Here is a 107,738-nt window from a genome sequence, read left to right as displayed (position 1 = left end):
CACTGAGAAGAATGACAGGAGAAGTCCAAGGTTTCGCTCCTGTCAAACCGTGAAGAAAGGACAGAGAAGGTTGAAAAGACGCATTTCCAGCGAGGCAGCACACCATGGTCTCCTTCGGCGATTTTTCTCTCCACGTGATTGAAAAACGCGGTCGCCCTTCGCCCACCAAGGGAGCTGCTCCGGTGTACCTACGCCCGGGTCTTGCCATGTCGGACCCAAAACTTCCAGCGAGTTTTTGTTTCCTAACTGACCACGAAAGCACAGCTTCCGCCTGACCGCTTTGCTGCGCCTCACGCAGGCTCCTCATCTTTTGACAGAACACCTATACACAGTCCCAGGCAGCCGGAGAAAAGTCGGTGGAGACGAGACACAGAGAGCGCACAAAACGGGGCGTCCGCGAAAACCAGACGAACGGCGGGTCGTCGCTTCGGAGTTGCATGCGCGACGAGAAAGTGGAAACGTACAGTGCAGAACGTTATCCGCCGCCTTCTTAGTTCTACGAGTGATCGCAAGAGTGGGTTTCCCCATATGGGAGGCGGTGTGTCTTCTGTAAAAAGACCCGGCGGGCACGACCGGGGGCGAGATACATCGAAGAAGACAAGTCGTATGGACGCTGAGAAAAGCAGGACAGCTCAACAGGGCTGGGCGAGTGTCTCTCATTCGACGACCAGCTTAACACGTCGAGCTGGGGAAACAGGACAGGGGAGAGAGGACACCGGAGCAAAACTATGCAGAATTTTAGATGCGTGACCGACGTGCTCGCTGTAATTCTCCATTTTGTGTTCCCTTGCTTCCCAAGTCACATCGCTACCGCTGTTGTTAAATCTCGACAAAACTTCTCCGAGGCGGCGCGCCGCGTCTTTCGTCTTGCCCAGCACCTCCATCTTGTTTTTCAAAGGCCTTTTCGTTGCCTGTATTTCGCCTCGCCTTTTTTCAGTTCGCCGCGTTTTCTCCTCGCGTCCCCTCCTGGCGAGCGCCTTGCCTTCACACACTCAGCGGCGTCCTCTGGTCGGCAGCATCGCTTCTCGCCTTGTTAATGTGTCCCTCCTTCGTCCTTCTTAGTGCTGATATCTCTGGCTACTGCTTCCTCGGATTCTTTGAGACTGACTTGCACACGGAGCTCCAGCGCCCCGTCTGGTCATTCAGAGATGGAGGCGTGGCTGGCCTCCGTTGCTCTCTAGACTTTTTGATCGGCAGCCCGCCTCTGTCACAAGAACAGCGCTTTCGGAAGCATGACGGAGACTAGCAGCCGAGTCTCATCGAGAGGCCGAAGAGGGCCGAAGATCGCTTCCTCGTCGTCTTCACGCAGAGCCGTTCGAGGCGAAGAGAAGGCCGACGCCCGCCGGTCGCGCGCGATCCGAAGAGGCGTCGCCGCCGAGGCGAGAGGCGCCGAGGGCGATGAAAACGAGCCCGCGGCGCCTCCTCAGGAGGCTGGCGAGGGTCCGCGAAGGCGAAGAGGCGCGAAGCACTCCTCAGGCGGGAAGTCGTCTCCTTCCTCCGTGGTGTCTTCTGGCTGCGGGTCGCCGTCTTCCTACGCTGTGGAGGGCCTGCAAAACCGCCCATACGCGCCTGTACCCTCTTTCGCCTCTTCTCCTTCGTCGTCAGCGCCCTCAAGTCCGGCTGGAAGGCACCATGTCCCTCAGCGGGAGACGCAGGCCAGGATCCCCAGAGTGGAGACAGGAGAGGCCTGCACAGGAAGGCTCTCCACGCCTGACGCCTCGCCCTCTCGTGGCTCGCCCCCTCCGTGGAGGGTGCCGCCGTCTGCGCCGTCTCCCCCCTTTTCTGCGTCGTTTTCGGCCTCTTCGCTGTTGCCACAGAATCGGCAAGATCTGCTGTTGTCTCCGCCCGCACACTCCACAATGGCCGCGCGGCTGAAGGGCGCGCCGAGTCTGCAGACTGCCGCGGACGGAGGTGTCTCCACTGTGGGCTTCGAGCCCACAGCGTTCTTGGGCGCTTTCCAGAACGAGGCGCGAGGGAATTTCGCCCCTCTCGACTCCGCGCAAAGTTTGCAGGAAACTGCGTCGCAGCGGCCGTCCATGCTGGTCCGCTCCGTGGGCTCTCGAGCCCCAACGTTCCTGCGACCGCGTCTCCTCCGCCCGCTCCTGCCGCCTGGAGCCCAATCGACCGACATGGAGGCGGTCGGGGTGCCTCCGGGCTCCACGCTGGGCGAAGGGCCAGACGGCCGACACGAAGAAGGGGACGACGAGCTGCCCCCAGGAGAGACAGACGACGACGAGGCGCAGGCGAACATGAAGGCGATGCGAGAAGCGCGGGACGGAGCCCGGAAAGGTCGCGGCAGCGAAGAAACTGGAGGAAGTCGGCCCGCCGGGAGGCGCGTCGGATTCGCCAGCCTGCGTACGTTTGACAAGACGAACAAGGTGCGGAGAGAAAAAACGCTTCACGAGTGACGCGATTCAGGAGTTTCAATGCCTGACGTGAAGATCCAGCGGGAGGGCCCAGTAGCGATGGTCTCATCCGGAACGCTTCTGCGAGAGGCGCCGGCAGTAGATTGACCTAAAGACGGCTGATTTTGCGCTGCGGCTGTTTCGCGTTAGCTCCGCAACAATGCATTTAGCTGTAGTTTCTCGCACCTGCTTTCGCTTGCGCCCACGCCATTTCTTTGGCGCGCTGCCGGAGATCCCGTTCGACGTGTCCATTTAGCGAGTCGCGTGTCCCTCCTCTCTGCTTTTCAGTTCTTGGTTCAGTTGGAGCTCTTCTTTCGCGGTGTCTGGGTTTTCCGCGCCTCCATGTCTTTGTTTCCGTTCAGCCGTATACTGCTCCCCTGCGTTTTTCTGTTGTGTCTCCTAATCTCTTCTCGCTGTGGGGTGTGCGTGTTATGCGTGCCTGCGTCCCCTACAGGTCTTCCAACTGTCGGCGGAAGAAGAGGCGAGTCTTCTGCGCCTCGCGGAGCAGCAGCATGAGCATCTGTTCGCCGACGAGTCGAAGCGGCGGTGGCTCCAACAGTGGGTGGAGCCCTCCCAGTCAGGTGTCCCTGGCTCTTCGGGCTTGTCTCTGTCGGGGCGCCCGCGCCCGACGTTCTTCATCTCGCCCAGCCCCGTGTGGGGTGCTCCTTTGCCGGCCCTCGCGGAGGAGTTAACAAAGAAGAAGCTGCCTCTTCCCGCGGCGTCAAAAAGCGTCCGGAGGCTTACGCCCCGGCCGGCTTCTCTCGTCGCAGCTTCGCAGGCTGGTGAGACACTGCCAGGGGACGCCGCCGCGGCCGTCCAGCCTCCTGGCCCCGCTGCGGAGACAGGAGGCGCGCCCGCGCCGGAAGTGGAGCCCATCGTGGGCCTGCCAGAACAGAAGAGGACAAAGCCCAGAGTTTGCGAGGAGGTGACGCCCTGGATCAAGGCCGATGACGAGGCCGAAGCTCCGACAGCAACAGAGAGAGTAGTCGAAGACGGAGGGCATGCAGGGAGACGCGGAGAGTTGGGAGCGGAAACAGACGGCCTTGTGGCGGACGCAGAGATAGCGAAAGAGGCGCGGCCATCACAACCAATACCCGGAAGGCCGCGGCGCGTTACCATTCCTAAAGGAGCCTTCAAAAGCGTAAGTGACTGTGACGAGCAGGAGACGAGCAAAGGAGTGTAGGGCCCTACAAGCACCGTTAGTGCAGCCGCTACAGCGGGAGGCGCGCACAGTCGTGCGGCGAGGGCAGCCACTGGGCAGCCACTGGGCAGCCACTGGGGGCTGGAGAAAACACAGCCAAAAGGGAAGTTTGCAGGCAGCTGGTAACGTGTATAGGTGGTTGCCTCGTCGGGCGGATGGGAGACTTCCAAGTCCGGCTTTCGAGCCCCTTCCGTCACCGGTCCATAAGATCCCACGCAGCCTGCTGTCTCAGCGTCCCGGCTGCCTTGTACCGGGATGGGGCAGCGCAGCACTGTACAGCTTGGGTAGCTCTCCAGCCGTTGCTTTTCACGACAGGAACTCAGCTTGCGCCCTCTTTCAATGGTGGCCTCACTCCACCTCGTGACGCTGACTGCTTTGTCTGTGTGCGCGCGTGTCTCGCGTGCCTCGCCTTACATGTTCGTCCTCATCTCTGCGCCTTCGGCGTGCTTTTGCCCCGTTTGCCACCGCTGGAGTTTCATTGTGGCGCGACGGGACGCCCTGTTGGTTGCCTCGCTGCAGCACGAGGCCGTGCGCCAAGGCCAAGCCCCCGTGGTTCTCCGTCTGTTCTCCTCTGCGCGTGGCTGGGGCCCAGGGCACTCGCCGCCAGATGCGGACTCGGCCTCTGCTCCGTCTTCGCCATCGTCGTCCCCTCCGCCGAGCGACGCGGCTGCGTCTCAAACGCCCGCGTTCCCATCTTCCGTCTCTCCATCCTCGCCTCCCTCTCCAGGATCTGTCGTGGTCTGCGCTAAACTCGACGCGACAGGCCTAGCGTCTCCCTCTTCCTCTGTGCGCGCCACGCTCGAAATCAAGGCACCCCCTCCCAGGCCTGACAGTGGACCGGAGGTGTCCCCACCTTTGAGCTCCAAAGGCGCAGCCGAGACACGGGCGCGCCTGGCGGGGGAACCGGGCGGCAACAATGTCCTCATAGAAGAGGAGGCATGTGCTGCCGGGATAGACACTGTGCTGGAGGCGGCAGAGGAAGAAACTGAGGTCGCAAGGGAAAGGAAACTTATGCTGTTCATCTGCAATCTAGAACAGGCGATCTCGCAGTGGGCGGCCGCAGCCACACTCTGTCACCATACGCTGGTCCCCGCCGGCGAAGAGCCAACTGCAAAGAGCGATGATCCAGAAGAAGGCGAAGCCGCAGGAAACACAGAGGCGAGCAGTCCAGAGAGCCAAGCGAAACGTGTTCCCTCAGGAACGCGTAATCGATCGATAAGACAGTCAGGGGGACGCTCACCGCCTCCGTCATCTGCTCCACTGCCCTCCCTTGTGCAAGACGCAAAGAATCTTCCCTCTTTCTGGCGCGCCGTTCTGCCAGTGAAGCCGGTGGATATGCCCTTGGAGGAATTCGTCGTGTACGTCTTTTGTAACGGGGTGTTGCGCTCGCCTCACTCTACCCTCCCCCCTCCTCTCTCCTTCCCTTCGCTTCCTCTTTCTGCTCTCTGCTTCTTTCTTCCTAGGTCTTTGTTTAGGCCCCGGTTCTCGTGTGTGTTCTGGGTAGCCTGTGGCATGTCTGAAAGAGTAACAAAGATGCACAGAGGCCTTTTTTTAATCTAAATACACAAATAGAGTAATGCAGTGTACTACGGATTAGCCAAATATTGGAAACCCGAGGCTGGGAATTCTCTAATTCAGCAACACGTGCATGACTAGGTAAACTGTATGAATGACTAACAGCTTTAGACTCAGAAATACACTGCATTGACTATATATTCTGAATAATGACAATAAACAACTACAGATGGCGCATGACTTCTAAGCTGAAGGCGCGTCTCTGTGCGGCTTTTGCAGAGTGGTCCTACACTGCGAAACCTCAGTCAACCCATGTTGCGTTGTCTTCCCGTCCATGGCTTGGTACAGCGGATATTCAGCCGTCCACTTACACCTATGCTTGCGTATCTGTACTCATGCGTATGTGTGCATATATATATATATATATATATATATAGCGCCGTTTGTGGGGTTTGTGCGTCTCCGTGATGCTTTGCTGCAGCTGGTGTCAGCGGCCCTTCGGGATGGACGTGCGGGAGTATCTCCGGTAAGGAGGGGAGGACGGGGGACTAGGGGGAGCCGTTTGAGTTTTGCATATGCCTAGAGGCTTGGGGGAGCGCCTGAGCAGACTTTTTATGATACTGGATCTCCGCGTGTGGGTGTGGGGTCGCGTGTGTCCCTCCCGCGTGCTGACCTCGACTTGTTCCCCCCTCTGTCGCCTCCGCTGTGTTTCTCGCTTGCCTCCTCTGCGTCCTCCCTGCTGTGGGCTCTGCGACTTCGCGAGTCGAGTTGTCGTCCCTATGCCCTCCTCCGCGTGTGCAGAATTGTCATATGGTAGTGTGTTCCTGTACTGCGTTTCTGCGGTCTTTCATCCTCCCTTCTGTCTTCTCCGCATGTGTGCGTCGCGGCCTCAGTCTCCTCGCGAGCGGTAAGGCCGGCGAGGTCGACGAGCTGCAGCTCGAGTCTGCCGCGCGGGCGCCGGCGCTGGAGGGCGAGAAGGAAGCCGAGCCGTCCTTACTTTCGGTCGTTCCACCAACGCATCCAGACGCATCGTCCACTGCCGAGCGGCTCTCGCTTGCTCCTGCGTCTCCTCCAGCGGCTTCTCATCCGTTTCTGCAGCCCCGAACCTTCGAGGCGGCGTCGTCGGTGTCGCCTCGCTCTCAGTCGCCGCCTTTGCCTCGACCTCAATCGTCGTCTTCGGCTGTCTCCGCTTCGTCGTCGTCGGCAGTCTCCGCGGCGCGCGGCGGCTCGGACGCGTTTTCCTCTGCGCGCGTGTGGGCGAAGCTCTACAGCTGGAGCGAGAGGAATATCGCGGCTCTCGCTAAGGTGCTGGACAGCTACGTGGCCTTCGACGAGGAGCGCCGGCGCGCCCTGAAGAAGCAGCGCCTCCTTCAGAGGCAATTCGCCATCTACAACAAACTCTGCACAACTGTAAGCCCCTGCAGAAGAAAGATAGGAAGCGAGGGAGGCGCACGCGGAGGCGGAGGGAAGAGACAGGGCGGGAGGGAGAGGGGCGCGCCCCGGCGTCAGGATGGGGGGGACAGCGACGGACGGAACAGGGGGAGAACGGCGGCGGAGGCGGGAGGAAAAGGCGACAGAAAGGCCTCGAAAGAGCGTCGGCATTAGGAGTCAGAGAACAGAATAGCGAAGAGAGGCCCACGCAAAAAATGTAAGGGCGCCCGAGAAAATAGCGGCAGACAACGGGAAGCTCGATAGCGGATGGCCAAAAGGGAAGAATACAGAATGACGTCAGAGAAAAGCAAGAAAAGGGGACGTAGAACTCGAAGTGGCGGAGAGACTCCCGCGCCCCTCTTTCCTTTTTTCGTTCGCGTCTCTTTCTTGCTGGCTTACGTTGTTGCGAGAGTGTTTGTACTTCTGCGTGTCGTTTTTTGCTGCACGTGTGCTCAGATGCGGCGGAACTTCACAGCGCTGCTTCCACGACAGCTCCGGACTATCCGCGCGGGGATGTTTTTTACCATTTCGCAGAGCGCGCTCTCGCACGGGCGTCTGCTGAACCTCGTTTCGTGGCAGCCTGCAGATGCGCAGCCGCTTCCCTTCTCGTCCCTCATTTTCGCGTCGCCGTCGGCGAGCCCTGTCTCCGTCCGAAGGCGCGGCAGGGGCGAGCTCCCTAGCGAGGAAGGCGGCACCGTCGCGGACGGTCAGAAGAACGAGAAAGAGGAGTCGCGAAGCGAAGCGGGAAGAGGCGTTCCAAAGCCGCGTGTCGAGGACAGCGAGAATGAACGAAAACGGAGGAGAAAAACCGTCGATTTCTGCGACGTTCTGCAGCCCCGGGCATTCTCTCCAGCTGCGTCGTCCGCCTCTCGGCCGTCGGCCGGAAACGAGGGCGACGCGATGCCCACCCCTCTGAGGACGACCAAAGGCGCGCGCCTCTCTGGCGATCGCATCCTCCACCAGCGGGGCCTGGTGGCTGCCGAGTACTACGCGGATCGAGAGGCGCTACTCCGCGAGATCGGCTCTTCGTTTCCCTCTCTCTCTGTCACAGACGGACAGCGAGAGGAAGAAGGCGCGAGGGACGCGTTTTCGCAGGCGTTCGAGTCTAGAGCGCCGGGGGCCGCGCACACGCGCGTCGGGAACGTTTTCTACTACCAGCGCGCGCTCGACGCCCTCGAGCGAAGATTCCTGGACATGAACGGCGGCGCCCAGCGACAGCGGGATCGCCAGCAGGCCACTGCCGAGTTTGGCCTCTTTCCGCCGGCCCCTGGAGGTGAGAAACACGCGTGGAGCGTGCGAACGACACGAGGGGCGAGGCGACAGACTTGCAGAGAGAGAGAGACGAGCAAGCACGCTTACGCAAGACACCAGTGTGAAGTGCGGCTACTCTGTCACGTTGAAGAGTCGCGCGTGCCTAATCTGACTCATAGCGCAGCTGCAATCTCTATCTTTTCGCAGCAGGTGTGTCCTGTGTATATGCGTTTTCTTGAAGTCCACGGGAGCCCGCGTTGTTCACTCTTGCATGTCGACCGGCCTACGGCCTCGCGGCATGCGTGGGAGGGCGCCACGCTATACGTGTCGAGCGTCCCTGTCTCGAAGCTGCGTTTGTCTGTTTCTCTGTCGTGCGTCGTCGTGTTGGCATATCGGTTCGCACCCACGTGGAGCGCAGCTTCTGCTGTGTGTTTCTCAGAAATTCCTCGTGGATGCCAGGTCTGGCGCTGCCTGAGTCTCACTCACTCGAGCGTCCTCTGGCTGCTCTTCCACGAGGCCTCGGCGTCTCTCTTGGTCATGCGCGTCTCGCGCCTCCAGCCTCACACCCAAATCCGCACGCTGCTCGACCTGCGAGGCGGCGCCAGCGCCTTCTGCCGCTTCCTCTCTTCGCTGGGCCTGACGCTTCCCTCCCCGCCGTCTGCGGAGACCGGACGGGGTTCGGCAGAGGCTTCGTCGGCCGTCACGGCGGCTGAAGGCCGCGCCGAGCGAGGTGGAGACAAAGAAGGGATACTCGGAGTAGTTTCCTCGTCTGTGCGTGATGAAACGAACGTGGAGAGCTCTCTCAGCGGCCATGAGCAGACCCTCATTCGCGAGGCGTTGGAACGCGCGCTGGCAACGGCGCGGCGTCTGGAGGCGGGCGGCGATGACGCTGAGGGGCCGCGAAGCAGGCGCGCGAGAGCGAGCGAAGGAAAGGATCATGAGCGAGACGACGAAGGAGACGACGACGCGCCGCCTGCGGCTGGACAGAAAACGGGCAGCCTCATCGCCGCCAAGGACGCGTACCTTGTCGGCGATCAGCTCGTCGAGATCGCGCCTCACTTTGAAGGTGAGAGGCGAGGAAAGAGCTTCAGACAGGGTCAGATAGGTGGGGCATGCAGGGCAACGTTTTATGGAATGCGCGTCATCCAGCGTTTTCTTGTTGGATATCCGCGACTCGGGCCTTGAGAGAAGCGTAGCAACTTCAGTGCAGTGTACTACGGAGGCAAACGGGCCACACGCACACGGCGCGGTTCGGGACTGAAGTTTGTAGACAGAGTTCGCGTTTCTACTCACGCATGCTGCGGCAGCTTGATGTGTATTTTCTGCATGTTGTGCTGAGCCCCTTGAGAATACATGTGATTTGGTGCACCGCGTGGATGCGGAGGTGGACCTGCCTTCCGACTGCAGAGGGCGGCGGCGGTAGCGAATCCACAATCCGGTGCCTCGTCTACATTCCAGATATTTTCCTTAATGAAAGAGTAGGGAAGTACATGTGCGAGCAGTCCCTTCCTATAGAGATTGGAAGAGTGGCGGTTAAGTGTAAGGTATTATTTCCTCGCTTTCGGGCTTGCTGCAGACGTCTCGCTAGCGGAGCACTTGGAGAAGCACGGCGTATACAAGGGGGAACGCGACGTGCAGCGTGTCCGCCAGATTGCTTTCCTCCTTACCAGGTATGCCGCGCCGCGTCTCGCCCTTCTTCGTCTTCCCGCGCCGTTTCTTGCCCATTTCTCTCTCTCTCTGTTCATCGAGTCTAGCGGCCGAAGAGTCCGATAGCGCAGCTGTCTGACACCACGCAAACACAGATATATATATATATATATATATATATATGCGGCGTAAGGTCTTTGCTAGACACACAGGCATGGGTGGGGCCGGTGTAGATGCTGCCCGAGTGTCTCCGCGGTCTGCTGAAGCTTTTCGTTCTGAGCACGTCGCCTCGCACGTGCGCAAATTGTCGCTTTGCGGTTGTTCGCCGGTCAGAGAAGAAGTGAAAGTAGATATTCGTATTCATCTGCGTGGCGCGGGAGTCGAAAAGTGGCGCCAGTATCGAAGCAGGCAGGGAGCTGTAGGTTTGCGTCAATCCCCTTTGAGTGTGACCCCTGCCAGTTTGGGCTGCGAGTTGAATGGTTTTCGCGGCAGCCGAGCTCCGCGGTCAGGGTTGTCTCGACTTTCGGGAGATGCGGTTGAGGGGTAGTGGTTGCGTGGAATCTCCTCAGGTTAGTCGAAGAGGCTCCCGATCGCTCTGTGCTGCTGGTGAGTCTCGCCGGGGGTCCAGTTCAGTGGAGCGAGGGACATACATATTTTTTGGCGGCCGCAAGGAGGAGCGGGCGTAGACCTCCGCAGGCCGATTCGGATGAGACACTTTCAGTCGCATTTTTCGAGGAGTCGTGTGACGACCTGGGGCGAAGTGGAGCTGGGTCAGGCGGGGATGTAATCTTCCTATAGCGAAAGTCAGCTTGTAGCACGGGTGACCGCTTTTCTTCCTCATTTGCGGCCTGCGTGTCGGTTAGTATGCTGGACGTGTTTCTGGTATTCTGGGTCGTCCTTGTTCGGCTACGTGCGGGCGAGCTTTCGGTTTCTCTTCGCGTCTTCGGACCCGCATACCGCACCGTGTAATTCTCCTTTTTTCGGGCGTCTTTCTTTCTAGAGCATCGGAAGCGATTACCTTTTTGTTCCCCCAGTCCGTCTGCCTTTCTTTGTCGGTGCGCGCCCCTGCTTGGCGCTTCTTTTTGGCCTTGTCTCGCTTGCTTAGTGCTCCTCTTTTGCTCCCGTTGTGCGCGTTCGTCCGCTCAAGTGTAGTGCTTTTTCAACTTTGTCCGGTGTGCGTTTCACAGCCTCTGAAGACGTCGCGGGTGTATCTGCGCCAGCGCCGCCTCGCGCTCTACGTGGGCGTGCCTGCCTCGGCCGCGTGCGCGCCCTTTTCCTCTTTTCTAGCCGACCGCGGTCCTTCTGGCGCGTCTTCTGCTTCCCCACTCCCTCCAAGCAAGCGCGAGGCGAGCGCCGAGAGGGCGGGGAAAGACGCAAAGTCGAACCAAGGCGAGGCGCGCGTCGTCGATCGGATGCCTCGAGGAGCAGCGCGAAGCGAAGAGCTAGCCTACGTCCTCGCGCGCGACTTCGGTCTCGCGCTGCTTGACGCCCTGCGCCGCCCGACGGTCGCCTCCGCCCTGGGATGGACTGAGTCTCTCGAGAGGTGAGCGCCGCAGAATCTGCCACCGCGTGGTGTCTTTCGCGCCGTCACGGGCCAGCTGTCGCACTTGCCGCACTGCAGCGGCTGGGTTCGAGGAAGACGCCATTTTCTGAAGACGGGCTGGACGCCTCGCCGACCCTCTGTGTCTCACCGCCGCTGCGCTCGTGCGGATGCAGGTGGAGGTAGCTTGAGCCGAGCGCCAGAGCGTCTCTATCGCACGTGTATATCTTGCTGCGGCGGTAGAAGAGCTGAACGACAGCAGCGCTCCGGGGCGGGGCGGTCTCTGAGGAAGATCACCCACGCCCTATGCTCCGCTGCCTCCGGCTTCAGCGCTCCTGGCCGCTTTGCGTTGCCGCTTCCGCGTGCGTCTGTGCCATCGCGCGATGTCTCTCCTGTGTTTCTTCAGTTGCTTGCCGCCGGAGTGCTTCCCTGCGGAGCGGCTCTTTTTGTCGCCCGGGAAGGCGGCAGCGACGCCGTGGACGCAGTTCCCGCCGCCACCCAGCTCGCTCTCTCTCCCGCTCTACCCCACTCGCGAGGAGGATGTCTCAAAGGTACCTACTGAGGAAATGACCTATATATGCATATCGATAGACACCTGACAGATACAGCAATTCATACGTTTCTGGAGGCATTTAGACTCAAGTGTGGCCTTACGTGGGTGTGAGTGTGGCTCTGACGCTGGTGCTGGATGGGGCTTTCACGGCTGCTTGTAGCTCGTTTGCGCCAGAGGGAGCTTGTGTGATTATTCTTAGAAAGCGCGGACAGAACGACGACCGCAGACCGACTGGCGGCAAAAAGAATCGGCCTGCGTGTAAGAGTTCGAGTTGCACGGCGCACAGCGAACCCCCTCCTTATGTCTACAGACGCCGGCAGGCATGTGCGATTTCTGCTTTTGCTGATGCAGGCTCATACTTGGATGCTTGGCGTGCTGCTCTACCGGATCTTGTGTGGCGAGGAGAAGAAGAGTCTCTCCGTGTCAAAAGAGCCGGAGTTTACTTCTTTTTCGGACTCTGACAGCGCATGCGCGTTCGACCTCTCGGCCTGCGCAGACCAACGCGCGAGGGTGAGTATTCTCGCCTTCAAGTCTGAGCTTCCCGTCGGATTTCGCGGTATCGCTACACAGAATACCACTACATAGTTACATTCATACATATATATATATATATATATATATATATATTCGCAGATGCGCCTCGGGCTCGATCATGTTTGGGCCCTCATGCAGGCAGATATCTGTGCATTTGTGGTTTCCCACGTGCAGTTGTTTCCTCGTGTCTGTGCCTTCGAGCCGTGTCTCTGTAGACTGCTCTGGCGGAGCGCTTTCTTTCCGCGGATCTCCTGTTGTGCGATGAAGGGAGTCGAGTTGTCTCGATATCTCTACCGTGTGGTGCCGGCGCGCGCCAATAAGGAGTCCTCCAGTAGGCCGGTGCCGCACACCTCTGCGAGAAGCGCGGAGGCAGTGTGCATAGCGCGGCTGCAGCCCCCGGACACATACCGGCATCCCGTTTGCCGCTTTCTCGTCTGACCCGCGTCTCTTCCGCGGTGGTTTTCTGCGTCTGCTGCTTTCCAGAGTTTCCTCGCGTTCTGTCTGAATCCTGACCCCCGCCGTCGTCCCCTGGTCGCGGAGTTGCGGCGGCACCCGTTCCTTGCAGAGCTCGCGGAGGCTGCTCAGCGGCGGCAGTGCTTGTGCGACGCGGAGAAGCACGCGTTGTCTTCGCTGTCTGAGGAGGAGCGAGATGACGACAGGGGGAAGAGCGAAGAGCGCGCGAGGCGGCCGACGGGTAGCGGTGCGCGCCACAAAGGCAGAGAAGCGGCGGACGCGTCCTTCTCGGCTCTCGAATACGGTGGCAGCTTCGACGAGCCGCTGCAAAGCGACGAGAGCGGAGACGATGGCGACGCGCTGCTGGAGCCGAACGCAAGCGCCGCGAGTGCCTCCTCGCCCGCCGCGTGCGGCGTACTTGTCGCGGAAGACCCTAAAGGTTCGCGCACACCGCGAGCGCGTCCTCCGAGAGGCGCAGAGGGGGCTGTGAGTGAGGCGCGCGAGAGCGGAAGGGCTGGGCGGGCGCCTGGCGGCGAACGAACGCCCACGAGGAGCGAATGGCGCAGACGAAAAGGCAGCTGCAGTTCCTCGGATGCGTCGCCCGTGGCCTCGGCGAGGCGCCGCCGAAGCGCCGGCGCTGCGGCCGCGCTTCGAGACGGGCGCGCGGGGAGCTTGAGACGGAGCCGCGTCGCGTCGTTCTCTTCGTTCTCCCTCTTCTCTCCGCACTCCTCAGCCGCGCCACGAAATGAAGACGCGCGGGAAGGCCGAGGAGCTGCGAGGGTGGAAGTTCGCGAGTCCGAGTCCGCAGCGCGTCGCCTTGCCGCGGAGCGTGGCGAAGGAGAACAAAGAAGCGCAGAGAGCAGAAACCGAGGGCGAGGGGCTCCGCCAGCGACAGACCACGCAGCCGGAGGGGCGCGAGAGCCAAGCGCGCACGGCAGAGAGGATACGGACGAGCAGAGGGGCCATGCGGAAGCGAGAAACGGAAGCTCGCCATTCAGGAAGTCGCCCCGGTCCAAAGAAGAACGCTGTCAACGCTCAGCGGTCGCCAGAGGCAGAGACGAAGAGGGACGAGTGGAGGGAGCCGTGCAGGACCGCTGGCGAGCTCAGACAAAGCTGGACGCCGCGGGGCGCGGGAATGCGGCGGGGGAGCACTCGCCGCAGAAGCGAGGGCAGGGACGGCTCTCGGATCTCTCCTCAGCGGCGTCGCCGACCAAAGGAAGTCGGCTCAGACGACGGAGCCAGGTGCGTAAAGACGAACTTCCCGAACCCGCGGAGGCGGAACGAGAGCAGACGCGGCGCGCGAGCGTCAGGATGCCCGCTGCTGGCTCTGCGCAGCGTTCGCGCCGCGCGCGGCTGACGCGTGCGTCGTCCTACACCTCTTCGCCCTCGCCCTCGCTCAGTCGCCGGCGGAGCGGGTCTCTGTCAGAGCGCAAGAACCGCCGTGAGCGCGAGCGAGAGGACCCGAAAGCGGCGGGCGGCGACACGCGCGGGCGGCTCTCGGCGATGCGCGCGCGGTCTTCTTCTTCCTCGTTCTACGCGAAACAGGAGGACGGCTCCCCGTCGCCGCAGCGGCGGAAGAAGCGAGGCGGCGAGCATGTCGAGGCGCTGCTGTCTCGGAAGCAAAGAGAACGCGGCAGCGGGAGAAACACGCGGCTGCTGGCGTGCTGCGAGGCGCTCTTCGGCGATGTGGAGCGCATGGTGCCAGAGCTCATCGGCAGGCAGAGAGAGGGGCGCGAAGAGGACGGTGTCGCGTTCTACGGCGGCAACGACCCGCTGCGCATCGGGTTCCCCAGCGAGGACGACGAAGACGAAGACTGGCAAGAAGGCCCACACGACGATGCAGACGAGGAGGACGACCAAGCACAAGAAGAAGACGAAGAGGAGGAAGACGCGTGAGCCGGAGGGGGAGAGGCCACAGAGGCGAGACCAAGCCAAGCGGAACGCGAGACGTGGAAGTCAGAGCCCACGATGAACGAAGAGGGGAGGAAATGGCAAGAAAGGAATATTTTCTCGTCTTGTTTCGTGATCGAGATGCATACGCCGGCAGCGGGGGGGAGAGGCCACCGACCGCGGTTTTCGAGGAATGTCTTTGCAGGAGTGTGCAGCCGATGTCTTCCGTCCTCCACGAATCAAAATTGCCAGGTTACACGGGTTTTGTTGTCTGTGGAATTCCTTGTCAAGGGGTCCTCACAGCACGATAATGAAGCGCATGCACTCCGCCGAGACGAGGCGCCAAGGAGACACAATGTCTTTGCACTGCTTTTCGTGTCGCTGGAGGGGCACTTCCCTCACACCGTGTCGGGTCGGTCAGTTGCCGAAGAAAAGAGAAGTGGAAACGCCAGCTCCTCTCGCAGCCGCGGCTTCACTTCGGTTTCCACACACACTGATTAGTTGAGTCTGTCATGCTGGAGTCCATCACTCTCGCAGAGGCGTGCCCCCGCCTCTCCACTATCATCATGAAAAGCAAAACACGTTTCTCTACGAGGACGCTGAGTGAGAGGGTGCGTGCCTGCAGCAGCCGATTAGCGCCGGCTGTCACAGTTTCTGGAGCCAGAAAGTTCGAGGACGTCCCCCCGCCATCTACAGTCACCTCCGCAGTGAGAGCTCTTCAGCGAATGGCACGTCTGATGCGTAGAACATAACCAACGTGGAATACTCTTTATATAGTAAGATAGTGAAATCCAACACCTTTAGCTGTCTTAAGCAGTCCAGCGGGGTGGTGTACTGCAAACATCAAAACGTTGGTTCCGATGCTTTTCGCTGAGTCCCCCGCCCCCCCCCCCCCCCCCCCCCCCCCCCCCCCCCCCCCCCCGCGGGCGCGCAGGTCCTGCGTTTTTTGCCGCTGTAGGTGGGAGCGAAGCAGCGGGTGGCCGTTTGTTTGGCTGATGAAAAGCCACCAGGGCCGCCTTCGCTACCCGCGAAAGAAAAAAATGTCCCTCAAAGAGAGACCTAGATCCCGTACGGAGCTCCCTGCGCCACTCCTTTTCGCGACCACCTGCGGGTTTGGGAGTGTCTTGGCCTGAAACAAACGCGTGTCGTGCCTGCGGGGTAGCAGCCTGGAACGTGGGCTGACCCACGAGGACTATGGAGGGACGCAGAGCCACGACACGCCTGGGAGGATTTTCAAGATGTCTGGCGCACACAGTGCAGTTGAGTGGTAAGCATCTGCAGGCGAACGGGGTGCTCCAGCGCAAACTCCGGAACGTTCGAGACTGACTGGCACAGGTTTCCACCCCTGTGGATCTCGTCTTTCGCAACAAACGTCGAGTGGAGACTGGTGGTGTTGAGTCTTTAAAAAGGAAAAAAAGAGACCCGCTGGCGTTACGGTCAGTCTGACGGACTCAAGACAGAGAGCTGAAAAACGCTACGAATTGCAGCATGCCAGTCGTCTCTCAGTCCGCTTCACCTTCGCCGGTGGACTGGTGTGAAAAGAGGAAATGTAAGAAATACATCGCGGCGGCCATTGCCCTTGAAACACCTTCATAGCGGAGGTCGAGAAAGGCACGAGCGAGAAAGCAAAGTCAGACGAATCAGGCAAAGACCGGTTCTCAGCTTTCAGCGGTGTAGTCTTGTGTGTTTTCTTCCTGCGTGGTTGCGCCGTACGTGTGTCCTTTGTCCTCTTTTTGCCAGCTGACGCCCTCGTGGGCGGCCCGTTTCCGTCTCGCCGGCGCGACCCCGTCATCGAGCAGATTCGAAATAAATTGGAAAAAATGGGGAAAATCAGCCAGGTAGGAAGTCGTACGCACTGCACATCCACGACACTCCCTTAGCTTACGCCCGACGGAAAAAGCACGCAGGGCTGCTCGTCTATCCCTTTCCGCCTCCGCACAGGTGCGGTGAGCGGGAACCGCCGCTGGCGGCTCTTCGCTATTCCCCCTGTGCCCAGGGTTCGAATACAAGCGAGAGAGTCGATCTCTCTCTCCGCCTCCCTTCACGGGACGCGTTAATGCGGAGGCACGCGCCTCAACCATTGACAGCTAGTGGGCTGCTCGTCAAAGAAAATTCCAAGGGCCGGTGACAGGCGTCACTCAGAGGAAAATGCCTCCGAGAGCCACAGCTTGCCTTCGCAGTTCCTTCTGCATGCGCAGGCGGTCCAGCTGCCGGATTATTACAGTCCGCTCCAAGTCGCTCGACGCAAACTGAAAAGAAAACGGAAACCGCCTAGTCTCAAACCTTCAACTCAGCCGTTCAGACGGGCAGGGGTTTCCAAAAGGCTCAGCAGCGTAATTCAAGCGCGTGAGGAAAGGGGCTATCGCACCCGTAGTCGAGAGCGCTACCGTACGAAGAGGAAGAGAAAGTGACCCACGGAGGAAGAGCGAGCCAATCGAACAGAAGCAAGTTGCCCGCACGTTTTCGAATTCTAGACTTTTTCCTTACCAGTACTTTGCACTCGAGGAGAAAAATGGTTGTTGACGCCTTGAGATCTATGTGACAGCACAGCGCTTTGCAAAACCCGCAATTCCTCTTCGCTCGTGAATTCCCCCTCAGAGCTCGGACATTGCGCCCGATGTGCGAGCCTGAGAGATTCCGTGTCAGCGGTGCTTCACAGACTCGCAGGCGAAGCGCTGCTGTCAACGGGGAGAGAAGAATCGCCTACTGGCTCATCTACGCGCTGACGCTGGTGTTGCCTCCCATGGACACTGCGGACGATACAGTCGGGTGCCCCCGCAAAGAAAAAGAAGATTGAACTCAGAGCGTGTGTCAATATTCTCACACCAAACACAGCTACCGCCTCTGCGAAAATGCTGCCCAGTCCAGACGCACTGCCCCCGACGGCACACCAGACGGCTAGAGCAGTATGCGCGAGAGAATCGAAAGACAGCGGGCACAAGCGCCCAAGCGCCCGATGGCGACGCACCTTGACGCGTGAAGGCCCTGAGAAAGAAAAGCGAAAACGGAGCCAGCGCTCGCACTCAGCAGCCAAGCGAAAATGTCGAGTGCAGAGAAGAAAACGGGAAAGCAGACTCCATCGTTTACGCGTGTGTCGCGCCGGGTACTGAAATCCGTGATAGATTGGATGCTTGTACTCTGCTAATCGAACAAAGCCAAGAGGCCACTCGAAGCGCGGAAAACAGCAAACTCCCAGCGCGCGCGCTGAATGAGACGAGGCAGAGGCGCCTCTGTTTTCTCTATTGAGTGGGCAATGAAGCATAGCAGCGCAGTTGCAAAGCAGCGGGGATACGGGGAGCGAACCGGTCAGACGCGGGCGCGGTGGAGGCACCGGCCGAAAGCAGGAATCGACGGGAGAAGAGAGCCGCTGGCGGACTCAAACACACAGCACGACGTGGCAGGATCCAGCGGCGGCGAAAATAAGAGAAACTAACCAGTCCGACGCTCCAAACTTTCGATTGAGCTCCACGAACCCTGGCCAGGACCGATCCCCCGCGGAGTGGCGCTTGTACCAGCTGTAGAGACAGCCGGCAGCCAAGCCTCCGAGGTGACCTGTCCACGAGATGCCTTGTGCGAAGCGTAGAAAACGCGAGGAGGGAAAGCGTGCGAGCATCGCTGGGCGCGAGAGAAACGCCATTGCGGTTTCGATACACAGAGCCGCCTGCACCAGCTGAAGGGCGGTGACCGGGAAAACTGAGAAACAAGAAACGGCAGGCAGCAGAGCGGCGGATTCAGGCTTTACTTGCCGGCGGTCGATCAGCAAACAGGCTCCGCGCAGAAAGCGGTAGGGCTCGAGTACAAAACGAGAGGTCAAAAAACGGAGACCACATGCAAAGACTGCGGACGTGACTCCCCAGAGACGCAAAAGGGCAGCATGGACACCGACGCTTATGGACGGAACGAGACTGAGATCGCAAGCGTGTTTCTGAAGATGCAAGATTCGAGCTTACACGGAATTGGAAGGATGCGGAACATTTCTCTCGAGTGTCGAGTTGCCTCAGTCCAGAGCAGCGCGTAGGCGAACGCGGAGGCGCCCAGGACAGGCCGGGTTGACGCCAGCAGGTGTCCAGCCCCTCCACACAGCGAAGCCAAGCCAAAGAGCGCCACGAAGTCAGAGTCTGTCATGTCGAACGCGAGAAGGCGAAAGAGCTGGTTGATCACAAACAAATTAAAGACCAAGTGGCTCGCGCTGCGGTGGCTCAGACCTGCAGCAGCAGCCGGAGCGAGAGCACACGAAGGCGAATACCTAAAAACAGAGTAGGCGAGAAGCCCATGGACGAGGGGGGTGTTCACGAGGAGTGAAAAGTGACGCAGAATGCAGAAATTGGAGGGGCAAGGGGGCGGAAGCTACGTTCCTCGCGTCGCTTTTGCTGTGTTTCTTTACCACCCACTTTACCGGTTCCTATATGGTCCGCGAGCCTCATCGGCCACCGTCTACACTTTGACGTAGCTCCTGATAGAATCTGTGTCTATACCTCGTTCATGCTTAGAACGCTTGGAGGTGTCTCTTCTCGACTGACTCCCCCTCTCTGAGTTTTTCCATGCGCACACTTCTCCCTTCTCGCCCTCCCTCGGCACGTTGTTGCTGTGTGGTTGCCTCTTTTTTCGAGGACCTGCTCTTGCTACACCTCGCGACCCTCTCCCCCCCACTACCTCCTCCCCATCTCTCTCCACCTCTGCGTGTAGTTCTTCTGCTTGACATCTGGACTGCATCACGCGATGTGAGCTCCGTTTGGAACCGCAGGGACGGTGCTGTCTCCACTCAGTGGGAGGGACGACTGTGCCTAAACGAGTGTAACACTGTTCTCCTCAGTGTAAGAAGCAATCCCTCTTTGCTTGCGTCCTTACACGACGTGAAGAAGGTGAAAAACCGGCGCTGGGAGAGGTTTCCCCGGCAGAGAAGGAAGTTGCGGACGAGGACGCTTTCCCAAAACGCGCTGCCGGAGGATGCAGCGAAACGCCACGCCGTGAAGACGGCCGCGTTGGCGAGTAGGAACGCGCCGAGAAGCTGCCGGTGTCCGTACAGGTCATTCTGCAGCAGATCTGTGAGAAGGAGTGACCCGATGATGAGTGTGAAAATGGAGCTGCTGGAGAAAACGCGATCGCCTGCGCCCGCGGCCTCCTCGTGTTTCCGATGACTACCGCCCCCGCGGGATCTAGAGTACCGCCCGAAGAGACGCGGAAGTGATGGAGACAGAAACGTGAGGGCGCCCGGGGGGGAGCTGGAGCAAGACGCGGGACAGGAGCGCGGGGAGGAAGAAGAAAAAGATGCAGCAGGCAAAGAAAGTGACGCCGAGAGGCGAGACGACGGCGCTGAGAGAGAGGACGGCGACACGGGTGGGTCGCCGCTGCTATGCGCATCTTCGGCGCAAGGCGCTTGACGTATCGGCTCTCCGCCACTCGCTTTCGTCGAGGCGTGACTCCTCAGCACAGCTTGCCCGGAAGGACAGAGCGAAAATGGAAAGGGAAACGAGGGAGAGGAGAAGGAAGAAGGCCTGGGCGGCAGCTGCGCATGGAGGGTTGTCACCAAGACGCGGCGGCCCGTAGGAGGAGAGCTCTTAAGAAGAGTGAAGGGAGTCCACGATACATCGGCAGCGCTCGTTCTCACCAGCAGAAGACGGCATGATGCGGGCTCTCTAAATGCGTCGCATGCATATCTCGCAGAACACGGAGAAAAATAGGTGCGGCGTAGCCCAGAGCTCGCACGCGCAGGCATGAAGTTGGCTCCCCGCGCGCACATGCTCCCGCGAAGAAAGCGGAGAAGCGGAGATCTCTCCGCAGCAGAGGGGCTTCTCTGTCCCCCAGACAGCCTCAGAGGCAACGGGCAACGCCCTGTCGGCATCATCGTGGACAGCAGCCGCGGAAGGACAATCTACCGCAGCCAGCTCGAGCGTGCGGTTTGGGTTACCTCCCCTACAGATAATAGCTTTCTCTGGCTAAGCAAGACGCCATGCGCTCGCGGCTTGGTGACGAATCAAGGAGAGCACACCGTGCGTGTGATGATGACAGGAATCAGCCGTCGGATGAGGCAAGAGCGAGGCATAAATGACCAGCATGACGCCGATACCGCCCGCGCTGGTTCTGGGTACTTGGCTCAGCACAGCAGAAGAGCGGATTTCTTCAGAGTCGCTGCGGCAAGCGTGAGAATGCCTGGCATAAAAGCGTCTCGCGAGGGGGGCAAAAGGCACAGCGGAGCCAGGGAAAGTCAATCCCTATGCAAAAAAGACTTACGGACGAAAACGACCAGCGGTGTCTGGGACAACGGCCTGCGCCGGTGAACACAGGAAGAGCGGTTCGCAGCAGTCTACGGGCGCATGACACGCTGTGTTTGGTGAAATGAGGCAAGTAAACAGAGCAATCACCAGTTAGGTCGCAATGCAACATACGGTAGACACACCGGTGGAGAGGTCCGTAAACGAGCACAAAAGTGACAAGCTAGCCACAGCTGACGCGCCTGAAGCGGTAATCGGTTTCGCTGGGGAAGCGAGAATCGTGAATCAAGTAGCCACTCCTCGGAGTCTGGCAAAAGAGACGTATTTTCGGATTGAAAGTACTCACGAATTTGAGTTGCTCAAACGCAATTTAGAGCATGCAACATTCAGCGGTATAGTGTGTGCATGCGTGGCTATTTGCGCATGATCCACTCGACGAACTCAACGCGACACACATGGAAGTTACCTCGACTTCACTCGAAGAGTGCTTTCTCTCTCTCTCTGAATGACACATCCCGAACAGAATGGCAGGGTTCTGAACAACTTGAGAGTCGCAAGGTCTGTTTCGATTTACGGGACATCGACGGTGCCTGATCTTCGAACGCTGCGGCATTGGAAGCTCGTTGAGCTAGTTGTGAGTGCTTCAACAATATGACGCTAACGTCAGACTTCTAAAAGTATTCTGCTGGAAGCACTTGAAAAATGTGTTTCTTTTTTTCTTTGTCTTGAGAAATGAGTGGTTCACTGTGCCGAGAGCACCCGTGCCTGCGCCGAAGCCAGTTTCCTGCTGTAAGACGAATGTACGAGAACCCGCCAGCACTGATGGCTAACAGACTACCTAAATATCACCGCTGTGTAGGTGAGCCGTATGAGACACGAAGGTGTCCAGAGTTGCGCGTTAGGCGTTGTCGTTCGGGAATCATCCCGTGGAAAACCGTGTAGGAGTTCAAGACAAAACGAACTGTAGAGGAAAACCAAACGTATAGTACTTTCAATTCAAAACAGCCAAAAACGCTTTTTAGACAAGATGCCAACAATCGACAACTAGCTGAGCGTGAAGACGCTCAGACCTCTGCAATGGGAAGATCGGAAAAGAGGCATTTTTCGCTGGAAAGACTACGCTGGTGCACTGTCCACTTCAGCGCGTGACTGCGCGTCCTCGATGGGGGAGCTTAGCCTTTGCGTGACTTCTTCCCCTTCTGCATGAGTGGATAATTCACTCGAAACGTCGTCTGTATTCACCTCGCTGTCAGGCGATTTCTCCGGTGACGTGTCAGACGACGTGCTTTCCTCTTCTTTCTCCGGCAAGCTCATCGCTTCTGGATCAGCAGGGCCCTCAAACGTAGGAGTGGCTGTCTGGCTGCTGTTCACTTTCAGTGGCACCGAGCGGTCTCGAAGTAACCTGGTCGTCCTCGTGATCGTCGGGTACGTGTATGTTGCTGCGGGACGAGTGTACGCTGTTCTGTAGGTCGCAGGCCTCGCAAGGGGCGTATAATATGCCGAACGACTGTAGTATGTACCAGGATAGTAGGTCGTCGTATACCCAAAAATATCTGAGTCTTTGGAGGCCGCAAAGGAGTAACTGGGTGACGGTTCGTAGTCGTAGGTAGTCCACGTCGTGGGGCGGCTTGACACGCGGCTGCGGTATCCCTTGGTGGGGTCAGCATCAAACGAATAACTGTCGAAGTCTGAGTCCTTGGAATACGTGGTTGCCAGCGGTTCTGCGCTGTAGTACCGCGTTGTCGGCCTGTAATAGGTTGCTCGGGGTCTGTAGTAGTTGTAGTATTCTCTCTTGGCAAAGTCGTCGGCGTCCTTCGAGTACGGTGCGTATTCCATTGGTCGGGAGTAGTAAGTAGTCAGAGGACTGCTGTAGTATGTTACACTTGGACGGTACGTGGGACCATAGCTGAATTCCGAGATGTCTTCGCTTTTGCTTGACAAGGGAGAATAAAAGCTGCTTGACGTGGAGTACATCGTCGGAAAGTACGTGGTGGTCGAAGGGCCAAAATCAGATTTTGAGTAAGTCGTGGGAGTGTACAGCGGTGTCGAAAAGGAACTGGGCCTCGAATAGGAACTAGACGTCTTGTAATACTCGGATTGTATGATTCGGCCGCCGTATCCTCTTTTCCGTGACCGCCCTGCCTGTCGTTTTTGGGCGGATTGCGCCGCCCTTTCCTCTGTGTGACCTGGCTCCGAGTCCGCCCTCGGCAATTCCTTGTCCGCTTCCTCTGCAGAAACTTCGGCCGCCCCAGCTGTTTCGGCGGGTTCTGTCTGAGAACTAGCTTGTGACGATGGCTCCTCCGCTGCTTTGGGAGTCCGTTCTAAGTCCCCGACCGACTGTTTTTCTGATGCTGGCACCGCTAACCTTTCCTGTGCATTCACGATTTCTCTGAGGTTGCCTCGCTCAACTTGTCTGTCACCTTGGTCGTTCACATACACACTTGGTTCTGGAGCAGCCAATGCAAGGGCAGGACAAACCGTTACAGTTGCAAGAATGGTCAGAAGACTCAGGGTCGACATCAGCATCCTCATTCTGAACAGACTTGGGGGGCGGGTGGAGCGGGCTCTCCGATGTACGGGATTCTTCCCTAGGGGTCAGGTACGACTCACTGCCACTCGCAGAGAGGTCGAAACTCATGCAGATCAATCTGCACGAAAATGTAGGAGGAGGTGGAGGAAAAAAGCTGGCTGCCAGCTAACAAGAAAAAACCAAGTTCGTTCGCTGTTAACGAGTACATCGAAATCAAGTGATGAGCGACTCTCTAGTAGCTGGCGTTCTCGTCAGAATCCTCGGCATGCAACGAGAGAGGATTTTGGGGGGAGCAACAAAACTCCACACTGGTTGTCGTCGCGCGCGGCCGGGTGCGAGTATTCGACTAGTGAGCGGCGTCAGTGTTCCGATCACTGACAGCCTCCGTTCGCGAGAAAAAACGCCATCCACATGAAGGGATGGCAGAAGTGTTGCTTGCTAATAAGCTTCGCAAACAAACCGTTGTCCTGATTTCCAATTTGAAACAGGCTGCCAGCTCTTCACCGTTTCGTGCGGTGGCAAGAGAACGGACACTCTGCTTTTGGGCTCGTGATGGTGGCTGCCCGTATCCTGTAATCTCTAACTGGAACGAAGAGGGGCCACGCATAGTTCCGTTTTTTTATGGAATAGCCGTACGGGATACACGCTGCCAGGTGGTACGACTCCATCTGTGACAGGCCGTGTGCGCCACGTGTGGCGTGATTGGTTGACAGCTGTAATACGGGGCTGCGTGCCCTAGTTCCCGTGTTTTTTCTCTGGTGGTGTCCGAATAAGAATAGGCGGTACTCTGGGGTCAGCGTTAAAGATGTAATCTCTATCCATTGTGAACTCGAGGCGTTTTACGCCTCAGAACGCATTCTACAGAGCCTTTTCGAACACGATAGGGGGCATTCTGCCGTTCTCTCTCAGTCCGCGCGCAGTACAGCACACAGTCAGACACGTGAGACTCAGTGTATGCAAGCTTCAGCAATTCGTAAGCATGTGTCCACGGCAGTGTCAGTCCCACTGCCTCTCTATTCGTTATGCGGCGGGCAAGGATAGGCGAATGTCTTGCTCAATAGCTGCTCTTCGTCACTGTAACTCTCCACCGTCGTCAAGCAAGTCACGTAGCTGCTGGCAGGGCTCCTCCACTCTGCACTGACAAGTGGAAAGTAAGGTCGCTGCGTGAGTAGCCCCACATGGTCAGATCCTTGCGCAACGGTGCTGCTGGGGCAAGCCCGGCGCCGTTGACGAGGAGCGACGCTCAACAGAGTCGGCAGATGAGAACCGGAAAACGCACTGAATGCGGCCCCTACGGGTGCGGACGCACAGCAGGACCGGCGTATGTGGCTAGCTAGAACGGAAAGTGACCGCGAGAGCCTTCAGCAAGACGGAGAAAAAAATGCGCGGAGCTATAGAGCGAGAGGCGCTTGAGTCACTTGCGCCTCACCTGCCATCTCGCCGTTTTTCGTCGCGCATGCTGCTGCGCTGGCGAGTCGAGCATGCAAGTCGCTTGTGTGCCCCGAAGGACTAGCGAAAAAAAACTCCACCCTGATGTTTCAGTCAGCAGCAGAGTGGTCACTATGGATCTATTCGTTTTGCGGATTTCCTTGGAGACTGTGGCGGTACGTGCATCACCAGTGAGACATTCCTCGAGGGACCTCGGATCGCGACTGCGCACACACAGTTGCCGACTCAAACCCGCCTGCAAGTAAAAGTTGCTCGCTGAGGCTCGGAGTTCAGTGGCACTAAGGAGTTTCCACAGGTGCTACCTTCCAGGATTTTTCCTGGGCTGTCTCCCGCTGAGTTCAGGAGGGCGGTCTGGAGTCATGCGTGAGCCGTTTTGTATTGCCTTTCAGGGCCGCAGAAAACCGTGAACCAATTCGTTGTCACCTCCCGCTTACCTCCCTGTTGTCGACTATTAGCCTGCGTTCTGCGAGTTCGTCGTTTCCGTGTCGTCTTCCCATCGTGATATGGCTGGATGAGAGGCAATTGCTGTGGATGCGGGGCTCGCAGTACGTGGAACTGCGGAAGTGTTTTTTTCCACCTCGTTTCTTGTCGCGACCGCCTCAAGCGGCGCCCTCGTTGAATCAACAGGCAAGCTCCTCAAAGATGATTCCGCGTTGTGGTCTTTTCTCCAAGTTTCTCCGTCGTGGACGCCGGGAAACCCGATATATGCGTAGGAGTGCCGGTCCCTGATCCGTTCAGTCCGTCTGCAGCCGCCCTGTCTCTTTCGTGTGAACATGTGTTCATAGGGAGCTGCTGTGGTTCTCCGTAGGTGAGAGCAGCCAACCTGTCAAAATCCTGTCTGGTGGACCGCCCCCGCGCCTCTTTCACGAGTATTTTACATAGTCACCCACATTTCTTGGTGTGCCTTTTGTTAGCTCGTCGCGAGTTTTCCAGTGTGTGCTCGGGCGACTCTGCTCCTCCCTAGAACGCCGCCGTCGGCAGGCGTCGCGGTTTTCCGTAACTGTTTATCGCGTATGTGCCTCTCAAATCACCCTCAGTCTTCAGCGAATTTCGCCTGATGGATTCGACAGCGCCATACTACAGAGATCGAGGCGGGGGACAGGCCCCCAAGCCTCGCCACCCTGCGTCCTCCCCGAGTCTTCATTCAACAAAAGCAGTGCGAGACGGGCCGCCGCGTGTGCTCCTTTCTGCGTCTACGTCGCTGCGGCGAAACGACCAGGCGCTTCTCGCTCAAGAGGAGAGCGGGCACTGCGGAGAGCTGTCCCGTTTCTTCACCTCTTCTTCCAGTGCCCCGGGGCCTCCTTTCCCTCCCTCGCTCTACGACAACTCTTACCTGAACAGCCTCTACCGGCCGCCTCTCCTGGATGCGCACGGCGCCGTCATTCCGCCAGCCGCGCTGGGCGGACTCCCTCCCTCGCCTCCCTCTCTGCCTCCGCCTGGGGAGATATCGATGGCCGCTTTAGGGACTTCGAAGACTCGCAGCGAGGCACGAAGAGAAGACGAGCCGAACTTCAGGCATTATTGTCCCTCCGTGACAGACGCGTCTTCTCCGTACCACGTGAAACCCCCGGTCCTTCCCTTCTCGCCTCTGAGCATCGATGACAGCCAGCGTCTTCGTTTGTCTGCGGCGCGCGAGACGTCCTTCGCAGCCTCTTCGATATCCGGATCTCCGCGCCGCCCTCCGCGTCCTTCGTTCTTTTCTCTTGGGCAGGAGGAGCTGTCGTCGCCTCCCTGCGACTTCTATTCTTCCGCACACGGGAACTGGTCAGCGTCGGACCCGGCCCTCTCCGGTCTGTCTTCTTGTCTCGCCTCCCTCGCCAGCCGTGCGCAGGCTCTCTTTTCCGCGCTCAGGCACTGGGTGGAGGGTCGCTCGGAGGCCAGGCGCTGTCGAGCTCCGCGCGTATGCGTCCTTTTCAAGTTTGCCGCGGCTGCGTGCTGCGCTGTCGCTCTCCTTCTTCTGCTCTTCGTCTGCTTGCACTCCACGCGCATACAGAGTCAGCGAAGCAAGACGCTGTCGCTAGCGAGGCACTCGCGAAACCATGCAGACGCTGAAACTCCAGCCTGGCACAGCCCCCGTTTTCCTCAGCTGTATCCGCCGAACGCAGCCGGAAAAGATGAAGAGGAGGAAGTGGAGAGCAACTTCTTGCCTGGTGCAGACGAGGAAGAGGACGAGGGCGAGGACGCAAGCGAAGAAGCGAACCCGCTGCTGGCCGCGGCAGGCACCATGCTGGTGATCCCTGGCGTCGGGGAAAAAGGCAGGAACGCTTGCAAAGAAAGTACGTTGGCGAAGAGCGACACATGGTGGACTGTCAAGTCGCGCTTCTATCTCAGTGATTGGTGTCGGGTGGTGTGCCGGAGCGGGACAGTGCGCGAAGGCGCCGAGGCCACTGTGCCACGCCTGAGCAACTCCTCTTCTAGAGCAGGAGGTGGTGCTGCAACGTGCAGAACCGATCCCGGCACCAGGGGGAAGCCGTCTGGCGCCGCGTTCAGTCTGTCTGCCACGCGACGGGGTTGTTGTCGGACTGGTCGCAAGTCGGTTGAGGAAACTGCGGCGCAGACGACGAACATCGTCCACCGAACGGCGAATTTTCGTGATGTGACCTTTCCGCCGCCATTCGTGGCTTGCTGCGGGATTGGCCTGTCCACTGTGGGTTGCAGCGGTGCCTCTTTGAGGGCGAAGAAACCTTGGAGCCGTGCCAGAGTGCTTGGATGCATAGAGTGCAGACGCACGTGTCTCCAACAGGTGTAACTGAGTGCTGTTACGTTGCACTTCGAGTCTTTGCAGAAATGCTGTTTGGCGGAGACCTCCGGTTACAACTTCTAGTTTGTGGGACACTTGATGAGGTACACTGCCTGCCTGCCGGCTTATATGTGTACGTATGAACATAGATATATACATGTATGTATAAGTCGGCCGGCGTCGTATCTTGCGCATGTGGAAGTCTTCACCGTTTTTTTCTCTCTTCTTTCCGATCTACCCCGCGTGTTTCGCAGGCCTGTGGGCGCGCGAAACGCTTCGTGTGTCTGATGCCTGCCGCTTGTTTCTCTGTAGGCGAGTATATTGGTCACACCCTCCGTCTGGCTCACGAGAAGTCGTTCTTCTCGCTCTTTTCTGAGACGAAAGGCATGACAAAATACGAGGCCAGCGACGTGGTTGGCACCGACGACGCCCTATACACAGTAAGGGCGGCGTGTCCCCTCTTTGAATCTTCTTCCTCGCAGGATTGACTGAATGCTGGGCATCAATTTCAGTCTCTCAGCAAGAGAGACGCGAGGAAGCAACGGCTGAGACCTCCCTCCGCTCTGGCGTGGGCGTTGCGAGGCTTTCCGTGTGCCGCTGTGTTTTCGGTTTTCTCTCTTTAGGTGTTTGATTCTTCGTACGCCATAGGCCACACGAGTTACACGCTTCACCCTTTTGAAGAAAATAACTACCTCATCGGCAGTCCGGTGAGTGTCTTTCTCATCTGCCTCTCGCGGGTTTGTTTCCGCAGTTGACAAGTCGTAACTCGCAGCGAAAGAGTGTATCTTCCGCGGCAGCTCAGCTCACACCCGCAGGGCATCGAGCGTGTGGGTTTCTGTGCATGAATGCATATCTGAGTGGATTCTCCAGAGTGTTTTCATGCAGCGCCTGATCATAATTAAACCAAATGTGGCGAATATGGCGAGAAACGAAGTCATCGATGAGGCGTCCGCGACCTCGCACATGTTTGTGTGTTAGACTCTCCGGCGCGTTGTGCCACCGACGGCTGGGTGTGTGTTGCAGGCCTTTCACGTCGCATACGCAAGTGTTTCTGTCCTTTCTGCTGGCCTGTTTGTGTGTTTTCGCGTCCATTTTTGTGCTCATGCAATCATTCCTTTCTGCTTCGCCGCAGGAGCGACCGGGAGGCGGCGACTCGCAGTGGGAGGGCCTCGCCTACGATGATGTGGTGAGTCTGCGGGTTCGCCTGTTGTTTCCGCTACGCTTCCACTGCTCGCTTTCCCCTCTCGAGTCACTGTTTGAATGCGACGCGGCAGCATACGTATGCATATATACATGATTAGATACGTGCGAGTGAAAAGGCCGGTCAAGTTGGTGAACTCCAGGCAGAGCGCTGGAAAGCTGCATTGACAGAGGTTTGTGTCGTCCGCGGTCTCTACATCGGAGACAGCGTGCCAGCCGGCCTGAAAGCGCTAGGTGTATCGGCGTATGCATGCACGAACGTATTTTCATACGTTCGTTTGATGACCTTCAATGCGGAAGGCCAGCCGCCTCTGCGCACACGCCAAGAGTCCAGATGTTTCAACTTCCTCTGGGGTGTCTGCGTCGTGGCGCGGCGACCGGTGTATCTGCGCTGTTGCGGGAGGGAAGGGCGTGTGAGTGTGCTCATTGTGGCTTCTCTGCGGTCTCTGTGACGCCCTAGACGAAGCACTTTTTCGCCGTTCGAGAAGCGATCGTTGACGACACGAATACGCCGCACGCAGGAGGCCGCCGGGCTCCGGGCGTCGCCCCTCACGTCTCTGCGGACAACAAGCAGGCTGACGAGGCGTCTGGCGTTTTTCAACTGTCGTCGCTCTTTGCGCCTTCGTCTACGGCAGCGGAAAGCAAAGAAGAGGACCCCGCGCGATCCAAGAAGCCCTCGAGGAACAAGAAGGAACGCGAGCGCGCGGAGCGGACTGGCGACACTGACAGGCGAGAGCGAACCGAGCAGACGCGCGTGGAAGCCGCAGACAGGCAGACCGGAGACGGGGGAAAGGAAGCCGCGGTAAAGGAGGTGAAAGCGAAGAAGGAGAAAACGAAGGACGACGCACCCAGGACGCGGGGCAACCAGCTCCCGCACTACCATGCGTGGATCGAAGAACTCGCGGTCAAGAACAAAACGTACGCTGTCCTGCAGTCATGTCGGACCGGTAAGCCCAGCTAACGAAAGCGAAACAGAGAGGATATGGAGGCCCAGAAATCAGTTGCATGGAGAAAGGGCGAACACTCGACGGTTGGGGTGTGGCATGTGGCGGGGTTCTTTCCTCTGTACAGACGACCCCCTTCTTTGGCGTATACGGATTGCCCCCGTCGATTGGAGAGCGCCGTGAATCTCGAGGGCAGGCCTGGCAATAGATAAATGTGCCTGAATGCGCGTCAGTGGGCACCGAAAGCAGATCTCTGTCTCTGCTGTTTTTGTGACCGGCAGTCCGTCTGTGCGTCGCATCCAAATGGCACAAAACGCAGAGTCGGCTCAGCTATCCTGTCGGGGGCGATGCCTGTCTCTTTTGCAGAATTCCGCTTTTCAGCGGAGAATAAGGGCTTCGAGGTACGTCGGGAAGTCGCGGGATCGCGGTGGAGCTCTTCCACCTTCCGAGCCAGCTGGCGTCCGCCCGCAAGATCTGCGTCTGTCGATCTCGTGCGACAATGCCTTCCGATGCGTCCACTCATCGCCTTCCATGAGAGAGAGGGGCGGGTTCGCAGTGCATCTTGCGGCAAAGAAAGACTTAGGCGACTTCGTTGCTTCTGCGCGTGCGATGTTGTCGCGTGAGATAGGGGAGTAGCGTGATGCGCGGATACCGAAACTGAGCGCGCGTTGCTCTGCATGCGTCGCACTGTGTTTTTCCTTGCAGGGCCTCGTAGGCCTGCGACACGCGAATGGCTCATTCTACTTGCTTGGTAATCAGAGTTGAGTAGCCGCGGGTGTGCAGAAGACCGGCTGCATGGCATCCCAATTTCCGGATAGTTTTTGTCGGAACTTCATCCTCGCTACCTTCGCTGAAGGGTTCCTATCGCGTCACACCTTTCCTCTGGCTGCTTCCTACATAGACCACGTTTCGCATATTCGACGCACACAGGAGTCCCTTCTCTGAGGAGGCGAGTCAAGAAGCTGGGGTGTTGTTTGCAGTAAGGTGGAACTGCAAGATCTTTATGACCGCGACACGCCAGTATGCACGTGCCCTCCTGTGTGCATGAGTGCGACGGCGTTCTTCGAGTCTTGGGTCACTGTGTCGAGGCGCAAGCATTTATTTAGTACTGCAGGTGTGCCAGCATGAGCACGCGTATATGATAGAGGAAGTGCGTGAACATGCGCCGCTGCATGTATCATCCATGCGGGCGTGGCTCATGTGCTCTGCGGAGGTCGGGTGTGGCTCGCCGTTCCTTCTCAGGCTTGTGCGAGGGAAACTACTGCAAGGGAGGCAAAAAGGGCAGAAAAAGAGGTGAGGAGGCGAGGATGTTTTACTTCGCTCCGGTGTGCGGCGGCCTCGCCACGCGGAAAATTGTGCGTGTGCGAGTTGCTTCCTCCGCTTCCGGGCGGCGTCAAATTCTCCTCCGTTATTCCTCTTCAGCAACGCGGGCGTCTGTCTCTTTTTCAGCGTGGCTGCCCTGCGTTCGGGCGGTCTCAACTTGGCGTCAAGGCTCGTGTCTCCACAGGGTTGTGCTGGGCGTGACAGGGCCCCCCTGCTGCGGAGGCGCCCCAGAAGCGGAAATTCGAAAGAGAGGCGAAAGCCTTCTGTGGAGTACCGGGAGGGGGACAGATAAGCCTGCGGGCGTGTCACACGCTCTGGATAGTGAACGGGTAGGAAGCGTAGGCACCTGCTGACTGTCTGTGCTCTGCGACGGCCTCAGGTCACGGGCGCCTTGTGTTGATGGAGAAGGTCGATGGAGGCGACGATGGCGAGGCGTGTCTGTGGAAAACAGTGAAAGTAAGTCCTTCCGTATGCCTCCTTCTCCCGCATCTCTGGGGTTCTGTTGGCAGCCGCCCCTCCCGCGTCACGTAGTGTTGGGTTCTCGCGATTTCTCGGCATGTCGCAGTTTCCCGTTGTGTTCACGCACACATGCGCATGCATTCAACGATGCATCTCACGGCCTGACTCTTACCAAAGTCGAGTCCCGGGCCTTACGCACGCCTCCCTGCTGTCCACGCGGCCAGCAGAGCCCTGGAAGAGGGGGAGAGAGAAACGGAGTTGCGTGGATATCTGTGCTGCGGCAGTATCCTTGGCGGTCCTCTACGGTCGTCACCCTCTGGATGTCGTCTTGGTTTGCCGAGGGAAGGCGCCCTGACTGCGGATCTGCTGGCAGGGCGAGTCGATCTCCGCAACGCCAGCGGACGCGGAAGACAGCTGTTTGTGTCTCACACCGTTCCGTCGGGTTGTGGCGGCGTTTCTCGATTCGCACCCCGTGTGTTGGCATCACCTTCCGCGTCGAGGTCGCGGCTGTCCGTGGCTCGCTTTCCTCAGGTCCTTCACCTTCCGCCGGAAATCGGCTTTCGGGACTACTCCTCCATTGCGGTGCGTGGGCACCACGTGGCGATCACGTCGCAAGAAGACTCCGTCGTCTGGATTGGCACGTTCAACCTCCCAGAAGACATTCCTGCGCATGGCATGGAAGGCACGGGCGAAGGCGCGGACAAGCACAAGCCGCGGATGCTGCTGACCGACCCGAGCGCTCTCGAAGTCTCCCCAGGTACTTCGCAGCCTAGTCGCCCGCCCTAGCGTGGCTCGTTTCACGCGACGTTTTTGAAAAAACCGCAGTATGATTCTGCATCGATAGGCATATATATACGTATATATATGTGTGTTTATGTACAAATGTCCGGGTTTGGCGTGGATATGGGCATTGAGGCAGGTGTCGCCGACTTCTAGGGAGACCTGGAAGTCGGAAGGTCCTGGATGGTGGTGCATGTGCAAGGAGGCTGCGAGCCGGATCCTCCATGTGTGGCTTTGTGCAATCCGTGCTGGTTTGTTAGGCGGCGAGTTGCTCTATTTCCCTCGAGATGAACAGTGCCGCATCCTCTACTGCAACATTGAGGGAATTGCCTTTACAGGCCGGTTGCTGGCGGCAGGTGAGCGTCGCTGGAAGTCAGCCGCGAACGAAATACAGCCCCGAACGCAGGTTGCAGACTCGCGTGTGTTCGGAGATGCTCCGAAAAGTCTTGGTTCGCTGGAGCGCAGGCGATAATTTATTCACGAGAAGCATGCAAAGCAATCTCAGGCTCAGAGAGTACAGCGCAGGACCTCATGCGCTTCGCGGGGCTCAGCAGGTGCCAACGCAAAGGAGCTCGGAAACAGCACGAATGTGCTTGGCGCTGCTAGTCTTCTCTCCCCCCAAGTGTCACCTCCACGCGTGTAAACACAGCAAAGAGTAGGCATATACATTTCTATATTTGCATACATGCATGCATACATACATATATGTATATATATGTATAAGCGCGAGCGCGTTGGGGTGAGCGCTTCTAGACCGGTGCGGGGGCGCCATCGAAGTTATCTGCAGCATGCGTGCGGTGTTCGGACTTATACGCGGCTTTTCTCTGTGGAGCTTACCATTTTGTGTGTAGTTTCGGACAAGGTGAAGGCCGAGAAGCAGAGCTCCCAGTGCATGACAAAGGACCAGAGCGTGCATCTGTTTGCACTGCCACCAACGTTCAGATTCTGACCCCCGTTGATCGCGTGTGATGCGACTTTGGATCGTTTTCGGCATCGAGGGAGAACTGTCATGGGTCACGTCGGTAGCTCCTCGGAGATGCTCTACAAAGCTACTCTACCATGTGTGTATGTCGACACTGGTTATCTAGATTTCGTCCTCCGCTCCGGACTCTGGTAGCTTCGGGGAGTCGCGTCGGAGATCGTGAAAGAGGGAGCATACAAGCGGTGCACTTTGGATCGCTACGGAGCCAGCTTTTCTGAAATCGAAGTGTGTCTAGAGGAGACCGTCTACACCACGTTGCTTCGTTTCGTGCGCGACGACGCACAGAAAAGCGGACCTTTGCTCGTGCCAAGCAGGGCTCAGCCGCCGCTATTAAGACACGCATCATTTGGTTGTGTATGCAAGGTTTTCCCAACACGCAAAGCGGTACAGCACGTGGGCGTTGTCACCTGCTGCGCCGCTGAACAGCTGTTTTTTGCTTAGCGGACGTTAGCCGCCGGAAGGAAGTGGGCATCACGCAGCGAAGTAAGGCGAAGATAGAGAGGCAGGCAGCCACTTTTTTTTTTTGCTGCAGCACCAACTGTCTGCTTTCGTTTTCTGAACGGCGAATGAGTCACTTTCCCGCAACAATTTCGGAAACCATGCGTTTTCCCCTTCACGCGACGCCTGTTTGCGTGGCGAGAGTGTGCGGTCGGTTTCATTGCTTCCGCCGACTGAAACAATTCCACCTCGTCTCACACAATCTGCTGGTTCCCAGTAGTGGTATTTCTGCTGCACAAGGGAACGAGCGAAAGTGCGCGATTCCAACCGGAGACCACCGTGTCTAGATGTGGTGTTCAGAGATCCACTCAGCCTTCTCGTGGCGCCACGGGAGTCTCAGAAAAAGTGCGCACAGCTTTGGATGTGCGTGTGCACGTAGAAACTCGGTCGCGAGTTCAACTCCACTCAGATACCTTTGCTGGATAATATCACTGTAAGCTGCAGTCACTATACATTATACGTGTAGAGTTCGTATAGACATATAAGCGGCGCGTGATTTGATGTACAAGATTATCCAATCGAACAGTAAAACGTGCGGTTGTAAGAACATAAGTCTGCATATATGGACTTTTGTCCCTGTTTCACTCCCCTCCTGGAAGGCTGGGGCACATATTGTGGGCGCAGGAATTATGTGGAGCCTTCACGGGGCGGGACGGTGCGGGGTGTTCTTCTGAGCGTAGGTTCGAGTGTGTTGCGGCGGATAGGTGGTGCCGTAGACACTTTCAGGGATATTACTCAAAACAAAACAGGGGCCTGTTACTCTATGACGGCGAAGCAATGACGGCTGGAAGCAATATGTAGAATCAACGAGAGCTCGCCAAACGGCTAACTATACTCCAGGTGGTATGAACGGAATGTCGCTCCTCCCCCTCCTTCCGACGCTGAGATGATCGCACATGAACGTTAGCAGCAGCGGAACCCTAAACCCTAAACCAGAACTCGGAGGAGAGTTGCTTCACGTCGTTCCCATATGCGTAGGTGTTGTGCAGAATGATAGGTGATGCGTACTTGAAGCAGTAGTGTGTATCTTTGGCTCTCTCTCCTAGTGTAAACCCTGTGTGGAGCGGTGCACATGCCTGCCTGCTCAACTGAGCGCGGAGTCGGAGGCCAGCCTCTATCATGCCGGAGTACTGGTAAAAGCTTGGAGAGTGCTCTATTGGCAGTCGAACGGCAGGCAGCAACACGAAGGCAGAAATTCGCGACTAATGCGCTGGCAGCAGTTCAGAGCGGCCGTCGTGCGCGAGCCAAGTACGTGCAAGGGGTAGCCATCACTGCATCTTTTTTTTACATATTGAGACTGGAGATTTCGAGCGTGTTCATGTGTCCGGGATGAGCCAAACAAAGAGAGAAAGAAACGTGGAAGAAGGCAGAGAGAAGAGGCGCGCGCGGGGGAAACGCCGGAAACCCGTGCTTTCTCCAGAGGGCGTTTTCACGACAGTTGGTTATCCAGAGGGCCTACGCGAAAGGCGCCTTCTTTTACAAAACAAACGCTCATCTTTTCGGTCCCTCTGCCTATTCAACCCTGGACAACGTCCCCCCGCCCTGCCTCCGTTCCAGTTGACGGCCGAGAGCGGAGCGCCCCAACGCAGGCCCGCGGGTTTCAACCGCGCCTGCGACGTGAACATCAGCTCTCCATTTCTAGAACCTGGGCACTTCCCTTCTTCTGCGCGTTTACTCCTCCGCTTCCGCGTTGAGGATGTAGGTCAGGCCGCATCGGCCGCAGTAGGTGCGGTTTTTGTGAGCAGCCATGAAGACACCAGCGCCGCAAGTCTCCCTGGGACACTCCTTGCGCAGACGGGTAACTTTGTCGTTGCCGTCTACCTTGTAGAACTTCAAGACCGCGAGCTTAACCTTCTTCTTCTTGTGCTTCTGCTTCTTGGGCTTGGTGTAAGTCTTCTTCTTGCGCTTCTTACCCGCACCCAGCAGCTCCAGGGACTGGTACAGGGTCGACTCCTGTACGGAAGCCAGCACAGACGCGGAGTCAAAAAGTCAGGACGGAGTGGAATAGGAAATGGCACGGCACGAACAGACACCGTCCGAGGACCTGCCATCGAAGCATATACATTGCCTAGCGGTACACGCACGCAGAGCCACACACGGCGGGAACAACGTACAGAGAAGACAGCCAGCGAGAGGAAGCCGGGGAAGACGCACAACACCCGAGTTCGGCTGCAGATGCAAAACCCTACAAAGAATTGAACCGTGCAGAGGGGGACGCCCGGCATGTAGAGGGAAGGCCTGTCAGCTACTGTTTAGCGAAAAAGAAAGAACTCCTCACATGCGTTCGGATGTCCCTATCTGTTGTCATCATTACGGCTTCTTCCCTAGCCGTGCGCAGCGTCCGCCCGCCCCCGAAACAAGGTTTCAGACCAAGAAACTCTGCAATCAGAGCGATGTTTTCATCTGCCGCTCGACTAGCGGACGCCAGGCCACGCGGATACCGGAAATGTGGATCTCCAGGATAGAACAACGCACGTATGTATGGGGGGTGTCAACCGAAGCACTACTGCAGACTATCCAGGCCGGACGTCGGAAAACCAGACAGCGAAATTGAGGGTCCGCGAAAAACTCACCTCCTCGACACCGAGCTCGAAGAGAGTCTCGTCGTCGTCGAGAGCGTGGAGACCGAAGCACAGTCTCTGGTCCTCCGCCTCGATGCCTGTGAAGAGCAGACGCCACGCGAAAAGCACAGATGAATACGCCGCCTATACACCTTATAGTGGGCAAGAGTTATCTACAGTCCGTTCATCCTCGCAGAGGCACGTAGGCAACACCGCCGCCGCCTTCCGCTGGCTTCGCCGGGCAAACAATCGGACGAGAGAAGCATCTGTCGAGTGCATGAAAAACGCAGCGACCGATGTGTGAGAAGGTCGACGAGAGTGTATAGACAGTTTTCGCGAGTACAAGAGTAGAAGAGGCGGCGAACTCAACGCATGCAGTCGATGTCAGAGCCCCATGTATGCCCACACATGGTAAATCCGATGCAAAGAACGGAAAAACGACCTCCTCAAACGGTACAAAAGAGCGAGTCTTTTTCTCTCTGGTCAATTGGCCCAGAAACGAGGAAAACTGTCCGGCGCGTGGCGAGGAGAAACGTGAGAATGTGGGGGGGTAACCGTTTCGTGGCGACCACGAGCCCGGTGTGGCGCATTGATCGCGGACAGAAAAGCGCATGAACAAGCACGGAATTGCAGGCAAGAGTCATCATGCTTCGTCCACTCTACGGCTTGGGAAGAGAGAAGCAAGGGCGACGCTGAGCCGAAGAAAGTCGGAGTTTTCGCAACCTTTTCACCTTGGCCTTCTGCGTACCTTGGCGGGCCTGGAGTTGCTCCTTCACATCACGGACAGTCGAGGTCGGAGCGACCTCGAGGGCGAGGGTGTCGCCGCCGACAGAGAGAACAAAGATTTGCATTTTGCCGGTTTTCCCAGACTTTTCAAGGAAAAAGTGAAGAAGAAGAAAAGCACCCAGACATGCACACCGCCGCGCAGCCCCACATAGAGATGGGATAAGGTGATGAAAGAGAGACAGACGACCCACGAATTCTCCAGCGCTCGTCGTCGCAGATGCTTCACCGTATTAGCCGCCCTCTGCTGCGGCGATCTCGACCGCCAGCCTCTACTGCCTCTCACTCTCTGCTGCGTAAAGCGAGAAAGGGCGTCGTAGCTCTCTATCCCTGCTGCGTTCGTCTATACGCCGAACAACAACTGCCAGCCATGCAACCATGCAACGCTCTAGCGACTTTCCTTTTAGAGAGTCCTTGACAACACACGCTGTCCTCGCGAATATCTGGCGGCCACGGAGCGCGAAAAACCAAAAACAGCGAGCAGGATACACATCAGCTAGCGTACACAGGCGCTGTGCGTCTTACGCAGACATTTATAGCTCTCTATGTGTGGGAGTCCGAGGCTTTCGAAGTGAGGAAATATGTCTATTTTTCAATGTTTTCTCCCAGATCGTTCATCTTGACGGAATCGCACGACTTGCAGCCGCGTTGCTGCACTGACAAGGAACGAAATACAGTCAGGCGTCTGCCGGGTTGTTTTTTCTTTGATGTATCGTTGCCTCTCTCTTCGTTTTTCATCTGATCTGCAAGTCAAGCTCGTGATCACTTCCGTGGAGAGACATCCGTCGAAAGCTTGAGCTAGGCGCCGGGTAATCTTTCTCACAACTTGGAAAACGCGTTTCTATGTCGCTTCTCTTCGCTGGGGTCGTGTCAGCTGCGAGGTCGACTGCATGTGTACGGTTTGCTCTCGATTTTCTGCATCTCCTCGTCTTCCTCCTGACTAGACACGACAAGCTTATATCCACAGCACTCGGCTGAGGCCACTGCCCGTACTCAATTCTCTTCTCTGCCGTCTCTGTCTGCTTCGTTTCTGTTTTCTGCTGTGCAAAGACTGCGCGTGCGGCTCTTTCAGTCTCGCTCGGAAAGAGTTTGAGTACGGCTGGCTCTGCGCGCATCACTGGAAAAGGGCATCCTCGCCTCCACCACGTATTCGTTTCGGCGGACTGTTTGCTTTCCGTTTGGCTTTTCTAGTCGACGCCTTCTCTTCTAAGGCCGTGTGTTTGTTGCGGGAAATTTTCCCCGTGCTGCTCTCTCACCGCCCAAAGAGGGGGTTTCACTGCAGCCTGTCCGCGAAATCCCGCCTTGCCTGTGGTAATCTCTCGCACGACTTCTTCCTACCTCTCCTCTATCTCCTCATAACTCGCCAAAATGAGCGAAACTACCCTTCGCCGCGGTACGTTAGCCGCTTTGCAAGGCATCAGGAAGTCTGGCGCCTCTCGCCTTCTAACTGAAAGGGATGTCTAGAGAGTTCTCGGTGACTCCTCCGGGCGCTGACGCCGATGTGCGTGAGGGCCTAACGTGCCCAGCCCCTTTTTTGTGCCTCTGCGCGCCAGCCGCTGAGTGTGTGATTGGCAGCGTGGGTGTCCAGTCCTCCTACACAGCATGTGCAGAGACTTGACGAGCGATACACGTGACGAGACAGGGAACAGCGAGGGTTCCCAGTTTCTGGCAGTAGCGTGGTGTTTCTTGCTGTGTCTTAAAATTGCGAAAGGCCAGAGCGCAGTCCAGGCGCTTCCTCGTCATCGGCAGGGGCAGAATTATCTTTTTCTGCCTGCGTATATGAGTGTATGGATACGGGGAGATATGTATGTATACGTATGTGGATATATGCATGCGTGCGCGTGGCGCATTTGCGACAGGAATCCCGCATCTTCTGCCGACACGTGTATCTGAGAACCTCTTGCGTTGTTCATTTCCTCGGGAAGCATTGTTTGCCTTATTCACAGCCCTCGTTTTGAGACCGACACGCCACCCGTATCGCCGCTGAATTGAGTGTGTTTTGTGGATGCGGCCCTTCGACGGTTAGACTTAAGCATGCACTCTCGAGTGGCGAGGCACGTGTGCGTGGCGTCGGGTTTCGTGTTGTGTGTATGATCAGGCGCCTTCCTTGTTCTCTTCCTCTTCGTTTTTCTTGGAGCGTTTGTGACGCTGGAGGCCTACCGCTACATGTGGTAAGCCCCACGGCGGAAACTCGGCGCGAGCGGTCCCAGATAGACAGGCAGGTTGTTAAAGCTTTGTCTTCTTTCCAGAGAAGAGAGAAGCGTTGCTTTTTGAATCTACTCAGGTTCTCTTCGAAGAAAGTTTCTCTTGGGGGCGGGGGTAGCGCGAAACGGAGTCAGGAGGAGGCGCAGCGAGCGCAGAGAAAAGTCTTGGAGAGGCAACAGAAGGCGCCTTTCTCATTAGATGGACACATCCATTTCGGGTAGTGCCCGCACACATATATACATGTATATCTGACCTGCTATTCTCGTGCGTATTGCTGCGCGGCCTCTCTGGGTAGATGGGAGCTGGTCTTGATGCCTGCGACCAGCGTGTCGTGGTGATTTGGTCAGTGTATCGGTGGAAAAGTTCGAAAAAGAAAATCAATGACAAGGAGGGCGCGGTTCACGTGTCTTATGTTGTGCCGTGGCTCGTTCTTCAGGATATTCCTGTCGGTCGTTTTTGGCATCATCCTCTTTACGGACTGTGTCTTCTTCAACGAAGGGGACTTCCTCTACGATCCGTTCTACAAGTAAGCGGAGGGGGTCTACCAGGGCGCGTGCTTCGATAAATATGCTTGGTTTTGCGCGCAAAATATATCAACTGGCGTCCGTACTAGTGAATGGCTTCGCGAACTATGCAGGTGAAGTCATTCTGAACCATTGAATTCCTGGAGTCTAAGGCCTGGAGCAGTGTGCTGTATCCGCATACCGCTGCTTAGGGCATCGAGAGGTCACTTGTGGACGGTCGCGTTTTCAGGCGTCTTGCCTGATAGCAAACATGTTTGTCGAGTCTCCGCATTGAACCGCGGACGGAGAGAGAAACGATACTTAGTAGAGTGCCTTTTCGGGTTTCAATCAATTCGTGTGCGCGGCCACCAGGCCACTACAACAACGTGAGTTGTGCATCTTCCTGATGCGCTGTGCCTGCAGCAACTGGTTGGAGAAGACGTCTCCGCAATACTAAGACTGCCGGAGGCTCTTGAGGTCGATAACTGACAAGCGCAGTGTCAAAAAAATAAGGCCAGTACAGGTGCGCGGCCGCCTTTGGTTCACGAGGCTGTGACAATGGGTCAGCAAGCGTCTTCGGCTCACGCACGCGACAGCATTTCCTTCGCGTGCCGTCTAGTGCTTTGGATCCAGTTGAGAATGACCGAGTCGGCGAGGGCTTGTGATAACCGTGCAACTCCCCGAGCGTCTGTTTAGTTACGCTGTACCGTGCGGCGTCTGAAGGCATATATGTGTACGTAGGCGGCTGATCGCGGTGGCTTGTTTCTTGCCTGGTCGTGGGCTGTGCGACAGGCATGCTGGAACTGTTAAGACGGAACCCTTCCCATGTTGAGCAGGCACTTGTAAATTCGCCTCTTAAATGGTTTTGTCTTGCGCGCGGGACCTCGAAAGGGACGGGGCGTTAGTGCCGTCGGCCCGAGTTTCACGATGTGTTTTGGTAACATTTTTATTTGCAAAGGAAAGAAAACGCTACTGAGTTCTTTTCTAAGAAGAGATTAGATGAGCTTATTAACGAAATCACGCGTGTCGAGCGGAAAGTGACCTACGCTCCGCGAATGGGCGTCTTGAGGTTGTTTCCTCAGGCGATTCAACCCCGAGCCTCGGTGTCCTTTGAGCCAACCCCCGGCGGGCCTAGAACCCTTCACGCAGGTCGCGTTAGAAGCAGCTGCAGTAGATCATCTGTGAACGCCTGCTACCATGTGGTCTACGTTTTGATGGAAGGAGCTGTGCAGCGGTGATCTGGAGACCTAGTCAAATGTGGGGTCGCACCCTACGAAACCACACCTTGCGGCACTCTCGCTGCTTCACGGCTGCGTCGGTCCGAGTTCTGAATTTGATTCCAGAAGTCAAACACGATTGTTCACAAAAATCAAGTGGCCGTGTATGTGTCCGTGCAGTGTGGGATGCACGTGAGGAACACAGCGCTCGTGTTTCACATCCGGTACACGCAGTCGCCACCAACCGGTGCAGCTGGTATCAGAAGAAAAGGGACAAGCAAGCACGGATCCCTCCGAAGCAAAGAAAAATCCTCCCCTACACGACGTGTGCTGCCTCGCCGAAAATGTTCGAGGCACATGTACGACGCACGATTGCCAAAGCAACGCTAAACGTTTTCCTTCGTCAAGCGGCGCTGTTCGGCTTGTAGATCTCACCACCCCGTCCGCATCAGGTGACCAACATCTCCTATAGATCCCTGAGAATACGTTGAAAAAATTGCCGAGCGAAAAACATAGTGTCTGGCACTGCTCGCGGAAGGCGCAACCCAGCACCGCTCGGGGAAGGCGCAACCCAGCACCGCTCGGGGAAGGCGCAACCCAGCACCGCTCGGGGAAGGCGCAACCCAGCACCGGATATGATACTACGCAGATATCACTGTTCCAACATGGTCATGTAGGCGTGCATCGATAGCACATTGACTGTTTCGACGAAAGGAAGATATCTTCAGCACGTTTGATCTTCCACTAGGAGTTCCAGCTCCTGATCTCGGCACCCATTCGCCAGTGGACCGCCGCAGAGCTGATGAATGACTGTGCTACAGCACGAGGGAAGAAAACGTCTTCGCCTTCAAGGGCTGTTCTGAGAATGGGGGCGTAATATCTTCCAAGCTCACTGAAGCAGCTTACCTTGATGCAAGTTTTCGAGTTGGCGTACAGACGGTACGGTTGCTCCAGCCGAGGCTCAGGCTCGAACCAGAGCATCCTACGAGCCATCACAGGAGGGACGGTACAAACACGGATTATCGAGTCTCGCAGACCAAAGCATCCACCCAGGGGCCTATAGAGGATGCCCTCCGCATTCTCCAACAGCATGGATTCTGTGTATATTTTATTTTGCACATGCGCCGCAGGGCACAAAGTGGCTGAAATAAAACTGGACATGTACTTGCACGCACATGCACCTCCAGGCGTCAGCAGAATGTAAGCTGCAGGCACCGTCACAAAGAGATCCACGAAGATCGACATCGCCTTACGTGCAAGCTCACCTCTCAAGGTCAAGCCAGTCTTCCCTGGTGAGGCTGGACGCGTCCTGGGAACCTCCCAACGTCCAGCCGGCCTTCAGCCTGGATGACGGTGTCACTGTCTTGGCTGCCGACCTGAAGGTCTTATTGCGGAGCAGAAACGGCCTGGGAGGATTGGGGAAGATGAACGGCTCCCACGCGGTCTCTGGAATACTCAACGAGCTTCCTGAGTATGTGGCTGCAGGAAAGCGAGCCGCAGGTCCGACAGCAATCAACCACGCCATACAGCACGTCTCACTGGGCTGGCTACAGGAGCGATCAATGAAACCAAACTGGTCGCCATGGGCGTTCAACAGTCAGCCGGTCGACATGCAGTGCGTTGCACCAAATGTCGCAGTTCTGAGGATTAACTTCGCAAGCTCGTCAGAGCACAAAAACCTTGGGAAGACGTCGTAATGACTATGAGTACGGTGTATATATAGAAGATTTAGTGGACTTTGATCCCCTTGTTGATCAGATGTTGACACAAGTAATCTACAGTCAAGTGTATACTTGACCTGGGAAATTAGCGGCTAAAATAGAAAACCGATCGTCTGAACTTAGACGCACAGGCGGACATAACAAATGCCTGCCGTAGATGCAAACCTTTGTTGCAGCGCTGGGAAGAGGAACGGAGTAACGGCGAGACCGTACTGCGGCCGGGCACGCCAGGAGTTACGGGACACCACCGATTCCTCGGCAAAAAGAACCCAAGAGGCAGATGCAAAAAGCGTCTCACCTGCTCCAGGAGGCAGCTCGAAAGAGTTGCGCTGGCGAATGCATGCTTCACCAGGCAGCCAATCGGAAGACCGGAGAGCCCTAACATACTGACGATGCATGGCGAAGACGATCCAGTCATTGGATTGTGTGAAGGCACATCTCTCCTGTGACGCAACAGACAGCAGGGGATGCGGTGCAGCTAAGACGTGACTTAGCCACAAGGGCTACAGAATGCAAAAAAGCGCCGCGATGTGAACGCTCCCTTGTACAGAGTCGAAACGTGGTTGCATGGAATCAATAAAAGCAGTGTTGATTAGCACGCCACGGAGGACTGGAAGTCATTCACAAAGAGAGTGCGACTTCAGTTTGTTCAAGAGAGACACTGCATCGGGACAAGGGATAAAACATACCCGGTTCGATCGGCCGCATAGGGGATTCGCCATATGAGGGTGGATCCATTCGCCATCCCAGGCGCGTGAGTCATCCAGTCTCGCGGCGGTGGTTTCTTCCTCCTCGCTCAAAGGAGCGGGTTCGGCGTACTGGTCGTCGTCTGCGCTGCCGTCAGCCGCAAGCAAAAGCGTCTTCTCCTCAAGGTCCTCTGGAGCGTCCGCCCACTGCGTCCCGAACTTCCTAAGCTCAACAGCCTCTGTGCGTCCCATAGTCTGTTGCGTTTGTAGTTTTTGCTGCCCAGAAGGGGATGGCTCAGCCTCTGGACTGGGAGATGTAGCTTGTGAAGCACTCAAGGAATCAAGCATACGCTTACATACGGCTGGCCCGAAGGCTGACGATCCTTTTGACTTGTGAGCGCTCCCTAGCGACTGGCTGCTGCGCACCTTCTCGTCCTTCGAGGTGGGCGAAAACCCCCCCCCTCTCATCGACTTTGCCACCAGGGACGTTTGAACGGCATCGAAGTTTAGTCCTGTCGAGGTCGACGTGCTTCGCTGGGGAGGCTGCTGAGCAGGAGTAGATAAATTGCTGCCTCCCAGCAGGCCACTGCGTGCGAAGGAAGCTGAAGGACTTTGCTGTGGGCTACGGGCGCCACACGCTACCAGTCGGCTGCCCACCCTTGAAAGGGCGACTGAGCTCGGTGGACCACCAGAGGACTTGGCACCGAAAAAGCCGCTTTGCTGCATGGTGGGAGCTAGTAAAAACGAATTTAGATGTGTCTCCACGGTAGGAGCGCGAGAACGGAACGCAGCCGTCGAGGTCGCCGTGCCTCTTCCTAGTTGGGTCGGCGGGAGAGTTCCTCGGCCCAAACGAGCAAATCTTCGCTGCAGGGAAGTTTGCTGTTGAAACTGTAAGATCCCCCTATCACGCTGTCCTCCGGCTTGGTACGGCTTCTATCCGATTCCGCAGAGGGTGCCTCCGAAAAATATCAAGACGGCAGTCGTCGCGAACGAGACTTACGAGGGCAAGTATGAAACTTGTCACAGACGAAAAGAGCCAGCAGATTCAATATTTTGACTCGTCGAAACGCGAGCAGAGCTCTTGCATGCCACTGGATCGGCCTATCAGCCTGTCGACACGAAAAAAATCCACAAGGGTGATCGCATCCGCGCAGGAAGGAGCCACAATCCTTAAACAGCCTTTGGAAACAGCAGCATCCCAGAAACGCGCGAGGGAGAGCTACCCGAGACGTGCAGTGCACGCCGAGGTTTGTCGACAGAAGAGGCGCCGTTCCGACGCTCGACGAGACTTATCGATCGAGTGCTCTCTCGCGCCGTGGAAAGCGGGCAACAAAACGATGCAGACCGGTCCTCACACGAGATGCCTGGGTAAGAGGAGCTTCATTCTCAAAAACAGACTAGGCTTTCTGCTGCAATTTGCCGGTCCTGAAATGCTAGAGCAGCAAAGGCCCGCACCACAAGACAAGGACGCTGCCCGAATGCCGGCTTCAATCGCGGAAGACACTACACGTGCCGCGCAGGTTGGCTTGTCGTAGAGAGTCGCTGGACACGCTGCGACAAGTAAAATCACCTATGTTTTACCGCAGGAAAAAAGACACGAACAAAGAAGGTAACACCTTCCGACAGAGAAACTTAGGCAGGGAAGGTAATTCAAACACGATTCCAAGATATTCTTGAGAACAGAGCTCCCTAAAGGGCTCATTCAGTCTCGCACGTGGCTAGTTCGCGCAGCCCGGCGAGCAGCCTCACGTTCATGGACGCGGAACGCCAGCCAAATCGACCGCGTCTGGCTCGACTGCAGCTTGCTGTCCAAATGCGGTCGACAACAAGTGGCAGCTTCCCTGCTAGTCACTGGCATGCTGTGCTTCTCATGTTCCCGTGTTCGTAAACAGCTCAGCCGTCACCGGTTGGTCATGTTACGATCGGGCAGTTTCTTGCCATAATGCAAAGAGCTCCCGCATATCAAAGTTCACATGTGACATTCGTACACCAGTCCTTTTCGAGTGTCAGCAGGCCATCCTGCTGTCTATTTCTGCGAACATTCAATCAGCGATTGTCCTTTGTCTACGTCGCCTGCAGCGGAGATAGTCCGGAGGCGCGCGCTCATCCGGGCTGCATCTATGCGGCGGTATACCCGATCGCAGGGGCATCAGCACATCCACTGAACACATGCTTGCATTTTTGAGGCATAGAATGTCTACAAACCGCCGCGACCCTCGTCATCAGCAGCCAATTCCGGTGCGGACTGGATAGTAGGCCCTCTTGCGTACATCGCTGGTAACACAGTACGCCTCATGAATGCGTCGCTGTCCGCTCACGTTTCCGCACGCTCTCCACAGCTCTCGCTTCTCACGAGGTCCAAGAAAAGCAGTCACTCGCTGCGAACAGACCGACCTCACGAGCGGAAACATCCTTAAGTGGGACACCACTTCAGTCTGCCGTGTCTCATGATGCATTAAAAGCGACCGAGTACACCGTGCTCCCATGGAAATACTTTAGATACTGGCACGACGGCCAACAGAATGTGCGGCCTGAACCTATAAGGGACGTTGTGAGATGCAGGTTCTCACTTGGTAGTTGCTTGGCTTCCACTGGAGAGGTCAGTGTTCAGTGGGTTGTAGCCGATGTGTGCTTCTTCCCGAAGAGAAAACCGGGGATACGCGTCGCTAGTTTCGCCCCTTTCTAGACGCGACCATGTGATTAGTTGCACGAAACTCACACGTAAGGATCTAACCTCGTCTAGACCCTACGGCGTGATTCGCGCTCCATCAGAACCCCACCATTGTCAACGAGAGCTGCATATGCCTCCAGTCTCTCACACTATCGTGGAAGCCATCTTTCTAAGACAGCGACACTGTGGTGCTCGCAAGCCAGCAACAAATCCGTTAACTGCCAAGTGCCCGTTGTATTGTCAACGTACTTGTGGGACAAAACACCGAACAAAGCGAGTCACACCGCCACAGAAATTAAGAAGGACTGTCTGATGGCTGTCGAAAACTTCGAAAGGACAGCGGGTAATGCGATGCCTTAGTAAAAAAGTGGATACGGTTCCTATTCCACACACCCTAAACCTGTCGTGTCCCGATGTTCTTCCCAACGAAGACGAATTTTGTTGCGCGTGTGCCGAGTGCAAACTTCAGATGCGTGGTGGCACATAGTGGAGCTGACTGCTACGACGCGGATCAGCAGTGGTGCTCGTAAGGTTGGCTGCCCAGCGTCCACTTTCACCAAGCTCTGGAGAAAAACCCGATTACCAGACGCTACGGGATCTACTAATATCGTCGCGAGAGCCGTGACGAAGCAAACCACCAATGTGAGTCCTCAACTACTACTACTAAAAAACGCGCACATTCAGACGGCGACCACGTGCACTAGTCTGCTGCATTCTCGCGTTTCACATCGGGCCTCAGCAGAAGGCCACTTTGCTCTTGCAAGACCTTCTGAATAAACATGATCATTTGCCCATCTGCTTTGTCGACGTTTACTGAAAGGAAAACTGGTCTTTCCAATCGAGTCGCTGCAACGGAACACACAAACAGCACGCGGAGGCCGTGACATAAGACGATCACCAGGGTGGCGCGCGCCGGCGCGCAACGCAGCCCAGCAGAAAGGATAGTCTCATCGAAGAAACACCGCAGGTGCGGCTGTCCCTGTACGGAAAACAGGCATTCGAGGGACTTGATCGCTCAGCCAGGCTCAGGGTGAAGCGAAATGGGCATTCCTACCCGTGGCATCTGCACTGCTTACCGAGCTTGGACGCAAGGATGCTACTTGAACTGTCCACATCCGAGGAAAAAAGGCACGTGCTGACTGCCTTATTTCCGGTCGCTCCCTGCGAGGAGAAAGCACGCAAAACGCCAGGATGTCGAGCGCCTGCGATGGATACCTCCTGAACTGGCTCCTGGGTTTCGTTTTGATCTCACAGTTTACTCAACGTCAAATGCCGTCCAGCGTGCGCCATCGCAAGATAGCCACTAGTAGCTCGCCCTGGGCGCCAGTAGTGTACCAGTGTTTAATACGGCAGTTTCCGCATAGGCACGGGATCCCGGTAACAGGCGCGTAATCCAGAAACTTAAAAGGCTTCTGCGAACTGTATACAAAGTCTACAGGGACGTCCAGCCGCCACCTTGGTACCGCCAAGACCGGCCGCTGCGTGACACGACACGCTGCAGCCGGTCTTGCAGTGGCTGTCGACTCTTGCCTGAGCACTGCTCCGGGAGCATTGGACCACTCACGCTGAAAGTGACTGGAAATGCAGCCTCCAAGTCCTCAAAAACCTCTTTCTGGTCTCCAACCCAAATCCACATCGCATTTTCCATAAGAATGAAGAGGAATCGGAGGACAAGAGTGCGCATGTAGGTGCATCGTAGACGGTAAATTGCGAATGTCCCGCACTTCGCCACCAAGATTATTTTTCCCACCACGCCGGCAGTGTCAGGAGAGAACGACAGCAGTCCGCCGAGGGCTCCCGTCTCCAGCGCACTCTGTGACTCTGGCGTGCATGATTCCACTGACTCCATTCTTTCTGGCGAACGTCTATCGGCCGCCCTTCTTGTTGGGGAATCGTCGCCCTGACGTCTGAGATTTCGCCGGGTATTTGCCAGTCTGCCCACTCTACAGTCCACGAACCTCCAAAAACAAGACTGATGAAGTTGTACTGGCGGAAAATCTGCGAAGCAGGTTCCTGAGGGACGGGGCGAATAATGAATGACCAAGGGACGACGATAGGACTGACTGCGCAATACAGACTTAGCTCAGCGTTTTGGACACACAGGATTCACCGCGTTAGAATTAGTAGGCGGGACTGACGGAAAATGGTGATGTCGGAAAAGTAGCAGGAAAGGTTCCCCGAACAGGGAATCTACGGGAAAAGCTTGAATATTTCGTCGACGCCGCCGACAGCTCGTTGCAGCGACGTCTACCTCGCGCTCTTGCCGAGATCTCTGATCCAAAATCTTGGGACGGAAGCAGAGCTTTCAAGGAAGTACGTAAGTCGGGATCTCCGACGATCCTGATGCATTTCAGGAGGAAACAAATGCAGAGGGATGTAGACACTTGCAACAGCTTTACCGAAGCTTCTCTCGAGTTGACACGCTCTGGTGAGCTGCCAAGGAGAAAAAATTCAACAACACGTCCATAACATACGCATTCATCGGCACGTTCCCTTATCAGGGCAATCGCTCGCGACGCGGAAGGGGAGATGTTAGATAAGGAAAATGTGAAAAATGAAGTAGGACTTGTCTTTCAGTCCAGCCACGAGCATGCAACTGTGCCACGGTGCATGCGTGTCGCCGGAACTGCGTATCGAGACCAAAGAACTCTGGAGACCCGCCGCTGCCATGACAACCTACACTGCCGTGAATGTTTCCATGTGGTGCCGCTACGGAGGAGCGCGTTCGTACAAAATAGATATTCCGGAATTTAAACGTCTTCGAGTACATGATGACCTGCTAAGGGGGCTCCGGCACCGCCGGGCACTGCCCTTACAACGACAAGGCTGCGTCAAGGAGACACGCTTTTTGTCGAGGTACGGAAGCGTGACTGTAGCCAATTAGTTGTTTATGAAGAGCACCGTGCCCGATCTACAAACTGACCAGTAGGGAAAATGATTGCACCTACCGTATCAGAGCGTGCTGCCGGTGGAACTGGCAATCCTTGCCATGCGTATTCGCGAGCCAAGTATTCGCAGAGAGGTGGCGTGCCACAAATTTAGCCGTATATCTGTCTGGAGCATGCAAATCCGCCGTGCAGACATGGACAGGATTTCTTGCGGCGAGTGGTGAGAGACACCGCTGTTGACAGAGACTGTGCTTCCTATGTAATACGCGGAAGCTCAAATCCGACACAACGGGCCTGAACATGGTGGCAAGAGGCTGCTGCCGTGCAGACTTCAGCTACTCCGTATATAAGCAAGGTCTATCATGGCGGTGTCATTCGAAATCGTCCGAGCACGGCGGGCGGGGGGGGGGCGGGGGGGGGAGGGAGGGGGGGCGGGCGGAAAAGAACGCAAAGATGTCAGCACAGTGTTCTCTAGAGAGGGATTCAAGTACAACAAAAGCACGCACTGGCGATGGGTGGGATTAGACGTCCTCCAAATTACGCATCTGATTCTCAAAGGATCAGTTTGCCCTCCCTCGCTTTGCGAGTGCGCGCCCCCGCGTCCGCCGTGTGAACTACAGCTTCGAACAGAAACACTTGCACCTTCCGGCAGTAAGTAGAGTTTAGTGTGTGCTACTATAAACTACGCGGACAGCGGTCGTCAATGGGCAGAAACCAAAGAACCTCTTTTACGTTACTCTCTCGTGAGGCACAGACTGGTCTGTCGGGCTGCCAGGTAGCATGAGCAGCTTAAATCTCGGCACCCCCACCGCAGCGTCCACTTGCCGCCAGGGGAACCACTGGCTTCAGTTGCGAGCAACTGTGTCCGAGCCAGGTACCTGTCACATACAGTGTGCGTCATCAGCAACATTCTGTTGCATTCAAATGGAGATGGGCGGGAACGGTGAGGAATGCTTGCGTCCAGCTTCAACCTCCTTTTCTTGTTCTGGACCGCTTTGTTCAACATAACTAGATGTGCAGCTCGGACCACCGGCTGACACCGATGCTCCGGGAAGCAACGAATTACTTGCTAACGACAAATCCGAAGACAGAAAGATGGCAACATGTGCTAGAAGCCATAAGGCTGAAGTACGATTAAGGTGGCAGAGGCGCTATACAGTGCGTTTTCTTGCTGTGAGGTGAAAGCGGTACTCTCTTCAACTGACAATAGCATACTGCGCAGAGCTTTCCCGCGGGATATCGTGGGGTAAACATGTATATCTTCGATCATTGCTCCGCGCAGCTGCTGCTACCGTGGTCACCTTTCGGGATAAGAGATACTCTCCTCTCCAGTCCCATGAGTGACTGCAATGCTTTAAGGACATGCCTGATGCGGTGATGAGTTCGCGCGTCCAAGACAAACTATGAAGGTAGAAGGAAAGCACCAAGTCGGTACCGAAAAACACTATCATAGCCACCACCTGTATCCGGAGGGGGACAAGGAACGGTAGAATTCAGTGCATGATTATCCACTATTGCAAGAAGAATATCGGCGCTGACAGCACCGCAGAACCAACCGCTCCCACAGAAGATCACGCTCAAATTCTTTACAGAGTCTTAACTGGTGCAGATGAAACCGGTTCATTGTTAAAGCCTCGAAGACCTCCGTTCCGCCCCAAGGTTCATCACAACTGCGTGTAAACTATCCTTGCTGCTTTGCTTTCTTTTCCTCCTTGCACTCGTCATGAGCACGTTTCCGCATCCTTCGCTTCTTTTTCTCCTCCCGTCTCCGCTGCAGATACTGGGTAATATACACATCTGCGAACGCCTGCTGCCTGAGAAGTAACAAGCAAATTGACACACGAGAAATCAGTTTGCTCGAGGTCTGCGGTGCTCACCTACCTCCAGAAACGGAACCAAGCACGGCACGCAGGAAGCTCAGAGCATACCATCTCGGTGAAGTATCGATGCAGAAAACACAAATAGCCCATTGCGAAACAACTGCAGACCAGCACGAAGAATTCCAGACACTGCATTTCAGAAATGGGTCGTGACACAGGTGCAGCGAGGGGCTCTCGGTGAGCGTTTAGGGCTGTATGAGTTCGAGGCCGTCGGCAGTCGAATGCCATTTTCACATGAAATACAAAAGATATCCGCTCTGGGCACTGGCTCGCTTCCGTCAACTGAGCCGCACTGCAACTCTCAGACGACCCTTCAGGTGCATGCCTGAACATCGCTCGCGTGTCTGGCATCACTTCAAAAAACATGTGCTCACAACCAATATTGTACGACGCAAAGAAGCTTTCGCCCCCCGTGCTACCCCCAAAACACAAACATTCGTCAAGGCTTTCCCAACTGCAATACTACTGCGGAGATAGTGCAACAGCAGCAAACCCGCGTTCCACGTTATTCGCCATCCACCGCACACGGCGGGATGTGCGACAAACCAGCGACCCGCACACATACGAGGATATGCTACCCCATTTGCACAGTACCATACGCTTAGGCCACGCAGATTTCAATCTCTTAACACCTGCTCCGCACGCCACACTCGTGCTCATTCTGTCACCTCGGGGGCGGCTTTTGGCCCCCCCTCGTGGCCTCGTCGCCGGCAGTACACAGTTCTGCCACCCCCTTCCTCTGCCTTTTACACGGCACGCACAAGGTACTACACTGTCTATTTCACACTTCAATGGACACGTAAGGAAATCAGCATGACCTACATCTCACGGGGCGCGTAACATTGCAGAACACTGGACCGCCCCCCCCCAACATCGCTGGACCTCCGCTAGCTTGCCACACAGAACCCTGCGGCCTGCATCTTCGGTATCAGAACTCCATGCAGCACAGCTCCGACCGAAGAGCCGTTGCTGTTTTCTAAGTGTCCCGGCGGAACCTGCTTTCCTTCCTCTGCTGGAACGATACAAAACATAGAACCAAGAGGACCCCTTGCTGCATCTATCAGTTTACTTTTCGTGTTGGCTAACTGAAACAGAAGGTTCCGCAGTGTCTCTACTGAACAACGGCGTAGGCCTCTCTACAGTGCGTGGTCCTCACTCTTGAAGTTCTTCCACGTCTACGCCAGGTGGGAGTCCGGACTCTGCCTCCTCAGGTCCTGGCCCGCCATTCGTCGGCCCACTACTGCCCACACTGCCTTCGCCGTATGTTCCATTGCGAGGATCTCCACGTAGATTCTTGCCATCCATGTTGAAGCCGTTTGCCGGTGTCGCAGAAGTGGACGCAGCCTCTACGGACTCATTTCCGGACGCACGACATGTAGATGCATCGCCGTCATCCGATCGTGACGGCTGCATCCCCGTAGCGCCCTTCAGAGCAGCACTCTCGTCCGGGCACGAGGCCTCACTTTCTACGTGCTCTGACTGTACGCTGTATGCTTCCCTCATGGGGCTAATCGCCCCGGCTGACCCGTCTCGCATCACGCCCTCGATCGACATATTTTCCTTATCTTCTTCTTTCTTTACCGCATTAACTGAGCTAGGGTTTTTCGGCGCGGAAACGAAAGAGGTTGCAGCGCGCAGCCCTTTCCCCCATTCAGTGTGTAGTTCGCCACCCATCAACGGGTCCTTCTTTTCCCCTTTCTCCATGATGAGGCAGGGATCTCCAGTGCCACAGCTACTGGACGCGATCGCGCGTTTCGAAGCAGAATGAGCAACAGAAGCTGCAGACAGGCTGCTGCCACTGCTAACTATGTCACCACCCAAACTCACGCCATTTGGCGCGGCTCGCTGAACAGATCCAGTAGCAGACGTGAGAACTCCAGACCCTGACACACTGGTCGTGGAAGACAAAGCCGCAGTGAGAGTGGGACGAGTTGACTGTGTGTCGTCTCCTGGTTCCTTGAAAGAGGACGTTGAACGAACAATCGCGTCTATACTCTTCTGAAGTGCTGTGTTCGACAAAACTTCGCGCAGGTCAATAGCCTGGCCGCAGGACGGACAGCCTCCCCCGGGTTTCTTTGAGAAGCCATTGTGGCTGGATCCGGCAGAGCTGCCCCCGAACGCGCCACCTGCCGCGCCGCCACGGGCCACGTGCAAGGCTCGCAGAAGACACCCTCGACAAAATGTCTCTCCACAGCACGGTGTCAACACCGGCTGAGAGAAGAGCAGGCTGCAGAGGGGACACTTCAGATGCGCCGCAACGTCGCTACTGCCCACGTGCCGCTCTATCTTTGTGTCTAGATCAGAGGAAAAATAGGACAGAGAAGAGAGCTGCTTCGCGTTCTTCATGACCGCAAATGACCCATCTGAACAGACACATGACAAAACAAAAACGAGGCACGCATCAGAGAGACGCACTCTCCTGAAAAAATGGTCGACGTCAACGAACCGTACAGAAGCACCGACACAGACGAACTACCAACAATCCCGTCGACGTTCATGTGCCATCTGTGGAAACAAATCCCTCCTGACACCCCCATGCCCGCGCGTGACGACCCACAGCTGCTTCACATTCTCGCAAATACACAGGCACACGCTCTCGCTGACCGTGTGCGACCCGCAGGGCCCTATTCGAAGAAATGTATATCCCGTGGTAGTGGCAAGGCACGCTTCTCAAAAAGCAACACCACAAGAAGGCAGAAGTACCGGCTCCTAGCTCTAAACCCACGTTTCGACACTTTCATGGCATACTTCTGCGATGCAAGAAAGGGGATCACGCTTCTGAATACTGTCAGGTCCCAAAGTCCTCCCCAAGCGCTCTGCGGGCGGCAGAAGACTACTTTTCAGGAGCTTAACGGGCATCTACCCCCCACCGGACAATTGCTCATGACTATGCAAGAGAGGTAGCCCGCGCAGCCACGGGAACCAAAACTGCGACACGCAGTGACGACCACAGCATGGGCGGTAGACCGCTACCCCGTACATCCCTAACTCAGATGAAAGAAGACAACGCGAGAGATATAGCTGTCCCACACATCCCCACGACGCGAAAATGCTACGCAAAAAAGGTGGAAGGTCAGAGTACTACCGATATACTGCCAAGCCCACGCACAACTATCACATTACACAACTGAAAAATTAGAGGCAATAAAAGCAGGGGGCCTTACAGCCACTCACGCACACACGCTCCGTCGAAACTATCTCCCAGGTCTGTATCGTGGGCGCATGCGCGGGGAATATCTCAACGTAAGCTCACAACCGTCCGCCATAACCCGAATGCCGCTTGACGGACCTAACGGGCACATCGCCTGCCGTCTTTCCTGTTCAACAACACGCCACGGCCGCGGAGTGCGGTCTCTCTGGGAGAGAGGAATCTTACCTTTCCTGATGTAGACCTCTGCATAGCGGGGGATCTCATCAACGGTGATATCCCGCAGGAAACTGCTGGGGATGCCGGTTGCAGGTCGGATTTTCTTTTGATGACGCGGGTCGTTGGATCGACTGCAGTTCCGGATGTGATGTCCTCTCTCTCCACACATGTGGCAAATGTAATCTTCTCCCACTGGGACATAGCCAGGCCCTCCAGGCACGTTGGACATGCCGAGACCCACAGCCCCTCCTCGTCCGACCGCATATGGCGCTCCGGCTAAGCCGCCGGCAGTCGCCGGCGTAAGTCCAGGCCCGTGCGTCCCCATTGGAGGGCCTTGGAGGCCTCGACCGACCCCAAAGCCCCAGCCCCGTCCTCGCCCGAAGCCGCCCGCGCCCGCGGGGTAGAACCCGCCCGAGAAGCCGCGGGAGCCATCTGCAGAACCAAAGCCGCCTGCTGCGCCACATGGCCCCGCAGAGCCCGAAGTCTGCGGCCCGCGGTGCTCTGCATGCTGTTCAATGACAGCTTGGAGAAGCGCTGCTTCGTCTTCCTCATCATTATTTCCTCTGTCCACGTCTTGCGGTCCTTCAAACGACGCTACTGGAAAGGACAAGGACGAATGCACTTGACCTGCCGACGCCTGAGGGCCTCCATACACAAAGCTGCTAGATGACGCTGCATCATTCGGACCGGCGCCTACGCCGGAACCTCTAGCGCTAGACAGAGCAGGACCGACTGGCCTGGAGACGGAGTCCAACGTCGAAGAGGCATCGCCACGGGACTCGCCTGGCGCCGACGAATGAGCAGGAATGTCACCGAGGCCCGGTTCTGTCTTTTGCTGCTGCTGCAACACACGGTCTGCGACCTCGAGTGCAGCCTTCGCCTCCGCTGCGCTCGTTCGCTGGAGCAACAGCGAGCACGGCCGTCGGAGAGGTAGGAGGTCAGACAGTGGCGTCGATGGATCAGACGCAAAGAAAAGGAGGGCGTCCAACTGCGGGGTTGCTCCCAGGCCCGTCTGTGCCTTCAGATGCGCGCGTATCTCACCGCAAAACACAGGCAGCGGCAGAGACAGAGGCGAATACGGCGTGTTGCTTCCTTTGAACCGCCATTGGACGGAACGTAGAGCCGACGAGGAAGCAACAGACACCATTGGATGCGTTGTCGAATATCTTTTTGCCTGGAAGCAAGATGCGGCACAAAATCACCCGCCGGCAACCGAAAAAGCAAATACTTTTAAACACAAGGGGTCACCGCGCCCGGCGACCCGAGAAAAGAAAACGAACGAAGCTCCAGATGTGATTGCATCCCTGCAGTGACACTGTGGTTCATAACTCACGAACACACCACATTTTCCCCTTCTATTCATACCATACGCTCAGAGAAAAAGCGCTAGTAAACAAAGCAAAAAGCCACGGAAACAGGGCACCCGGGTGTTCCCCGAGTGCGATCGTTTGGAAAAACACAAGAGACGCCGGCCGCACGAAAGTCACATGCCACCTTGTGCTTGTTAGGCCCGATTACGCGGAACTTGACGGCAAAGCGCGACGAAGTACGTTAGCACGTAGAATCTACGAAAATGGCGACACGAACCTTCTGACTTAGGAAATACACGTCGCCTGAAAACCCGTCTCCCAACTCATATGACGCCGCCTCTTGAAATGACACGAAAAGAGGTGACCCTTGTGAATGTTGGAGTCATTCGCTATCTGAGAAGAGACCTTTAAAAAATTGAGTCACGATGTGTTCGGGAAATGACGCGTCGCCCAGCTACGCCGTCAGATCGCCAAAGTGACAACGCGAACGGCTGCGTCGTCCAGTTGTCCGACGGCTTATAGTCGGAGCTACGTAACGGTGAGCGTTGGCGCTGTCCCTCGGGCAGTTCAGTCAGGCATGCTTGACAACAAGCTCCGAAAAAAGTATATCCATCTGAACACTTTGTAATAAAACACCAAACAACCACATAGGTCGGGTTAGCAGGGAATGAGGCTGCGCCTTCACCGCCGAAACTTTCTGAAGGGGCTGCGCGCACCGCACCGGACCCGGCGGGTCGAGACAACAGAGGAAAGACAGACTCTGTACACTGCTGCCCCGTGCGTCTCGGTTGGCCTACGGAAGGATGATTCCATGCAAATCAACAAAGTTTGGGCCTCGCTACGTCTCAGTACATCTCATGTTCTATGCCTCTAGGTAGCTGAGATTCCCAAGAGAAGCCTCCTGCCTTCGACGGAAGCGACTTGGCGACTCTGTGTCTCCTCCGTGTGTGCCACTACCGATCGTGGTGTCTTGATGTTTTGCGCTCTGCATGCCACAGAGACACAGCCGACTCGGAGTGCACCAGATCACAGCTTGTCCGTAAGTGATACCTGTTTGTTTTTTGTCCATTGCCCTTTCCACAGGGAGACGGTGCCGTTTGATGCTGCGTTGATTTGCGTGACGCCTTCGAACCACGTCCGTGCACCCTGTCTCCGGCCGGCTCCCATGCAGAGGAGGTTCGAAGAGCCTGCCTTCGCAGTGTTGATTTACATCCACTGGTCATTGCGTTTGGTTGTGGAAACGTGTACAGATTGAAGTTACTCGAAGTAACTGCGTCAGTTTCCTCTACCCGACGCTCTTGGAGACCCTATAGTCACTTCCTCTTCCAGTGGTCCGCGGCTTGTTCCCGTTGCGTGTGCAACTGCAGGAGTCCCCGAACAAGTCAGCCAAGTTCGGTCGCTTTTTGGGCTTTCCCCTCGCAACTGAAGCCTTTGCTGAATGGGATATACGTATCAGAACAAAGCGCAGACGCTTTATCGCCGCTGCAGACAGCGTGTCTGGATATAATCTTACACACGTGGTTGACACCCGGTGTGCATCTTCCCGCCCATGTTTGAACCGTAGACACACCACAAAACTCCCAGGCAACAGCAGTTCCGCTCACTGTTTTTCATTGCCAGCCAGTCTTCCACTTTGTTTGGTCAACTTCTCAAAAGTGTCCTGCGAACGCTTCGCGTCCTCGGCTCCTGCGGCTGAACCCATCTATTTTTGGTGATATCATGGTGCACCCTTGTTGCCCAGTGCCCGCTCTCCTCTCCCGCAGGGCGGGCGGGTTCTTCCGCCATGCACATCCCCTTTCTGCGTCTCTTGCTTCAGCTGGAGGTTCCACCCGGGGTCTCGTGTTTTTGGCCCTTGTGGTACTGAGCACCGCAGCACCGTTCACATTCCCATTTCGAGCGGGCATGCACCCTGTCTCCGCCCTCAACCCTTCAGCCTCTCCCTCGTCCCTACCTACAGCCTTTTCGTCTGCGCCGCACTCGGCAGTCGCGTCTCTGGCTTCTTTCAGAACGCTCACATCTTTGCCGCATGCCTCTCACTCGTTGCCTGTGGCGCCACACCGAATGACGCCTCAGTCTCCGGACCGGTTGCCGCCTGCCTTCGTCGCTTCGGAGGTGTCCGCTTTCGCTTCCCGGGCAGACGCCTCTGGGGCGGCAACGTCTCAAACTGCGTCGAGTGCGTCGTCGCGCCTGTCTGCCTCGGTGGCCTCGTCGGGCGCGGCTGGCATCGCCGCTTTTCAGCCACCGCGGATTCCGGTGTTTCGCGACCTGCCGACGTTCTCTGCGTCGGTTCTGTCGTCGGCTGCCGCGCGCGGAACTGACCGCGCCTGCTCTGCAAGATTGCCTGTTTCTCTGAACGCGGCAGCGGGGGCAGGGAAGGAGGGAGACACGGGTGTTTTCAGCTTCCCGGGACGAGAGTGTCTGTCGCCCCAGCAGCAGCACCGCGAGCTCGTGTCTCCGTACGTGGGTCAGATGCTCCTGGAGGACATGCTTGTGGGACGAATGCTGGAAGATGCATGCGCGCGTCTGTACTACATGGGGAAGACTGCCGGATTCGTTCACCTGTATACTGGCCAGGAGGCCGTCAGCTCTGGAGTCATCAAGCTGCTGCGGCGAGACGACGCGGTAGTGTCGACGTACCGCGACCACGTGCATGCCACGAGCAAAGGCGTGCCCGTCCGGGAAGTCATGGCTGAGCTTTTTGGCAAGGCGACCGGCTGCAGCAAAGGCAGGGGAGGCAGCATGCACATGTTTTCGAAGCCGCACAATATGATTGGAGGGTTCGCGTTCATTGGAGAGCAAATTCCAGTTGCTCTCGGATACGCCTTCAGCGCCGCATACAGGAGATTTGCAATGGGCGACAAAAACGACCCCAATGCCGACCAGGTGAGAAATAGGCTTGCCGCGACTTCGTTTTCGCCCTTCGCATGCCACCCACTAAGCTGACAACACAGAGACAGGAGGGGAGCCATGTTCTGCGTCGAGCGACGGCCTGTCTTGGTATCTGTTGCAGCCGCTGCGTGTTTCGGGGCGGTCAAGGCAGGCTCGCATGCGAGATGCCTGTGTTCAGGATTCAGACCACGAGGCGGCACGCCGTGGAACTGCGGTTTCTGGGGATACGGCGCAGCCTCTCTTGCCTATCTGCAAGACAGATTGTGCGTTGAAGGCAGCTGAGAGAGACGAGTCTCTTGTCACAAGTTGCACATCGGGTGCGGATTCGCCAGCCGTTGACAGCTCACCGGCAAAGCCGAGCGGTGCTGTGCCGGAGCTAAGTGCCGCGCTCAGTTCCATTCTCTGTGGCTAGCCCGCTCCTTGATCGTGTTTGCAGGTCACCGTGTGTTTCCTGGGAGACGGCACGACCAACATGGGTCAGCTGTATGAGGCGCTGAACATTGCTGCTTTGTCCAAGCTCCCTATCGTCTTCGTTGTTGAAAACAACAACTGGTACGTCTCTCGGCGAATACCTGCCGCAGCGCTTTGATGCGTGGACACCGCGTGATCGGACAGCCAGCACAATGTGCCTTCTGCGGGCCTTGTTATACGACGCTTCGATTCAAATTCTCCGAGGCTGCCGTTTTCTTTCTCTCCCCTGCAGGGCTATCGGAATGGCAGCGCAGCGGAGCACTGCTATTCCAGCTGTTTGGCAGCGTGCGGAGTCTTTCGGTGTCGCCGGTGTCGAAGTAGACGGCATGGACGTCCTAGCCGTGAGAGGCGCAGCCCGCCGGGCAATCGACCGCGCGCGCCGAGGAGAAGGGCCTACTCTCATTGAGGCACTTACGTACAGGTTCAGGTGCGGCATGTCGCAGACGATGGAGACCGCTGGGACGACACGAAAGAGCTCTGCACAAGCACGGCCTAGCAACGGCACGATGTAGAAGCTGCGAATAGTTGTGCTGATGCTGCCAGTGAGCCGCACTGGAGCGGAACCTCCGCGGAAGCAAGCGGCTGGGCATTAACCGGCAGAGTGGATGCCAGTGGTTTCAGCGTGGCTGCTTGTGTGTGAACTGGCCAAACTCGTTCTGGTCGGGTGTTTCCGGTCGGTGGTCGCATGCGCAGAGTGCACACACGTGTGCACCGAGCCGACAGAGAAGCAATGAGCACTTCATTGCTTCTCTGTCGGCTGGGTGCACTTCCACTGTATGCTAGTCGTTGCCTTGTGCGGAATATGCTGTGCTCACAGGGGCCACTCAGTAGCAGATCCAGACGAAATGCGGGCAGTCAAGCAGAAGGAAGCTTGGGTGGTCCGGGACCCGATTAAATCCTTTGAAGAGGAACTCAAGCGCCTCGGTTATGCGACCGACGAGACAATCGCGGCGACTAGGGCTAAGGTACTGGGTCAGACTACGTCGCTGTTGCCTTTCTTTGGATTTTGGATGCCCTTTTATGGCGTGCTGCCGGAAGGAAATGAATGACAGGGTCACGGTCACAGCGGGGAGGGAGGAGACGCGATATTACGGCATAGAGCACTATGGTCGGGAAGAAACAAGTCCGTGGGGCAGGCAGGATGACGACGGTCCTCCGCTTTCCGCCACATGAAAAATCCAATACGACGCTGTTGTTTGCCCTCAGGTGAAAGCGCTAGTTGACGATGCTGTGAAGTTCGCAGAAACGAGTCCGGATCCAGACGTTCAGGAATGCGGGCAGTTCATTTTTGCACCGCCATACGCAGACGCAGGGAAGCCCGAGCCGATGACAAAAGAGCAGCTTCACGAGTATGCTGTGGCGCTCAAGCAGGAACTAGATTTCAAAGCCCGCGTGAGAGCGGGGGATAAGACGCCCCAACCGTCTGCCCTTCAGAACCCGAATCCACCCGTCGTGATTGACTAGAATTATTTGTTTTCCCACTCTACAGAAGACGCAGGTGCGCGTCTGCCGACGAGAGACTACCACACGGGTGCTACGCCCTTCAGAAATCTACCAGTGCGTAGGCTGCAGCCGAGCTCGCAGTGGATGGCATTACTGCCGAGCGCCAGTAACTCCTTGCTGTGTGAATCGGCTCTCCACCAAATATCTACGCGGGGGCCCCCGTCACGGGATCGCGGCCAAGCGTCGTGCCGTTGATCCACTTCAATGTGAGAAGGATGTAGACTGACAGGAGTTTCATCTCCACGCATCCTGCACGCTGGACCGAGAGTCGCATCCGGCTGGAGATTTCAAGGGCATACCATCGTCGCTCTCAGGCACAGAGAGCCTGGAACGCGGTCGGCTATGCAAAATAACGCAGAGCCAGGTCCGTGCAAAGTTTGCACGCTTGTGCGCCCTGCTCGTCAACAAGGGTAGACAGGCGCTTTCTACTCCTCTCCTGTGGTTCCGGCTCATTCTGAAGCGTGTTTGACCTCCCGAGCCTCATCTCTTCCTGAGAGTAGCTCCAGCTCTCTGAGCAATAGCTTGTTTGATACGTGAGAAGGAACCGGACGTCCACCCCCGGTCAAAATTTGGAAATCGATCCTCTTAGTCCTCCACGTGATCTGTGATTCTAATGCATCGCGGGGCGCTATCGAGTACCTCTCACCGAGGCGTTTCGGCGCCAGAAGCCTTGTGTTGCAAGTGTCCGGTTACCGTGGGGTCGTAGGCTGTGTTTCCGACTTGTGCAGAGAGCCTCCTGCGGGGGCGGGGCCGGCGACACCTGTCGCCGGCCCCGCCCCCGCAGGAGGCTCTGTTCGCAGTCGCGTTTCACTGCCCGGTGTTTTCCCGTGTAGATGCAAACAGACCGATGCCTTTTGCCGTCAACATGGGTATTCGTCACCGAAAAACCGTTGTAGATGCGCCTTGTGCCGAGTCACTCGCCACGGGAAGCTAGCGGACTCGGGTGCCGCACTGCGTTACTCAGTGCACGATCTGGAAACCTCCCTGGAGACCCTGCTTGTGAGACAGACATCAGGCCTACGGCAAGCACAGCCTATACAATGACACTGCGCTGGTGTATATTTAGAGGCACAAGACCGCCAGATATGCTACAATCTGGCAATATCTAGTGCTCTCGACGGCGTCAATTACAGCAAAGGCGGCGTCACTCGATGCCGCGTCTGCCGCGGGTGAGGATATTTACGAGATTTACTCTATCGTCGTTTACAGAATGCGCCAACGCCAGCGTTGTCTCCTAATACAGCCACGAAATGCTCACGCGGACAGTGCGCAGCCCTAACAACTCACCTCGTGTGGCAGACAAAGCACTGAATTCACTTGCAGCTGGACGCGCGACTGCACGCTCGACAGGTAATTGGGAAGAAGGAATTCGACGGCGACCGCAGGTGTCCGTCTTTTAGCTCGCTGCTTGCACGAATCACCACGCTGTTGCCTGCAACAACACAAGCAAGGCTAATAATAATCAATTATTGCCACTGGCATGCACGCTTTCAACTACTGTCTGCGTCATGCTGTGCAGATGCAAGGAAGGAAGCCGGCCAATATTCGAGGATTAGCCCCACAAGTCGCCTCTCGCCTAGATGGTACGGGATGTACGGAGTTGACGGCGCGTGGGGACCGGCCGCTCTTTTCGCAGCCTCTTCATGCATGGGCCTGCTTTGTGAATTTCCTCTTTTCTGTCAGGCGGGAGATTTCGAAAGGGGTGGGGGATCTTCGCCACTTTCTTCGTGAAATTCTGTCCGCTTACTGGACTTGTGCAAGCGCGTAGTATTTCCGACGTCCGGCAGTGCGCACCCCTCGAGTGTCCCCTTTTTTTCTTCCTCCTCTTTTGCACAATGCCGACGTCGTTTGGAAAGCGCGCGCGTACGCGCAATAAGTTTTCGAAGGCTTTCCGCCGCCACGGAATGCCAGCCGTGTCTCGTTTGTTGGTGATTCACAAGAAAGGAGACTACGTCGACATTGTGTGCGACCCCTCCATTCAGAAGGGCATGCCCTACTCCTACTACCATGGACGAACGGGGATTGTCTTCAACGTCACGCAACGGGCTGTTGGCGTGGAAGTCAACAAGGTCGTCGGAAACCGTGTGATTAAGAAGCGTATCCATGTTCGCCTGGAGCATGTGCGCAAGTCCCGCTGCAACGAGCAGTTCCTTAGACGCGTGAAGGAGAACGACGCCGCCCATCACGAGGCTCACTTGAAGGGCACCAGCATCAAGACAAAGCGTCAAATCGAGGGACCCAAGCCCGGCTGCTTCGTGACTGGCCCAATGGAAGTCCTCGAGGCTGCGCCCTTCGTTGAGTCCTACTGAGCAGAAGGACTTGTCTCTGCGTCGTGCAGGGTCATTCTGTCGCGTGCGATAGCGCGGCCTGCTACGTCCTGGAACGAGTCCCCCCTTGGCAAACGAACAAGCCCGGCCTTGTACAAACTCCCAGCTGAGGAAGTGTCAGCTATCGCCGTCATGCTTGCTCATGTTCTGACGTGCTGCCGTCTATTTCGGTTGGGAGGTGGAAGTATCGCTGGCCTTGTTCTTAGGGGGGGGCACGGTTTCTGGTGTCGTCTGCCGTCGTGATCAGCTTAAAGGGAGCGAACGTTGTTGTGGGGATAACTCTCTTGATCCCGGCCGGTGGATGTGTGTCTGAGTGTAGAAGACTTGAGGTGTTACAATTCTCAAGAGACTAGCTTTCAGCTAATTGTTGCCAACCGTATCATTCCGGCTACAAAACCACGCTAAGGGCATGTGCGGGGTTGACCGTCGGCGTGTCCCGGCCTGTTGGACCGCATTGCTTTTCCAACAGTAGTTGCTTCCCAGTCACAGGCTGCTCGGCTTGCAACACCTTCACTCGTTTCAGCCCCGGATTTGCAGGTGGCTGTAACTGTTCATCGGCGTAGTCTAGCAGACGTGACCCGCTGCGGGGGCACGTATAGATCATGACGTTTCGAGGGTCTCTGCGATAGCAAAGAGCGATGGCAGTAGCCTTTTGTCAATATTATCTCTATTTCGCCACTATCACTAAGGTCCGCGATCTCATTCGAAACATGCAGTTGTACACTCAGCTCAGTGATGCACTTTGCTTTCTCGTGAAAAAAGAACGCGGACCCCACTGTTGACGGAAACATCCGGGCCATGAGCTCAAAACCGGCAACTGCACTGTAGGTTGAGTAGCAGTCCCTACGCGTTCACTTACATGCTTACAGAATTCACTTCTCTGAGCCTCAGGTCTTAATCGGGTACACACATATGGCCTCGGAAATACAGTGTTGCTGCCCTCTCGTGCATCGCCACGCGAATCGCACACGCTCGACGGCAAGCTGTGAAGATACATGCTTTTTTGTGTTTTCCTTGAACAGAGTTGTCACGGCCGCTAATGTAAGCCCCGCAACTCACCGAAGGTTTCGAGAAAAAAAGCCGACGACGGGGCTCGAACCCGCGACCACGAGGTTAAGAGCCTCGCGCTCTACCGACTGAGCTACATCGGCACTTGACCTGCCTGAGGATCCTTGTGTAGTGCACGGCTCCTTTCATAAACGAGAAACACATCACAACGTAATGATTCCCTACAGTCGACTGCCACTTTTCCACGGCTAACCAAGACATATACGAGGAATCAGGATTTTGGAACTCCCATATACACGACTGAAAACCTAGCTTTTGCGCGTGGCTTCTCTTTCGGAGCAAGTCCGCTGCGGTTTTCACTAATGCATCGGAAGCTTCAGTCGCGGGTTTAATGCGTGGCACTCATATCTGCACTATTCACGGGATTCATTTTGTACGAGAATGCCTCCAGAATACCTCTTGCAACTCAAGCTGAAGGGTGAGAGAGTACGTCGTTTCCGCTGGTAACCTAGTACAGTGACTACGCCAGAGAGCACAGGGCGGCGTTCATTCCTTGTCCTCGTTGGGCAAGGTGCATTATGTGGTATCTGAATCGCATGAATCTCTTCTATATCCGCCGGTTATATTATGTAGTGCTTGTATCGCCTGAACCTCTTCAATGTCCAACGGTCGCCTCATGCGAGTGAACCGGCAGCACCTAACGCATGAAATAGTTGGTGCGTGGTGTTCGCAATAAGGCGCGCGCGTTCAGCGGAGAAACAGCCCGAGCACCGGTCTGAAAACGCGGGCACGCTTTCGCCTCACATTCCTTGCTGCCCGCCGTGCTCGGCTACCGCCCCTTGTACGCGACTAATATCTTCCACACTCCACGATCCCGTGTGCGTCACATCCACCCAGAACATCAATTGACCTAAAGCGGGACAAGCTGATTCCGCTCTGCCTTGTCTGCCTTGACGGCTCGAGTGCTCAGTTTTGTTACCAGTTCGAATGGTGCTGTTAGCCTCGCCAGTGAAGTGGTGCGGGGACTGCTGGCCCTCTCCCATACAGCAGTCACCGTTTGTTTAAAATGGATTTCACCCCTTTTTTTTAGGAATTGAGCTTCATTTCGGTCGCCGTAGAACGACGCAAGTACGTCTGAGGACCGGAGCGTGCCACAGACATACACGGCCTTCCGAATTCACGCGGGCACTTGCTCAAGTGCGACTTTCCGTACTTTACACTACCGGGTGGAAATGGAAATAAGCATTGCGAGGAACTGGCAGTTTCCAGAAAAGAACGAGGCCATAGTAGCGAGCCCTCGTTTGGTAGCTACGCGACAGGCATTGCACGCGAGAGACACTGTACATGACAGTGAACCATGCAGTGGAAAAAACCGAGGCGACCCTTGGCGATTCAGAAGAGTACCACGCAGTACGGGCGGAGGGGCAGTGGCGCTATATTACGACCAGTAGAAAATGTGGAGATCACACGGTCGAGCTCTTCGCGCCGGGTCGCCTGCGAGCCCGCTGAGCACGAGGGGAACGGATACCAGGCTGGAAAATTCACGGCGCTACAGGACAACGGTTTCAAATAGCTGTATCACGGCTCGCTTCTCCCTGTGCCGCAGCGCTGGCTCGTTCTGAAAAGCGTGCATCCTCTTCACGATAGCTTCACGCCTCGACCTGCCCTCCCTCGTTTCCTCCCTTACACTCGTTCCCGCCACACAGAAATGCGTCTTCGAGAGCTAGAACACGTGACTCAAACCGCGCATGCAGCTGTCTCCACAGCTTATCAATGTATGTGGACTCACGGATATGTCGAAGCTGGCACGCGAACGCACCGGCACGTACAAGTTGCTGTGAATGTGTTTCTGCATCAGACTTCGCCACCACTCCGTTACACACCGCGAGCAGAATCGCTGGACGCGGCGCCGACGGATCCGTTCTTCAGTGCAGGGTAAACAAGGAAATGCAATCTCCTCGACTGAAATTAACGACAGCAAGCACATGCATCAGTTGCCTGCGGAGATGCCAGGTCGCCCTCCCTGTTATACGACAGCCACTGCGCTGTCGCAATCAAGCGACGCCAATGGAAGCACTCACACCAGAGAACATGTTTGCCCCGGAGAACGCATCAACTTGCTGGCTTCACTCTCCGTCCTTTATCCATTTGATCCGGCGGCCATCTTCCCATTCGCCGTTGCGTTGTTCGTTCTTTGCTGAAGGACACCGGATGCACACAAGGCAGTGCCCGCATACAGACTTGCAGGTAACTGGAGGCCTGCGTGCAATCCTCCTCTACGCAAGGCGTTTACGACTCTGCGCTCCTCTTCAGGGACGAGACTGAGGACGCAGCACTCCACAGATTATAGTTTGCGCATTTGCAGACAGCCGCGCACATGATGAAGAAAACGCCACATGCAAGTATGGCAGCTGTCGGGACGTTCGGGCCTCACCTGTGATGTACGTTCCCCGGCCGTGCTGCTTCCCGTTCCGCCAGTTTCCGATGTATTTCCTGCCGTCGGGCCACGAGAAGGTGCCCTGGAAGCGAAAGACACACCAGACGCGAGAGCAGGTGCGGTGCTGAGCCGTGAGTCGCCCGCGAGTTGCACAACAGCACGTCAAAGCTCCTTAGAGATGCACTCGACCCGGACGCGAACTGTCTTCGCCACAGCGCACGCAGACGGAGGGGGGGGAGGACTCAGCCGGCTGGGAGACTACTGCGCGTTCATGTCTGCGCGTCTTGGCGCGCATGCTTGCTCAGAAGTGGCCTCCGAACCCGCATGCAGCCTCACCTTGCCGTCTTTCTGATCGTGGCGGTAGTCACCCTGGTAGACGCGGCCGTCTGCCCACTGGAACTTCCCTTGACCGTGCATGCGGTTCTTCTCCCACTCGCCTTCGTACCGCCGGCCGTCCGCCCAGCGGTAGACCCCGTAACCGTGGATGTCGTTGTTCACGAAGTCGCCTTCGTAGACGCTTCCCTGAAACAGAAACCACGCACTGAGCCACATGGATATGTCGCATCAGCCCTGCCCCGCGATAGGGGCTCCAAGAGACAAACAGCCACCGCCACCAGAGGCGCACGTACGCCTGCGACCCCCCCCGCCAAGCCACACAGGACCAGCCAGCCACATTCTCTGCGACGCCGCTCGAACAGCGCCAGTGGAAACGTTGACACTGAACGCTCCTAAACGAAGACCTTTGAGCGAAAACGCGCCCCTTCCGCCAGCTGCGAAGACTCGACAGCGCCACCGTGATGGCAACCGGCTTGAAGTCTACGCGCCTTCCCGATCCTCCCCCCAGAACGGACGCTCAGAGCTGCTGGCAGTCGCCCTTCACATCTGAGAGTGCCCCTCCCCCACCCCCTCCTCCCCCCCCCCCCCCCCCCCCCACCCCGCCAGCTGCTTAGGGCCTCCCATTTTTGCAGCCGAGACAAATCGCAGATGAAGCCTTCGCATGGACACGCCTCGCCCGATGCCGTGGCTTCCCTGCCGCGTTTCGCGAGCTACACGCCGGGCGAACACGCAAGACTTACGTCTGCCCAAGAGAAGGTGCCCTTTCCGTGCTTCTTCCCGTTGCTGTACTGGCCTTCGTACTTGGCTCCGTCAGGCCACTGCTCGGTCCCCTGGCCGTGCTGTTTGTCTTCATACCACTGGCCTTCGTACCTGACACACGGCGCACACGTGAGACACGAGGAGGAGCTCTTCGCTGCGCAGTCGGACATGAACGTTGAAGAGTCACATGAAGTGCCGGCAGAAACCAGAGAGCACCTGAGAAGCCCCAGCAGAAGATTCACGCCGAAGAACGCCGCGGAACTCGCACGACTCGTAGATATTAGAGCCACAAGGCGCCGCAAGCATTTCGCCTCTGCCGCGCTACTGCAGCCTCCCAGGCTGGAGAGGCCGCGCGTAGAAAGAAACCATTTCCGAATCCAGGCTGTGTGTAGATTGATTCGTGCCTTCCGAGGGCCCAGACAGAGGAGGCGCGTGTCATTCGTTTGCCGCACCACGCTTCATAACAGCCACTGCTTCGGACTTCCGGCGGCGTTTCGCGAGTCCGGAGGGACATACTTAGATCCGTCCGCGTGGTTGTAGACGCCGTAGCCGTGAGCCTTGTCTTCGAACCAGTCGCCGAAGTAGACGTCGCCGTCCACTGCACATGAGCACAGAAGAAGGAGTCCGGAAACAATACGCAACGACGCCAGAAATACCCGGGCCGAGAGGTTACCGTAAAGACTTGTTACTGGAACGTGAAGACACTGACGAGTGCTCAGGCGGGCGAGCGGCGACCACACAGACTCCACTAAACCATCGCTGAAGAGACATGAAATTCTTCGCCAGCGACGCCTGCAAGGGCCAGACACCACACTCCCTCGGCGCTATCGGCTAAACGGACCCATGGGACTGCAGAGCGCTCATCACGCGTGAGGCGTGAGCCGCCACCTCTTCAGCCACCCACAAGTACGGGAATACTCGCATGTGCACACGGACGTGCTGTCATACAGGAGCCGCACACAACATCCGCGCTTTACTCGACCACATCTACTCTGATGTATGCACGCATAGATAACGGTACGCATATTCAGCAGGCGCGCATAGGCATCCGCGCCTGCGACATACTCGCGAGCCCACGAACGTGCACGAAGCACGCACGCGGTCCACATACACGATGAGACCAACGCACACATCGAAAGGCAACAATACGAATACGTTCTTACGCAGTTAGCCTGGCCAACGTGAGGTAGACAAAACAGGGTTTTGTGATGTGCTGCTGGTTCTCCAGCCACTACTCTGCGAGGTGCAGATATATCCACACATATCTACATCGCCACACAACACGTAACCTATTCACAGACAGCACGTCCTGCCGAAATCAAACGCCACCGCGGCACTCCTTAAAGCTTGGCTCCTTACCATGAACGAATTTGCCTTTCCCCTGGGCTTTGTCATTTACCCACTGTCCCTCGTAGCGTGCTCCATCATCCCAAATCTGCACGCCGTAGCCGTCTCGAACATCGCCCTAGAAACAAACCAGCACGCACCGAAGCGCAGTGGAAGCGCGTCCACCGTGCGACTCGAAAAAAAGTGTCCCGTTCGATCCCTGTCCAGCGCATAACTTCTTTTTGCATGACGTGTCACGAGAGGCAGGGTACTCCACAGAGTCGCTTGCAGACACGCGCGCGTATACCAACACCTGCATGCGTGCATGTCTATACATATGTTGAGAGGCAGCACTTGTTGGCATTCATGGAGCGCGAGAGAAGACGGTTCATTTTTCGACAGGAGAGGAAGGAGACACGTTGAGGTGTAGAGGAAGCGCACCATCCACTCTCCATTATAGACGGCTCCATTCTCGAAAGTCACTTCGCGCTTCTGGCGCCCGCCGCGGCCGCTCTTGCCGAAGCCGTGGCCCTTTCCATCCTAAAGGGAAAGCTCACAGGACAGCCAGGAGAGAGATCCGAACTGCACCTCTCGTCACGTTTGCCCGCGCCCTTTTCGTCACTTCTCAGGGATCACGGACGCCCCTTCTGCTAGAACTACGATGCGGGGAAGAACCCTTTGTGTGTGAGACACTGAAACACAGCGCATGCGACGACACACTACAAGCTATTCAAACAAACGGCGTCTCTCGCCATGTCCGACTCAGTGTTAGACTAGGCGCCGCTTGGGTTCCAAAAACAAGCATGAACGTCCCGAGCGAGAAACACGCCTCGCTGTTTTCCGCTCCACTGTCAAACCCCGGAAAGTCGCGAATATTTGTCTGCCTTGCATGGCTTCAGTCCTCCCCCTTCTGAACTATCAGGCTCTCGCACAAAGCTGCCTGAAATCCGCTGTCTACACATGCCTACATATGGGTAAACAATGTGACCTCTCCACGGATACAAGGTTATACGCAAAAGGTCTCGTCATCTACAGCCATAAGCGAACAAGCGGACGTATACATATGCATATATATATATATATATATATATATATACTTGCATACACAGGGGCTATGTTCGTATATACGTGTCCACATTTGGGAATTGCATTTATACGCGCATGAGGAAGGAAGCGATACAAAAGTACAACGCCCCCCCCAACCAGAGCTTGTCGGCTCGCTGTAAAATCCATCTGCCGGACTACGAGCAGGAACTCACCTGGCCAAAGGTGAGCTCATCGTTCGTGTCGCCCGTGAGGCTTCTTGGGCACGAGCAATTTCCCATGGTCGCAGTTGAAAAAGGACGACGCAGGATGAGAAAAAAGCTCTATAAAACACCACGTCCACCCGACCGAAATGAACGTTGTTTGCGACACAGATGGTTTGACGGAAGCGCGTAAACGGGAGGAAAGAAGTGGAAAGGGAGAGTTAGAGACTTTGGACGGTGAGCAACGTGATGAGAGTCGCCTGCTTCTCCTGTACAGGGCGAGGACTGAGGGCTACAGATGTTTTCTGCCATGTGCAGCACCGGCTCATGCGAGTTCGACACCTTCCACCTTATTCTGTGCTTGTGCCCAGGGATTTAGGCAAAGGACGAAGTAGGAAAAGCCGAGCTCCAGTCTTCACGAAAATGATACAGAAACGCGACCGGTGAATGCTTCCGGTTGAAGACGACGGCCAGACTGACGACAGTTCCGTTTTCCGAGGCATACAAGAGACACCCTGGCATGCACGTTCGGTTATAAGGGCGGAGAAAATGATGCCCCTGTAGAAAACGGTAAAAGCGGATACAACTAAAAGGTGGACACGAGAAGGTTGACTCGGAAAACAGAGCCTCAGGGCAAGAGCTGCTTCGTGGCCGAATTCTTCCTACAGACAGTAGAGAGATAGCTTGCGGGGCAGATTGGACAAGAGTACACAGACAACAACTCCTTCAAAAAGCCGGCCGTTTCCGGAAGATTTACGGGCAAGAAATGCCTTCAGTTGCGGCAGTCGGGGAGTGACAGGGAGGAGAGAGGTAATGGCGGAGTGAGTGGCGTGGCAGCCTCTCACGTGCCGACGGATTTTTGAACAAGGATCGCCTGATACAGAACGTATTCAGGCCGGGTACCGCTGTCTCTGTGTACGAAAGAATGTACGGTGCCGCCGCTTCTCGCAAGAGGGAAATGGCGGAAAATTAAATATGCTTTTCTGAGTTGCTGCGATTTCTCACGTGGTACATGGACTGCAGCAGGACACAACCTCCATTTCCCGGAACTCCGTTCTTTTTTGCCGTGTCAGCGAAAAAACCTCTGCTTAAGATACAGCATACGACACGAAAAAGGGAAGGAGTATACTCTTTGATCCCTTTCAGACTTCCAGAAGTTCAAGAACGAAACAAAATGCCCAGCTCCGTCGCACCCACAAGGTCACCGGTGTGCGCCGTACATACATGTCAACATTAAGCAAGTCGGTGTCAGTGTGTGCACCAGCGCAAAGCAGGCTCAGCTCTGCAAATAGACACACGCATCTGCCTGGAGATGCCTACACGGGAAGTTCGACCACAAATCTGTGAAGAGCCAGACGCACAAGCTCAATGGCATACGGAAGTGCGCGGATGTGCTTGGGACGTGTTGAGCAAAAGAAACGAGACGCGCGTAAGGGCAAGTCTGGGACAGACGGAGAGAAATTGGCTCGACCGGTTTTTCGAGGAAAAACACCACACAAACGTCACCATACCGTGCCGCTGATCCTCGTCCTTCACGGGGCATTGGTCTGGGAGAAGAGCGATCAATAAAGAGGGAGCAACACGCGCCGCAGTGTGCTGGGTTCCTTCGTGACGTTTTCGTGTTGCTGCCGTTCTTTTTGACAGAGGGACAGCGTGGCTGTCAGCACCAGTTCTGCCACCAAAACATGCCAGGAGCCCTCCACTAGTTGAAAACCAAGCCGCAGTACCAGGCAGAAGAGCGCAGACACACTTCGGCTTATATGCGACGACTGATGCGGTCACCGCCGCCGGGCCCTCCAGAGGACACTACTTGCCTTCTCCGTTACATGGTTACTATTCGAGGAAGAAACGTAACATCAAATCCGTTTTAAACCTGGAGGCAAGGCACATGAAGGGGAGTTCGCTGACCCTGTCCACCTGATTAAACCGTACTATTTCGCTTCTTTACTAGCGTACGGCAGCGCAGAGCGGGCGCAGGTAAGTACAAGCGGAGCTGTCCACAGATGCGCCATGCACTATTGCCAAAGAATCTACACAATACGGTGCTGAGTAATAAGGTGCCAGGGGCAGGAGCTTTCCCCGACCATGAGTCCAGCGATAATCGGTATGCGTAAGCTCGCTCTGTGGGCGTCCACGACGTGCCGTAACATGGCAGTGCACCGAATCCGTCCACGATGATACGACGCAGCTGGAACGTACCCGCAGCTTCGTTGCCTCCACTATCCCTTGAATTATGCCTCGAAAGATCACCCCCCGAAGTGCATCCTACTTTCTGTCGCAGGAGACTGCGACATTCGCGGCATCGTTGCCGTCAGCGCGCACTCACTCTGGATGGCATTTACGCGCGTTTACGTGCGATCCGCCGGCCCAGAACGCGTCACCGACACAGCCTCTACCCCACCGGGCTTGACTCGGCTGGAAAGAACCTCTGCCGTGGTACCGCGCAGGTACAACTAACTCCGATGCGTTTCGTTGTCTTCTTGACACCCGTTTTGCATGACCTTGGAGGAGCAATAGGAACCTGCTGCCGCACCCGCTCGCACGCGGTTCATGTAGCACTCCCTCTGAAAACCTTCCAGCACGCGAAACGGCACGAGGTATTGCAAGCTGTCTAGGACCGCAGAAGACGGGGTTTCGCGCCTTCCTGGCCTGTGAGCCGTTCGGTCGTATCTCCCGCTCATTCGAACGTAAACCATCTCCTATGTTCACTGCGTCTTTCGAAAAAAGCATGAGAGAGCCAACAAGGATTAGGGACTGAAACTTGCGCAGTCCCCCCCGGAAGAAACTGGTACGTCCCGTCGCGGCATTGAACTACAGAGATCAGGGGCGACCACCACCTACAGAGTGAACTGTGGCCCTTGCATCCCGTGTATCGAGACGCATTTCGTGTTGCATCCTCACACACCAGAGAACTTTTAGTGGGGCCAGTGCCTGCGTCCCATACACCTGTTTATGTAATTAGGAGCGGGTTGCGCAGCATTGTTTGGCGTTTCAATAATCACAACGCCAAGCGGCCCCATAACATCTGTCCGAGACCCAGTATGAACCTCCACGATGCAACACGATACGCAGTCAATCGCTGATCCTCTTGAATTCCTTAAGGTCTCGGCCCCTTTAGACCCACGCTGCTCAGACCATCCGCAAGTGTCACAGGCGTGTTGCGGCGATCCGAGGTGGTTGCCGTTGCCGACGACAATATTGACGCGCGCCGACTCCTCGGCAGACAGCAGCAGCGCGGCAATACCCTGACAGGGGTCTCAGGACGCTCTAAACCAGCAGGGAAGCCACGCTAACGAAGCCGTAGGGCCTTGCCAGGGAAGACGTGAAACGCTTGCTATCATACCTCTCGGGAGGTGGCTGCCACACAGCCTTTGTACAACTTCTCGACCGACTTTGGAAGCACTACTGTTTGCCACGCTGCATCCATTCTTCCTGTTCTTGGCGCCCAGCAGAGGCCCAATATGCGCCACTCTCCCTATACAATAGTCAACTCAACAGAGTTGCGCAGCTATGTCTTGTGAGATGTTGTCCTATACGGCGGAAAAAAAACACCGGGGACGGGGCGGCGGCGCTTAGATTTACTGACACGGTTTGTAAGGTTTTTGACGGACTGTTGCCAATATCCCGCTCCACGCCAGTGTTGTGTCTCCTCGCATAGGCGCGACCTCAGATGTCTCCGCAACTCGCGCTCGAGGCCGGCGAGGCCCGCAGATGGGACTGCGGGTCAGCGCCATCTTGTATTCTTCCGTTCGACTACCGGGGAATACCTTTCACATTCCCTTTTTCTTTGCCTTACGCGTCTCACCTATCGATCTGCTTCGTTTGTCTTGCTCGGCTCTTCGAGACCTGCACGCCGCTCTTTCTGCGCGACTCTTCGCGAGTTCTCATTCCGCAGCGCGCTAGTTACAGGGGGGCAGGAGCAGGACGAGCTTGTCGTATGTCAGGAGAGGGTCAAAACGCAATTGTGCTTTCATATGGCTGGATCTCCTTCTCAAACCTGGAGGACTGGCTTCCATCGTAGGTTAAGAACGGACGATCCTACGGATGCCCGCGGTAGCAGCTGTCCGCACGCGTCGGTTGACCCTCGGCGGTTCGGGTCCTTCACGTGAGAGAAGTCGCGCCGCCTGAAGACTCAATGTTTTCCTCTCGGGCACTCAACTGTGTGTAGAAGCCGTCGCCTGCGCCAGATGTCTTCTTCTCAGTCCGGTTTCCCGTGCTTTTCTACTGCCAAGCAGCGGAAACGGTGGCCCAACCTCGAAATTCTCTCGTCCTCGCGCGCAAGCACGTGACCAAGGTTCTCACGCAGGCCCTCTCCGCCTCAGTCCGGGAAGAATCGAGAACGAGCCGTTGTTCTCCTTGTCTCTCGTCCTCTTTGTCCGGATCGCCTCCTTTTCTTGTCTTTGTCACGTCGCTGGTGCCGCTTCCCTTGGGGCCCCGCCGGGATGGTCTCTGTCTCCCTATGCCGTTCTCATCGCTAGCTTAGCTCTCGTCTCCGAGGAGTCTCGGCAGCCGCTCCCTGAATCCCCTCTGTGAAGAGCTCAGCGAGGCGGCTGAGAAAGTCTTGGTCTTTCTTCGCTCTTTACGCGCTATCATCTCCCACGCTGTCACTGTTTGTCCGCCGGGTTTCCCTTGTCCCTCTGCGCTCCCCCGGAAGCCCAGGCGATGCACACGCCCGTCTCTTGAGAATCCACGGTCCACGGAAGGGATCGAGAGAACATCTGCACATTTTTTCCTCTGTTCCCGGTGCGAGCCAGCGGATTTTCCACGTTTTTCAGTGGTCTCCACAGTACCCCCCCCCCTTCCCCGCCCCCCCCTGAGTGCGCGGGACACAAAAACGCGACGAACGGCTCCTTCGACACCGGCCTGTCGAGCCCGTCTCCGCAGAGTTCCTGCCCTCGTTCCAGTCTTGTGTGCTTCCGCACAGAGACATGCCATTCCAAACTTAAGGGCAGGCGCACTCACGGCCTGCAGGGGACGACGCTGCCGCTGCGCGTAGCCCGTGCTGGGCTTCTGTTCAAACATGAGAGTTGCCGGAGCTGCAGATGGATCGCAGACTGAGCCGACTGCTCCCGGTTTGCACACCCACTCCTGAATCTCTATGTGATGTCCGCTGGCTCTATCCATCATGCTACGAAGGTCGGCACGTCTCCGCAGAGGCCCCCAGGGGCAGGGAGTTCCCCACGAAGCCCCAGCCAGCCCTTCCCCCTTCCGCGTCTGGCGCTTGCCAGCCCATCTGTGGATTCCCGTGGGATGCTTGCCTCTGTCGGTTTCGTGTAGCCAACTGAAACTCGCAGGCATCGACACCGAGTCCCTTTTTTCTTCCGCCGATGACTCAAGCCCCGTTTGGTTGGGCGCACTGAAAAGACGAACGACTGCGCACGACGAAACCGCGGAGGAGGTTGGCGAAGAGGGTAAACTCTCCCTTTTGCACTGTGCTCGCCGTCCTTCTCGCTCCGCCTCTCCAGTTGGAGTTGCGAAAATCAGCGACGAAGCAGAGCGGCTGATCGTAGACCAGACATGCTTCGCAGTGCTTCTGTCGCTCTGTGGGGCCGCGGTCGCAGCCTGGGAGGCGAGGCTGGAGGGCGCTGCCTTTGCGAAGCCACGAGGGCGGGAAGGAAAGACGGACGCTGGACCCTCAGAACCTGGGCGGCCGCCTGCTGAAAAGGAGCCCGAAGCCAGGCAAAATGCGGCCGTGCAGTTGGTCTTCACTGTCTGGATGAACATTAGGTGCGTCCTCGCTGTGCTCGCGCGCCTCGGCAGATGCAGCGTGGTTATGTTTGTATTTTGAACGGCAGCTTCGGATTCCCTAGGGCTCAGCGAGCAGCCACTCCAGATCGCGTGGACGCAATGTGTGCGCCTGCGGATGCGGAGAACTTGTGTGTATGTATTGTTGACTGAAGGGAAAGGGATATGCTTGGAGAGCAACCAGGCAACTCACCTGGGCGGTCCTTGACTGTAGGGGCGGCGCTCTGAACGACTCCGACGTTTTGACTACGGTGCCCGTTCGACGCCGGTCACGTGCCCCCAATTTTTCTTTGCCGTGTGGTCTTTTTATCTCCTTTTCCAGCCCTTTCTTGATGAAGAGCAACAACCTGGTTTCCTCGCAGTTGTGTCAGAACGAGTTCGTCGTCTCCAACTCGGAGATTTTTCTTCTGCAGCATCTTCTTCCGCTTCACACTCTGCCCTGCCTTCTCCGGCTCCCTCTGGAGCCCCTCTTCCCTGCGTTGCCGTCTCGCCGCTCCGCCTCCTGCCTGCCGCCCAGAGCCCTGCCGGCAACTTCCTGCGAAGAATGGGGAACCTATGTGGACTTTGTTCGAGCTGTCGCATGCGGAGCTTCAGAAGACAGCGACGACCACGAGAAAAATAGCGCTAACCATGTCGCTTCGTGCGGCAGCCTCCTGTGCGGCAGCCACCTCCCGAGCGCACCGCGGGCTCTCTCGCTTCAGTCGATGTATGACTTTGTCTCGGATAATGCGTGGAACTTGAAGGCCGATGAGCCGCCGCCGCAATCCCTGTTTCACTTTCTCGCCTCCACCTTGACAAAAAACGTAGATTTCGTCTCTCTGCGTGCGCGAGCCAAGAGCCGGGAAGATCCCACAGTCGAAAGGGCGCGCCTCCCGGACGCACGCAACTCGCGTTCTTCTTTCCCCTCTCCGTCGTCTCCTTCCCCTAAAGTGTTTTGTTGCCAGTGCCACATTTGCAGGCTGACTCACGAGGCACTGCATGTGCTGCTGTCCCTCCTAGATCCAGCGTCTCTAGCTGCGTTCGGCGCGACGAACAAGTCTCATTTTTTGTTAGCGGAGCCGGTCGTCCCGGGGCTGCAGCTCGTCGTGGGGGACTCCTTTCTTCACCCAAGCGCCAGTCGCTCGGATGCAGACTCTTTCCTTGCTCCTTCTCACCTGCCCGCGGCGCTTTCGTTGCCGCTTGGCGGTGATAGCTCAGATGGCTGGACGAGGCCGATCGACTGCGGAGCCGCGAAAGTGAGGCGGAGGTCGCAGCACGTTTTTCTTGGGGGGCTGTTCACGCACCAGATTCACGGATTGCTTTGGCTGCGGCACCGGGAGCGGCGGAAGGCTGCGCAGGCGCCGCCCTTCTGTTTTCCGAGCTCCGCGAGCTACGTGAAGGATTCCGACGCGCTGCCGCCCCTCCAGTGCAGCTCGACGGGGGACCCAGGCTGCTTGGACTCCAGGCTAGATCTGGGAGATGGTGAGACCTCGAGGGGGAGGGGGAGACCCGTGGACGTGGAGACAGGCGAGGCTGAGACGAGAATCGGAGAAGCGGGCGATGCACTGACCTCACGAATCGAGAGGGACGCGGCGTCTGGAGAGTGCCGCTCTGCTGATGACGCGCTCAAATTCCTGGCCAAGTGGACCGAGCTGCAGCTCCCGCATCAGGACTGGCTAGCAGTTCAATCTGTTGGCGACCAGACTGCGCAGGGCAAGTCTCCTGCTGTCCGTCTAGCTGGGCGAAGAGAAAGAGCTGGCAGGCAGGGGCTCGCGGGCGAGACGGAGAACGGACAGGGGGCAGGCGAGCGAGCGGGAGACGCTGAGGAAGCACCTACGGTACGCCTGAGTCCGGAGGAGGATCGGCGCGGCGCTGAGGAGATAAGCGGCGTCCAAAAGAAGCAGACAGGACCCTCGGGGAGCACGCTGCAGATCGTGGCAGACAATGATCACCAGGAGCAGGCTGTGAGAGAGAAAAGCCAAGCAGGAAAGGATGCCGAAAATCAAGATGTCCGTAAGGCACAGGGCACAGAAGAAGGCGCCACAGCAGATCGATTGGCAGAAGCGCGTGCTGGAACCCGAAGAGGAGGCGAAAGCGAGGAGGCAACCACGGATCAGGAATACGACAGGAGCTCCGCATGTTTTTCGTATCGTCTGCTTATAAATGAGTGCGCAACCCTAACGTGTTTGGTAGCTCCTCACCCCGCTGTTGCTTCGCCTTTTTCGCAGCGGCGCAGAGGGCCCCTTTCTTCGTCGCTGTCGACAGCGGTGTCGTTCTCTCGGTCGCTGTCTCCCGTATCTGCTGCAACGACGGCGCCGCAGTCTTTCTCGCCTCACCCAGAGGACGTGCTCACAGTTGCAAGTGGGAAGACTGTGGATGGCGCAGGAAAAAAAACGTCTCGAACTGCCTCAGAGGGAGTGTACGTCAACCCGTGTCTCAGTGTCCCGCTGGCTGAAAGCGGCGCTTTTTCGCTGTACTTCAACGCAGATACGCGCCTCTGCGCAATCGGCTACAGTCGAACGCGCAGGGTCAACCGAGCGCCTGCAGATCTTCCGCCACGCACTTTGCCTTCGGCGCCTCGCGCTTCCTCGTCTCCGGCCTCTCGCGGCAGAGAAGTGCAGCCGCACTTTTCTATCCGTGGCTGGACTCACGGCAGCAGAGGGGGCGGGGGCCTGTTCTGCGATGACCCAGGCTTGGGCAAGACGCTGGCGATGCTCTGTCTGGCGGTCAAGAGCATGGGGCGGCTCCCCACGTTGCCGCTCCCGGTTAAAGCCTGGCTCTCGGGCTTTTTGGCGGGCAGCCGAGTGAACTTTCGACTGGGCTGCAGCGGGCGATCTGCGGCGCGAGCCGCCTCGGCGCAAGAAGCGCGAGAAGGCCAGCAAAGAGAAGACAAGGAGAAGAGCGAAGGGGAGCGGGTGGCGGGGAACGGAGACCTCGAAGAAAGGCGTCAGGACGACGAGAGCCATTTGGTGGCCGTCGGTGGTGATGACGCGGTCGCGTCGGGGCTGCATGTCTGGAAGTTCGAGGCTGCAGAAATCGACAGACACCTCACAGAACACAGTGAGTTCTGCTGCTGGGATTCCTGCAGCCGGCGTAATGAACACGAAGTCGCAAACAGCAGCAGACGAATCGGCACAGAAGGTCAAGAGGAGGCGATGCGGAGCGGACGCGTCTGTGGATCGGCCTCTGCCGTTTGCTTGGTTGTTCGATTCTACCGGGGATCTCGAGTTAGGACCGACCGCAGACTCGCTCTTTCCGACTTGCATGCCTTCGCTTTCGCTGCAGAATAGCTGTGGCAGAAAAGGATACACTCTCTGTGTGAACTGATCGCACGATTGCTCCACATGCTGCAACACTTGTCGAGGAGACTGCACACACCTCCTCTGTCAGGTCTTACGTCTTTCGTCTGTCGTTTGTCTGTCTTCTGCAGGGGTCCAAAGCGCCTTCGCCTACGCTCAGCTGAATCCACTCCTCCAGGAGCCGACTAAAACTGCACACGCGCGGCAAGACGTGAGTTTTCTTTCGCATGTTGCCTCTGGGGCTGAAGCTGACGCTGCGGAGGCGGCTCGCCCTCCCGCGTCTGGCCCGTTCTTTCCGTCTCGTGCGCCCGATGCATGCATCTCGCCTTCGGTCTCAGACGTCAAAAGCGCCGCGGCACCCAGCAGATTCGGGCGAACCAAGTACTTCATTGGCTACTCCTTGGTAAGGCACAAAACACTGACTTGCGGTGAAGGAGAAAGCGAAAGGCAGCAGCGAACAAAAGAAGCGACAAGCAAAACGTGGTCAAGCGTGGCAGCCCACTGGCAGATAACTCAGGTTCTTCGGGTGTCACCTATTACTACTACTGTCGCAGTTGCGTATACATTTAGACGCACGCATGTGCGTTCCGAACAGGTAGCGTTCTGGTGGCCGTGTGTCGCGCCAGGGATCCGCATCGAGCTGTATTGGGGCCTCTGCCCGTGAATATTCACCATCTAAGGCTTTTGCTCGGGAATCCTTGGATGTGTATCAAGGCGCGCGCTACTGAAAAGCGAGTGGATTTCTCTGTGTTGATCGTGTCCTTTGCCGTATTCTAGGCTAATTTCCATCTGCATGAGTGCGTTTTCTGTGCCGCAGCCTCCGGCGTCTGCGCTTCCTCCCGCGCTTCGAGAGTTCGCTTTGGCAGAGTCGAACCCTGTCGCCGATTCGTTTCTTCAATCGGGCTACATCCGTGATGTGTTGACGCAACTCGCCTCTCGCGAGCTGATTTCTGAAGAAGACCTCGAGGCGTCGGCGTCGCAGCAGGCGTCTGCCAGAGTGATGCAAAACATGAAGAGAATATATCGTCAGCTCTCTAGCGTAAGCGCAATCGTGTACCTGTGTTTTCACTGGCGCCTCATGTCGTCAGCTATGCGCATATCTAGCCGTATCCGGTACAGAATGGAATGCACCGTAGAGATGCGCAGTATGAGCTAGCGTCGCGAACACGTATGACTATATATCTACATCCTGGTGCTTTATTTGAAGCGAAAAAATGCCCTTTCGGACCGCGCAGACGTCGCCTTTGCCTTGCTATACGTAAGCGTGCGATAATATTTCTACGCATGTGTGTGTACCGGAACGTGGAGAGTGAGCCAGCTCTCTTGGGATCTGGCAACGTTTCCGCGCCCGCAGAGTGGGTCGCTTCTCCGTCTCGTGATCTTTCCTTCGTCTCGCGCCATCCAGTCCTGGCGCCGGCCGTGTCGCGGTGGTACTGTCTGCTGTCGTTCGTGTCCCCTTGGTACTCCTCTGCGTCTGCAGAGTCTCTCGAGTAAACACGGGGACCCCAACGCGCTCCTGAGGTTTCTGATTAACCGCGAAGTGAGCGAGCAGCTCGAGGCCGACGAGCGGGCGCGGCGGCTTCATTCGCGACTTGCCAGCTCAAAACGCGCCGGAGAAGAAGGCGGCGCACCAGGGAGCCAGGGCGATGAGGGAGATCTAACGCGGGCGGAGCCGACGGCGGGGAGGCCAGCAGACGCGCAAGAAGTGACCTGCGGTTTGCCGGCGAGGAGACACGATGGCGAAAAGCGAAGGGAAATACTGGACGAGAGAGTCCCTACTGTGGAGGCCTTGCCTGCTGGAAAGACGCACAAGGAAGCAGAGACCTGCCAGGCCCCCAGTGGAGACGGTTATGGAGGACAGCTGCCTGAGGGCGCTCCCTCCTCCAGCGTCGGCGTGTCGTCGTCCGCACGCTTGGCGGGCGCGGGCGGAGGCTCATCCCCCGTACAGGTGCGAGGAGAACACTTGCTGCGGGAGCTGAAGCATGAGCTAGAAAGGGACGAGGGCGAAGGAGAAGGGAGGCAGGGAGAGGACGAAGAGACCCTCGCGGAGGAGTTTTTCGCCAAGCAAGACGTCGACCTGTACGCGCAGCTGCGACCTGTCAAGCCTCAACAACTGCCTTTTCCCACTCGCCCGCAGTTTCTGCTCTCCCAGGGCACCCTCCTCGTGTGTCCGTCCCCTCTCGTCAATCACTGGAGCTCCGAGGTGAAGAAGTGGTTCGCCTGGCCCCACTGCAACGACGCCGATAGACTGAAAGTGAGACACACGCCAACCAACCGTGGGCGCCCTCGTGAAGGTTTAGCCAAAGGCGTGTGTCTTGGCGTCGGTGCTGCCCATGCAGATGCTGAGACTGACAACGTGACGCGTTGCTGTATCTTTCTCGGCTTTCAGTCCTTCTGATGTTCTCTGCAGTGACTCCCTGGAGCCGCGGGGGTCACGAGTGCGCTTACGCTATGCACTTCACTTCACACACGTGGGTTCGCATGAGTATGATTCGGCAGCAGAGATTTGCTTCTCTGGTACAATGGCGCCAGCGTCATCTGCCGCAGCGACGTGCGATGTTCACATTGGGTCTGCACCTGCGCTGCCGCCGGCGTGCTCACTTTCGCGTGGTCTAATCGCGTCTGCTTGACAGCTCTTTCGAACTCCGTCGCGTGGATTACCTTTTTTCGCTGAGACAAAGGCTCTCTCCGCGTCCTCGCTCGCTTCGGCTTGTCGTGTTCGGAGCTGGATTCATCTTCTCGCTGAATATCGGCCGTGGCTGCCCTGCGCTCTCCGGAGTTTGCCTGTGACAGCCTGTGTACGTTGTTTCTGTGTTTGCTTCACGAGTGTAATCCGAAGAGCTTTGCGTTTTATGTGCTTCCGACGCTCCAGGTTCTGGTGCTCGAGCGTCGCGACAAGTCGCATTCCGTTCCCGTGCCGACCCGCGCCGAGCTCGCCTCCTGCCACTTGGTCATTTGCTCTCAACAGTTCCTGACTGCTGAGTTTCAGCGCTGTCTAACGTTCGTGTGGGAGAGCGGGCCCCTCCAGAGGACTCAAAAGACATCCAGCGCAAAGTGCCGGCATCCGGGCGGCCACGCCGATCTTTTGAAAAGTCCGAGGACGACAGACGGGGGACCCCGAGTCGATAGACTTCGCCCCACGGCGCACCGCGACAGGCACGAAAGCCGACAGGAAGTCGAGGACGCCATCTGGGGGGTAGACTGGCAGAGCGAGCGACTGTCGCCGCTTCCATCTCCCTCATTTGATCGCAGAGTACCAACGACCGAGCCACGATTGGGTTCTTCTGACCCTGCCCCGGTTAACAGGCAGGACGGCGCCGTCGGTGTCTTCGGCATGGACGATGAGGCCGAAGCCGCCGGACTGTCTCTTTCTCGGCTTATATACGGAGACTCGCGGGAGCGCGGCAGCGTGCCTGCGCGGGCGGGCGTGCATAAAGGCGACGTGACAGAGAGTTTTCGTCGCTCCCGAAGTCCTCTGCTCTCTATTCATTGGCAGCGTCTCGTGATCGACGAAGGCCACACTCTCTCTCGGTGTACGTCGCAGTACGTGCAGCTCTGCCGCATGATTGTTGCAGACAAAAGGTAAGCGAAGGGAGAGCCGAGCCTTCTTCCGTTCGGCAGGCACCTGCATAGTTTGATCCATTTTGTACTTGAATTTTCCTCGTATCCACGGGATCTGAACGAGGGGGCATTTGCCGAAGACTCCAGTTTCGTCGACGTCCACGCGGTGGCGCGGCTGTGAGTCCGCATTTTCGAAACGCGCGTGACTGAGTGTGCGTGGTGCACTGAAAAACTGCTCTTTGCGGCGATCTGCATCCGGTGTTGTTTCACGTTTCACCTGGCTGTCGGCAGATGGGTCATGACAGGCACCCCCACGAGCCGCCAGTCTCTGCGTCACAGCCTGACAGGTCTCACTTCGCTTTTGGAATTTTTGAGGTATCCCTACGCTCTCCACTATCAGCACGGGGGTAAGCAGCAGAATCGGCTTGACGCGTACGCGGAGCGACTTTCAGAGCGCATGCGTTCCTTACGCAATGGAACGCACTAACCGTCCCTGCGACATGCGCCTCTACACCTACATGTATGGGGGAGTGGCATATAAGAATGGTAGTCGTATCTGTCGCAAGCACCACACTGGACTAGAAGCTGTCTATTCCTCTGTTGGATATTCCTCTGCGCACATCTAAATGGGCGAGGCGCAAATGCCGAGCTCGTTGCTCATGCCCTGTTTTTAGTGTGTCCGTAGACAGGAGGATGGCGTGCGAGCGGCTGTTCCACCAAGTAGCTGTATCCACCTTTTTGGCGGCTGTCGCTACTCATCTCTCTGCTTGTCTTGCTATGCTTCCCTTGTCGCATTCCTTTGCACTGGCGGAAACAGCGCTCTTGTCCAGAAAGTGTCTCTGCGAATACCTGTCTCTCTGCACGCCGTGAGCGATGCACTTACCTGTACGTACAGACACTGCTTCACGAGCTCTCGCCCAGGGTTTTGTCTTTTCTGGCTTCGCCTCTGCTCGCTTTTTGGTACTCGCGCGTTTCCTGCGGGCTGTGGCGACTTGATTTTCGCAGGTCTTTCGATGTGCAAAACGACGCCGCTGAAGGCCTCGATTTGCCGGCCGCTGGTCGAGCGCGGCGAAGCGGCGTCTCTTTTCAAGCTCGCGCTCCTTTTGAACACGTGCCTTGTGCGGCACAGCAAGGAGCAGTGCCAGCGGCTGCCGGCGTTGCGGGGGCCGACGATATACCGCATCGAGCCTTCGGCGAAGGAGCGGGAAACTTACAACGATCTTGTGCAGCTGATGCAGCGGAATCTCTTCTGCACATACTACTCCCGAAAAAACAAGGTGAGTGGAAACGACTTTTGGGACGGAGCTTGGTATGTGCGGGCTTGCGCAGAAGCGCGCGTGAGGAGACTTGGCTTTGCGGCTTTCGCGGCTTGCTGTCTGCAGGACTCTCTGCTGCATCCGAGCCAGCGCTCGCAGGCATCTACCTCGCTCTGGAATCTGCGCTTCAGCTGCACGATTAACTCCGAAGCGCATCTTCAGATCTTAATCAAGTGGATCGACGAGGCTGTGCAGATGCTGTCCAATAAACACGAGGTCTACCAGAACGAATTTCCGTACAATTTTCAGTTTGAAAGAATCGTCTACGTTGTTGAAGTAAGATGCAGGCTCCCGTATGCACCAACCTGGAATAGACTCCCATCCGGAACTCGCCTCTGAACGCCTATTTGCGTAGCTGTGCCTGCACAAGCCCAGACGCTTCTGGTCGATGCATGCGCACGTATTTGGATAGCGTAGCCAATGCATTTTCGAGCTCGCTGCAGACAGCAGCGGACATGTTCACGCTGGAGCTCATGTGTGCAAAAACGCAGCGTACGTCGCCCCCAGACAGCTGGAGTGCGCCCGCCAGCAGACCAGAATGCCTGTGGTCCGGCGGCGTCCTCCACATAATTCTGCGTTGAGGGTTTCTGTACCGTCGTGCAGGTTTACCTCCGCTTGAACCGACCGGAGCGCACATACGCGGCATGCGATATGTGCCGCCAAGCCATTCGTTTCCCTCTTCTGATTCCGTGCCCGTCGCTCCATCTCTTGTGCACAGAATGCGTCTTCCCTCAGATCTTCTCAGATAACGTAAGATATGCATATCAACCTGAACGGATGTCGCAGAAACGCTATACTCTGAGCTCTAGACGCGTTGCTAGCCTCCTTCGTGGGGATGAACATCACTTGCAGCGGGGGGTGTCTTTCATACCTGTATACCCACAGTGGACTGACACCTGGCTTTTTCTCTTCCCTAGTTGGCATCCCTATCCTGCCACCGCGTCCTCGCGTAGACTCCGGAATAGGGCTCATAGCCGTGCCACCTGGATCACCTTTGGCTTTGGGTGCCTTGTCTAGTTTTTTCGCGCGATCTTCTGCATAGCCCCCGTCTTGCTTCTCCAGAGGGCCAAGTCTTTTGAGCGACTCGAGAGGCATACGGAGAGTCCGAAATCTGTGTCGATTTCGGTGAACGGAGTTGCTTTTAGATTGCCTTCGCCGTCGAATCGCAGCGGAGCATTTGGCACTCGTGCACTCCCACGTCGGGAACGTCTTGTTTTGGGTGTAGCTTGAAAGTCCGCCTGGGGTGCTCGCGTGGGTCTGCACACTCCAGCGGCTGTGCGAATACAGAGGCGCGCCTCCTTCCTTAGGGCGCCGCGTGACGCGCGTTTCTCCTCTTTGCCCCTCGCTTCTCTTTCGCAGCTCTGCCGCCGCCCGCCGCTCCGGCACTGCCCGCTCTGCTGGCCTTGCGCTCCTGTGAACGCCGATTTCTTCGACCGCCTCCAGCCGCCGGTGGAGCACAACACGACGTTTGACTGGCCCTTCAAGTTCACGCGAGGCGCGCGGGCGAATGCGGAGTTGGATCGGCGCTCGCTCGTGTTTCGCACACAGCAGTCCGCGCGACGCGACCGGCATAGAGGCGGCAGGCGCGAGGGAGAGAGTCTCGAGCGAGAGGGCGCTACCGCGGGCGTCGCTGCGGGCGTCAGGGGGGGCGACGTGGCGCAGGCGCCTGCGGATCGATACGCGGACGACGAAGACGAGACGATCGTGATGGAGGTGGAGGCATCCCAGCCTTCGCCTTTCACAGCCCTCTCTCGATGCTCGTCCGGTGTTCAGTCGTTTTCCGTCGCGGCGGCAGTCTCGCCGCTCACTGCATGGATGAACAACCGGGCGGGCTCCAGCGACGCGCCGCAGAAGGAGGACGACCGCACGCATCCGACGGCGACGCATGCAGCACCCAGAAACGCTGAAACATGGCAAATACGTCCCGAAGAGAACACAGCAGAGGGCTCGGGTGCAGCTGCGTCCACTGCGTCGGGGCAGTCTTTGCCTTTTGCGCCATGTCTGAAGAGAGTGAAGGAGCAACGCACATTCCGCGCGACGGCCGAGACAATGCGGATAGTACGAAAGTGGTTCCCAGACGAGGAACAGGCGTGGAGAGCACGCAGAGACGCGCAAAGCGGAATCGCCCCCTACTATACCTCTACCGTCTCGTCCGCATTTACATGCATGCCACAGAGGAGCGAAGCAGCCCGCGTCTCAAGGCGAGACAGCGAGGCTAGCCTCGGCGGGCACGCGGACAGCAAAGCCGCCCCTTGTTCTCTCATCTCCTGCGCATCCTCTTCGTCTCCGTGTGCTTCTCTGTCGCGTTGTGCTTCGTTGTCTCTCTCTGCGTCTGTCTTTTGCTCGAGCGCTGCTGTTCGTTCTTCTGACTGCTCGAGTTTCCGGGAGCCCGAGGCCACGCCGTCGGATCGAACGCCCCTTTATGCCTCTTGCGGTAGCGACAGAGGCGCGGCGCCTACAGCTTGCAGCTCACGCACAGATGTCCACGCCGGGGCACGATTTGGCGGCTCCGATTTAAACAGCCGGGGGATGACTGACTCCGATAGGCAAAACCCGCAACCGAAGGGCGCCAAAGGGCATAGAAAGTGCCGAGATGCCGGTCGCGTACTATATCCCCGTTATATTGACGTCGAGGATGCGTTTGCGTACGAGTTTAGGGATGAAACCACCAGCGGAGAAGAGACAAGGACATCGGCCTTCTTCTCGTCGGCTAATCATAGAAGTCCTTCCTCGCCTCGATCGTCTTGCCCTAGGTGCATGCTCCAGTCGCCTCAGAAGCTCCACTCGAGGCTGCGAAGTCCCCTGCATCTGTCGCCTGCGGCGCGTTCTCTTCTCTCGTCTTCGCCCCTTCCATATGCCTCATTTTCGTCTTCATCATGTACCTCCGCGTCGCCGCGGTGGCCTGCAAGCCCGCGATCTCGATCAGGTGCTTCACCCCGGCGACCGGCGGAGTCTCCAGCCGGAGGGCAGCAGCCTTCTCGAGGCGCTGCGCTGGCCGCCCGCCGCGAGGCGACGCTGCTGAGTCTTCTGCTTTCCGGGGGCATCTCCACGCGTGAGGTTTTGGAGGAGTTCGACGACGCAGAAGTCGATGAAGAAGACGCGATCTTTTTCAGCTCGAGCAAGAATGTACTTGTTGTCCGGCGGATTCTGCAAATCATACACTCCGGAGAGTTCGCGCAAAACAACATCCCCGACAGTATGCTGGAGCCACGTCAGCGGCCACACGCCGATCCGTTCTCGCCCTCTCCGTTCCCACTCATGTCTTACTCTTCGTTCGCATCGCTCGATCAAAATGACTTGCGTGGCATTTCTGTTCCCAGTACGGGTTCGTCTAAGGAACAGAACGCGCTTTCCGACGAACCTGCAGCCGCTCCAGGGGCACCTCCGATGAAAAAAGTCTGTTTCGGCTCGTTTCCTGGTTCGCCTTCGTCTTCACCTTCTCTCGCCCAGCAGGGCTCCCTCCGCTCTCCATCGGCGCCGCCACTCGGCTTCGCGACCAACAGCGACGGCGGCGAAGAGGCAGATCGGATCGACAGCGCACAACCGCTTGCGACAGAAGCAACAGGAGGTATGCCGGAAGGCTCAGCCTCAGATTCGGCGTGCAACGAGCGCAAGCCTTCCGCGACGCCTGTTGACGCAACACTGTGCGAGGACGATGCGCAAGCGATCATGCCAGAAAAACGCAGGAAGTGTGGCGTCTCATTCGCACCAACAGTTGGTTCGGCGGGCTCCGCCGTGCTTCATTCGGAAAAGGAATCGCTAGGTGAAGACATCCCTGCAACGCTCACCAAAGGTATTTTGAAGAAACGGTCCAGGGACGTACCAGCGCAAGCAGCTGACGGTGGCAGACGACTTATCAAACGCTGCCCGAAGATCATTGTCGCTTCGTCACTGTGGGAGAACCTCTTTCTCCTCGGGTGTTTCCTGGAGAAACACAGAGTGAAATGCTGCCACTTCTACGAAAAGGTAGGACTCTCTCTGGGTTGCCTCGCCCCTCGCCTATCATCTCCGTGTGCGGTCGTTCGCGCCCTCGTGATCCGCAGACGATCTACGGATCAGCGCCACCGCCGCAATCCGTCATCTGCTTCTTACTCGCTGTCGTTTCTTTCTCCGTGCCGTCCGTTTTTCGTCTGTCTTTCGCCCGGTGCCCCTACGTGTATGCTGTGCTGTTCTGAGGAAGCGTCTAACTTCCGTTTACGTTTCACGTGTTGCATAGCTCTTTTTTGAAGGACCACGAAGACGGATACCCGAAAAGGGCATTGCGATTGCAGCCAGGCGCGGATCCGAGCGCCACGATGAGCTCGTGCTTTTGGCATCCTCACCCCCTTTTTATGTGGTGCCTCCTAACACTGCTTCAGATGCAAGAGAAGGCGAACCGCGTGGAGGCGCTCAAACGTTTCCAGCAGGACACGGAAACGATTGTTCTTCTGCTGTCGACGCAACTGGGCGCACACGGTCTCGACTTGAGTTGCGCGTCGCATGTCCTTTTGCCAGATCCGCCAACCGATCCCAACGTCGAACAACAGGTAAAAACTTCATTCACCCGCCTCCGCTTATGCCGATGCTGCTCTCGTGTTCTGTTCCCGCCCATCTCTACAAGCCAAAGGCATGCATGTGTGTAAACGCGACACGTACACGCCACGAGGTATCTGTCTGCGCCTCATCGCAGGTAGATACCTCCTGACGCGTATTGTTCACACAATACGTAATAGAATAAATGAGCGGAGAGACAACACCCGCGAGGAAACCAGGCAGAAGTGCGTCTCCGGATTACACTGGTATTTTTGGATGACCCTCCCGTCTCCCGCGACTACGAAGGCAGACTGGGCGCATTGTGAGTGTGGGGACGCTGCCTCCGAAATGCACATTTCTGCAGGTAATATCGCGCGCACATCGCATGGGTGCACTGCGCGACGTGCACGTCGAGGTGTTCATCCTCAAAGACACCGTGGAGGAAACGATTCTCCATCGTCGAGGCGTATGGACCACGACGTCATCCGAGGCAAGCCAGGACGGAACGGCGACCAAGGTGCGACACCAGCTCCTGCTTTACCGATGTTGCGTCGTTGTCTCGCATCACGTCACGCACGCTTTTCGGCTTCAAATCATTCTGCGGTTTCTTCACCATCATGGTGCATAGGCGTATATATGTATCATTGCTCCGGAGTGCGGAGAGTTCAGGATGGCCGCAGTCATTTGAAGAGCGGCAGTTCTTTTACGTATGAGATCCTCCACGAGAGGCGGTGGAGACACACTCGTGTGCTATGTGGCGGCATTGCAACCCGATAACGCGTTATACATGAGTGCATGCAGGCTGTCGCGGCCCGTGGCTTTTCGTGCTTTTCAGGGCGCTGCAGCGGGTCAGTTCGGCAAGCAGGCGTTCGTGTTCGGCACGCCATCCCCTCAGGGTTCGCCGTCCGTCGAGCGGAAAGGCTACAGCAGAGACAACGGAGCGGCCACGCGGGACGCGCCTCCTTATGCAGTAGCTCCCGGAGTCGCTGGGACCCCAGACGTTTGCTCGACGAGTCGAACGAGCGCAAAGAGGGGCGGCCTTTCGGCGAGTTGGGGCCCCGAGGGCACGCACACGCATCTACGGAAGCGGGGCGTGAAGGCGAGCGGCCAGGCAAACCTGCGTACTGGTGGAGGCGACTCTGAAACTCGCGAAGGCAGTGAAATTGCACCCGGTGGCATGTCTAACTGTAAGGCGTAGTGCGCTTTCACTGTCGACGTTCGACCAGTGTGCGTCTGACCCTCTCGCATGTGTCTCTCTGCGCGCTCACCCGATGCACACTCTAGAGATGCACATGAGATTCAAATGGGTGCGTTTTTTTGTCGTTTTCGGTGGATGCGGTGGTGTCCCTCTCAATCGTCGCTAAGATGTGAGGCTGCAAGGCGCGGACTCTTGCGGACGAGGATGGGCGTGCCCAGGGAAGTGTCCCTTCATCGCTTTGCTGAGTCTCTGTATTCGTTCTCTGCTCTCGTACTCGCGTCTACTCCGTGCTGCGGTGTGCTTGCCTCCAGGGTCTCGTTCGCCGTCTGCCTTCTCCTGTGGTCAAGACGGCCTTTCAAGCGGCCAGCAGTCTCCGACACCAGGGGCTTACAGCAACGTTTGCGGGCGTCTAGGTTTCCAGCCGAACTGGCATGAGATGCACGATGAAGCTGTGGGGTTGGGCGAGGGGGTTCAAAAACAGACGGAGTATCTGCTTCGGACTCTCCGCACAATTCGGAGGCCATGATACTAACGAGAAAACCCACAAACTTTTCAACTATAGAAGCTACATCTAGTACCAAATGCATTTGTAAGGCGTCGCGCCAGCCGTGCGGGAGCCTCGAAGTAAGCAGAAGACGCGGGGATCGGCCCTCATATTCCCTTGAGGCCCTCTGCACAGCTCAGCAGTTTGCTGTTCGAAAATCGGTTGTGGTAGCCACGGGATACCGGGTGGAGGCCTATATCTCTGGATGTTCTAGCACAGTGTGGACAAAGGCAGGTTCCCTCGTTCCATTTCTGAGCTTACAGAGCCTCTTAGCTCTCCGGAATGAGCTTTCCGCCCGAGGGGTCCCAGCTTGGCAAGGTGGTGAATCCGGCCGAGTGCCGATGCCCCGTTTCGAAACTGCCTCCCAGAATGCCATTTCACTCAGTCACTCTGTTACCAAAGCGCCTGCTTGGCCTCTCCCCCGCAGCACAGGTGGTATTCCATGTCATCGACTGCAAGCACAGCCAGGTTTATCTCGTGTAGGGTTTCAGGTGTTTTTGTATTCGAATGCGGTTAGTCGTTCGTGTGAATACGAAACGGGCTCACGAAAGAACGTGCGCATTGGTAGGGCGGGGGGCAGTGCCACCAGCCGAACGGTAGCTGCCGTTTTGAAACGCGCGACACAATTCACGGCGTTCGTGCGCTGTCGCAAGGACGATGACCATGCAAATTTCCATTCGGGTATCTGGTGTCTTTTTTTTCTGCCACCCTGGCTATGACATTGGCGTGGTTGAAAACGTAAACGACATTTCAGATTGATATCACGATTGTGAATCCGGACGTTCTGTCCGGTTTCCATGGGGACGTAAGTGTAAATAGCCGGCACTTAACCCCTCAAGGGGAATGGCTACAATGGACGTAGAAGAACGACGCGTAGGTCACAACGGAACGGTGAGCGTTTTGCTGCGTGGCACAACTGCATGTCTCATACACGTGTACTCTCGGAAGTTGACAACGAGTATGACTAAAGGTGACTGCAGCAAGCGCGATCAGAATCTTACGCTAGTGAGTCCATGGCCATATTGCGGCGCTCGACAGCTGCTCTCAGTGCAGCGAGCAAGATCCATTTGAGCACGAAACGCGAGCGCCACACCGAAGAGTTACTAGTTGGGTACTTCAGACCCTTCGTTTGTCCTTAATGTGGCGCAGTGGGCCTCTACAAAGTTTGCCGGTACAAGATTGCTGCTCATGCCGGCAACGGGGACACGCTTCTCGTATGTGACCTGACGCCTTGGCTATCTAAAGAGCAAGAACGCACGAACACATAAAATTTGACACCACCTGTTTCTCCGGGGCCCTCACATACTCGATACATCAAAGCCAATGATTGCTGTTCAGAACTCGCTGTCATCTGCTTTTGTCTACGCCTGTAGCCATGACCTCGTGGCCTCTGCTCTAGTTCCTCCCCCTAGCTCGTATCGCGCTCCCGTATCCATAGATACACCCCTGTGGTCGCGTGACGAGTGAAGCCCTTCCGTGGTATACCGCCTTCGCAGACGTAGTTACCACGTGGTTGGTGCCAACAGGAAACAGGAGGCAGTTGCGGTTGACACCCACGACTCACAGCGGCAAACTGGTCTGATACATCATCAAGGAGACAAACTGACCTGTTTCTGTGCAGAAGACAGCTTCCGTACTGTTTCACTGATTACAGATAGGTTTCAGACCCTCTGGTTGGCGTGCGCCGTGGTACGCGGGACCTTGCTGCAGTCCACGGGTACTGCACTCCGGATCGGGTTCTCCTCGGGAGACCGTAGTTGCCTCCCTATTTCTCTATTTTACCTTGAAAAACTCAGCTAACGTTATGCCATCAGCTCAGGACGTACTTTCGTTTGCACCGTATCTAGCGCACCCGAGGCTGAATGTGATGAAGACGCCGGCCGGCTATGCGGCCGAATTGCGCCTGGCCTGCACGGCGTTCCTGACCAGGTTTTACAGCTTTCGCCAATTTCATCAATCGTTGCCCGGTCTCTCCACACTAGCGAATTAAGGCCAATCGAAATCGTCTACTCTCACTGCCTGAACGTGCTGCAGCAAAACGGCGCCCCACGGACAACAGCTTGCTCGGTTTCCTCGCATGCGATGCAGCTCGCATACGCGCCCAAGGCCCAGCTTGTGGCCATATGTGTGAACTGCACAGCTGACTCCTTCCGCAACTATTTGGGCAGCCGGATATATATTCTCTGTGTTCAACATTAGGCTGGCTCTTCAGACCTCTCCTTCCTGTAGTACGGCGTCTTGCTTGTTGGCAAGAAATGAGGAGAAGTTGAAGTACGGCGGCCCTCGTAAGGATACCGCGCCTATCGTCATCGAAGATTTTCGCGTCTGCGTCACCCGAATAGACGGGCTATCATCGCACGTTTCTTATCGTCTTTCGGTGCCCTTTTTCAGCTGCTGTTTCGCGTGTCACTGTCATTTTTCGGTGGTTATTGCTGCCACAAGCGTTCGTTTGGAGCTCTTTTTTTCCGTAGAGTTCTCCGCCAGGGTGGTCTTTTCGATGCTATGTCGCTCCGCATCTGGACGCTGCGGCTGAGCCGTTTTGCTCCAAGTTTTTAGTATCAACTTCTCTTTTGGCGCTGTCCCCTTCGCTAATCCGTTTTCTTTCCTCTCAAAGCTTGCAACTCCACTAACTTTCTCGCCCCGTCGCGGTCCGCTCGATTTATTCCGCCCTTCGGCCGGTTTGTTGAAAGCGCCGCCACGTTTCTAGACATGCCGCGCCGCTCCGCTTATTCAGGTTGAGTTCGTTAATCTCGTCGATCCACGCCTTTTAAAACAGTGTCATTTTTTTAGCCGCCGTCTTCCGTCCCCGACCGCCATTTGCTCTCTTGCAGCACGCAGTCTCGATGCGCCGCGCTTGTGCTCATTTCCGCGACGTCCTCGGTGGCTCCGTGTGCCCCCGATAGCGCCGCTTGACTTTTCCCGTAATCCGTGTTTTGTCAAATTTCTTGCCGTCCCTCGGCAGTCGGGCCGCTGCCTAACTTTCTCCGTCTTCGTCCTTCCGTGCGCAGGGCTCTCGCTTTTTCTCCAGTGTTTCCTGCGCTTCTTTCCGGCGTACCTGCTTCGCGCGTCGACTGCGGCGACGCCTACACGGCGTCCACACCCCGATCCAGAGTTGTTCTCCTCCGCCGCAGCCTCGATGAAACGAAATGGCGTGCAGGTCGGCGCGGGTCACTCGCCCAACGAGGAGGAAGGCGAAGCGGAGGAGCGAGGCGAGGACGTGCGACGCGCGTCAGCGGGCGGCGCCTCTGACGCCTCAGCCCCTGCCCGCCCCAGTCAGGGGCTGCGGCAGACGTCGCTGACCAGCAAGCCGCGGGGCGGGAGCTTGAGAGGCGACAGCGACTACGCTTCGGCGGGCGGGCTCTCCGGGGGACGCAGCGAGCCGCCATCAGAGGCTGCCCCCGGACCGCGCTCGGCTAGAGAGGGGAACGCGCCGCAGCCGACGCGCAGACGAGGTTTCGTCGCGCTCGTCACCAGCGGCGGCCGGCCGAAGCTCTGGTGCTTGCCGCGAGGGCTGAGGGGCGCCGGCAAGCGGCCAGGAGCAACACCACCCGACACGCGAACTCCGCACTTTGATGGGCAGCAAAAGAGGACGAATTCGCCCAGGCAGCGCCGCCGCGGAGGGCGACTGGCGCCCGCCGCAATCGTGTCAAAGAAAACACGCGCTTTGCCGCAGTGCCTCCGCATCAACAGATTGTCCTGCATGGCAGACCCCGCCGGCACAGATGCGACACGATCTCACGGCGAGGACGTGGGGGATGTCCTCAAGTTCTTGCAAGGGACAGGAAGTAAGCTCGTCTGCGGGTCGCTGTGAAGAGCCTGGAGAAGCTGTGTGGCGTTCCTCACGGTCTGTCTCTGCCGTCGCCACACTCGCCCGGGCGCAGAGCGCTGGTGCAGAGCCCGAGAGAGCAGTAAACGATTCTCGCTCGCGTACTCATCGGACGGCGACAAGAAGGGCGTTCGAAGGGCGTCGACCGTTGCTCTGCTTGCGCCTCTTCTTTGCGAGGACTCCACAACGTTGAATACTTGCCGTGTTTGTCGTCTTCCCGGCGTCTCGCCGACTGCGAGGCGCTTGAGGAGGCACGTGACTTTATCGGCATTCGTGTTTCTTTGCCTTTCACCTATGTGCGCGTCAGTTCGTCTGCGTCTGCGCCTCCATCCCCTTTTGTCAGGTTCAGTAAATACGTCGGCTTGTCCAGCAGTTCACCTATACTTTGTAGCCCTGTGCTCGCGCCGCCGTGTGTGTTTTTTTCTGCCTCTGTGAACCGCTCTGCGGCGAATGCTGTTGCTTCCTTCATTCGCGCCTCATTCAAGAGGGGTACAGTGAGTTGCGGGCGGTGAGGAGATTCCGGCGCGTCACTGCGCATGCGGCTACCCGCGTGTGTCTGCGTGTGCAGGTGAGCCGCAGTTCCTGTTGATGTATCCCCCGCACCGAACCCTTCTTTGGTCGCTCTCCGACCCCCTAGTTCTCCTCGCTTTCTACCAGTAAGCGTCGAGAGACTGTCGCTCCACTGTGTGCCCACTTAAAAGGCTCCGCATTCATTGTTTAGCTGGAGACGCGTCTGCCAGAGTCAGCTGAGCTGCGTCTCCTGTATCGGGCACATCAGGGGCTCTCTCAGTGGGGGAGGCGGGGGTTTCACTATCGCCATCCTGGCAGCGTTTCACCGCCGTCGTGTCGCGCACATACGCGTGTATCGGTGCAGTCCAGCCACGCATCCCTCCGTCCGCCTCCTTTCGCAAGACCTAGGCCTTTGTGTTTTTGCATGGAATTCGCAACCTCGTATGTTCTGTCTTCTCTGCCGTCTGCTCCGCAGCTACCTCGAAGAAATCCGCATTGCCCGCATTCTCGCCGTGACCGGCTATCGGTCTGCCGATGCGTAAGTCAAGGCTTAGGGTTGCCGTCGCTTGGTGGAGCCTTGCTTGCTGATGCTGCAGCCGGCAGGCCTCGTGTCGCCGGCGCCGCTGCCTCCAAGTCTCGCAAAACGGCGCGGACGCGCAGAGGGCGAGGAGCTGATTGCCAGGCTCACACTTGTTCTCTCCCAGGCACCCGAGTTATTGCTACCTTTCTCTTTTACTGGCTCAAAGATCCGTGCGTGCGTAAAGTACTTCATATATATATATATATATATATATATATGTATTTGTGAAGCTGGTGATGCGGGTATCGATTTCTTGGTTTTTGTGTATTTTTGTGCGCAGGTGCGTCATTGATGCCCGTGGAATGGGATTTGTCTCAGGCGATCTGCTGCTTATGCTTGACGTCCTCCACACTTTCTTTTACTCGCGCAAGTACATCCCGAAAGTAAGACTACCCCTCTGCGCTCGCATCTTTTTCGGCGTGTTACTTGCGTCGCGCCGCCCCCGGCTCCATCTGTGTGAACTCTGCGGATCTTTCCGGTGCGTTCGTCCGCCTTCTTTCGTTCGCCGGCGTTCTCTCTGTTCACTGCGTTTGCGTCGCGAGCTGATTCAACTGGGCGTTTCTATCATGGCTGTTCTGCGTGGCCTTTGTGCGTCCTCCTAAAGCCGTTGCATGCGATATCTTACAGGCAAGTTGCCCTGCGCGAGCCGTGCGTTGCGCGGTTCTGTGTGCCGTGCGTTCAGGCGCGAGTGCGCGAGTTCACGCGTCGCTTGGTGGAGCCGTGTCTGCTAGTGCTGCAGCCGGCGGGCTTGGTGTCGCCGGCACTGCTACCTGCAAGTCTCACCAAGCCGCGCCGAGGCGCAGAGAGCGAGGAGCTCAACACGCATCTGTTTCTCTCGACGTATCAACTGTACTTGAACAATTACTCGACCAACACGCGCTCGGTTGGCGCGCCCGGATGCGGCGCGGAGAGCCCTGGCGGCGACACGCAGCGCCTCGGCCCCGCAGCCCGCAGCGCCTTCGCTGTTGAGTCTGAGTTCGTCTTTCCAGGGGACGAGGCGAGGCGGAAAGCGTCGACTGCGGCGACGCTAGGAGCGGTGCAGCGGCAAGGCAGCGGGAGCGAGCGCCGCCTGGATGTCAAGACTGAGAGATCTGCGGCCTTCGCTGAGGACGTGAAGCTTGAGGCGCAGCAGCAGACGGCAGTCGGAGGGAAGGCGCCGTTGGCTACCCACGTCAGCGACGACGCTGAGGGTGGGGAAGAGAAAGCCGCCGCGCCCCCCAAGCCCTCGCATCTGTCGCTCTTCCCAAGTCGCAGCACACTGGGCAACAGCATCTCGCTCTCCCACGTCGAAGAGTGCGCCCACTGGGCAGCGCACATCAACTTGCTGCTCACGCGGTCGGACGGTCCAGAGAAAGAAGCTGCGCGCACGACCTTTCTCAAAACGTGCATGAATCTCATCATGAAGCAGCTCCTCGACCCCTGGAAAGAGTTCGTCGAGAGGAGTTTGGTAAGCAAGCACTGCCGCGTGTTGTCCCCTTCTGCGCCTCCGCGGTGGAGCCGCCTCGCTGCGCACATCTCGCGTGCGTGCAGCTGAGCGTCTTTATGTCTTCCTTTTCTGCATCTCGTAGGGATGCCCTGGGAACCGCTGCTTTCCTTGCCGCTTCACCTCGATGCCCGCGTGAAGTCGAGCGAAAGTTGCGTTTCCGAGGCTGGCTGCTCTCTGCGTGCGGGTGATACGCCGTTACACTCGGGTTACTATTGCCCCCGCTTGCGTCTTGGCTCCACGCAAATCGAGCCGGGCAGCGGGTTTTGCGCGCTGTCCTTCGTCGTGGATGCCCCTCCCCGCCGCTTGTGTACGGGTTTGTCCTCCGACGGCGTCTGTGGCGCCCCTCACGCACTACAAGCGACGTTTCTTGCTCCTGTGGTGTCCTCTTCTGCGGCGCGTTTCGTCTGCGGTCTTGCGTCACTGCTTCTCCGTCGCACCCAGTCGGGCCTCGAATCGCGCGCGGTTTCGACTTTCTCTTGCTCTGCGTGCGTCTGGTCTTCAGCCGCAGTTCCTGCACGGCATCTTCGACCCGGACTTTTCGGTTCAGACTGCCATCATGGACAAGTTGTATCGCTTGCGCAGAGATCTCGAAGCCGCGACGGGAATCCCCTGCAGCACGCCCATGGGGCCGCAGGCCGAGGCGCCTTCGCAGCCGCATACACGCTTCCCCGAGAGGGCCAAAGGCGAGCCCGCGTCGCGCCTGTCGCCGTTTCGGGTCGAGACTCCGTCAGAAGAGGGTGGAGAGGCGGCGCGTGCCTCTCCGCCGCGTCCGAGTGAGAGAGGCAGGAGAAAAAAACGAGCCGCAGACAGCTCGCCAAGCGGTGGCGAAGACGCCGGCGGACGGGGGAACTCTCTTGAACGGACTTCCAAGAAGGGGCGCAAGCCTGAAAAGAACCGCAGTAGCCTCAGGCCCGACGAAGTCGGCGCGCGGAGCCCGTCGGTTGCGCGCGGCGCGGACGAGTCAGATCCAGAGAGGGATGACGCGTCGTCGGAGGTCTCTCGAGGAGCCTCGCCGAGCGCGCGTGGGCGCCGCAAGGAGGAGGGCATGCCCAAGGGCGGTCGCAGGTCAACCGTCGCGAAGCCGCGGCGGCGAGCCGAGCATCGACAGACGCTCAACGCAGTCGCTTCGCTGTTTCCAGACGCGGACGACGAGAAAGGCAGAGGCAGGGAGCCCGGGGGGAGGGCGGGACGGGAGAGTCACCTGAGCTCCGCAGGTGCACCAGGGACGCTGCCGCGTCTGCGCACGCCCCCTGTCGTGTCTGCTGCGTCGTCGTGTCCTTCAGCGCCCTCGCGCCAGACGTTGCTCGGGGGACACGGAGGGGGAGGAGACACGCGGGCCGCGGCGGTTTCGGGCTCGGGGAGCCGGAGACGCGGGAAGGAGAGACACCGCCGAGGCAGCGGCTTCCGTGACGAAGTCGACTCGTGTGCGTCGTCTAGCAGCCGCGCCAGCGAGCGGGGCTACTCGAGTGGGCAGTCCTCAGCGTCTTGCGCGTCGTCGTCGCCGGAGTCGTCTTCGGCATCCTGCAGCTCCCCGTCGTCGGCGAGCGCCTCGTCCGCGACGTCGTTGCAGGCTGCAACCCGACACTCGCAGCGCCGGGTCTCGAGGACTGCGAAGCACAAAGACTCAGGGTCGCGCGCATCAGAGCAGCTGCCGCACATGGGCAGCTGTCTCGCGCGGCTCTCGCCCGTCGGGCCTGCCGCAGAGGCCCTGGAGGACTTCGCGTTGACGAACTTGTCGGATCGCGCGTCGCCGTCGCGCGCGCACGTAGGCCTGCGCCTCGTCAAGATGAATGCGCTCAGGCAAGCGGGAATCCCTGGATTGCTCCGCGGGCGCAGGGAAGAAGGCCGAGCCCCAGCCGTAAGTGCCCGCAGCCGCGGCACGCGCTAAACCCTAATGGATAAAGCAGCGGAACTCGTGCCTTCCTCCCGTGTGCCGTCTATACAGGGTGTTTAAAGGAGAAAGAGTGAAACACCTGAATTGTTGCCAGCGTTCGATGGTGCGAAAAAAACTGGGCAAGCCACAGCCGCCGGCAGAAGCCAAGAGGCGAGGACCGGACTCCAGACGGGAGGAGGGAGGGGAGGAGAGGCGCAATCGACGCGATACTGCTGCTTTCAGAAATAGACCAGAGGGCGAGGGCCTGATGTAAATATGTGGATGGATTCTCCTGTTTTTGCTTCCTCAGGTGGGAGGGAACGCCGTCAGAGAAGACAGTCCCTTCTATGCACTGACCTTCGCCATGATGCTGGGGCTCCAGATGAGCAACGAACTGAGCGCATGCATTTTGCGACTCCGTCACGAGAATGGGAGTTCGCTCGATGTAAGCGATCTGCATCTGAACCAGGAACGTGCTGGGCGCCCGTCGTAACACGCCTCCGAGCTTTTCGACGTAAACTATTTCCAGTCGTGTCGCAGGCGGTGCCTCTTGGGGCTGGAGGTGCCTTTAGGTTTTCTCTGCCTCACTAAACGCTGCATGCCCCTGCGCGTGCTGTGCGTGCTTTTGCCTCAGCTCGAGTTTCTGCTCGAGGAGCCGCTCCTCTTGCCGGTGCGCCAGTTCCACTTCTGGTGCTATCCGCAGCTGCCGCGGCAGTTCTTCTGCGTCTTTGACGACTTCGCTCCCGACACGTTCGAGTGCGCCCGCGAACTCGCTGGTGTCACCGAGCAGGTAAAAAAAGGCTTGCCGGCGCCTCAGCTGCTTATGAGCCTCGAGGCTCCGGTTACTGTTGTTCACGCGTCTCCTTATCCCGACTCTCGCAACATCTTGCGGCAGCCAGGTCCTTTTTCCAGCGCGGCACATCTCGCTTTCCATGGGGCCTACAGGCCTAAAGTCGCACGCACACACCCGTGATCCGCCCCTGCTCTTATATCTTTATATGCATCTAACTATATATGTATATATGTCTATCTGTATCTGTCTATCGATGTATCTGTTTATTGATTTGTCTTTCTGTCTATCCATGTCCCTATCTACCTGTCTATTTATCGATATCTATCTATCAATATCTATCTGTCCGTATCTATCCATCTTTCTATCTATCGATCTATCTATTCGTCTCCCTATCATCCTATCCAACTATCAATGTCTACATATTTTTTTTTCTAAATATGCGTTGTTTGGAGTGCGCCTGCACTCACCCTGCGCTGAGGCGTTCTGTGGCTATTCTGCGTTCAGGACTATCGCAGCAGCATGTGCCGCACAGACTTTTCATTCATCGAGTTCGAAAGCAACAGCAAGAGCGGCCAGTTCTTTCTTTTCTCCCACGACGGCAAGTACCTGATCAAGACGATCAGCCTCCGCGAGGTCAAGCAGGTGCTCAAGTGAGTCGAATCACAGGCCTCACGCGTTCTTCAGCAATGGTGACAGTCCGAGGCATGCAGCTATTTTTATTTTAGCCTGCGTTTGAGACCTCCTTTGCTCATGATACACGTTTGTATGATATTTCCTCACGCACATCATGTATGCGTGTATATGTATATGGAGCGAAGGACATATGCTTCCCTGTCGATTTGTATTTAGACGCGGAACGCAGCGCCGCGCTTACAGGCCTTCGCCCGTGCGCGTTCCACTCTGGCGGTTTGGTGCTCTGTCGCGTGTCTCCTCTGTTAAGAATCCTTCCCGCGTACACAGATCACCTCCTCTCGAATCCGAACTCGCTTTTGACGCGGCTGTTTGGCCTGCACCGCGTCGAGATTTACAAGCGCTACGACTTGCTGGATGAAGACGAGTTCTGTCACCGCGGCAGCCGCGGCACGGACGATCAGGCCGGCGACCTCTTCAGCGCCGCCGAAGATGCGAGTGCGTCGCCTGCCGCATCGCCCTCGAACCTGTCTCATGACCTCTGCGCGCGGATCTTGCGGGCTTCGTCAAACGCGACGATCCTTGAGGGCGACGAGGAAGCAGAGGCTGAGGACGAAGAAGCCTGCGAGCGAGCGTCGTCGCCGGGCGCGCCGCGACCCGACGCACCTGCGAGGGGTAGGAGTGATCGCCAGAGGCCCCCTGACAGTCCCCGCAGCGCGCGGCGGGATAGCGAAGAGACTCCCGGCGGAGGAGACGCACCGGGGAACGAGGCGGCGCCGGAGGCTCTCGCCGGCGGAGTCTCGGCACCGGGCGGCGGCGGCGACAACGACGGCAGCGGCGACAACGACGACGTCGAGACGGCGTCGCCCCCGGACATCCGCTTCGCGTCGCGCGAGACGCAGCACTCCGCGTTTCCGCCGGCAGGGAGCTCTCAGGCGTCGTGGCCTGGGCAAGGCGCAGCGTCGCCAGCTGGCGAGGGGTGTGTGCCGCCGCGGACGCGTCCGAGCGGCCAGCGACCGGGCGACGGGGTCGCACAGCCGCCGGGGTTCACGCACGCAGACAAAGAGAGAGGTTTGCTGTTCAGAGGCTCGCTGAAGGGCATGCGCGACACGGTTCGCGCCTCGCTGAGACCCGTTGCCTCCGACGACGTGCCTGCCGCGGCGGCTGCAGAGTCCGCCTTCACGCTTCCGAGGAGTGTGCGCCTCCCCAGTCGCCCACTGAAACGCGAGCAGACGCCATCGGCGTCGGGCGAGAGCCATATCCAGCATATCGCGTCTCTGGTCGCCGGCAAACTCTCGCAGAGACAAGACGGCCTCGGCAAGAAGAAGGAGGGACGAGACAGCGCAAAGGGAGCGGAGAAAAAGAAGCCCGCAGACACGCAGCGCTCAGGGCTGGGCGGCCGCCCGCATGTCAAGCTCGTCGGATCAAAGTCCAAGGCCCCCGCACAAAAAACGCTAAGGTACATACGCCCTGTCAAACAAAGTGGGACGCTGGACGCGCGGTCACACGGACAGTATTAGCCGGCGACAGGTCACTAGCTGTATATACTGATCGAGAATGGACTAAAGCCAAAGAACAGTATGAAGTACCGAAGTCACGCATATGCGTATATGAGTGCATTTGTATACATAGATGTGTTTGGGCCACTACGTGTTGGTGTGATTTAATGACTGGATGCTGACAGGCGGTCAGTTTTCATGCACAACGTTGTGGCATCGACGATCGATCGACCCGCCGCGTTGACGAGAGAAAATGTGCCTGCACATCCGTGCATTTAATTCACGTGCGTCCATCGCCCTGTATTTGCATGCGTTACGTTTCAGGCACTCCGATTCGCGCACATTCGCGGTGCGCGACGATGCGAAGAAGCACAGTGTCACATGCGCGTACTTCGTTGTAATCGGTAAGATCGATTCTCTTGAATGTGCTTGGTGGCGCCGATTGCCACAGCCGCTTACCCTGGGCCGGGGGGGGGGGGGGGGGGGGGGGGGGGGGGGGGGGGGGGGGGGGGGGGGGGGGAGCAGGGACAGTGGGCTCGCCGTCTCAAGTATCGTAGACGCCGTTTTACGTATTTTGTGTGTGTTTTTTTTTGATATTGCGCATCGCCTCTTTTTTTTCTACGGGCTCCTCAGCTCCTCACTGGCTGTCGGCTCGCCTCCTGTTTCCTATCTCACGCATTTTTTTGCGTCCCTTTCGATCTCCGCGCCTGTCGCCGTCCTCCAGAAAGCGTCTCGATTGCATGCATTTGCGTGCTGTATGCGATTGTCCTTGTTTCGCGCTTTCGCAGGCACTGCCTTCGACCCCTTTTTGGGCTTGCATGAGGCGTACGACCTGAAGGGCAGCACTGTGAGCCGCCGCGCCAAGCCCGACGACAGAGTGAAAAAAGACGTCGGTGAGTGTTCGTTTCTTCGCAGGGACAGCGCGTCTCGTAGTCTTGTCGGGCTAGATTTCCGCCGTCGTCGCCATGTCACCGCTGCCGTAGACACCTGTGTGCATGCGCTGAAGGCCGTGTGGCTCGTATCAGCCTTCCTCCCTCCCTCGTCCGAGGCGTAGGACCTGTGCCAGAGGCGTTTTGCATCGCCTACCCGACTGATGTACTTCTCGAAATGGTGCCATCTGCTGGGCTTTGAGTCTGTGCCAAAACTCTAAACAGCAACCTGCGTCTGGGGTCGCGCGTTCGATAGAGAAGAGGCGTTCCGCCGCGGCACGCAACAAAGCAGAAAAATAACGAGCGTCGGACCTCTGTTTTCGCCCATTTTTTAGATTGGCTTCAGCTGCATAGACGCCTAGGCCTTCGCGACGAGGAGGCTCAGGAGTTGCTTCGCGCGCACCGCCTGGACTGCGAACTGTTGGAAACTCTGGGGGTGTTCGATTACTCACTTCTTGTTGGCATTCACAAATGGTAAATGCAGCAAGCCGGAAAGCCAATCTGCGGCTCTCTGACTTCCTGGAAGCTTCCAGGCCGTTCCTCCTGTATATATGTACCTGTCCCGCCCACCCCCCCTTCCCCCCCACACGCGCTCATCTGTAATTCTTCTCTCGTATTAAAGTCTCTATATAACGGATATAACGAAGCCGTCGGCATTCGGCCGTGGACTTGCCGGGAAGCTTCACGCTAGGGAGGCAGAAGAAATCAACGCGGACGCTATATCTGTGCCAAATACGTGCGCAAAGAGACAAGGCATTCATGTGTATATATTTACCGGTCGTGTGCACAGAACAATCACGTAGACGTGTCCATTCGTCCACGCCTGGGATGCACTTTGTTCAGCGGGGCGACGCGAGGACTCATCTTTCTCACTGTCTTTATATATATATATATATATATATATATGCTTGCACGGATTTACACATGATTTCCTGCACCTGTGTGCATGCACTCCTGAAACGTGCGTGCGCTATTTTCGTTTTTCGTGCCGTTTCTCCGTTTTCCTTGTTTCTCAGCAAACGCGGAATGCCGGCGCAGACGGAGTCTCGGCGGGGTTCACTCGACGGGGCGCCCGGGTCAAAAGCCCCAGAGGAGTCCGGGGGCGTGGACGGGCCCTTGCGGCAGTATACTCGAAGCTGCCACGAATCGTGAGTTTTTTTTTTCCGGCTTTTTCGCACTGACTCTCTGCGGTGTTGCTTCGCGAGGATCTGCGGTGAACCCGCTTCGTGAATAGGCATGCTCTTACATCCTGGTCTGAGGCGCCCTTGGGATCTGAGGTGGACTGCAGCTGACATACCCGATATTCAGGACTGGCAAGGAGCATTTCTGTACTGTGTGCCGGACTGAATCGCAATGAGTGGGACGTTAATTTGCTTGTTTTCCCCGTAAGCGCTCGCTCGAACGGACACATATGAGTGCACGTATATCCGTAGTAGATGGAGTTCGTCCTCTCGCAAAAGGTTTCGACGCGACGAAACCGCGTGTGCGCATGTGCATGCTTGTGTATGCATCCCTGGTATGGGCGATTCGCCTCAACTGCACCTCTGAAGTGCGCACACGCGCGTGCGCTTTACGTTTGTAGGCGCGTAGAGAGTCTGGGTATTTGCCTTTGCGTTTTCAGGAAACAATTTACGGACCGGTCGCTGTCGGCCGAGAGTGGCGCGTGGCGCGAGCCGAGCCCGGCAGACAACGTGCCTCTGATCTCCACTTCGCCCTCAACTGCGTCCCTCGAGGAAGTGAAGAGCCGTGCGATCTCTCCCGCGCTGGAAGGAGCGCCAGGGGCGGGCGACGCCGAGGCGGCGCCTGGGAATTCGGGCGACGACTCCCCAAGAGACCGGCGCGAGGAGTCCCAGAGGGCCCGAAATGAAGAGTTATCAAGGGACCGAGGCGGAGCGTCGCGCGGGCGCGCAGAGGACGGGAGTGCGGCTGCAGTGGACGCGAGGGCCGCGGCGGGAGCAGAGCGCGACGAGAGCAAAGACGAGAAGGGCGAGGCCGGCGAGGAGGCGCCTTTCGATCCGGACGAGAAGAGTGGACTCGCGAAGGCGTTCACTGCGGCTGCGAAGAAACCGGTCGGGAAGGCGCACTTTTCTGCAGTCGCGCGCATGCGGTCGCCGCCGCTGTGCTCTTCGGACTCGTCGCTCGGCCGCGAAACAAGCAGAGAAGATCTGTCGCTCGTTCTCGCGACGCCGACCTTGCAAACGACCCCCACGCATGCTGCGGCCTGCGAAGACTCGCGCGAAGGGAAAGGGCGGAGTGGGGACTGCCTCGTCGCGGACCTGCGCAGCCATCCGGCGCGGAGCAGAGGAGGCGAAAACATCCTCTCCGCTTCGAGCTCGAAGCTGCCCTACTCACACACAGTCTGCTCGTTCTACACCAAGAGCTGCATGGAGTAAGGACCCTCCACCCGCGACACGGACCGAGGATAGAGACGAAACACAGACAACTAGGCGTCTGTGACAGAAGCGCCCTTGTATTCATATACCTGTGTATATGTAGACAGATTTACAGATGAGTAGTGTGAATTAATGTATATATATATATATATATATATATATATATATATATATACTTGCACACGCGTGCCGTAATGAGGCCGTTTGGAACCGAAATCCAAACGGCCTCATTACGGCACGTGGACTGTGCATCGCCACCTGGTCTGCTGCGGTGTATGGGCCGCTTCTGTTGTGTTGCTCAGCGCCTTTCTGTTGAGTCTCCTGGCTCCGGTTGTCCGTTTGTCTGGCGCCCCAGCGCCCTTTGGCGTGACTCGTTTTGCCGTCTTTTCGTTTTTTTCTTGGCGTGGTGGGCGCTTGCGCAGGTCTTTCGTTCTCACGCGACCCCTGCAGGTTCGTTCTGTGTGTTGACAGGACGGCGTTCATGTCCCCTCCCTCACCCGACAGCGGCTTTGGCGTGAAGGTGATGAGCGCAGACATGTCTGAGATCTACTTCTTGGGAATTATCGATTTTCTGACTCCCTACGACTGGCGACGCTACGGACACACCGCGTATAAACGCCTGAAAAGCACCATTATGTACGTCCATCACACACTCCCGCATTCAACGCCTCTCCCGAACTCCACAAATGCATTCGTCCGCACATGTGTATGCACGCACGAGTGTGTGGACGAATGCATGCACACGCCTCACCACGCGTGCCCCCGCCCTTCGACATCGCGTGAGGACTCATATGGCGATTGATGAACGGGCACTGGGCTCGCGGCACAGCAGCTGATACACGCGTTTGTTATGTTGATTCAGGTAATCTTTGCTCTTTAGATTGCCTCTGCGGTGCGCTTCACGCGCCAGACGCTACATCGATGGCGCGGGTTGCATGACTTGTCGCGGTTTGTGTTTCTTGTCTCCGTGGAGGTTGCATTCTTTTCCTCTCTTCCGGTTTGCGCGTCGCTCAGGTGTGAGTTCGGCGAAATTTCACCCGTCCCGCCTGCGTACTACGCGCATCGCCAGCACACCTTTGTGCGGAAGCATGTGATTAAAGCACTCCAGAGGGACTCCATGGAGCGGCGGCCTCGGGCGGTGCTCGCGGCGGAGCGTACAGGCATGTCGCGTCGCAAGTTGATCAAGGTGATGAGAACTCGGGCCAGAGAGCGGATGGAGGAGCGACAGGAGGACAGCGAAGATAACGCGGAGGCGGAGGTAGAGGAGGACGGGATTCCGAAGGAGGGGAAGGCACTGAGGAAGAGACTCGCTCGGGAGACGCGGAAACTGAACAAGGACTCGCTGAGAAAGAAGGGCGCGGGGCCGAATCTGCGGAGCGGCAGCAAATGGAGCCTGACGCTCTTCGAAGGCCGGAAGGGGAAGAGCGATGAGGGGGAGGGCAACAAGACGAATAAGAGCGAGCGGACTCACCACCGCAAGCAAAAGAAGTAGGACAGACATCAACAGAGGGACAAGTCCAGGGACGACAGGCACGGGGAGGAGGAGTGCGAAGTAGACTCGACGCCAGCGGAAAAACCGAAGGAGGCGGAGGAGGCCGCGCCCGAAGGCGACGCTCACGATTCCGTCGTCGCCGCTCCTCCCGGCGAGCGACGGCGCTCGGCCCTAAAGAATCTGTACAATCTCATAAAGTCCTAGTCAAGGAAAAGAAAATACGCCGACATGCGCGAGCGAAGGCACACGCACATACACACAAACGTCGCAGACCCGGGAGCGCCACAGAGCTGCGACACACCACAATCAGCGAGTGCATGCGTCGCAGGTAGAGGCATTGTACAGAGAAACACGAGACTTTCGTTTCAAGGCACAATGTGCCAACGCAGCGCGAGCGAGGCCCCCGGCAGTGTCCCGCGCACACGCGTTTCAAGTGCCCAACGGTGGCTACATTTCCATGCATGTATTTCGGGTTTTTTCCGTGCGTAAGGGTGCAAACGAACGTGGAGAGGGCGTGAGGTTGCCGGCACAGTCTTAGTTCAGTATGAGCGTCTGCGTCCTCACACGAGGTTTTCGTTGTAGCTGAATGTATATTTGTATATTTCCATACATGCAGCCGCGGGTGTCACAATGCATAGATCTTTGTACTTTTATATCTGTTTGAGTGTGCAGTTGTTTTTTTCCGTGCGCGTCCCAGTCTCCGCCCGTACGGGGCAGCCCCGAGCATCGCATGCGCAGGCTTCCTGTATATATGTAAGTTCGGGTGTGTATTTTTTTTGTAGAGGCCTGTGGCGCTCGGGTGGATTCATGAGGAATCGTGGACTTTTATCGCTCGAACAGCAGACGCGAGTTGCGATCTTCCGAAGGCGCGTGAGCGCGCCGTATGCAGGTATCTCGAGCCGAAAAGATTCCTCGCGGCCGCGGCTGCGTCTGTCAGGCGCCCGGACGCGTGCGCGAGTGAACAAGTCACACCAGGCTGCGTCGCGATGGGATTCGTCAGACAACTCAGGGCAGACACAGCGAACCAGAGTGCGAAAGGATCCGTGCGTGCCTGAAGAACAGGGATGCGGCGGAGCTACAGCTGTGGCCGCAGGCAACGTGGAGCGCGGAGGCGGGGACATGGGTGCGTTTTGCGTAGCAAGGCTCATCTGTTTATATTCGAATGTCTCATGTCTCTGCATCTGTGTTGCGTGTTCGCGTGTAACTTGCGTGGTAGGGCGGGGGCGAACTCCTTTAGAGGGCAGAGGGAGATCGGCGCCCGTGACTGCGCGAGGGGTAGATGCACGTCTGTTCTGCCTGGGCCGCCCTGGACTGTCGCGGCTGCGATCCGGCATCCGTGAACATGATCAGTTCGTGGAAGCGCGCGCGCGTCGCCGCGATTGTCAATTTCAGACTTTTCCGAGGATATAACACTTCTTGCCGCTCGCAGACGAGCCTCGTCGTACATACAGGCGAAGCCAATCTCCCGCTGGGATCGCCTTTGACTCCTCGCTCCGAGCACCAAACCCCCCGCACACAGATTTGAGAAACTGCACAGCGCGGGAGCGCACAAGCAGCTGCGCAGCTTTGGCAGAGGCACGCAGAGGGTGCCAGGAGAGGATGGAGCAGCGCCGACAGCGGCAAGCGGCGGAAAGCGACCCTCAGACGCAACGCGGCACAAAGAATACCCACACCCTGTCAACAGGCACCCATTCAGATGCATATACATGTATATATCTATTGTTATACGTCATATGTATACATATTATATTTTATATATATATCAGTATAAGGATATGTACATCTTTCTGTGTGAGTGTATATGTAGTACCAGCGTCCTGGCGCTCTTTCCACCTATTTTTTCCTTTTTTAGCAGCCATCCGCAGCTCTGCGACAAGTGGCTCGCATGTGCTGCGGAGGAAGTGCTGAAGACGAGAGAGGAGGCGAGCATCCACACGCATG

General features: G+C 57.2%; 14 protein-coding genes and 1 non-coding gene across 15 annotated transcripts; 7 read left to right on the top strand and 8 right to left on the bottom strand.

Annotated features, from left to right (window-relative positions):
- Positions 1–1,232: 1,232 nt before the first annotated feature.
- BESB_006890 (uncharacterized protein) lies at positions 1,233–14,426 on the top strand (the record flags this gene model as incomplete). Its single annotated transcript, XM_029359444.1, has 13 exons — positions 1,233–2,378; positions 2,860–3,546; positions 4,126–4,964; positions 5,603–5,647; positions 6,015–6,531; positions 7,009–7,825; positions 8,243–8,869; positions 9,380–9,473; positions 10,020–10,056; positions 10,638–10,993; positions 11,397–11,541; positions 11,895–12,053; positions 12,561–14,426. The coding sequence occupies 13 exons, from the start codon at positions 1,233–1,235 to the stop codon at positions 14,424–14,426; spliced, it is 7,335 nt and encodes a 2,444-aa protein (XP_029222357.1).
- A 2,132-nt stretch (positions 14,427–16,558) lies between these two features.
- BESB_006880 (rhomboid protease ROM6) lies at positions 16,559–20,044 on the bottom strand (the record flags this gene model as incomplete). Its single annotated transcript, XM_029359443.1, has 7 exons — positions 16,559–16,669; positions 16,908–16,954; positions 17,389–17,405; positions 17,855–18,113; positions 18,371–18,625; positions 19,269–19,463; positions 20,029–20,044. The coding sequence occupies 7 exons, from the start codon at positions 20,042–20,044 to the stop codon at positions 16,559–16,561; spliced, it is 900 nt and encodes a 299-aa protein (XP_029222356.1).
- A 1,704-nt stretch (positions 20,045–21,748) lies between these two features.
- On the bottom strand, positions 21,749–23,164 carry BESB_006870 (uncharacterized protein; the record flags this gene model as incomplete). Its single annotated transcript, XM_029359442.1, has 1 exon — positions 21,749–23,164. One exon carries the CDS (start codon positions 23,162–23,164, stop codon positions 21,749–21,751), a length of 1,416 nt encoding a protein of 471 aa, XP_029222355.1.
- A 2,504-nt stretch (positions 23,165–25,668) lies between these two features.
- Positions 25,669–32,529, top strand: BESB_006860 (uncharacterized protein; the record flags this gene model as incomplete). The annotated part of the gene is made up of 11 exons (XM_029359441.1): positions 25,669–26,887; positions 27,664–27,791; positions 27,975–28,058; positions 28,484–28,537; positions 29,012–29,498; positions 29,862–29,896; positions 30,201–30,246; positions 30,738–30,788; positions 31,198–31,274; positions 31,809–32,034; positions 32,318–32,529. The coding sequence occupies 11 exons, from the start codon at positions 25,669–25,671 to the stop codon at positions 32,527–32,529; spliced, it is 2,619 nt and encodes an 872-aa protein (XP_029222354.1).
- Positions 32,530–35,208: 2,679 nt separating this feature from the next.
- BESB_006850 (ribosomal-ubiquitin protein RPS27A) lies at positions 35,209–36,949 on the bottom strand (the record flags this gene model as incomplete). The annotated part of the gene is made up of 3 exons (XM_029359440.1): positions 35,209–35,490; positions 36,111–36,196; positions 36,847–36,949. The coding sequence occupies 3 exons, from the start codon at positions 36,947–36,949 to the stop codon at positions 35,209–35,211; spliced, it is 471 nt and encodes a 156-aa protein (XP_029222353.1).
- Positions 36,950–38,249: 1,300 nt separating this feature from the next.
- Positions 38,250–40,046, top strand: BESB_006840 (uncharacterized protein; the record flags this gene model as incomplete). The annotated part of the gene is made up of 4 exons (XM_029359439.1): positions 38,250–38,274; positions 38,980–39,052; positions 39,523–39,612; positions 40,013–40,046. 4 exons carry the CDS (start codon positions 38,250–38,252, stop codon positions 40,044–40,046), a joined length of 222 nt encoding a protein of 73 aa, XP_029222352.1.
- Positions 40,047–41,237: 1,191 nt separating this feature from the next.
- Positions 41,238–43,939, bottom strand: BESB_006830 (uncharacterized protein; the record flags this gene model as incomplete). The annotated part of the gene is made up of 5 exons (XM_029359438.1): positions 41,238–41,282; positions 41,713–41,788; positions 42,072–42,285; positions 42,826–42,970; positions 43,217–43,939. 5 exons carry the CDS (start codon positions 43,937–43,939, stop codon positions 41,238–41,240), a joined length of 1,203 nt encoding a protein of 400 aa, XP_029222351.1.
- A 2,645-nt stretch (positions 43,940–46,584) lies between these two features.
- Positions 46,585–47,733, bottom strand: BESB_006820 (uncharacterized protein; the record flags this gene model as incomplete). The annotated part of the gene is made up of 3 exons (XM_029359437.1): positions 46,585–46,730; positions 46,961–47,045; positions 47,449–47,733. The coding sequence occupies 3 exons, from the start codon at positions 47,731–47,733 to the stop codon at positions 46,585–46,587; spliced, it is 516 nt and encodes a 171-aa protein (XP_029222350.1).
- Positions 47,734–50,453: 2,720 nt separating this feature from the next.
- Positions 50,454–55,166, bottom strand: BESB_006810 (uncharacterized protein; the record flags this gene model as incomplete). The annotated part of the gene is made up of 3 exons (XM_029359436.1): positions 50,454–50,586; positions 51,809–53,015; positions 54,029–55,166. 3 exons carry the CDS (start codon positions 55,164–55,166, stop codon positions 50,454–50,456), a joined length of 2,478 nt encoding a protein of 825 aa, XP_029222349.1.
- Positions 55,167–57,048: 1,882 nt separating this feature from the next.
- BESB_006800 (pyruvate dehydrogenase complex subunit PDH-E1Alpha) lies at positions 57,049–60,153 on the top strand (the record flags this gene model as incomplete). The annotated part of the gene is made up of 5 exons (XM_029359435.1): positions 57,049–58,212; positions 58,655–58,770; positions 58,922–59,116; positions 59,507–59,654; positions 59,896–60,153. 5 exons carry the CDS (start codon positions 57,049–57,051, stop codon positions 60,151–60,153), a joined length of 1,881 nt encoding a protein of 626 aa, XP_029222348.1.
- A 1,874-nt stretch (positions 60,154–62,027) lies between these two features.
- On the top strand, positions 62,028–62,501 carry BESB_006790 (ribosomal protein RPL21; the record flags this gene model as incomplete). The annotated part of the gene is made up of 1 exon (XM_029359434.1): positions 62,028–62,501. The coding sequence occupies one exon, from the start codon at positions 62,028–62,030 to the stop codon at positions 62,499–62,501; it is 474 nt and encodes a 157-aa protein (XP_029222347.1).
- A 1,096-nt stretch (positions 62,502–63,597) lies between these two features.
- Positions 63,598–63,670, bottom strand: BESB_011580. Its single transcript has one exon. It is a non-coding gene; the product is annotated as a tRNA-Lys (tRNA).
- A 1,983-nt stretch (positions 63,671–65,653) lies between these two features.
- On the bottom strand, positions 65,654–69,710 carry BESB_006780 (putative phosphatidylinositol-4-phosphate 5-kinase; the record flags this gene model as incomplete). Its single annotated transcript, XM_029359433.1, has 8 exons — positions 65,654–65,724; positions 65,962–66,046; positions 66,301–66,486; positions 67,041–67,170; positions 67,576–67,657; positions 68,419–68,524; positions 68,827–68,925; positions 69,645–69,710. The coding sequence occupies 8 exons, from the start codon at positions 69,708–69,710 to the stop codon at positions 65,654–65,656; spliced, it is 825 nt and encodes a 274-aa protein (XP_029222346.1).
- A 5,047-nt stretch (positions 69,711–74,757) lies between these two features.
- On the top strand, positions 74,758–89,768 carry BESB_006770 (uncharacterized protein; the record flags this gene model as incomplete). The annotated part of the gene is made up of 16 exons (XM_029359432.1): positions 74,758–75,359; positions 75,700–78,416; positions 78,787–79,058; positions 79,473–79,694; positions 80,136–80,909; positions 81,528–81,874; positions 81,908–82,237; positions 82,508–82,623; positions 83,222–83,493; positions 83,599–83,808; positions 84,136–84,282; positions 84,892–87,498; positions 87,891–88,058; positions 88,409–88,561; positions 88,880–89,231; positions 89,554–89,768. The coding sequence occupies 16 exons, from the start codon at positions 74,758–74,760 to the stop codon at positions 89,766–89,768; spliced, it is 9,504 nt and encodes a 3,167-aa protein (XP_029222345.1).
- Positions 89,769–92,922: 3,154 nt separating this feature from the next.
- On the top strand, positions 92,923–105,797 carry BESB_006760 (uncharacterized protein; the record flags this gene model as incomplete). Its single annotated transcript, XM_029359431.1, has 18 exons — positions 92,923–93,571; positions 94,181–94,268; positions 94,598–94,660; positions 94,983–95,085; positions 95,385–95,681; positions 95,784–96,149; positions 96,691–98,046; positions 98,372–98,506; positions 98,696–98,851; positions 99,359–99,504; positions 99,795–100,943; positions 101,308–101,387; positions 101,772–101,876; positions 102,248–102,386; positions 102,929–103,060; positions 103,534–104,301; positions 104,777–104,941; positions 105,320–105,797. 18 exons carry the CDS (start codon positions 92,923–92,925, stop codon positions 105,795–105,797), a joined length of 6,375 nt encoding a protein of 2,124 aa, XP_029222344.1.
- Between the last annotated feature and the right edge of the window lie 1,941 nt (positions 105,798–107,738).

The sequence above is a fragment of the Besnoitia besnoiti genome, chromosome I, assembly GCF_002563875.1.
Source record: "Besnoitia besnoiti strain Bb-Ger1 chromosome I, whole genome shotgun sequence".
In the NCBI taxonomy this organism is placed as follows: Eukaryota; Apicomplexa; class Conoidasida; order Eucoccidiorida; family Sarcocystidae; genus Besnoitia; species Besnoitia besnoiti.
Note: the sequence above shows the minus strand (reverse complement) of the source record. Positions and strands in the feature narration are given on the sequence as shown.